General features: G+C 39.3%; 2 long non-coding RNA genes across 3 annotated transcripts; one reads left to right on the top strand and one right to left on the bottom strand.

Annotated features, from left to right (window-relative positions):
• Positions 1-36,997: 36,997 nt before the first annotated feature.
• On the bottom strand, positions 36,998-88,358 carry LOC130924848 (uncharacterized). Its single transcript, XR_009065152.1, has 3 exons — positions 88,287-88,358; positions 88,148-88,210; positions 36,998-39,197 (listed from the first exon to the last, which is right to left on the bottom strand). It is a non-coding gene; the product is annotated as an uncharacterized LOC130924848 (long non-coding RNA).
• A 26,575-nt stretch (positions 88,359-114,933) lies between these two features.
• On the top strand, positions 114,934-119,811 carry LOC130924832 (uncharacterized). Of its 2 annotated transcripts, XR_009065141.1 has the most exons (5): positions 114,934-117,220; positions 117,290-117,351; positions 117,732-117,835; positions 119,008-119,192; positions 119,255-119,808. It is a non-coding gene; the product is annotated as an uncharacterized LOC130924832 (long non-coding RNA). The 2 variants fall into 2 exon arrangements; XR_009065135.1 differs by having other exon boundaries at positions 114,935-117,220; positions 119,008-119,811.
• Positions 119,812-144,179: the final 24,368 nt, after the last annotated feature.

Genomic DNA, 144,179 nt, shown 5'->3' with positions numbered 1-144,179 from the left:
CGCCCTCATTTTTATTAACCTTGCGACAAATGGACAGGCTTAGCAACTTCAATAAAACATGTCGTTAGTTAGGTATATGGAATTACGAACCCCCCCCCCCCCCCCCAAAAAAAAAAAGTTTTCTCCTTGGACCTACACAATTCACGTAGGTCACCCTTTTTTACTTCAAAATGGCGAATTTCGCCTAAAGGTGGGATTTTCAGGCCTGTACACAAGAAAGCCCGCCTGTGTCATCAGATCATAGGACATGGTTCCAGTAATCCATGTGCTTTGTTGACATGTCTTCAGCAAACTGTTTGCAGGCTTTCTTGGGTACCGTCTTCAGAAGAGGCTTCCTCCTGGGGTGACAGCCATGCACACCAATTTGATGTAGAGTGCAGCGTTTGGTCTGAGCACTAACAGGCTGACCCCCCACCTTTTCAATCTCTGCAGCAATGCTGACAGCACTCCTGTAACGGGTCACATGACATTTTGGAGGGAAAATGACAAGCAGTACTCAATTTGGACATCTAGGCATGTGCGTTTTTTCATAGGGGTGCACTCACTTTTGTTGCCAGGGGTTTAGATATTCATGGCTATATTTTGCGTTATTTTGAGGGGAAAATAAATTATTGTATAAGCTGCACACAGACTACTTTTCATTCATTGTGTCAGTTTCATTTTGTCATTGTCGTCCCATGAAAAGATATACTTAACTCATTCACTCCCAGCCATTTTCACCGGTGCAACCCCCTTCGCTCCTAGCCGTTTTACTGGATTTTGACTGATTTTGCAAGGCCCCTAGAAAATTCTGTTCTTTTGCAATATAAATGTGGAACCCACCAAAAGAAAGATTAGACTCTCTTCTTTCAGCAGGAAAAAAGTAAGTTCATATCTTTTCCATTCTTTGGAAAACAGCATTAGAAAATAGCTTAGTTTGAGCAATTTTCCAAACAGAAATTGAGCTTTTTCTGAAAGCATACATTTCCAACATAACTTTGACTTTAACAGTTATTTTTTGCTTTAGAAACATCCCAAACATCTGAATAATGTTTTCCTTTCACAAAATAACATAAACAACAAGACAAGTAGAGCTTTTGATAGCAAAGTAAGAATTTATTTGCACATAACTAAGAGATGACGCTGTTGTGGCCGCGACAGCCGGGTAAAATTTTCCCTCCTCGCCGCCTGTCTCATAAATATTTTTTTTTTAGTCTCTGCAGGGTCTGCTCAGCGAGCAGCACAGACTCAATGGCATCATCCGCTGCACTGGTGGTCCCGGTTGTTCTGCTCGGTCGTCCAGCGCCTGGCATCCCGGGTGTCCTCTAGGTTGTTCTGCTCGGTCGTCCGCCTCCTGGCATCCTGGATGCCATTCGGTCGTGGCGGCCCGGCCGTTCGTGGCTGTTGAATCGGGTTACGGGTCTTACCAAATGCGCTACTGCCCTCCAGTGGCCAGTTTTATTGCTTTAAAATGGATTTTCAGCTTTGTGCTTTGGAGCTAAATTGAAACAGAACCCAGAGATGTCCCTTGTAAAAAGAAAAAAAAAAACATAAAAGACGTATAAATACGTCTTTGGGACAAGAACCCAGAGATGTCTCTTGTAAAAAGAAAAAAAAACATAAAAGACGTATAAATACGTCTTTGGGACACTGAAACAATTAAAAGTCGTTGCCTGTTAGCATTTCTATTTGCGAGTGATACAGTCAATGATGTAAGTTTATCTAAGACTGTCCCCAGCTAAAGCATGTAAATCTGGACTGAGCGGGTATTTACTGTTGAATTGAGAAATGGCAAAAACTCTGTTGCACTTTCAAGATTTGAAAAATAGAGTTCCACTTTTAAGTTGGCATACTTGCTAATATCGCTACAACTCTGTCAGGAAGCTGTAGCAGACTCTCCACACGACAAAGTAAAATGAAGACTTACGGAAATGTAGTGAATTCTCAGATTGTGGTACTTTTGAGGTTTGCAGTCTTTTTTTTTTTCCAGCCTTGTGGCGTCAAAAGGAGAACGTGCAGAGAATGAGTAGCAGAACAAAACGGAAAAGTTGCGTAACCGCCGCTCAAACCAAGGAGACATTGAGGTGCAAACGTCAGTATTCAAGGTTTTGCTCGCATTTTCACCTACTCACGAGGACAGATTACGCAAGATCAGACCCAGACTGCAAAGTGTGTTTCATCATCATCAAGTGGTTCAATTTATCTTCGTGTGATTATCTCGCAAAGACACCCAAGGTTGGGTTTGCATAATGTATTGCTTTACTCCTTAGACAAAGAAAGTTATGTTTGTGTAATCTTTTTGTTTTTTTTTTTTATAGGGAGCCCTACTAGCTTTCACTGCAGTGATTGATATTCTTTCTAAGAAATATACAATTATAAATAAAATAAAGTGTTTTATTTATTTTTTTTTAATTTCTTAAACTCTGCCTTAATGCAAGCCATAGACTTCACAACCTATTGACATGGCACGGGAAACGGGGCCGATCCGTAGAGGCGAAAGCTGCTACCTACCTAAAACCAAAACAGTCACCTATCTAAAACCAAAACAGTCACCTACCTTAGCCATATATGAGTCTCCATGAGCAGCGGCATAAAAAAAATTCAAAGTCGTTCCCTTGTAAAATCCCTATTAATTGTTTTTTATATGAGACAACTTAAAATGGCTATAAAAGTCTCAGATTTCACACTAGATGCACAAAAATCATCAAATGCAGAGATAATCACCTATATTTTCTGGATCAATAGCAATATTTAACATAAGATAATGTAACGGGTACACAGAAAGTGTATCCGTTGTAGCACGTGGAAACCTCCCCGCCGATTCCTTCATGTAAGGTCGCTAACGGCTGCGCCGTTGGCTCGAGCTTTATTGGCGCAGTGGTTACTGAGCTTGCCTGCCGACTAGAATCGTCGCGGCGCGCGGGTTCGCGTCCCAGCCTAGTCAGAGGTGGGAGCGGACCGCGGGGCGGCACAGAACAGACTCGGGTTACAAATGGGGGCTCGTCCGGGATCGGCAGCGAAGGTTTCGGGGGGAGAGTGTAACGGGTACACAGAAAGTGTATCCGTTGTAGCACGTGGAAACCTCCCCGCCGATTCCTTCATGTAAGGTCGCTAACGGCTGCGCCGTTGGCTCGAGCTTTATTGGCGCAGTGGTTACTGAGCTTGCCTGCCGACTAGAAGTTGTAACCCGAGTCTGTTCTGTGCCGCCCCGCGGTCCGCTCCCACCTCTGACTAGGCTGGGACGCGAACCCGCGCGCCGCGACGATTCTAGTCGGCAGGCAAGCTCAGTAACCACTGCGCCAATAAAGCTCGAGCCAACGGCGCAGCCGTTAGCGACCTTACATGAAGGAATCGGCGGGGAGGTTTCCACGTGCTACAACGGATACACTTTCTGTGTACCCGTTACACTCTCCCCCCGAAACCTTCGCTGCCGATCCCGGACGAGCCCCCATTTGTAACCCGAGTCTGTTCTGTGCCGCCCCGCGGTCCGCTCCCACCTCTGACTAGGCTGGGACGCGAACCCGCGCGCCGCGACGATTCTAGTCGGCAGGCAAGCTCAGTAACCACTGCGCCAATAAAGCTCGAGCCAACGGCGCAGCCGTTAGCGACCTTACATGAAGGAATCGGCGGGGAGGTTTCCACGTGCTACAACGGATACACTTTCTGTGTACCCGTTACACTCTCCCCCCGAAACCTTCGCTGCCGATCCCGGACGAGCCCCCATTTGTAACCCGAGTCTGTTCTGTGCCGCCCCGCGGTCCGCTCCCACCTCTGACTAGGCTGGGACGCGAACCCGCGCGCCGCGACGATTCTAGTCGGCAGGCAAGCTCAGTAACCACTGCGCCAATAAAGCTCGAGCCAACGGCGCAGCCGTTAGCGACCTTACATGAAGGAATCGGCGGGGAGGTTTCCACGTGCTACAACGGATACACTTTCTGTGTACCCGTTACACTCTCCCCCCGAAACCTTCGCTGCCGATCCCGGACGAGCCCCCAATTGTAACCCGAGTCTGTTCTGTGCCGCCCCGCGGTCCGCTCCCACCTCTGACTAGGCTGGGACGCGAACCCGCGCGCCGCGACGATTCTAGTCGGCAGGCAAGCTCAGTAACCACTGCGCCAATAAAGCTCGAGCCAACGGCGCAGCCGTTAGCGACCTTACATGAAGGAATCGGCGGGGAGGTTTCCACGTGCTACAACGGATACACTTTCTGTGTACCCGTTACACTAACATCATATATAATCATAATTTTTTTTAATCTACTGCAAGTTTTCAACAGCTAATAAATCCCTCAGTTTAACATCAGAAACTTAATACTTGAGGAAAACATGCAGAATCAATTATAAAAAATATGTAAATAAATCATTAATAAATTCTATATACAATCACAACTTATTATAGAATAGGATAGAATAGCCCTTTATTATAATTATACACTATATACTGTTAGTGAATGAGGCTAGCAGCCACCTGTCGTAAACAGAGCTTTTCTGGCAAAAATTCTTGTGAATAAATGCTTAAATCCCCGAATTCCTCAAAGATATGGACGTAAAATCGATTCTTGGTTTAAAGCAAAGAAAGTGCATTTACCGCATTGGCCCGAATATAAGACTGTGTTTTTTGCATTGAAATTAGATTGAGAAAGAGGGGGTCGTCTTATATTCGCGGTCTAGACATTATACTGATTCACGACACTAGATGGCGCCAGATATCATTGAAGCGATGTTCTGTCACGACAGATCTCAGCTACTCTCAAGTTTAACCAGTTTGCATTATTTTATTGCAATGTTTTTCCTTATTCAGATTTGTTTCAAGACTAGAGTTACAGTTAGACTTCACTTTATGGTTAATGCAGTTATTGCAATTTTGTTTTATCAAAATAATTTGGTTTATTTACATTTAAAAAACCAGAAGACTTTCATTTACGAATGTGATTGCACTCTGGTTTACATATATAAATGTTCAGATAATAAGATTTGAATGAGGCAAAATAACATGCTTTTTCTCATATATATTTATAATCATTTGTTTCGGATGCACTGTAATTATTTTCTGTATAAAAATTAATTTGGTGTTCAGGGTCTTTTTCAAACTTGAATCTTGAAAAAGAGGGGGTCGTGTTATAATCAGGGCCGTCTTATATCCGGGCCAATATGGTATTTTGCGTATATTGATGAAGTGCAATGCTACTATGTTAGCGAATGAGGCTAGCGGCCGCCTGGTGTAAAAGGAGCTTTTCTGGCAAAAATTATTGTGAATAAATGCTTAAATCCCCGAATTCTTCATAGATATGGATGTAAAACCCTCTCGATTCTTGGTTAAAAGCCAAGAACCCGTGCAGTGTTCGTTTATTTTACGTATATTGACGAAGTGCCATGCTACTATGTTAGCGAATGAGGCTAGCGGCTGCCTGGCGTAAAAGGAGCTTTTCTGGCGAAAACTCTTGTGAATAAATGCTTAAATTTCTGAATTCTTTATAGATATGGACTTAAAGCAGTCTTGATTCTTGGTTAAACATAAACTATGAGGCTAGTCAGTTATGAAAATTAGCCGCCTCCATGTGGAAACAAAGAAGAAAATTCCTGCGAATAAATGCTTTAATTACGCATGCATGGTATGAAAAAGGGTTAATGTAAAAAAACGTTCTACTCCATACATGCTGCATCAATTCCCTGAAGAACTTGTTAACTGTGACTGCCCCATATATCACCTTTTCTTACCATTAATAGAGTGGGTTTGAGTCGACCATTCTTGGCAGGGCTGTTTCACCATGTCTCCACTTGTCAAAAACACTTTACTAACCCACTTAAGATTTGCTACAAACTGTTTTAACGTTTCTGGTGCTGATCTGAAGGTCCAAAAGGTCGTTCAAGCATGCTCCATGAATGAGCTGCACTTACACTTTAGGCTATAGGTGGCAGTCGTAAGTTATGAGTCCCTTTAAAAGAATTAAGACCTGCGGTGTGAACCTAGCCTAAGTGTACGGTTTGCCAACGTTACATGACGCATAAACAACGAGCTGAGAGCTTACCGTTTTCGGCTGCATATTCCATTACTTGCAGTCTGTAATCTGAAAAATATGATTTTCTTTTTAGTACCATTTTGTTCTGCCCTTCTCAGTTGTTTTTATAAGTTAACGCCAATGCTGACACTGTGTTGGGTGCCCTCTTGTAGCTCAGTGCGATGGTAACATGCAAAATGATATTATAATGTGTAAATAATTTCACACAAAAGTAACTCCAGAGTACAAGTGACCCCCCCGGCCAAACTATGAAGAAAAAACTGCGATTTATAGTCTGAAAAATAGGATAGTTAATTTCATAATTGACTCAGTCGTAATCAGTTACTTTTTCAGAGAAGTAACTATAACTCTTTATTTTGTCAGTAGTGAAGGAATCTGACATTTAAGCCAGATTGCTGGAATTGCACCAGCCGAACCGCCAGACCCGCGCTGGCGCAGCTCCAACGACCCGGGCCGGCGGAGCCCCGACAACCCGGCCAAAAGGCCAACCTCCGGGCATCACCTTAGTCTTAACCCTTAGTACTGACTCCATTTTGATAGCTGGAAAAAGGTTTCGAAGTACAAATTCACAATTTATTCACACAGACTCAGGCGAGGAGGCAGACTCGTTCTAAGGTCACCATATCGCAAGTCAACAAAAGCTACCCGAGAAAAAAATAACAATGCTTAGTTAAACATTTAAACATTTAGTCTTTTGAAGGCACTCGCGGGGCGGGCCGTATGCAGGAAGAAGGGTGTGTTTAAGCATTGTTTAGGATTATTGTCTGTTTATGGATTTGACAGGAGGATTCGGGAGTTTCATTTGTCATGGCAACGAGGGTTGTGGATTTTGCCACCTCAGCGTCAAAGGGACCCTTGGAGTCTTATCAGTCGTGTTATCAATTGGATATTGGGCGTTCTCCAGTGTTCCTTGTGCTGGGACAGGGCGTCCCGCCATTTGTTCTGGACTGTTCGGGAGAATTGATTGCGAGAGTCGGTGTTGCAGACGTGGGCATGTCAGCGTCTATCTTGCTCAGTCAGTTGCGTAACGCACAGGTTGGGCTTCCATGATAAGAAGGCGTCATGTATCTCTTATGCCCTATATTCTGCTTGTTTACCTTAAACTATGGTATCAGTGCTTTATATTTTGTATTGGGTGTGTTAGAATAATACAGTCAAACAGTAAATATGAGAAATGATACTATTCCCTGATTCATTACATTAAGTGTGTTAGAATAATGCAAACAGTTAGACGGTCCCTACGAGAAAAGGTACTATCTCCTTCAATAGTAACTTGAAAACCACTGCTGATGAACCACTATGATGAGAAATATTATTGGACTACATAATACAAGTCACTAGGGGGGATGTGACACCAGACCTGGAATAGCTGCTTGATGGCGAGCGGTGACTCATGGGGGGAACGTGTGGCAGAGGCCAAGGAGGTCGAGTGCGTTGAGAGCTCTTTGAATGTGGGACCTCTCTGACGTTGAAGGTGCTTGAACTGGTGGTTGAGGTCGAGAAGCTACCACTAGACAATACACGGCTTGGGCTTTTGTACAAGTCCTCTTTAAAGGGGTGGATACCTTTTCCACTCAAAACTGCTTATGGTGAGACAGGGAAGTTCACCCCACTTGTTATTGACAGTGACACTGGAGGGAGCTGATTAGGAAGGGCACCCCACCATTCATAATCAGAGTGGTGTTCTGTTATAGGACTTTTGTGGTTGTTATGGAATGTTCATAACAAAAACCATTTGCAGAACATTGTTGTTTTCATTTGAATGACGATAACGAAAATATTTCATCAACGAATAATTTTTTATGATGATGACGAGCTAAAAACGTGTCATGGGAGACTAAAACGTAACGAAACGAATGCTGGTTGACGAGAAAAAAATGCGACAGTTGGTCATATGTTCACAATGTGTGATTTCTTATTATACATGTAGTACGTCAGCCTGCATCATAGCAGTGTTTGGGTCGTGTCACTCATGTAACATGTGCTGCGCCTCATTGGAGTTTAGGTTGCGCTTCCAGCTAGGCGGCGCTTCAAGCTTGCTTGTTTTAAGACGCGTGGTGATGTTTTTTTTTCTTCTTATTTTAGCAAGAGAGAGTATGCAATGTAGTTTTTAGCTTTGGAGTCAGTGCTGAGTGGTTATCACATACTAATTGAAACTCTTAGCGTTAACATATTATTGCGTTACAATTAGCATTTAGCATTATCTTAAACTGTCGGACATTTTTTTTTTTTTTTTACATACAAATCGTGCCGTTCAGGTGGGTTTATCAATTGTTGGGAATTTTTGGTGTTTTCCTGCTAAGTGTGTATTATCACCAGGAAGTTTGCATTTTCCTCGTAGACACTACAATACAGTGCCCTCCATAATTATTGGATTTATAATAATTATGTGTTTTTTAGCTTCTAATAATTATTATTCTAATAATTATAATAATAGCTAATATTTTAGCTTCTAATAATAATATGTTTTTTAGCTTCTAATAATTATTATTCTAATAATTATAATAATAGCTCATATTTTAGCTTCTAATAATTATTAGAAGCTAAAAAACACATAATTATTATAAATCCCAAAATTTTGGAGGGCACTGTATGTGCTTGTCTGTCAATGTTCATTCAAAATTGGAAACCTTTATTTATTCATATACTAAAACATTTTAATTTTAAAGAAGAAAATATTTTAAGTATTCATTAATAGACAAACACATTTTGAAATGATTTAAATATAACTAAGACTGGTAGTAATTTCATCCATAAGATGAAAATTAAAAGGACTGCAAAGACAACACTGGTTCAGACAAAAGGGGTTCATTTCATTGAACTTGCAGCCACATGTCTGCGGTGGAGAGTGGAATAAAGCTGTCAAGCAATCACCTAAAGGTCATGTTTGGACTTGGATTGTCTGACTCAAAATATATTCGGGCAGAATGCTGGGAACATCAGGTTAGAATGAATTTTAACAAACACCTGTGGGAGAAGTGCGACTCCCACTCTCAGGAAGTGGCAGGTGAGTCCATTCCTCTATATTTCAGGAGGGTGAACAGAGCTGTGTTCATGAGGCGATCAATCGCTGAACCCCAAAAGATCGGAATGAAGATGATAAGGATGGATGGACGGAAGGACTGATGGATAATTGGGTGGGTGGATGAATGCGTAATTGGGTGGGTGGATGAATGCGTAATTGGGTGGGAGGGTGGATGGATGGATGGATGGATGGATTCATTTTCAAATATAGTCTTATCAGTTGGAGAAGAAATAACCATATCAATAGTTGCGCAACCCATGTTTATCAATATGACAGGCAAATTAGGTTTAATTTTTCTGTTTTAAATGGGATGTAATTAAGAAAATGTAGTCTTTTTAATAGCTTGTCTCCAAATATTTGACTCCACATTGCCTGTCCACCCAGAACTGTTGAATTGCAGAGCTAAGTAAACATTTTTGTTTGTCGCAAACACATAAGCCATATGTGTGTGTGTCAGTTTGCCCCGACTTGGACATGTAAGCAATACTGAAATACTGCTTTTTTGGCGCACAGAAAGTAAATGGAGCATTATCAGGCTTGTCCTTTTCTTCATTTTATTTTTTTATGACTGTAGTTAAGCCCGCCTACAATGTATAGGCCGAATTCAAGCTAGGCGCTAACGCTAATGCACAGGTACATCGCTGCCGTCGTGCTTGCCGTTCTCGCTCTTCGCTGACGTAATTGCTGCATGAATTCCGATTTGGGAGACTTGACAGTTCAGACAGCAGCCACATCCTACATTTAATGGTACGTGCTTGTCCACTGTGAAAAACAATTTTAAAAAATCCAGAAATCACAGAGTATGATTTTTTTAAGATACTTATTTGTAATATACTAGTATTTGAACACCTGAGAAAATCAATGTCAATATTTATATTAATAATAGTAACGCTCGTACATTAGCTATAGGGCTTTTATAGAATGAGAAAAATTGAAAGCATTACATTAGAAGTTACAGCAAAAAGTAGCTTTGTTATGTAATGTAACGAGCCATGCTTATCTTTTCCATTACCTACAGTTGGACATCTTTGCCAGTTGGTGACCTTACCATGGCCATAAAACCCCAGATATTGTAGCTGCTGTTATCTGATCATAGCAAAGATCAACGGGACACATAAACCCCTTCACAACAGGATTTTTGACGGTAGCCAACAACAACGAGATAAACAACAGCTGTTTTTAAAGGTCAGACTGGCTAGTGACTTCTTATTTGACTATTCAATGTCCAATTATCGTTTTCTCGAACTTCAGCTTTATGAAACTGAATGTCCAACATTCCTATAATCAAAGAATTCAGACAAAATACCCCCAAGATTTTCCGGTTTATGTGGGTTTGAACTTTGTCTGAACTTGACATTTCCATGGGTAATCTAATACAGCTTTATAAGCAATTGGAGAATGTCAAGCTAGATAAATCGCGGTCATCTGATGACTGACGCGTTTTACACCAAAGACGTTTTTTTTTCTCTCCATTGTAAAACACTGTGATCAATGAGCGAAGGAATGACATGTAGGGGATGACACATAGTTTGATAGTTTCGAATGGGATTTCGCAGCGCCGTTCCCGAAAGACCGACGGAATCATCGTCAAATCACACTGGAATCCTTCCTCTGTCTGCCGGTGACACGCTCTGAATGGATATCATTGTGCACGGCTGCGGCTTCCATCACAGTAATCCCTCCACAAAGTGCAGGCGCTCTTAGAGGAAAAATGGAAGAAGAGCGGTCACCCTTTCACGGTACGAGTCAGTGCTCTCAGACCCGAGTAAGTCACAAGCAATAAGTGACCCCGAGCTGCCGATTCCCGGCCAAACAGAGGAAAAGACTAAAGCCCGTGCTGCTATTCAGAGTGATAACAAGCTGTCAACTTCTAAAAATGTAATCTGCTGACTCCAGGAGGAATCGGCGGTGTCAGTAGAGTGGACTGCTGGCTGATGCTTATCTCGTGTAAAAAGGCACAGGGTTTGATGGAGAGCCGAGCAGACGCACAAAAACCCTCAAACAAAAGAGGTCGGGGCTAGTAAAGGAATCCGATCGAGAGGCAATCTTCACATTTATGCACGTAAACATACCCCTTTCAAGCTCATCTCATCTCCTTGTCTGTTACAGATTTCAAGCTCATCTCATCTCCTTGTCTGTTACAGATCGTGAAGAAAAGGTGGAGGGAATTAAAAATGACATGAATAGACGGTGTATAAACTGCAAGTATTGAGGTATTGCACCGTGATATCGCTGACAAAAGGTTGGGAGGCACCTCTCTGTCGACTTATCTGTTAAAGGGACAAAACTGTTTGTTTTTTTACCCATGACTAAAGCGGAAATGCAGCTCGTGCATGGTGCGCAAGCTTGTACGAGCACGAACATAAAGAGTAGAGCGTTTGTACATTTCCGGTGCTGATTTAATGGGGCAAACAGGAAGTACAGTGGGGCAAATAAGTATTTAGTCAACCACCAATTGTGCAACTTCTACCTGAAAAGATTAGAGAGGCCTGTAATTGTCAACATGGGTAAACCTCAACCATGAGCTACAGAATGTGGAAAAAAACAGAAAATCACATTGTTTGATTTTTAAAGAATTTATTTCCAAATTAGAGTGGAATATAAGTATTTGGTCACCTGCAAACAATCAAGATTTCTGGCTGTCAAAGCAGTCTAACTTCTTCTAACGAGGCTCCACTCGTAACCTGTATTAATGGCACCTATTTTAACTCATTATCGGTATAACAGACACCTGTCCGCAACCTCAGTCAGTCACACTCCAAACTCCACTATGGCAAAGACCAAAGAGCTGTCGAAGGACACCAGAGACAAAATTGTAGACCTGCACCAGGCTGGGAAGACTGAATCTGCAATAGCTAAAACGCTTGGTGTAAAGAAATCAACTGTGGGTGCAATTAGTAGAAAATGGAAGACATACAAGACCACTGATAATCTCCCTTGATCTGGGGCTCCATAGAAGATCTGACCCCGTGGCGTCAAAATGATAACAAGAACGGTGAGCAAAAATCCCAGAACCACACGGGGGGACCTAGTGAATGACCTACAGAGAGCTGGGACCACAGTAACTAAGACTACCATCAGTAACACAATACGCCGCCAGGGACTCAAATCCTGCACTGCCAGACGTGTCCCCCTGCTGAAGAAAGTACACGTCCAGGCCCGTCTGCGGTTCGCTAGAGAGCATTTGGATGATCCAGAAGAGGACTGGGAGAATGTGTTATGGTCAGATAAACCAAAATAGAAATTTTGGTTGAAACACAGGTTCTCGTGTTTGGAGGAGAAAGAATACTGAATTGCATCCAAAGAACACCATACCCACTGTGTAGCATGGGGATGGAAACCTCATGATATGTGGGCTGATTTTCTGCAAAGGGACCAGGACAACTGATCTGTGTAAAAGGAAAGCATGAATGGGGCCGTGTATCAAGAGATTTTGAGTGAAAATCTCCTTCCATCAGCAAGGGCATTGAAGATGAGACGTGGCTGGGTCTTTCAGCATGACAATGATCCCAAACACACGGCCAGGGCAACAAAGGAGTGGCTTTGTAAGAAGCATTTCAAGGTCCTGGAGTGGCCTAGCCAGTCTCCAGATCTTAACCCCATAGAAAATCTGTGGAGGGAGTTGAAAGTCTGTGTTGCCCAACGACAGCCCCAATACATCACTGCTCTAGAGGAGAGTATCGGAGGAATGGGCCAAAATACCAGCAACAGTGTGTGAAAAGCTTGTGAGGAGTTACAGAAAACGTTTGGCCTCCGTTATTGCCAACATAGGGTACATAACAAAGTATTGAGATGAACTTTTGGTATTGACCAAATACTTATTTTCCACCATGATTTGCAAATACATTCTTTAGAATCAAACAATGAAATTTTCTGGGTTTTTTCCCCAACATTCTGTCTCTATTGTTGAGGTTTACCCATGTTGACAATTACAGGCCTCTCTAATATTTTCAAGTGGGAGAACTTGCACAATTAGTGGCTGACTAAATACTTATTTGCCCCACTATAACTTGAAAACGCAATGTCTGGAGAAATTACAATGGGTTAAGGTTGAACTTCAGTTCCTGTTGATATCAGGTCACTTCCTGTTAATTTGGGAGCATTTTAAGGTCAATTCCTGTTGATATGAGATCACTTCCTGTTGATATCAGGTCACTTCCTGTTGATCGGTGGCGTTTCGCAGTCATTACCTGTTGATATCCGTTCCATTCCTGTTGATATCGGGTCATTTGGGTTGGAAATCAATAGGAGTCAAAGGAAGTTTTTGTGCTAGTGAAAGGAATGGTGAATAGGGCAAATGAAAATGATAGTCTATTTAAGGGTGCTGGAGAGGAGGGTCCGTCGGGAAACCGAATCGCAGATTTAGGAAGAGCAGTGTGGTTTTCGTCCCGGCCGTGAAACAGTGGACTAGCTCTACACCCTCGGCAGGATTCTTGAGGGTGCATGGGAGTTAGCTCAATCAGTCTAAATGTGTTTTGTGGATTTGGAGAAGGCATTCGACTGTGTGCCTCAGGGAGTCCTGTAGGGTGTGCTCCGGGAGTCCAGGGTACCGAGCCACTTGGTAAGGTCTGTTCGGTCCCTGTACGACCGGTGTCAGAGTTAGGTCCGCATTTCTGGCAGTAAGTCGCATCCGCTCCCAGTGAGGGTTGGACTCCGCCAAGGCTGCCCTTTGTCACCGATTCTGTTCATAATTTTTAAGGACAGAATTTCTAGGAGCAGTAGAAGCGTTGAGGGTGTCCGGTTTGGTGGCCTCAGCATTGCATCTCTGCTTTTTGCAGATGATGTGGAGTTGTTGGCTTCATCAAGGAGTGACCTCCAGCTCTCACTGGAGTTGTTCGCAACCGAATGTGAAGCGGTTAGGAGGAAGATCAGCACCTCCAAATCCGAGACCATGTCCTCAGCCGGAAAAGGGTAGCGTGCGCTCTTCGGGTCAGGGATAAGATCCTGCCCCAAGTGGAGGAGTTCAAGTATCTTGGGGTCTTGTTCACGAGTGAGGGTAGGAGGGAGTGGGAAATCGACAGGCGGATCGGTGCAGCGTCTGCAGTGATGCGGACTCTGCTCCGGTCCTTAGTGGTGGATAGGGAGCAAAGCCGAAAGTCGAAGCTCTCAATTTATCAGTCAATCTACATTCCTACCCTCACCTATGGTCACGAGCTGTGGGTCGTGACCGAAAGAACAAGATTACGCATACAAGCGGGCGAAATGATTTCGCTCCGCAGGTTGTCCGGGCTCTCCCTTGGAGATAGGGTCAGAAGCTCGGTCATTCGGGAGGGACTGCTTCGCGTTAAGGTGGCCCCGGCATTCTGTTCGAATGCATCCTGGAAGCCTCCCTGGAGATGTGTTCCAGGCACGTCCCACTGGCGGGAGGCTCTGGGGACGACCCAGGACACGCTGGAGAGACTATGTCTCTCGGCTGGCCTGGGAACGCTTTGGGATCCCACCGGAGCAGCTGGTTTAAGTGGCTGGGGGGAGGTAAGTCTGGGCTTCCCTGCTAAAGCTGCTGCCCCGTGACCTGACCGCGGATTAAGCAGCAGAGGATGGATGGATGAATGGAAGTTTTTGTGCTGTTGAAATGAATGGTGAATAGGGCCAATGAAAATGAACGGGAAATTTGGGTCGTTCGAAATGAATTGGTAATGCTTTTGGCAAATTTTGGTTGTTTTTCCGCTAAAACTGAATAGAACTTCTGTGCCCATGATTTTTTTTATGTATAAGTGATGTCATTTGGATAAAAATTGTTGTTTCACCGTGTCGCATGAGAATCAACTTTTTGAATGCTCCCCTCACTAATACCCTGATGAGCACATATTTCAAAATATATTTGGCAACGCACGAAATGTTTGTAATTCTATTACTCGATTAGTCGAACTAATTCATCAATAGATTAATCGATTGCTTAAATAACGAATAGCTGCAGCCCTCATTTTCTGACGGGTGATGTTTGATTTTTCTAGACTGAATTTGATGAATTTTGTGTATTATTTTGGCCTAATAAGGCCACGTAACAGGTTATAGTACAGCAAAATAATACGACTTTATATAGATGAAGTTGTGCTGAGAAAAAAACATTTTTCTAATTAAAAAAAATCAGACATTGTAAACAGCAACTCACAATGTTATTCATTACTTGATTACGGTTTTCGTCGAAAATCTTTTAACTTGTACTGGAATAAATTATTTGAATCACTACTTTTACAAATATTATTTTGAAGTAACGCTGCTACGACTTGAGTAAAAGTTTTTGTCTCCTCTACCCACCTCTGCTATTGATCAAATATGTAAACTGAAATAAAAATACATATTTGAGCACTTAGAAGTGACCTTAAATAACTCAGTGGTGGTCCTTGGCCGGCTAGTATGAATCCAATACATCCCGGTGAGATACAAATATATCATGCTGGAGCTATTTCAGGCTGTTTTCAGCTTAATTTCAGAAGAACATTGCTCTGGGCTTTCCCTCGTGCACTTTGGCCGCTATTGATCCTGGGACGCCGGCTATACGATATGAAACAGATACGTCAAATTTTTACAGGTCGAATGAGAAAGACGTGACTTTGACCCGATGCTATTCTGGATCGCTCGCGGTCTCGTTAGGTTTGATCGCGTCTGCAGTCGAGTGACTGATGACGGTCGAATGTCCCCCCGAACAATGGAAGTGGGTAGGAATCAATTCTTTTCTACAACCGATTGATCTGATGGTGGAATGGTAACAGAGAAAGTGGCGTCTAATTATCTACCGCTGCCCCCTATGGAGCTAACCTGGAGTACACACCTTTGCGGGATCATCTGCCACCAAACAAGCAATCAATCTGCAGGATTTGCTTTAAACTGGGACCAGTGTGATACTTGTCGAGTGTAATTTGGCAGTAGCAGCTCACCCATTTGTCCCTTGTTAAATTAATCTCTTTCAAATGGAGATTTCCGGATATCACATTGCAGGGGCACCCTGTTACAAAACTAGAAAACTGGTTTCGGTTAAAATAATGTGTTCCTGGTTCATGCTGGCACTAAAATGATAAAATAATGTAACCTTTATTACTTGTGATGGAGCTGCCATCTATAATCCTATTCTTTAGGATGCCGCCCAGCCAAAACTGTTAGACCCACCAATACCGTGACCGGAATTCTCTCGCAAGATACCGTAGGCTCTCTTTCGTTTAACACCTCAAGAATTATCGTTCGCCCATAAAATGCGTTGGGGGGGGGGGAGGTTTAAAGAAAAACAAAAATTAAAACGCTACTCCTGTTGATTTCAGGTGGATGGAAGTTTGTTGTGCCGTTAGAATGAATGGCTAATAGGGCCATTGGAGATATTGTGAAATTTTGGCCATCAGAAATGAATGGGTATCACTTGGGCAAATTTTTGGCCGAACTGTACATTTTTGGCAAAAAAATTTACAGTAGAACTTTTGTGCCACTTAGTGTCCTGAATTTTTAATGTGGGAATTATGTGATCTGGAAAAAAAATTGCAGGAAAAGTGCTGCATCGGACTCGGACAGCCTCACCATGTCGCGCCACGGCGAAATTGCGTCACATCATAACAAATGAGATTTTTTTTGTCACTTTTTTTCTCAAGAAGAACCATAACATTTTTTTAAATCTTTAATTAGCCAGGCTAATGTCATAGCTCTCAGCTATGGTACATGTACGTAAGATGCGTTGATTACAGCTACATTACCCTACGTAATAATTAGGGCTGTCAAAATTAACACGTTAAAGGGCGGTAATTAATTTTTTTTTAATCAATCGCGTTAAAATATTTGACGCAATTAACCACATGCCCCGCTCAAACAGATTAAAATGACAGACCAGTGTCATGTCCACTTGTTACTTATGTTTTTTTGTCTCCCTCTGCTGGCGCTTTGGTGCGACTGATTTTTTAAGCAGCATGAGCATTGTGTAATTATTGACATCAACAATGGCGAGCTATTATTTTTTGATTGAAAATTTTACAAATTTTATTAAAACGAAAACATTAAGAGGGGTTTTAATATAAAATTTCTATAACTTGTACTAACATTTATCTTTTAAGAACTACAAGTCTTTCTATCCATGGATCGCTTTAACAGAATGTTAATGTTAATGCCATCTTGTTGATTTATTGTTATAATAAACAAATATAGTACTTATGTACAGTATGTTGAATGTATATATCCGTCTTGTCTTATCTTTCCATTCCAACAATATTTCACAGAAAAATATGGCATATATTATAGATGGTTTGAATTGCGATTAATTATGATTAATTAATTTTTAAGCTGTGATTAACTCGATTAAAAATTTTAATCGCTTGACAGCCCTAGTAATAATACAACTTTTTTTCTCGTAGCAATAGTACAATTTACATCTCATAGTCCCTCTTTTCCCTTTTTTTGGCGTTAATACTTACTACATTACCACAACAATAATAGTCCTTCTGTTAATGAACCTATTTCAAAGAGTAGGGGGAAATTCTAATCGGCGTGTAAAGAGTTTTACTAGTTTCGGTGAGAAGGTGAATATTTTTTTTGTTGTTGTTCGTGAACTACATTTCCACCAAACGCACATTGAGATACCATTTAGCTTAGCAAGGGGAGGAATGACAGTCATTTTCGAGTGTCCCAGAGCTTGCGAAACTTGAAAAAAAGCACATGTATCAATGTTTCATCAGCTGTGATTGCGTATATCCGTTCGTAGAAACAGCCTGTTAGCACAGATATAAGTACACAGCCCCTCAGCTATTGGATGCGTTGTTGACGTTAGCGTAGCGGTGCTCTGCCCCGCCTCTTGGCGCAAATTCATTCAAACATGTCGTTCTGTCCAAGACGGCCGTCCACCGCTCACTTTTGCCGAAAAGTCAGATCCAAAATACTGTAATGCCACAGATGGGGGGAAGAAAGAGAGGAGTCAGTATTGACTGACCCACTTATTGTGTCAACAATAATAAAGAAAAACAAGAACAAAATAACAGCGGGCCGCTGCAACATGCGTCCACTATCTCTCGCTATCTCACCTGTTCTCCCATTCTTCCTACTCGATTCCCTCTACTTCACAGCTCCCCAGTCCGAGCGTCTTTTAATGGGGCCGCGCTTAGTTACAGACATTACAATACACAATGAATAGGTTGCCACTGAACCCTTCACACTTGGCTGCCGCTAGTTTGAAACGGCCTCTAAAAAAAAAAAAAAAACATCTCTTTTGCAAGGCGTGGCGGCTTTTATTTTCGTGTTTTTTATGTAGGGGAAACCCTGCAAGCAGGGTTTTTAATTGGCACTTTAAAGTGTATATGACACCAGAGAGCATGTTTATTTCATATTACACGCAGTACTTTATGCCCCTAAATGAAATGGATGGCTTGGATGTGTGTGTGGAAGCGATTTATTCAACGTTTTGAATCCCGCGCCATGAAAATGAGTGACTTCCAGCTAGATGCAGAAGGACTGCGGATTAAGCTAATTTTGCGGAGTAATACGTTTATTTTACGCGTCATGCCAGCCCAATGTCCATCCCATCCAATCCAATCAACCAAACTAAAGTTTTTCCTCCATTTCAAATGAATGGAAAATTTGGACGTGCATAGGCGTCAATGGCATGGACGTGCATGGCCTGCAAAAATGCCATATACCAGAAGAAAATCATTTGTCGTCATCTGCGCTTTGCCAAATTATTTTATATAGTTCAATTGTCTCAATATATGATTTTAATTTCAATAGTAATGCTATTTAAAGTACGTATGACACCAAAAAGCATGTTTATTTCATATTTCACACGGTGTTTTATGCTCCTGAATGAAATAGACCGCTTGGATGTGTGTGGAAGTGATCGTTTTATATATTCAATTTTTGAATTCCGCGCCATGAAAATGAGTTACTTCCGGCCCCAGTCTCGGGTTTAGGATGAATGCGGATGTGATACCACCCGGGTCAGCATCTCACATTACAGCAGTGCTTTATAGCATGCAGATGGACTGCGGATTCAGCTGATTTTGCAGATTAATTCATTTATTTTTCGCATAACGCTAGCCAAACGGCTGCAGGCTTTTGTAGCTGCACCAGGGAGAGGCGTGTGAGTTCCCGTTCACCCCGAGATCGGCCAAAACAAGTATGCAAAAACTGTGGGACCACTGGACTTACGAGGAAGTGAGTAAACATCGTGTTTGTAAATACTGGGATCATGGCACACGTTTTAATACGTAGGTGGCTTGCATTTTGTGGCTGACATGCTCCTTGTCCACCGAGAATGCCACTCGGCCGATGCCCGGCGGCTTGTCCTACATCCCCCCGCCGGGAAAGCGCTATACTCGGCTTATTGCCCTCTTTGGTTGCCTGGTGTTCTGTCAAATTTTCCACCCGATCAGAACTTTGTGTTAAAAATGGCCGCAAATACAGCGATTACAAAGTAAACATGATAAACTTTCTTTAATTAAAGACTATTTATTTACGTTTGATCATGGACGGACATGTAGAAAAGTTCTCCTTTGACACATCCTGCCATGTTAGCTGCACAACAACTGCACGCGTTTTCGCCGTGTAGTTAAGCATTAATTTACGCCATATTCGTGTTGACCATGTTGCAGCTACGCACTCCTTAGATGTCCGCCAGTTTGTTCGGCGGTAATTCTCCAGCTGCTTCCCCAGCAAACATGCTCTCCTCCCGCAGCAGGGGACGAGCTGTAACTTGCTTGCCGCCGGGCAGGTTGCCGATCGGCGATGACAATAGCGTACCGCACGCAGGCTATTTTTAGACCGTGACGCCACATCGTAAAGCGGAAGTAAAGCCGAAGTGGGACATTATAGACCCACCCTCGCATTGATACAACGTAATTAGTGCTACTTTTCTCCGGTAATCTTTCAAAAACGAACATGCCGATCACGCATTGATTTTTTGGAACTTGTAGAAACGACTCTCGACATTACGACACATGAAGGATGTTTTCTTTATACGTTTCGGGAAACCAAAAACTCGGGGGGAAAAAATGTGGACCGAATCAACTTGCGCGGACTTTAACACCAGCTCGGCGAATCCATTCACGTTTCATATGCAGTAAACATTATGTTGGGTTGGCATGGTCTTTCAGAGGACAAAGAGGTAAGCCATTTTTATATTTTTAACTTTTTTTTGCGTAACGTTGTGCCGTACTGCTTCTGTCTGACGTAAGGGGGAAGTGTAAATAAATTATAGGATTAAGATGTGTTATCAATGAAAAATTTAAAAGTGTTCGTTGGCTGTGACTGAGTAGCATTTGCGATCGCTACACAAAGCTAACTAAATTACCCCCAAGAACGGTAAGAGACGTAGGACAACCAGAGGATATTTAAGAAAGAAAGGGCTGATGGTAAAGGATAGCTTGTTGAAACAGGAGAATGTCATTGTAAGTCTTAGTCGGCTCGTTTTTTTCGTCTTTTTCAGCCTTCGACATTAAAGCCATCTCTTTAACTGAACATTTTTATGTTATTCCACATCTTTGCCAGTCAATTTGGCCCCAGGCACATCATTTTCGGAGAGAATTGGTAGGTTTAGCTCTGTAAACATCTCCTTCGTACATGATTTCCATTCATTTCCTATTAGGGACAAACGGTGGCTTGTCCCGACTTAGCAACAGTAGCTAATGTCATGAATATTAATGAGCGGAAGTGACGTGTTGCTTGCGGTACGCCATTGACAGCCCCGCCGCTGTGTGACATGTCCCGGGTAGTTTTGTGTGATTTTTCGCTTCGAAAGCCATGAATAGACTTTGAAACATCACTCGGTTCGGATTAGCATGTCAGCTACCTGTCACGCCTCCTGGTTTGTTAACACTCTCCAAAGCCGGGGCAGGGAAATGACAAAAGCTGGACTAATTCCGGTGGCATAAAATATCGCTCGGGAGGTGCAACAGTAAAGGTGAGGATTTGACCATGATGGAGTAGTTTTGCCATGTCTTGCTGAATAAATGTATTTTTAATATTTTATACTCCATTTAGCACAAGACTGTTATTTGTCATGACCATATCATTTATTTAGCAACTGGGGAAAAATACTTGGATAAAAAGAATATCGTGTTAAATTATTGGAGTAGAGAGACTAAAACAATGACATTTTGCGGCTCTCTTCGTCGCATTTTCCTCATTCTGAATAATTCCCCCTCAATGGGATGAATTCTAAATCAGATGAATGTCACGTCTCGGAAGTCTTGTTAATGTTTAGTGTTGATTCATGTCAGTTTCTTTTATTTTGGTAGTGGCGTGCCTCCTACAGTTAACTTTACTTCCTGCCCTTGCCAATCAGGCGGATTGCGTCCACCTGTGACCCTCTGTATAAATAGCCTGCTTCTAACCATGCCCAGTGTCGGTTTGTCTGCTATCCTGCCACGTCCTACGCCACGTCCTTGTGTAAGCCCCTTTTTTGAGAACGATTCATGTTTTTGTACCAATGCCTTTTTTGTTTCTAGTGAACTATACTCAGTTGATTGAGGTCCAGCTGTTGCTGTGAATTTTTGTTGATTAATATCCAGCCGTTGCTGTGAATTTTTGTTGATTAATGTCCAGCCGTTGCTGTGAATTTTTTCCCTTTTTGAACTTTATGAACTGGAAAATAAATCTTTGTTTGGATTGACCTATCGAGCATTTGGGTCCTTTAGTGCATCCTTGTCAATGAAACCATGACCCTGCCGACGTCATCCTCCTGTTGAGGACGCTAGAGCCCTATAATGGTAGGCGTGGCTAAATGGCAGATTAAACGACTTAATTTCTCGTCACCTGTGCTTTGCCAAATTGTTTTATATAGTTGAATCGTCTCAAAATAATATTCAAATTCACATAATAATACTATTTAAGACTTTTTTTCTCCTGTCGTAGGCACTTTAAGATTTTATTTGTCATGTCATATACACTTAAAAAATAATAAAAAGGTAATATTGCCGATGGGTCGAACGGTGTAGGTTTGGTGGCACGACGAAGATTTGCCATTGGTGGAAAAAAAGGGAATATAATAGTTGGTAGTTTTTGCATTACGTGCAAAGCTACCATCAATAATAACTTAATTGCTTCATTTCTTAGTGGTTACATAAAACATTTTAATAGCTTTCCGATTTGCCACAAATAGATTAATTTGTGTTTAGTTTTTATCACCTAATTTTTTTTACTCAACAGAGTATGTCATCTTTTAATAGAAATAAGACTCGCTAATGAGGGAATCGTTTCTTGATGCTATAAAAGTCTCATACTGACATCGCTGTTCATTAGCAACTCTGGCGCCAGAGGTTGAGATAAACGTCTTCTCACGAGTTGCTATGAGCAACAACGGCTAAGACGGGAGGATGCAAACGGCGGTAAACAATGCGAATTGATCATTTGCTCAAGATTCATCACCGGGCACAAACAACACGAGAGGATCGTCGCACATGACATTGACACGTTCAATATGCACGCTCATGAACCAGACTTTAATGCCAGGATGTGTCAGGGGAGCAAGGTCGCATAGTCAATGTCAGACATTTCCCCTGTGCTGACACATAAGAGGCGCTCAGTTAGAATATGAATAAAATACGTCGCGTTCGGATGCTTTAATGGGAACTGCAGTCAGACTGTATTTTTCTTATAATCAGCTTTTTTGCTTAGTATTGTTATGTCTGATTGATACAATAGAATCATGAGATTATTGACGTGATGTCTCACTGGTGAAACTGGTAGCCATTGTGCTGGCAAAAATGAACTCAAATATGTGGAATAAAGAGGAAAAATTTGAACGACTCTAGTGTATCCAAAAAAAGAGGAGTAAATGCTTTCTCAACCTGCACGATTTCAGGCCGATTCGATCCCGACAGACACAAAGTGGAGACACGTTGACTGTCATGGCCGACAATTTGAGGTGGGGGTTTCCCGAGGCCTCGTGTAGTGTGACTGACTGTCTTGGACGCCATGCCGCAGGAAGTTAGTCGACTCGGAATTTTATGCGTGTTGAGTCGCACAGTGTGATAATCCCACGTGTTCCTACTATTTTTGTTGGTAGATATTGACCAACAGCGTAACTTTGTGAACGGAATGTGGTTTCTCTCTCTCTTTTACTCTCTTGCTCTCTTTCCCCATCTTTTTCTCTTTCCCTATCTCGCTCTTTCTCTTTTTCCATCCATCTCTTTCCCCATCTCTCTTCCCCATCCTTCTCTTTCCCCCAACTCCACCCCTCTCTTTCCCCATTCCCCATCCCTCTTTCCCATCCCTCTATTTCCCATTCCTCTCTCTTCCCCATTCCTCTCTCCCTTTTTCCCCCATCTCCCCCTCTTTTCCCATCTCGCTCTTTCCCCATCTCTCGCTCTTTCACTATTCTCCCCTTTCCCCATCTCCCCAATCCCTTCTTTCTTTCCTCGTTCCTCTTTTTCCCCATCACCCCCTCTCTTTCCCTATTACTTTTCTCCCACCCCTTCCTCTTTCCCCATTCCCCCTATAGCTCCTTCCCCATCCCTGACTTTCCCAATCCTTCCCTCTTTTCTCCATTCCTCTTTCCCATCTCCCTCTTTCCTTCCCTTTCACTCTCCATCACTGTCAAACTCTTACTGCCATCTCTCTCTTGCTCTTCCATCTCTCTTTTCCCATCTTGCTGTCTTTCCCTATCCTCCGCTCTTTTCCCATTCCCCTCTCTCTCTTGCTCTCTCACTTTCTCTCCATCTTTCTCCATCTCGCTGTCTTTCCCGTCTCTCTTGCTCTGTTTCCACATCTTTCCCTTTCTTTCCCCACCCTTTCCTCTTTTCCTATTCCCCTCTCTCGCTTTCCCATCTCCTTCCTTCCCTCCCTTTCACGCTCTCTCTGTTAAATTCTTATATCTCTCTCGCTCATTCCCCATCTCACTTTTTTCTCTATTCTCTTTCCCATCCCTCTCTTTCCCCATTCCTCTTTCTCTTTCCCATCCTTCCCCATCTCGCCGTCTCTTTCCCTATTCTCCCCTCTGTCTCTCTCGCTGTTTCCTTTTTCTTTTCTTTTCTCTCTTTCTCTACCCCGTCTTTCCCCATTCCCTTCTCTCTCTTTCCCCATCACTCTCTTTTATCCCATTCCTCTCTCTCGCTATCTTTCCCATCCCCCTCATCCCCTCTCTCTCTCTGTCATACTCTTACCTCCATCCCTCCCTCACTCTTCCATCTCTCTTGATTTGCAGTTTGAACTTAATTTGTTAAACTTAAGTAACTTCAAGTATATGACTTGTTTATTGTTTTTTTGTGATGCCTTATTTATCAGTTTATGCAACTCCTATCTTGAATAACTCAGTTTTATTTATGAGGTTGTTGTTTAAGGTTATTAACCTAATCACCCTCTCATCCAACACTGCGGTCAAGCCACCCTCCACTCGTTAAAACGAAGTCAAGCTAGCCGCCCCTCATTTGGATCATTGTGTGCATTACGGTAATGCAACGCGCTGGCTTCCTAATGGTGCAACTTGCTGTATTCATAATGGAACGCGGTGGCTGCCCATTTCCGCTGTCATTTCGCCTGATTTCAAAAATTGATTAAAAAAAATCTGGCTGATATCCCGGGACGGTTCCACTTCTGAGGTATACTAGAGTACCCCAAGACTCGAACTAAAGTACTCTGATAAAATTCTGATGTATCATTTCAAAATAAAAGTACTTTGAAAATTGCCAATTTTTGCTGTCATTTCGCCTGATTTCAAAAATTAATTTAAAAAAATCTGGCTGATATCCCGAGACGGTTCCACTTCTGAGGTACACTACCCTACCCCGAGACTCGAACTAAAGTACTCTGATAAAATTCTGATGTATCATTTTAAAATAAAAGTACTTTGAAAACTGCACATTTTTGCTGTCAATTTGCCTGATTTCAAAAATTGATTTAAAAAAATCTGCCTGATATCCCGAGACAGTTCCACTTCTGAGGTATACTAGACTACCCCAAGACTCGAACAAAAGTACTCTGATAAAATTCTGATGTATCATTTCAAAATAAAAGTACTTTGAAAATTGCTTATTTTGGCTGTCATTTCGCCTGATTTCAAAAATTAATTTAAAAAAATCTGGCTGATATCCCGAGACGGTTCCACTTCAGAGGTATACTAGACTACCCCAAGACTCGAACTAAAGTACTCTGATAAAATTCTGATGTATCATTTCAAAATAAAAGTACTTTGAAAATTGCCCATTTTTGCTGTCATTTCGCCTGATTTCAAAAATTAATTAAAAAAAATCTGCCTGATATCCCGAGACGGTTCCACTTCTGAGGGATACTAGACTACCCCAAGACTCGAATTAAAGTATTCTGATAAAATTCTGATGAATCATTTCAAAATTAAAGTACTTTGAAAAATGCCCATTTTTGCTGTCATTTCACCTGATTTCAAAAATTGATTAAAAAAAATCTGCCTGATATCCCGAGACGGTTCCACTTCTGAGGTATACTAGACTACCCCAAGACTCGAACTAAAGTACTCTGATAAAATTCTGATGTATCATTTCAAAATAAAAGTACTTTGAAAATTGTCAATTTTTGCTGTCATTTCGCCTGATTTCAAAAATTGATTAAAAAAAATCTGGCTGATATCCTGAGACGGTTCCACTTCTGAGGTATACTAGACTACCCCAAGACTCGAACTAAAGTACTCTGATAAAATTCTGATGTATCATTTCAAAATAAAAGTACTTTGAAAATTGCCCATTTTTGCTGTCATTTCGCCTGATTTCAAAAATTAATTAAAAAAAATCTGCCTGATATCCCGAGATGGTTCCACTTCTGAGGGATACTAGACTACCCCAAGACTCGAACTAAAGTACTCTGATAAAATTCTGATGAATCATTTCAAAATTAAAGTACTTTGAAAAATGCCCATTTTTGCTGTCATTTCACCTGATTTCAAAAATTGATTAAAAAAAATCTGCCTGATATCCCGAGACGGTTCCACTTCTGAGGAATACTAGACTACCCCAAGACTCGAACTAAAGTACTCTGATAAAATTCTGATGTATCATTTCAAAATAAAAGTACTTTGTAAATTGTCAATTTTTGTTGTCATTTCGCCTGATTTCAAAAGTTGATTAAAAAAAATCTGGCTGATATCCCGAGACGGTTCCACTTCAGAGGTATACTAGACTACCCCAAGACTCGAACTAAAGTACTCTGATAAAATTCTGATGTATCATTTCAAAATAAAAGTACTTTGAAAATTGCCCATTTTTGCTGTCATTTCGCCTGATTTCAAAAATTAATTAAAAAAAATCTGCCTGATATCCCGAGACGGTTCCACTTCTGAGGGATACTAGACTACCCCAAGACTCGAACTAAAGTACTCTGATAAAATTCTGATGAATCATTTCAAAATTAAAGTACTTTGAAAAATGCCCATTTTTGCTGTCATTTCACCTGATTTCAAAAATTGATTAAAAAAAATCTGCCTGATATCCCGAGACGGTTCCACTTCTGAGGAATACTAGACTACCCCAAGACTCGAACTAAAGTACTCTGATAAAATTCTGATGTATCATTTCAAAATAAAAGTACTTTGTAAATTGTCAATTTTTGTTGTCATTTCGCCTGATTTCAAAAGTTGATTAAAAAAAATCTGGCTGATATCCCGAGACGGTTCCACTTCAGAGGTATACTAGACTACCCCAAGACTCGAACTAAAGTACTCTGATAAAATTCTGATGTATCATTTCAAAATAAAAGTACTTTGAAAATTGCTTATTTTGGCTGTCATTTCGCCTGATTTCAAAAATTAATAAAAAAAAATCTGACTGATATCCCGAGACGGTTCCACTTCTGAGGTATACTAGACTACCCCAAGACTCGAACTAAAGTACTCTGATAAAATTCTGATGTATCATTTCAAAATAAAAGTACTTTGAAAATTGCTTATTTTGGCTGTCATTTCGCCTGATTTCAAAAATTAATTAAAAAAAATCTGGCTGATATCCCGAGACGGTTCCACTTCTGAGGTATACTAGACTACCCCAAGACTCGAACTAAAGTACTCTGATAAAATTCTGATGTATCATTTCAAAATAAAAGTACTTTGAAAATTGTCAATTTTTGCTGTCATTTCACCTGATTTCAAAAATTAATAAAAAAAAAAATCTGCCTGATATCCCGAGACGGTTCCACTTCTGAGGTATACTAGACTACCCCAAGACTCGAACTAAAGTACTCTGATAAAATTCTGATGTATCATTTCAAAATAAAAGTACTTTGAAAAATGCCCATTTTTGCTGTCATTTCGCCTGATTTCAAAAATTGATTAAAAAAAATCTGCCTGATATCCCGAGACGGTTCCACTGCTGAGGTATACTAGACTACCCCAAGACTCGAACTAAAGTACTCTGATAAAATTCTGATGTATCATTTCAAAATAAAAGTACTTTGAAAATTGCTTATTTTGGCTGTCATTTCGCCTGATTTCAAAAATTAATAAAAAAAAATCTGGCTGATATCCCGAGACGGTTCCACTTCTGGAGTATACTAGACAACCCCAAGACTTGAACTAAAGTACTCTGATAAAATTCTGATGTATCATTTCAAAATCATATCTGCCTCATAGTTCTGAGAACAAGGGTTGGTTCAAGTCATGGCTCCGGCCTTGCTGTATGACACTTCTAAAATACAGGATTGGTGAAAAGGTGTCTCCTTGTACAGTAGGAGTGAAATCCTCCACCTACTGCGGTCCTTTGTGGAATTAGTTTGGTGACAGCTGATCTAAAGTCCCTTTTGAAAAGCGAGGACATTACAATTTGCATACTTTCTATGTTATCCGTGTGTGTGTTGTTTTTTATGGCCCTCTACGGTTTCCTTGCACGATCCTAAAAACAAACATGTAAGGCAAATTGAACACTCCAAATTGTACGTATGTTTGTTTAATAGTGCCCTGCAATCGGCTGGTAACAAGTTCAGGGTATACCTTTCTTACTGTTAATGGTGAACTGACAAAGGCTCCATCACCCTGGCAGCCCTCGTAAGGATAACCAGCAAAGAGGATGAATGAATTAAAAAAAAAAAAAAAAAACATGATATTACAGTTGTAAACAAGGGTGAAAGTGGCTAGAATTTCTTGCTGGAACTCCCCGACGTGAAGGTCGCTACGGAGCCAGAAAATTTATTTAATTTTTTTCTTTCATTTTATTTTTTTTTTTTTTGGGGGGGGGGGGGGGGTCAAACCTCTTAAACTACTGAAATGCAAAGAAAACTGTTTTAGCACAGTTATTTGTATAACACATACAAAAACTGATTTTCATTCAAAATTGTATTTTTTCAATGATATGCAAAATAAAAGTTAACAAAAACAGCTAAAACCCCAACCTTCATCTTCTAATTTTTATTTTCCGTTATTTCCTCACATACTAAATGCCAAATCTCAATTTTAACTAGTAAAGAACATAGGAAACATTAAAATTGAAGTCAATGTAAACAAATACTTATTTTTAAATGATAATAAAGATATAAGTAACATACATTCAGAAAAATAAGTACAAATGACTTATATTATGCAGTGAAATGAAATATAGTTTGAACATTGACTTTTTTAAATCATAATGAAATGAATGAATGAATAAATGAATCAGTAGCCTAAAATAAAAGAACAAATATAAGTCCAAAGGGCACATTGACAGCTAAGATGTTCTGTACCTCCCCATCAGAGCAAATAAAACTAAATATGATAAATAAGCCTCCTCAACTCTTTCGTTGCTCTTAAAGATTTGATCCATTTTATGTTGCATTGCCCTTTTTTTGTCGCATCAATTCAACGACTTTTTTTTTTTTTTTTTTAATTTTTTAATTGCTGTTCCAGAAAACATGCACATTTGTACCAATCAGAGCTAACTACCTCTGCTGATAACATGTCAGTATGTCAGCCAATTGAACGGATAAATGAGTACAGCCGTTTTGCTTTGCTGCGTGCATTTTCACATTGACGTGACTCATCGTCGGACTCTGATAACTACAGGAGCTGGGGAAACCTCCATGCCGTCCGCGGAATAAAATAAATTATAAATATTGGTTGAAACGGATTACACTACACAAGCACTTTATTATGCTTGTTGTTAACACTTGTGTATGTAAATCTGATGTTGGTAGATTGTTTTCTTCTTGGCATGTGTGGCAGCTTAGCATTTTTTTTTTTTTTTTTACATAGCGTTTTGACAGTTGCCGTCATATTTTCGGAATCAAAGCAGAGTGTACCAGAACAGCATTCCGGCCCTGAATTTAATACCAGAACTGCGTTCTGGCCCTGAATCTTATACCGGAACTGTGTTCATGACCGTTCTGGCCCACTTTCACCCCTAGTTGTAAATGATGTTTTGAATTTTAATTTAAAAGTGTCACATATAAAAGACAGCAATTTATGAATTCATCCTTGTCTAAACTTCCCACCCAACATAACATGACACCCAATGATGTTTTTATTTTGACTGTTCTTTGATAGATCCAATGAACATATATACATATATACATATACATATATATATACACATATATATATATATATACATATACATATATACATATATATATATGTATCAATGACACATAAAAAGCATGCTTATGCACAACATATAATGCATAATAATTGTTTCCTTTTGGCAATTTTCAACTCCTGTTCATTCGTTCCTAGGCGCTGTTAATGGTACCACTTATTGAAGCCATCCCCCTGGATCAAAGAGCAGTCAAAATAAAAACATCATTGGGTGTCATGTTATGTTGGGTGGGAACTTTAGACAAGGATATATGCATAAATTGCTGTCTTTTATATTTGAGGCTTTTAAATTAAAAATCAGAACATATCATTCACCACTGGAATATCATGTATTTTTATGTTATGTGTGATACACACACTCGGATAACATACAAAGTATGCAAATTATAGTGTCCTCGCTTTTCAAAAGGGACTTTAGACAGTGGCGCCTCCAGAAATTTTTGATAGGGGTGGCCAGATGGGGCCACTTAAAATCTTGGGGTGGCCAAAACTAAAAGCCATAATTTCAGGTTTTCATTATATTATTGCAGTACAAAGGTCAGGAGAAAACTATCAGAAAGACTTAAGGACACGGCTACTGATATACTTTGGTGTATTGTGTAATATTTGATGCTACTAATGATTTAATGTGCATTGTCCATAACTGGCCAGTCAACATTTTAAGTTCCACAACAATTCTGTTTTATTGTGTTATGTATATATTAGGCATAAGGTGTACATTTAACTAGGGCTGTCAAACGATTAAAATTTTTAATTGAGTTAATCACAGCTTAAAAAATAATTAATCGCAATTCAAACCACCTCTAAAATATGCCATATTTTTCTGTTGAAAATTTTTATTACTCCTATTTATTTTTTTATTACTATTGTTGAAATGGAAAGATAAGACAAGACGGCTACAGTGGGGAGAACAAGTATTTAATACACAGTCAATGGGAAAACCCATTGGCAGTGTATCAAATACTTGTTCTTCCCACTGTATATACATTCAACATACTGTACATAAGTACTGTATTTTTTTATTATAACAATAAATCCACCAGATGGCATTAACATTATGAACATTATTTCTGTGAAAGGGATCCACAGGTAGAAAGACTTGTAATTCTTAAAGGATAAATGTGAGTTTGTATATTGTGACTAAATATTGCCATCTAGTGTATTTGTTGAGCTTTCAGTAAATGTTACTGTAGCGACTTAACTGTCCTGCCCAAATGCATGATGGGAAGTGGTGCAACCATGACTGTGTGTGGTGCCTGCAAATGCTATATCTTCTCTGCGTAAGAAAAAGATCAACTCCTGTCATTCTTCCCCACGTTGCTTCCCACAATATTTATAGTTGCTGTGGGAGAGATGACTAAGCTTTTGGCAATTAAACGCACGGCCCCAATGAATGCTTGTATCTACTCCACTCACTTGACACTGCCTCTTTTCTCTGTATATAAGTAAAACGGCGCCATTGTAGGGTGTTTGCGGCAATGCTTGAATGAGTCCTACCGCAAATGCGTTAATTGCGATAAATATTTTCACGTGATTAATTAAATTAATTACCGCCCATTAACACGATAAATATGACAGCCCTACATTTAACAAAACAAAATAAATGCATTCATTTGGGATGAAATGCATAACTGATGCTACAACAATTCAACGATATACTGGCAAGCGGGGTGGCCAGTGGGGTGGCCAACCAATTTATAGGGGTGACCGTGGCCACCGCTGGCGGCGCACTGACTTTAGATCAGCGGTCACCAAACTAATTCCACAAAGGACCGCAGTGGGTGGAGGATTTCACTCCTACTGGACAAGGAGACACCTTTTCACCAATCCTGTGTTTTAGAAGTGTCATACAGCAAGGCTGGAGCCATGACTTGAACCTTGTTCTCAGAACTATGAGGCAGATATGATTTTGAAATGATACATCAGAATTTTATCAGAGTACTTTAGTTCAAGTCTTGGGGTTGTCTAGTATACTCCAGAAGTGGAACCGTCCCGGGATATCAGGCAGATTTTTTTGAATTAATTTTTGAAATCATGCGAAATGACAAGCAAAAATGTGCAATTTTCAAAGTACTTTTATTTTGAAATGATACATCAGAATTTTATCAGAGTACTTTAGACCGAGTCTTGGGGTAGGCTAGTATACCTCAGAAGTGGAACCGTCTCGGGATATCAGCCAGATTTTTTTAAATTAATTTTTGAAATCAGGCGAAATGACAGCAAAAATGGGCAATTTTCAAAGTACTTTTATTTTGAAATGATACATCAGAATTTTATCAGAGTACTTTAGTTCGAGTCTTGGGGTAGTCTAGTATACCTCAGAAGTGGAACCGTCTCGGGATATCAGTCAGATTTTTTTTTATTAATTTTTGAAATCAGGCGAAATGACAGCAAAAATAAGCAATTTTCAAAGTACTTTTATTTTGAAATGATACATCAGAATTTTATCAGAGTACTTTTGTTCGAGTCTTGGGGTAGTCTAGTCTAGTATACCTCAGAAGTGCAACCGTCTCGGGATATCAGGCAGATTTTTTTAAATCAATTTTTGAAATCGGGCAAATTGACAGCAAAAATGTGCAGTTTTCAAAGTACTTTTATTTTAAAATGATACATCAGAATTTTATCAGAGTACTTTAGTTCGAGTCTTGGGGTAGTGTAGTGTACCTCAGAAGTGGAACCGTCTCGGGATATCAGCCAGATTTTTTTTTATTAATTTTTGAAATCAGGCGAAATGACAGCCAAAATAAGCAATTTTCAAAGTACTTTTATTTTGAAATGATACATCAGAATTTTTTCAGAGTACTTTAGTTCGAGTCTTGGGGTAGTCTAGTATACCTCAGAAGTGGAACCGTCTCGGGATATCAGGCAGATTTTTTTTAATTAATTTTTGAAATCAGGCGAAATGACAGCAAAAATGGGCATTTTTCAAAGTACTTTTATTTTGAAATGATACATCAGAATTTTATCAGATTACTTTAGTTCGAGTCTTGGGGTAGTCTAGTATACCTCAGAAGTGGAACCGTCTCGGGATATCAGGCAGATTTTTTTTTATTAATTTTTGAAATCAGGCGAAATGACAGCAAAAATGGGCAATTTTCAAAGTACTTTTATTTTGAAATGATACATCAGAATTTTATCAGAGTACTTTAGTTCGAGTCTTGGGGTAGTGTAGTGTACCTCAGAAGTGGAACCGTCTCGGGATATCAGCCAGATTTTTTTTTAATTAATTTTTTAAATCAGGCGAAATGACAGCAAAAATTGGCAATTTTCAAAGTACTTTTATTTTGAAATGATACATCAGAATTTTATCAGAGTACTTTAGTTCGAGTCTTGGGGTACTCTAGTATACCTCAGAAGTGGAACCGTCCCGGGATATCAGCCAGATTTTTTTAAATCAATTTTTGAAATCTGGCAAAATGACAGCAAAAATGGGCAATTTCACAGTACTTTTATTTTGAAATGATACATCAGAATTTTATCAGAGTACTTTAGTTCGAGTCTTGGGGTAGTCTAGTATACCTCAGAAGTGGAACCGTCTCGGGATATCAGGCAGATTTTTTAAAATCAATTTTTGAAATCAGGCAAATTGACAGCAAAAATGTGCAGTTTTCAAAGTACTTTTATTTTAAAATGATACATCAGAATTTTATCAGAGTACTTTAGTTCGAGTCTTGGGGAAGTGTAGTGTACCTCAGAAGTGGAACCGTCTCGGGATATCAGCCAGATTTTTTTAAATTAATTTTTGAAATCAGGCGAAATGACAGCAAAAATGGGCAATTTTCAAAGTACTTGTATTTTGAAATGATACATCAGAATTTTATCAGAGTACTTTAGTTCGAGTCTTGGGGTAGTCTAGTATACCTCAGAAGTGGAACCGTCTCGGGATATCAGCCAGATTTTTTTTAATCAATTTTTGAAATCAGGCGAAATGACAGCAAAAATTGACAATTTTCAAAGTACTTTTATTTTGAAATGATACATCAGAATTTTATCAGAGTACTTTAGTTCGAGTCTTGGGGTAGTGTAGTGTACCTCAGAAGTGGAACCGTCTCGGGATATCAGCCATATTTTTTTTAATTAATTTTTGAAATCAGGCGAAATGACAGCAAAAATAAGCAATTTTCAAAGTACTTTTATTTTGAAATGATACATCAGAATTTTATCAGAGTACTTTTGTTCGAGTCTTGGGGTAGTTTAGTATACCTCAGAAGTGCAACCGTCTCGGGATATCAGGCAGATTTTTTTAAATCAGTTTTTGAAATCGGGCAAATTGACAGCAAAAATGTGCAGTTTTCAAAGTACTTTTATTTTAAAATGATACATCAGAATTTTATCAGAGTACTTTAGTTCGAGTCTTGGGGTAGTGTAGTGTACCTCAGAAGTGGAACCGTCTCGGGATATCAGCCAGATTTTTTTTTATTAATTTTTGAAATCAGGCGAAATGACAGCCAAAATAAGCAATTTTCAAAGTACTTTTATTTTGAAATGATACATCAGAATTTTTTCAGAGTACTTTAGTTCGAGTCTTGGGGTAGTCTAGTATACCTCAGAAGTGGAACCGTCTCGGGATATCAGGCAGATTTTTTTTTATTAATTTTTGAAATCAGGCGAAATGACAGCAAAAATGGGCATTTTTCAAAGTACTTTTATTTTGAAATGATACATCAGAATTTTATCAGATTACTTTAGTTCGAGTCTTGGGGTAGTCTAGTATACCTCAGAAGTGGAACCGTCTCGGGATATCAGGCAGATTTTTTTTTATTAATTTTTGAAATCAGGCGAAATGACAGCAAAAATGGGCAATTTTCAAAGTACTTTTATTTTGAAATGATACATCAGAATTTTATCAGAGTACTTTAGTTCGAGTCTTGGGGTAGTGTAGTGTACCTCAGAAGTGGAACCGTCTCGGGATATCAGCCAGATTTTTTTTAATTAATTTTTGAAATCAGGCGAAATGACAGCAAAAATAAGCAATTTTCAAAGTACTTTTATTTTGAAATGATACATCAGAATTTTATCAGAGTACTTTTGTTCGAGTCTTGGGGTAGTCTAGTATACCTCAGAAGTGCAACCGTCTCGGGATATCAGGCAGATTTTTTTAAATCAGTTTTTGAAATCGGGCAAATTGACAGCAAAAATGTGCAGTTTTCAAAGTACTTTTATTTTAAAATGATACATCAGAATTTTATCAGAGTACTTTAGTTCGAGTCTTGGGGTAGTGTAGTGTACCTCAGAAGTGGAACCGTCTCGGGATATCAGCCAGATTTTTTTTTATTAATTTTTGAAATCAGGCGAAATGACAGCCAAAATAAGCAATTTTCAAAGTACTTTTATTTTGAAATGATACATCAGAATTTTTTCAGAGTACTTTAGTTCGAGTCTTGGGGTAGTCTAGTATACCTCAGAAGTGGAACCGTCTCGGGATATCAGGCAGATTTTTTTTTATTAATTTTTGAAATCAGGCGAAATGACAGCAAAAATGGGCATTTTTCAAAGTACTTTTATTTTGAAATGATACATCAGAATTTTATCAGATTACTTTAGTTCGAGTCTTGGGGTAGTCTAGTATACCTCAGAAGTGGAACCGTCTCGGGATATCAGGCAGATTTCTTTTAATTAATTTTTGAAATCAGGCGAAATGACAGCAAAAATGGGCAATTTTCAAAGTACTTTTATTTTGAAATGATACATCAGAATTTTATCAGAGTACTTTAGTTCGAGTCTTGGGGTAGTGTAGTGTACCTCAGAAGTGGAACCGTCTCGGGATATCAGCCAGATTTTTTTTAAATTAATTTTTGAAATCAGGCGAAATGACAGCAAAAATTGGCAATTTTCAAAGTACTTTTATTTTGAAATGATACATCAGAATTTTATCAGAGTACTTTAGTTCGAGTCTTGGGGTACTCTAGTATACCTCAGAAGTGGAACCGTCCCGGGATATCAGCCAGATTTTTTTTAATCAATTTTTGAAATCTGGCAAAATGACAGCAAAAATGGGCAATTTCAAAGTACTTTTATTTTGAAATGATACATCAGAATTTTATCAGAGTACTTTAGTCCGAGTCATGGGGTACTCTAGTATACCTCAGAAGTGGAACCGTCCCGGGATATCAGCCAGATTTTTTTTAATCAATTTTTGAAATCAGGCGAAATGACAGCGGAAATGGGCAGCCACCGCGTTCCATTATGAATACAGCAAGTTGCACCATTAGGAAGCCAGCGCGTTGCATTACCGTAATGCACACAATGATCCAAATGAGGGGCGGCTAGCTTGACTTCGTTTTAACGAGTGGAGGGTGGCTTGACCGCAGTCATCCAACATATACACTCACCGGCCACTTTATTAGGTACACCATGCTAGTAACGGGTTGGACCCCCTTTTGCCTTCAGAACTGCCTCAATTCTTCGTGGCATAGATTCAACAAGGTGCTGGAAGCATTCCTCAGAGAGTTTGGTCCATATTGACATGATGGCATCACACACTTGGTGCAGATTTGTCGGCTGCACATCTATGATGCGAATCTCCAGTTCCACCACATTCCAAAGATGCTCTATTGGATTGAGATCTGGTGACTGTGGAGGCCATTTGAGTACAGTGAACTCATTGTCATGTTCAAGAAACCAGTCTGAGATTATTCCAGCTTGATGACATGGCGCATTATCCTGCTGAAAGTAGCCATCAGAAGTTGGTAAGGGATGGGACATGGTCAGCAACAATACTCAGGTAGGCTGTGGCGTTCCAACGATATTCATTTGGTACCAAGGGGCCCAAAGAGTGCCAAGAAAATATTCCCCACACCGTTACACCACCACCACCAGCCTGAACCGTTGATAAAAGGCAGGATGGATCCATGCTTTCATGTTGTTGATGCCAAATTCTGACCCTACCATCCGAATGTCGCAGCAGAAATTCAGACTCATCAGACCAGGCAACGTTTTCCCAATCTTCTATTGTCCAATTTCGATGAGCTTGTGCAAATTGTAGCCTCAGTTTCCTGTTCTTAGCTGAAAGGAGTGGCACCCGGCGTGGTCTTCTGCTGCTGTAGCCCATCTGCCTCAAAGTTCGACGTACTGTGCATTCAGAGATGCTCTTCTGCCTACCTTGGTTGTAAATGGTGGTTATTTGAGTCACTGTTGCCTTTCTATCAGCTCGAACTAGTCTGGCCATTCTCCTCTGACCTCTGGCATCAACAAGGCATTTCTGCCCACAGAACTGCCGCTCACTGAATATTTTTTCTTTTTCGGACCATTCTCTGTAAACCCTAGAGATGGTTGTGCATGAAAATCCCAGTAGATCAGCAGTTTCTGAAATACTCAGACCAGCCCTTCTGGCACCAACAACCATGCCACGTTCAAAGTCACTCAAAGCACCTTTCTTCCCCATACTGATGCTCGGTTTGAACTGCAGGAGATTGTCTTAAACCATGTCTACATGCCTAAATGCACTGAGTTGCCGCCATGTGATTGGCTGATTAGATATTAAGTGTTAACGAGCAGTTGGACAGGTGTACCTAATAAAGTGGCCGGTGAGTGTAAATAACCTGTAAAAAGAGGAAGATTTGAGTTGGTTTTAAGACCAAGACTCTTTCTAGTTGGGGAAATAAGTGAGAGAGTAGCCACAACTTAACAGTCGCTATATGACACAAAATGCTTCCTTGGCCATTACTGATTGTCAGCTTTTTGTCCCACCTACCATGCTCTTCACAGCAGTCCGCAATGATTACGCAGGCTTGTTGTGTGTAGCGCTTCTTCTTCAAATTTCTACTCACGTAAAAAGAATAGCATGGTAAAACTAGTCTTAGAAGTACATTTTTCTCCAAAAGTTACTTAAGTAAATGTAACTGAGTAAATTTAAGCGCATTACTACCCACCTATGTCTTTATGTGTAAACACTTCTTCTCAGTTTTCCACTGAATGCTGTATGTTGCCTTTCAACAAGCCACCTCTGGCAATTCAAATTCGTGCAGGGTAGATGCTTGAAAAGATTGCAGTCAACATCCCTTTTAGTCATCTCTTTTTATGAGAGTGAAGCCTTAACAGGTTTAGGCCATTAAATTACATCGAGACAAATTGAGCCCTTCGCCGTCCACTTCCACACTACTCAGAATTTGGCACAAAAGAGAATTAGACGCGCATCCCGGTTTATTTATTTCTCAGTGTCTCGGTAAAGCCACCACTCGCTGGCTTTAAGAGGAAAAATATTAAAGGACTTAACCTCGGTATATACGGCGGGGACGGTTTCCATCTTTTAGTTGAAGCGTCTCCTCTGCCTTTTTTTTGCTTCAGACAGTCATAAATAGAAGCCCGCCTCCTCGCCTCCCATATATTGATTATGAATCAGACTGAATTTCATGACGGAACATATCTCGGACTTTTTTGTTTTATTATTATATTTTTTTAACGCCCATCTATTGTGGGTGTTTGTGTGCAAAGAGGATTCCGGAGGATCCATACAAAATGGTAGAAGCTCTGCTAAGAAATAAGCTGACTTCAATGGAGGGATTTACAGATCCCACTCAGAGGTAGGAGGGGAGCCATTGAAAGCCAGTTTTTTTTTCTTTTTTAAGGCTGTTTATTTACTGCACACAATGACTGCCTCTGTCATGTGTTTGTTGTTTTCTCGAGCAACTGGCTCACACGGCACCAAAGCTCTATTTAGAGGCATGTTTAAAACTATTTCCATACATTTAAAGCAGTCGCATTGAGAGAAGAACACGCTAAGTGCAAATTGTACCGCTTTGGCCGGTGCAGACCTCAGTTGCGATTGGAGGTGTAACCGGCTTTAAAAGCACAGAACTGCCATAGCGTTTGATGCCCAAAATATTTCCGTTGACAGCAAATATACTCGTGTTTTCGTCGTAAAGTGACTTTTCTCATTTAACTAACATGGCAACTGTTAGCTTACACCTCTGCAGCTTTGTTCACCATCTTTTAATTTGTTCATCTTCCTATTTTCCCTTGTGTTGTTGTAGTACATTTTCCCACCAATGGAGACATTTGAAAAAAAAAAAAAAAAAATAGCAACATACACTAAAAAGAACGTGACATTTAAACTGACAACGCCTCTTAAAGCCATTTTCTTCCCTAAAATAGTGTTCAGGTCTCACACACTCTTTAGCAAAAATGTTTGCTACCAGTTTGGAGCGAATCGAACATTATGGGGACACTATCACATCACACCAAGTTAACTCATTTGCACCCAAAAACGTATGAATACGTTCTATTTTTAATTGTTTCAGTGTCCCAAAAACCTATTTATACATCTTTTAAGTTTTTTTTTTTTTCACAAGAGACATCTCTCGGTTCTGATGCAACTTTGCTCCAAAGCACAATTATTAAAGCAATAGAACTGGCCACTGGAGGGCAGTAGCGCATTTGGTAAGAACTCATAATGGACCATGAAAGGAAGTGAGGAGAGGAGGCGTAACTCGCGGAACGAACGGTCGGGTTGCACGGCCGGGGCGCTGGTGGAAGACGACCGAATGGATGATCAGGAGAACGTCCAGAATGCCAGGTGTGGGAAGTCCGAGTAGGATGATCGGGAGGACGTCCGGGATGCCAGGTGATGAACGACCAAGTGCGACGATCAGGAGGATGTCCAGGATGCCAGGTGGCGGACGAACGAGCAGAACGATCGGGATCACCAGTGTAGCGGATGATGTTGTTGAGTCTGTGTTGCTCGTTGAGTAGAGTTCACGTTGCCGTGTTCGGCCGTTCGTGTCTTTCGTGACTCTCTAGTGTCTCGTTCCCTGCCAGGAACACAACATGCCCCACACAAGTTCCCTAAGTGAATTCTGTTATGAGGTAGTGGTCACTGCAAAAGATAGATTAAAAAAAATCTATCTTGATGAGACACGCGGTGATGAAGGAAAAGTTTACCCCATTTGGCGAGACAGCCGCGGTCGCAACAGCATCATCTCTCAGTTCAATAGTTTATTTATGTGTAAATAAATTCTTACTTTGCTATCAAAAGCTCTATCTGTCTTCTGTTTGTTATTTTGTAAAAGGAAAACATTATTCAGATGTTTGGGATGAAACTAAAGCAAAAAATAGCTGTGTTAAAGTCAGTTATGTTTCAAATGTATGCTTTTACAAAAAGCTCAATTTCTGTTTTTTCATCAGAAATTGGAAAATTGCTTAAACTATTTTCTAATGCTGATTTCTAAAAAATGGAAAAAGATATGAACTAACTTTTTTTCCTGCTGAAAGAAGAGTATAATCTTTTGCTGGGTTCCATGTTTATATAGCACTAGAACAGAATTTTCTGTTGGCTTTGGAAAATCACTCAAAATCCAGTAAAACGGCCAGGAGCGAAGAGGGTTGCTCCGGTGAAAATGGCTGGGAGTGAATGAGTTAATAACATACAGTAAAATCCATAATAACATAAACGCTAATTTCGAAATAACAATCCGGCACAAACGTTGCACAAATGTTTGCGAATAGTTTGGGGCGAATCAGACTTTGATGAGAGCTGGCGACCTCAGATTGACTGATTAAAGAATCATTAATATTTTAAAAACTAGAACGGCACAAATGAAAAGGTTTGCATTACAAACGTAGCATAAACGTTTGCGACTAGTTTGGACCGAATTGGACTTTGTGGGGAACTGGCGGCACAAACTCAGCACAAAGATTTGCGAGCAGTTTGGAACAAATCAGAAACTGTGGGGACACTCTCACATCACACCATTAAAAAATGAAATGTTAGTAACATACAGCAAAATCCATAATAGCACAAACGGTAATTTTAACAGCACAAACCGGCAAAAATGTAGCACAATCGTTTGTGACCAGTTTAGAGCGAATCAGACATTGTGGGGGGGCTGGCGACCGCAGATTGACTGATAAAAGAATAATTAATATCTCCAAAACTATAACAACATGAAAAGTTTTGCAGCACAAAGCGGAACAAACGTATCAAAAACATTTGCGACCAGTTTAGAGCGAATCAGACATTGTGGGAGGGCTGGCAACCTCAGATTGACGTATTAAAGAATTATTAATATCTCAAAAACTTAAACGGCATGAAATGTTTTGCAGCACAAAGCGGCACAAACATAACACAAACATTTGCGACCAGTTTAGAGTAAATCAGACATTTTCAAAGAGGCTGGCGACCTCAGATTGACCGATTAAAGAATCATTAATATCTCCAAAACTATAACAGCATGAAAAATTTTTGCAGCACAAACGTAGCATAAATGTTTGCAACTAGTTTGGAGCGAATCGGACTTTGTGGGGAACTGGCAGCACAAATGTAGCACAAACGTTTGCAACCCGTTGGGAATGAATCGGACATTGTGGGGACACTATCAAATCACACCATTAACAAATGAAACATTAATATCATAAAGTAAAATCCATAATAGCACAAACAGTAAACAGTACAAACCGGCACAAACGGAGCACAAATGTTTGTGATCAGTTTAGAGCAAATTAAACATTGTGGGGGGGCTGGCGATCTCAGATTGACTGATCAAAGAATCATTAATATCTCAAAAACTATAATGGCATGAAAATTTTTTCCAGCACAAACTGGCACAAACGTAGCATGAACATAGCATAAACGTTGGCCACTAGTTTGGAGCGAATGGGACTTTGTGGGGAACTGGCGGCACAAACGTAGCACAAACGTTTGCGAGCAGTTTGGAACGAATCAGACTTTGTGGGGACATTGTCACATCACACCATCAAAAAATGAAAACGTTAATTTTAACAGCAAAACCTGGCAAAAATGTAGCACAAACATTAGCGACCAGTTTAGAGCAAATCAGACATTGGAGGGGACTGGCGACATTAGATTGACCGATTAAAGAATCATTAATAGGCCTAATTAGACTGACCGATTAAAGAATCATTAATAGGCCTATCTCAAAAACTATAACTGCATGAATGAAAATTTTTGCTGCACATGCCATCACAAACGTTTGCAACCAGTTTGGATTGAATGGGACATTGTGAGGGACTATCACGTAACACCGTTAAAAAATGAAACATTAATAACATACGGTAAAATCCATCACAGTGCAAACGATCATTCTAATACCGCAACCCGGCACATACAGACTTAGCACAAAAGTTTGCGACCAGTTTGGAGCAAATTGAACATGGCAGGGGGGCTGACGACTTTAGACTGACCTGTTGAACAATCATTAATTTCTCAAAAACTAGAACGGAACGAAAATACTTGCAGCACAGACCAGCACAAACGTTGTACAAAAGACTGACATAGTCTTTATTTGAAATTTAAAATATGGGTGGAGGAGCAACTTCACTCTAATATAGTCTCTGCTTGGCCAAAATACTTTTCTAACTCGCTTAAAAGGACAATATGAAGTTTGTCACTTTTTTACTCAAAACTGCCACCTCTGGCCTAAAGCGTAACTGCAGCTCGTGCATAGTGCGCATGCTTGTACGAGCACGAACATAAAGCAACGAGAGTTTGGCCCATCAACTCAGCACCAGATATGTAAAAAAAGTTAGTAGCAGGTTTAAGTGAGTTAGAAAAGTGTTTTTGCCAAGCAGAGACTCTGCGGAGGCTCAGTAAAACAACTGTATTCCAGCTTTGCACATCATCTTATCTTTGTGTTTGACCTTCCCCTGTCCAAGTCAGGCCCCCTTTATGCCCACAAACTAGGCCCCTTAGGGCCTAGATGTGGCTGGGGACGAGGGAGGTATATTTTAACATTTAAACACTATATTACATCTCCGTGCATCATCTTACCTTTCTGTTTGACACTCCCCTCGGCCAACCATACCCCCTGTACAGCCGCTAACTGGGTCCCCTTGAGGTCCAGGCCCGGGTGCCGCCGCACCCCTAAGCCCCCCCTACGTTCCACCCCTGGTGTGCTAGTCTTTCCATGAAAAATGTGAACATTAACAATTCTCCGCAAACCCTCAACATAGACTTAAATGTTCAAAATACGTGCCCGCCGTCCCGTCACGCCACGACTGGACCCATAAATGGCAAGTCCATCAATTCAGTGTCAATTCCTTCCCTTCCAGTGGAGCCACAGAGGGAAGTGAGGCGGCATTAATTATGAACCTTCAAGCTCTGAGGGACAGTTAATCTTTGTCATTTTGCTGCTAGAGACATTTGGATCCGCTATCTAGGGTCTTAGCGCTTGACCCCTAACCAAGCATAAAAATTCTGGGCACGCTTCTGGAGGAAAAAAAAAAAAAAAATCTGTCGGCCCTTACTTGTCTTATTTTCTACCCCCTTTAGCTGTTTTAGTCTGTGGAGTAAACCTCATCTGACTCTTGAACATCTATGAATTGGAAAAGTGCTAGAAACTACCTCTGACATAAATAATTAGAACAAAATTCCTTTACCACACAAAAGAACAATATTTATGAATATTTAACATGATGAATGACTGAACAGACCATACAAAATGTGCCCAAAATGGCAAATGTTCATTCGAAATTGTTGCAAACCTTCAGTTATCTATGAACTAGGGCTGTCAAACGATTAAAATTTTTAATCGAGTTAAGTACAGCTTAAAAATTCATTAATCGTAATTAATCGCAATTCAAACCATCTATAAAATATGCCACATTTTTCTGTAAAATATTGTTGGAATGGAAAGATAAGACACAAGATGGATATATACATTCAACATTCGGTACATAAGGACTGTATTTGTTTATTATAACAATAAATCAACAAGATGGCATTAACATAATTAACATTCTGTTAAAGCGATCCATGGATAGAAAGACTTGTAGTTCTTAAAAGAAAAATGTTAGTACAATTTATAGAAATTTTATATTAAAACCCCTCTTAATGTTTTCGTTTTAATGAAATTTGTAAAAATAAACTAGTAGCCCAGCATTGTTGATGTCAATAATTACTTACACAATGCTCATGGGTGCTGAAGCCTATAAAATCAGTCGCACCCAAGCGCCAGCAGAGGGTGGCAAAACTCCATAAAACACAATTAACAAGTGAGCGTTTCACTGTACCGTTATTTAAATCTGTCTGAGTGGGGCATCTGCGTTAATTGCGTCAAATATTTTAACGTGATTTATTGAAAAAAAAATAATTAACGTCCGTTAACGCCATAATTTTGACAGCCCTACTATGAACTAAAACTTTAGAAGTTTACAGATGAAAACATTTTGAGTAATAGTTGACCAAAACTAGACGAAGACTAACACATTTTTAAATTACTAAAATATTCCAAAGACTATTAACCCAAGGGTGTAGGTTTGGTCTGAACATTGGTAGCAATGATATAACAGTATAACTTGCATGTACACTTTTTGCTGTGTCCGGGACATTAATCAGACCATACAGATTATTGAACGTGGTTCAGGGCTACATTTCTCACGAATACAAAACCACCTGTGCCTGTGCCTGTGACACGGGTTTATTTCATAATACACGCGGTATTTTATGCTCCTGAATGAAATGGACCGCTTGGATGTGTGTGGAAGCGATCGCTACATATATTTAGTTTTTTTAATCCCGCGCCATGAAAATGAGTGACTTCTGGCAACAGTCTCGAGTTGAGAAAGAGGGCGCTGTGACGTGTACGGAGGAAGGAGTCCTCTTCACTATACAGCCGTACTTTTGTATGCTAACGACTAAGGATTCAGCTGATTTTGCGGATTAATACGTTTATTTTTCGCATCACGCCAGCCAAACGGCTGCAGAAAAATCTTGCTGTAGGAGGGAGAGGCGTGTGTGCCTTTTTGGGGTTTCAAAAGGTTCCCATTCAGCGGTGGATATTGGCCAAAACAAGCCCTACTACTGTGGGACCATGGGACTTACGAGGAAGTGAGTAAACATCGTGTTTTGTATTATGTGAAATACTGGGATCATTTTAATATGTAGGTGGCTTGCATTTTGTGGCTGACATGCTCCTCGTCCCGTTCGGCCGAAGACCGTCGGCTTGTCGCACATCCCCCCGCCGGGAGAGCACTACCAGTATACTCGGCTTATTCCCAGTGATCTGTCAAATTTTCCGACCGATCAGAAATCGCAACTTTGAGTTAAAAATAGCCGCGAATACAGTGATTATAAAGTAAACACTACAAACTTTCTTTAAATAAAGGACTACTTATGTTTGATCATGGATTGGCATGTGAATGTTCAGCGGTCATAGTCCAGCTGCTTCCCGGCGAGCTCTCCTGTCCATATTAGCAGGGGAAGGAGCTGTAAATTGCTCTCCGCCAGGCGGTTTGCCGATCGGCGAAGACCATCGACAACCCAGTTGTCATGTGAAATAATCCGGGCTAGTTATGTGTGATTTTCCGCTTCGAAGACTTTGAAACATCACTCGGTTCGGGTTAGCGCGTCGGCTAGCTGTCACGCCTCTTGGTTTGTTTACATTCTCCGAAGCCGGGTAAGGGAAATGACATAAACCTGATTTAGGTAAAATATCGTTCGGAAGGTGCGACAGTAAAGGTGAAGTCGATAGTTTTGACCATTATGGAGTAATTTTGCCATGTTGTCTTGAATAAATGCATTTTTATTATTTCATATTCCATTTAGCACAAGACTGTTAATTTTTCATTACCATGCCATTTATTTAGCTAATGGGGAAAAATACTTGGATAAAAATAATATCCTGTAAAAATATTGGAGTAGAGAGACTGAAACAATGACATTTTGCGGCTCTCTTCGTCACCTTTTCCTCGTTCTGAATAATTCCCTCTCAACGGGCTGACTGGTCCTTCTCAAGCCATTTATTTAGCTATTGGGGAAAATACTTGGACAAAAGTATTAAAAGATTAAGATACTGGGATTAAGTATTAAAAGACTAATTTCTCGTCATCTGCGCTTTGCTAAATTGTTGTATATAGTCGAATCGTCTCAAAATATGATTCTAATTCACATAATAATCATATTTAAGACTTTTTTTCTCTGGTTGTACGCATTTTAAGGCCAAATGACCAATGCAAAATAAATCTATATTGACTTATACAAACTTTCACGTGACACTGGAGCACCCCTAGACCAGGGGTTGGCAAACTTGTCCTCGAGGGCAGCAGTGAGTCCTGGTCTTTGTTCAAACTGACCCAACACTGACAGTTAACCAATAAGGTTTTACCAGAAATAAAAAGCACCTGACTGCAATTAACTGATTGCACTTATAAAACACCAGATTGGTGAAAAGGCGTCCTTTTAATGGGTAAGAACAAAAACTCGCACCCACTGTGGCCATTTGTGGAATAGTTTGCCCACCTCTGCCCTTGACTCAAACTAAACTATTGTAATATAAAAGTGATTTGGGGAAAAATGAATTTAAAAAAATCTGAGATATCCAAGGACCGAACAACATCTGATATGTGATTTCATTTCACTGATGTTTTTTTCATGTCAGTTCATGTTGGTGTCAGTGTCCCCCTGAAGTGGACCTATTTTTGGATATCTCCCCATTGTTTTGTTTGGTTTTTTTTGTAATAGACAGACAAGGCATTTGCTGATATTCTGACGGTTTCACGGTATTACAGTTTTGCAATTACAGCTCTAAAATGTTTACCATGAGATATCTGGGTTAAATAATATGAATAATAATTGAAGCATATTTTATAAAAAGCAAGTGTGTATGAATCATTTTTACATTATACACACTTTCTCAACACAGACAGTTGCCAGAGAGAAAAACACACATTTTACCACCGCTAGACACACTAAATATGCTGGAGTTAACTCTCGTAGCTGGTGGGAAACATTCATGGATGTGTTTATTAACCATTAAGTTTGCAGGTATTGCCTCCTAGGCAAACATGTTTTACAAGTCGGTTGGCCCTCCTCCTCTAAGTCACGGCGGTCTGTAACTTTTCTGTAGCCGAAGTATTCCCATACCAGCGATTTCGTTTTCTTCGATGAGGGAAAAAAGTTCAGGAGTTTCACCTCCACAGCCAACGTGTAGCACAGCTGACTCACTGACACTGAGCAACAACCGTTGGGGGAGGGTTGAGCCTTGCAGCTGCAAGTGAGGGATTTCAACATGCATTTTGGGACATAAATAAATAGCTAATACCTTAGGGACAGTATGACGGAAATTTTTTGCGGTTTTGAAACCTTGACATTTTCATATCACGTTATACCTTGAAACCGGTAATCGGCACATGTCTAAAAGGGACACTGAAGCCACCGTGTTGCAAACAATGTTTGTTCCTTGTGGAGGCTGGCCTACCGCAATAGTTTTGCAGGTTAGCAAGTTCACACAGTCTAATGTTATGCTAACTCTGATACAGGGAAGCCTTTTAGTAGCAACATTTCCCCCCTCCCACCTCCACAGCATTGAAGTCATTTTACGTTACTTACAGTGGCTGCTGCTGGCTGAAAAAAAACGTATATGAAATATTCCTCCTCTTCGAAAGGGGCGGAGGAGGCGGCATGTTGTCAACATTAATCTGTCGGGGTTTTGTCAAGTCATCAGCCAATTAAAAAGGTTTGTTTATAACATACGGGAAGACAATCCAAATTACTTACATAATGAACATTATCATACGTCTATTGAAAATAAGGTTGCTTAAAAATGGGGACAACTTGACCATCCTGAAAAGTTGGTAGTGTCAGTCCTGACCATCTCTATGCAAACCTACGCCATTGGCCCAACCCAAAAATCCGATATCAAACAGATACTGATTTATACAGTATGCAGATGCCCCACCAGATGCATTAAAAATGATAAATGTAACAACTAGGGCTGTCAAAATTATCGCGTTAACGCGCGGTAATTATTTTTTTTAATTAATCATGTTAAAATATTTGACGCAATTAACGCACATGTCCCGCTCGGACAGTATTCTGCCTTTTGGTAAGTTTTACAGCAAGGTTTTTTTGTGCTGTCTAACAGCGAACTCTTGTGGTCGCTTTGCGACATGGTTTATTGCTTTCTTGCCAGTTCAATGTGGCTGCACGACGTCTCGGGCTGACGCCTACGTTGTAATGTTGTGCTTATATGATCCTTGGACAAGATTTGTCCGTAAGTATGGTTGTTGTAAAGAATGTACATATTATGTTAGTAAGCGAAATGTTATATTTTTTGTATGAGACACTTTTTGTTTATGTTTAGTGAACATGTATAGCGTGCTAAGCTAACGTTGTTGCTAATGCAATGCTTGTTTTTTTTTTTTTTGTAGTTTCACAACGGTCTAAAGAGGACAGTGGTTTGAGGCCATTTTATTAATAAATCAGATGAAAAAGGAAGAAGTCTGATTATTAAGGCGTCGTTCACTAGCTGTCTAGCTTTGGAAAAAGTAGACGCTTCGGAGTGAGGACAGCATAGACAGATTTAAATGACATAGAGTGAAATGCCCACTACAGTCCTTATGTACCGTACGTTGAATTTATATATCCATCTTGTGTCTTATCTTTCCATTCCAACAAATTATTTTACAGAATATATATATAATTTACAGAAAAATATGGCATATTTTATAGATGGTTTGAATTGCGATTACTTGCGATTAATTACAATTAATTAATTTTTAAGCCGTAATTAACTCGATTAAAAATTTTAATCGTTTGACAGCCCTAGTAACAACTTTTTCCAAACGTTTTTAAACATTTTTCAAATAAAATAAGCATTCTTTGCAAAATTAGACAATAACTCAAACTGAAGTTATGGAAAAAGTGACAAAATAATGTCCCATAAATATAAAATGAATTAAAATAAGCAAAAATGTCTATAATTAAATAAAAGGAATCATTCACAATTAAATCACGTTTACACTAGTTATCTCAAAAAGCCAATAGGGGGTGATCAAAGCATTACAAATACAGACAGGCAATCAAAGAAGATGCCAATGCAATGACAATTCCCAAGATGTGTTTTGCACAGATTTTATTCTAATTACTGTATGTCTTTTATTACTTGTTTTAGTTTCCACTTCTTTTTGGTGATGGAGTAATTATGTGTGCTTAGTTTATAATTCATTATTTTTCAATTATTGTACATTTTATTTGTGCACCGAGAGTGATTAGGGACTTTCCTTCCGTTAACAAATCCCAAGCATAGTTCGGAGACATCTAGAGATCATGCTGAGCACAGCTGCTGTCCTAAGCTGTGACCATACATACTGGCACATAACCGATACTGATATTTTCCAATATTAGCTGACATTATCAAGTGGCCGATACTATCCGACAACCCTACATGAAACAGTTCAAAATATTGGAAACTGAGTAGAGTGCCTCTTTAGAATAAGTCACACCAGTGTATCATGTGAACCATCAAGGTATCTTATTTGTCGTAGGCGAACATGCTACCAAGCACAATTATACACCCCAAAAAATAGAAACAACACTGTTGACAGAATTGGGGCGTTGCTTTGATCACACCTTTTTCCAATGTCTTTTGTGTACTTTTAATGCATTTTCAGCCCTGCATTATCATGCAAAAAGCATGGTATTTGCATACGTTATAATAAGCCACCGCTGTGATGTGAGGCTAAGCTCAGCGTAAATATGCAAGGTCATGGCCACGTGTGTAAAGGGAATTTTAAACTTGATTATAAATTGTACATCATATATATTGTGAATTTATTATACTAAGTGCATATATATATAATTATTATTATTATTATCCATGGTAGTTTTACCTATTATTTTTTTCAATGGTGTTTCTTCGGCACACCGCCCAGACTACATCGTTTGACCCATCGACACAATTTATCAAAACGACTGGAATTCTCGCACGACGGAGGGTATTTTGTTTGAGACCCCAAAAATGACAGCCCCAAAAAACAGGTTTTTCGAAGAAAAAGTAAACATTTCAAAATCTTACTTTTTCCTCCTGGATATCAAAGCGCACCATTCCATTATTTTTATTGCTGCAAAAACGTATGGTTCCGCCAAAATTTGCCCAAGTCTTTTCCATTCATTTCCAATGAACATAGTTTCCCATTCATTTCCAATGGCCGTATTCTCCATTTCATTTACAGGAAACGATCAACAGTAGTCAAACGATAAAACGGAAGTGACCCTGAAATGCCCCCAAAACAAACAGTATGTGAACCGAGAAAACGGGAGTGACCCCCAAAATGTCGTCATATCAAAAGGAAGTGAATTTTTCTTTGTTTGGATCAATTATTAATTATCTAAAATATCGGCGGAAATGCGACAGTAACAAAAAAAAAAAAAAAAATACAATTAAGCGATAGTTATGAGGGAGATATGTGTGACTTTTTTTACAGGCGCCATTTTTTTCATTGTGGCGTCATTTGTTTAAAAGTTTAAAATATGCGAGTGAATAATTTTTTTAAAGTTGTTTTTTTTTTAAACAAAATATTAGACATCAATTAATGATTCTAAGCTAAACATGACAGACATTTTGAATAATATGATTAATAACCTTTGTTTTATGGCTGGGTTGAAACAAAAGCGGTTGCGCGACATCTGTAAACGGGGCTTTCCAGGGTAAAACAAACAAATTAAAAATAGTTCGGTGGCTTAATGCGCCATGAATCTGCTATGGCAGCGTATAGACATATTGTTCTATCAAACACAACAGTTGTTTTGGCTTAAAATACAGCGGTTTGTTTTAAAGAGGAGTGCAAGAGCAGAAACTGCTTTTTCAGTCTTGTCTATGTTTTCCGCCATTGTACAGTGTATATATATAAATATATATATATATATATATATATATATATATATATATATATATTATTAGGGCTGTCAAAATTATCGCGTTAACTGGCGTTAATTAATTTTTTAAATTAATCACGTTAAAATATTTGACGCAATTAACGCACTTGCCCAGCTCAGACATATTTAAATGTCACTAGAGTGAAAGGCCCACTTGTTGTGTTTTGCGGAGTTTTGCTGCCCTCTGCTGGCGTTTGGGTGCGACTGATTTTATAGTGTAAGTAATTATTGCCATCAACAATGGCGGGCTACTAGTTTATTTTTTGATTGAAAATTTAACAAATTTTATTAAAACGAAAACATTAAGAGGGGTTTTAATATAAAATTTCTATAACTGATTTAGAACTGATTTATTGTTATAATAAACAAATACAGTCCTTATGTACCGCATGTTGAAAATATATATCCATCTTGCGTCTTATCTTTCCATTCCAACAATAATTTAGAGAAAAATATGGCATATTAAATAGATGGTTTGAACTGCGATTAATTGCGATTAATTAATTTTTAAGCTGTAATTAACTCGATTAAAAATTTTAATCGTTTGACAGCCCTAATATATATATATATATAATAATGATTTTTTTGTTTTACTTCTAATTGGCAGTGGAAAATCCAAAATTAAAATTATTGCAAAAGAAAAGAACGAATTATACTCCGCATGTTTACGCTCAATAATCCTACGAGTGGTGTCATGTGCTATAAACACGGTGTTTTGCCTGTCCTATCCTGATTTTGACAAGCACACACCTCTGATACGGTCTCCGGAGAATATGACGGCACGAAGACAGGCGGAGAGTCAGGCTGGAGCCTGGCGATAAAGATTAATGAGGCTCCCGTTGTCGGTGTCAATTTTAGGGCATCTCTGCGTGGGATGTGAGAGGCATCAGCATCTTAGCTCAACTTGTTATCCTAGCTACGGAGGCGGGGGATGAGAAGGAAGGTCAGGCATGATGTGGGCGGGGCTCGTGGGTATCTTTTTTTAATGATAATAATGATAGAGAAGCAGAATGCAATAAATCCAGGAGACCTCACAAAGGCGTTAGAACTCGGTTGCCTTTCAGACCTTGCCAGCTGATCCACCTGGATGACCATCAAAGGTGTTGCGTGGTCAAAGTACAGAGGATTTATTGACAGGGGGATATGGGCCTGACTAATAATGCTTCGAATTGTAAATAAATGACGCCGACTGGGAAATATATATATACACACCATATTTTTTATACTATTAACACGCTTAAGTTTAGGCTAATGTTTACGTGAATGGTATGCTAACGCTTACAGGTGGGTAGTAATGCGTTATGTTTACTCCGTTACATTTACTTGAGAAACTTTGTGAGAAAAATGTACTTCTAAAAGTAGTTTTATTCAGCCATACTTTTTACTGTAACGAGTAGATTTGGGAATCAGAAACGCTACTCTTACTCCACTACTTTGGATTACACAAGTCATTACATTTTTCCTCTTTATTCTACATATTATGGTTTACTTTTTTTGTCAGAAATGCCAACAGTGGCTCTGCCAGTTTCACCAAAACGTCACAACAATAATCACATGACTCCATTATACCAATGAGATTGAAGCTTGCTGTTCTATGATCACGCCGGCCTTTTGTATCAAGTGGCGTCTTTAAAGCCCCGTAAAAAAAAATGTACATGGAGCACCGCCGTCAACATGACTCGAAAGTGTGGATTTTAATCTCTATACCAAATTTGTATTTAGCACCGAATGACCACCTAAAACCGGAGATATGATCCTATTAGTTTCATAATAGGAAAAATACTGGTGCATGATAATTATTGGTCCGATAATTATCGGTCCGATCCCAATAAGTCCGATCCCGAAAATTCCAATAACATACTTAATAGGACCGATCATACAGTGTGAACTGTGCTCGCTGGCTGGGAAATCAGTTGACCATTTGTGGGGCATTGGTGCCACCTGCCGGTCAGAATAATTCGCTGCATCTATAATTTGGCCCACAAACTCTAGCGTTAGCATTGACAATCGTGAATGCTTTCTGTTACTTACGTTTCCGCCTCAGAAATATGTCTGTAAGTATTTATGTTTGTTAAAACATATGGATGTGCAATTTATGTTTACTTCGGTGGTGAAGGGTCATACGCACAGAACTTCATAAGTTGTTGTGTTATAGAAGCCAGCCAACACTTAAGGCTAGTAGCTCAAGCTAGTGTGCTATGCTATACATACATATAATAATTGTCGTGTAATGTTAGTCCTGTCTGCATGCTTGATAAGATTTTATACTATGCAGAGAATAAACCTCATTCTTTATTGAATATGGGTTCAATCACTGCCGTTTATATTGATTATTATAAGGCAAGACATTAATCCTTTTTGTTCTACCATATTTGTGTTATGAGGAATGAGTGATAAACCTTGCTATATAATGTTTACAGAGTTAGTTATAAGTTAGTAGGTTATTGAGAGGCCTTTTGGTTATTGATAGGCTTGCTGTCCTAACCTGTCTCCCAGGTTAAGAAAGTTGTTTCATGGACCAAGACCACAACAGTCTCCTGTAGCACCAAATATTTTTATCTGATGACAAAGCACAATACCTGTTGGGTTTATGTTTTAGTTCAGTGCTCATTGTTCAGGAAACACATCTTCAATTATATTGACTAATTGATTGTGATTGACTCAAATTATATTTATTTGCAAAAATAAATATTGGCTCTTTATTTGAAGTCAAGACTTTTCTTGTCTTTGTTTTGTTCATTATAATAATGTTCATGTCATTATGGAAATTCTGGTGAGATCAAAGACAAATCTATGTTGAATCCACCGTTATTATTTTTTTAAAACCTCCAGGTGTTCAAAAACTCGTTTAAAAAATTATATAATTTATTTTCGGTTATCGATATCGGTATCGGCTTTGAGGAGCAGGAAGTTATCGATATCGATATCAGTATCGGTTTCAAAAAATGGATATCGTGCACCCCTAAGGAAAAATGCTTTCTCCACTAGAGGGCACTCATGCCGTTGGGACGAATAATGCTTCCATTCTGCAGGGTTTTTTCTCTCGCCGAAATTCAATTTTATTTTTTTGTATTTCTTTAGCTTAATGTGGTTATGTAACAGGTTATAGTACAATATAACAATAACAGTTCATGTAGATGGATAAAAAAACAAACTATTGTATAAAAAAATCAAACATTGTAAGCAATTACTCACAATGTGACTCGTTACGAGTATTCTCTTCACCAAATACTTTTATACTTGTACTTCAGTACATTTTTTGGATGGATACTTTTACTTGAGTAATATTATTTTGAAACAACACTACTCTTACATGACTCAAGATTTTGGCTACTCTACCCACCTCTGCTAATGCTACTAGTTACATTTAGTGTGTGATGATCACTTGGAACAGACCTTTAAAGGCTATAGTAACATTGCATGTTCTCTCTTGCCAATATAAGAAAAACTGTCTCACTATGTGTTTCAAAACAGGCAAGCTTGATACAAAGCCGATGGCACACATAGCATGAAGTTGATGTAGCTTTTTGTGGTGGTAAGCTGCCACGTGCCCAGGTTGTCACTACCTGATCGTGACGAGCTACTGGATTGCAATGACGATCAACGAATCAAAAAATGTATGTTCAGTGCTAATTATTTCTTCAGTTACTGTTCCAATTGTTTCATTAATTTCTAGTTATGATATTTGCTGACACTTTATTTGACAGTGGTGCCATAAGACTGTCGTTCGACAATCATAACTATGACATGACACTGTTATGAGCATTAATGAATGCTTATAACAGATGTCATTTAGTGTTATCCGGCAAATTATCTCACTTTTGAATGGATATAAAAGATCCAAACTGAACAGGATTGGCGTTAGTAACATAATTTGCCGGATGACAGCATTTAGTAATGCCCATGATAGTGTATTGTCATAAATATGACCGTCTTATGACAGTCTTATGATGCCACTGTCAAATAAAGTGTTACCAAATACCATAACAAGCAATGAATGAAACAACTGGAACAGTAACTGAAGAAATAATTAGCACAGAACATGAATTTTGATTGTTATTTATATCTGTAGCGCTGCAATGCATGCTAGGAGGCATGTGTTGCCTATGAACCCAAATAAATCAACAAATAAGCTGCGTTGGATTATAGACCGCAGGATTCAAAATGATGGAAAAAAGTAGCGGCTTATAGTCCGAAAAGTTTCGGTAGTATGGTTTGGTAATGTGTTGTGTTGTCTGCTATACGATGACATGACTATGAACTGATGTGCTGCGTGACCGAAGTTTCTAACGGAATAATAAAGTTATTTGAAGTTGAAGTTAAAGACCTATAGTTTGGAAAATTCGGTATGTTTAAATGATGTTAAGCCTTGTTTTCTACTTATGTTTCTTGTTTGAATTGGTTTTAATAATGCATCTAATACTATTTGGTTGTTCTTGTTCTCAAGAACAAGATGTGCACTTGCTTTTTCTTCTCATAGAAAATAGTAGAAACAAAAGGATGAAAAACACTCAGGGAGGTTGACTTCCCTAGTTGGTAAAAACACAAACGTTAGAAGAAGAGGAGTAATGTTGTTTTGTTTTTGAGTACATTGTACATTGTTGTTTGCAACTAACTCTCTTTCGTCTCATATTATTGCTCACTTGTACTTCTAGTGTGTGTTTTGTGATCACCCCTGATAGGATATATATATATACCGGACTGGCCAAAAGTATTGGCACCCCTGCAATTCTGTCAGATAATGCTCAAATTCTCCCTGAGAATGATTGCAATTACAAATGCTTTGGTAGTAATAGCTTCATTTATTTTGTTTGCAATGAAAAAAAAAACACAAAAGAGAATGGGAAAAAAAAAATCATAATCATTTTACACAAAACTTAAAAAATGGGCCGACACCCTCAGCCTAATACTTGGTAGCACAACCTTTAGACAAAATACCTGCAAACAACCGCTTCTGATATTCATCAATGAGTTTGTTACAATGCTCATCTGGAATTTTAGACCATTCTTCTTTGGCCGAGATTTGAAGGTTGCCTTCTCCAAACTACTTTTTTCAGATCCCTCCACAGGTGTTCTATTGAATTCTGGTCTGGACTCATTGCTGGCCACTTTAGAAGTCTCGACTGTTTTCTCTCAAACCATTTTCTAGTGCTTTTTGAAGTGTGTTTTGGGTCATTGTCCTGCTGGAAGACCCATGACCTCTGAGGGAGACCCAGCTTTCTCACACTGGGCTTTAAAGTGCATGTGACACGAAAAAGCATGTTTATTTCATAATACACGTGGTATTTTATGCCCCTGAATGTTTTGGGCCGCTTGGATGTGTGTGGAAGCGATCGCTATTTTTATTTAGTTTTTTGAATCCCGCGGCCGCCATGAAAATGAGTGACTTCCGGCAACAGTCTCGAGTTGAGAAAGAGGGCGCTGTGACGTGTACGTTAGAAGACGTCCTCTTCACGCTACAGTGTACTGTTGTGTATGAGGACGAAGGATTCAGCTGATTTTGCGGATTAATACGTTTATTTTTCGCATCACGCCAGCCAAACGGCTGCAGAAAAATCATTCTGTATGAGGGAGAGACGTATGCGCCTTTTTGGAGTTTCAAAAGGTTCCCATTCACCGTGGATATTTACTGTGGGACCATTGGACTTACGAGGAAGTGAGTAAACATTTTGTTTTGTATTATGTCAAATACGAATACAGCGATTACAAAGTAAACACTACAAACTTCCTTTAAATGAAGGACTACTTACGTTTGATCATTGATAGGCCTGTAAAAAGCTCTCCTAAAGCTCATTAGCAGCAGCACGTTAGCTGCACAACAACTCCAGCCACCCTCCTCCGGGGAACGAACTGTAAATTGCTCTCCGCCGGGCGGTTTGCCGATCCGCGTTGACAATCGACAACCGGGTCGTCATGTCAAATAATCCAGGCTAGTTATGTGTGATTTTCCGCTTCGAAGACTTTGAAACATCACTCTGTTCGGGTTAGCATGTCGGCTAGCTGTCACGCCTTGCGGTTTGTTTACATTCTCCGAAGCCGGGGAAGGGAAATGACATATGTCCGATTTAGGTGTCATAAAATATCGTTCGGGAGGTGCGACAGTAAAAGTGAAGTCGACAGTTTTGACCATTATGGAGTAATTTTGCCATGTCATCCTGAATAAATGCATTTTTATTATTTCATATTCCATTCAGCACAAGACTGTTATTTGTCATGACCATGCCATTTATTTAGCAATTGGGGAAAATACTTGGATAAAAAGAATATCCTGTAAAAATATTGAAGTAAAGAGACAGAAACAATGACATTTTGCCGTTCTCTTCGTCGCGTTTTCCTCGTTGTGAATAGTTCCCCCTCGACGGGCTGACTGGTCCTTCTCAAGCCATTTATATATCTATTGGGGAAAAATACTTGATTGGGGAAAAATAATTGGATAAAAAGAATATCCTGTAAAAATATTGGAGTAGAGAGACTGAAATAATGACATTTTGCGGTTCTCTTTGTCGCGTTTTCCTCGTTCTGAATAATTCCCCCTCAATGGGCTGAATAGTAAAACCGATGAGCCCAGTCTACCGCTGACGTCATCCACCTGTTGGGGACGCTAAAGCCCTATAATGGTAGGCGTGGCTAACCGGCAGATTAAAAGACTAATTTCTCGTCATCTGTGCTTTGCTAAATTGTTGTATATAATCGAATTGTCTCAAAATATTATTCTAATTCACATAATAATGCCATTTAAGACTTTTTTTCTCGTGTCGTATGCTCTTTAACATTATGCCGCAAAATTTGTTGGTAGTCTTCAGACTTCATAATGCCATTCACACGGTCTAGCAGTCCAGTGCCAGAGGCAGCAAAGCAACCCCAAAACATCGGGGAACCTGCACCATGTCTGACTGTGGGTGCTGTGTTCTTTTCTCTGAAGGCCTCGTTTTTTTCCTGTAAACTCTTATGTGGATGCTTTTTGTGGCTTGGCTCAGCGGTAGAGTAGTTGTCCCCCAACCCAGAGGTTGTGGATTCGATTCTGGGCCCTGATAAACTCGCCTAAGTATCCTTGAGCAAGATACTGAACCCCACATTGCTCCTGGTGCTGCGTCACCAGTAGGTAGATGGCGATGTAGTGTAAAGCGCTTTGAGCGCCTTGAAAGATGGAAAAGCGCTATACAAGTATAACACCATTTACCATTTTTCCAAAAAATCTCTACTTTTGTCTTATCTGACCAGAGAACACTCTTCCAAAACGTTTTTGGCTTTCTCAGGTACGTTTTGGCAAACTCCAGCCTGGCTTTTTTATGTCTCTGGGTCAGAAGTGGGTATCCTACCTTAGGCTACGTTCATACTACAGGTCTTAATGCATGAATCCGATTCTTTCGTGTTTTTCCGACTCGAGTGAGGTATTAACTTGACGGTCTGAACGTGACAAGAACTGGACTGTGACGGCCCCTGGCCATTTAATAGTTAATTTTCTGAGGTTCTTCCAGTCAGCTGATTGTCGCCTCCACCAGCTGGCTGCTTCCCCTCCCACTGTGACGACAGCTGATCGACGCAGGACGGACCGACGACGTCACCACCGCTGATTGGCCACGGGAAAAGGCGCCAAGCTTCTTAAACCTGCCGCTGTCAACGTTCTATGAGGTCGCAATTTGGCAGCATTCTGTCGCGTTCCTCCTCGCTAGCTGTTTGCTCGCCATTCACGCTCGTTTGCATTTTGATCGCCAGTTTGATACACTCCCGCTTTTTCGGTGAGGTCTTTTGTGTTTATTCGTTATTGGATCGTTTTTGTTCACCACTGTAAATAAGAGCACTGAAGCAAGTAAGGGTAAGTCGCCATTTCTGTTCAACCTGTTTTCTCCTGTTTTGTATAGAGTAGGAAGTTAGGTTAGACGCTGTCTTTTCTTTGTTCCTTTTACATGATCAGGGTTTAGTTAGCGGGTGGGGTTTAAGTGTAGTTCCTTCTGTTTGTTGTTTTGGCCTGGGCTTACCCTGAAGTCACGCTTCCTCGGCATTTTGTACATATTCATTGCGAGTTTGATTATTGTGTAAATAAATTTGTGTCCACTTGTACATTTGTGTGGATTGTTTTATGTTACGCCTTTCGCGAGCCATCTTTGGCACGTAACATGGACCATTTCAAATCCGATCTGGGTCACTTTCATATGTGGTTCAAATCCGATCTGGGCCACATTTTTCCAGACTGTCGCGGCGGTCTGTACTGTCCAGTCTCTCAAATCGGAATTCATGGAGCAATTACGTCATCAAAAAGCGAGCGAGACGCTACGGTAGCGGTGCAGCTGTGCGTCATTAGCGCCTAGCTTGCCTTGAACACGGCTTTTTAGGAAGGGTCGGACTTGACAACAGTCCGAAAAAAAATAAAAATGGGTTGAGGATAAGCCTGAGAATGATCGGTTTTCTGTCTGCTCCATATAAGCAATATTTCAACATTGCTTACACGGCCGAGAGTCGGGGCAAACTGCCCGTATGTGCGTGTGACATGCATGGACAGTGCGTGCATGCTATCAATCCCTTTGAATATAAGCCTAAACTGGGATAATTTATGTCTGTTATTTGTGTCCTCTTTTTAAAAAGCAAAATATGATATCCCTGGAATGACAGATGACAGCCAGCATGTGTGGTCATTTGTTTTGATGCTTCTGCACATGCGGGTCGTCTTGCTCAGCGCGTGTCGGACTGCGAATTAGTGCGCATGCGTAATACTCGAATGGTCTCAATGGACAAAGGCAGTCTGAACGGGCACGCCAAAAAAACATATGACAAAAAATCGGATTTGTGCATTAAGACCTGTAGTATGAACGTAGCCATAGAGTCCCTTTTCATTCAGACGCTGACGGATAGTACGGGTTGACACTGTTGTACCCTCGGACTGCAGGACAGCTTGAACTTGTTTGGATGTTAGTCGAGGTTCTTTATTCACCATCCGCACAATCTTTCGTCAAAATCTCCCGTCAATTTTTCTTTTCCTTCCACATCTAGGGAGGTTAGTCACAGTGCCATGGGCTTTACACTTATTGATGACACTGCGCACGGTAGACACAGGTACATTCAGGTCTTCGGAGATAGACTTGTAGCCTTGAGATTGCCCATGCTTCCTCACAATTTTGCTTCTCAAGTCTTCAGACAGTTTTTTGGTTTTCTTTCTTTTCTCCATTGTCAATGTGGCACACGCAAGGACACAGGACAGTCAACTTGAATCCATTTTAACTGGCTGCAAGTGTGATTTAGTTATTGCTACCACCTGTTAAGTGCCACAGGTAAGTAACAGGTGCTGTTAATTACACAAATTAGAGTAGCATCACATGATTTTTCAAAGAGTGCCAATACTTTTGTCCGGCCCATTTTTGGAGTTTTGTGTAAAACGATAATGGGTTTTTTTTCCCATTCTCTTTTGTGTTTTTTCATTGCAAGCAAAATAAATGAAGATATTACTACCATAGCATTTGTAATTGCAATCATTTTATGGGAGAAATTGAGCATTATCTGACAGAATTGCAGGGGTGCCAATACTTTTGACCAGCATATATATAATATATATATTTACAATATATATTTGTGTATAAACTTTAGTTAATTTTATTACTGTTGAATTGGTACTTTAATATCCATGTGCTGTGTAGCAAAAAAGGTGTGAACCCATTTATGAAAAAAATAATCATTCAGGTGCGATATGGGGATTCTCGGTGAATAATTTGTTGATTTTATTCCTCATAAATGATTGCAAAAGAGTAAATCACCTCCGATTAGAGAATTGCAAGCACGTCCACAGCTGTGGAAATACATTTTATGATTATGTGGATCTTAAGACTCGACGCGCTCTGAGTTTTAATGACACAGCGGTAAAATAAGGGGAGACAAAAAATTCTCTCATTTGTATTCTCTGATACTTGACGGCGATCTGTCAATGACGAGTCGGGCTTTTCACAGGCGGACATAAATTAGCTGTTTCTGTTTGTTTTTTTTTCCTGACTACTCTGACTCGCTGCCAATCAGCATGTCGCAGGCGGCCAAATTTGAACAGGAGATTAGGAAGGGGCTCCTCGCTATTTACTCTCGGCGCAATAACATTAGCAACGGCACGTGATAGTGAATATGCAAAACACTTGTGGTAATATTGCTGGCAGTCAGATGGCGCCTCGGAGCGTTTTATGGATAAAAGGCATTTGAGGTCATTAAATTTCAGTTATACAGGTAGACACGGAAGGAACAAGATCCGGCACCTCGCAAAAGAAACTTGCAAAAGAATGGGTTTGTGTTATTTATTCTAATCTCAGATTTATTTATTTTTTTTTATTTTATTTTTTTATGTTTTACAAGTTAGACTGTACGTCCCACATGTGGTTATGTGGGCAATTGCCCGTGCTGAGCAGAGTATAGCCTAAATAATTGTAAATTGTTGTCATAACATTTATACCATGAATATTATCTGAAATTGAGGCTTGTAAGTCCCACAGCATGGCAAGTGGGCATTTGCGTGTTGTTTTTTAGCACCATTTTCTGCGTATGTTCCGGCACCTGTTCCCGTCTCGCTATTCCTGCGCTGTCATATATACTTTGTGTTCCGGCACCTTATGATTTACAAATTAAGCACTGGGTAGACAGTTGTTTACGTCAATGGTGACGATAATGAAAATATTTAGTAGACGAAGATGTTTTCATTACAATGATGACTTGACCAACGTAAGGTATTTATCAATACATAACTACTTTAGGCATTATATTAGGAGAAAAAAAAAACTAAAATTATCAGATTGAAGTTGTCATGTTAATTATATTTACGTATACGTGGTATCGGAGTACGCAGACTTCAACTTCTGGCGACCTGAAGGTCGGTGTGAACTATAACTGGATTTGGCGAGCAGCAAATTATTAAATTAAATGTTAGAGCATGAGTTTCATGCCTTGTCTGCTTAATTGGGGATGTAACCCAGATTTCCGCGTAAATCGGAACTAACCCTTTAAATACCTCAAAACACTTTCTAAAAAGAAAAAAAAAACGTTTCAAAAACATGTATTATATATCATTGTACTGTACTGTAGTCCTAGCTAGACCGTGAGCTAAACTCCGAAATGACGATGTCAGACATCCGTGTGGTTTGCTGACTTTATTTTATATATATATATATATATATATATATATATATATATATATATATATATATATATATGTATATATAATGTTTTGTCACAAAAACTTGTATTTGTTTATTAATATAATTATGTAAGAGTCCACATTTTAGAGCAAATAAGAAATGAGCCGTCTGTGTGCAGCAATGCGAAACGGACGTTGTTTTTTTTTTTCTTGTTTCAGCTGTACAAGAAAAATTTTAATAAAGCAAAATGAAATGTGAAGCAACAGACTGAAGCATTTAATCCCTGTCTGCACCACGCTACAGATCCATAGCTATTATTTCAACCGACTGCCACACGCATCATCAGATTTCAGACATTCTTCACTGCCGCACCTGTATTGTTTGAAGTGTCCCGAATGTCGCCTGATCACTGGGTTTGCCAATGGAAAACATGTGAGCGCCCCTTACTGGTTGCTCTTTTTAACGCTTCCCCTGTGGCTCTTACGCCCACCAGGTTTCCCCCGAGGTCCTAGCGCCCATTACATAACGAAACCTTTTTTTTTTTTTTTTTTTTTCTTAATAACTGAAGATTTGTCTGCGAGCCAGATGCAGCCGTCAAAACAGCCATATCTGGCTCGCGAGTCATAGGTTCCCGACCCCTGATCTAAACAATCACATAAACTCACTCACATAAACTCACTCCAATTGAGTGACCCGACCACAATTTGAATGAAAATGCACAATAAACAGTACAAAAGGGGTTAAAAACAGCCGTCGCCTCTGGATGCAGCACAAGCAAAAAATTTGTGCGGAGGCTGTCACTTCAGTCACTGCTGCCTGCTCTGTGTGTGCGTGTGTGGGGTGGGCGGGCGTGTCTATACATGCGCTTGCTTGCTGTACTACGCTTCTTGTGCCAATTGTGCCAAAGGTTAAGGTTAGGTTAGCATGCATCACTTAAAAAAAAACAAAAAAAATCGACGAGTTGAGGTCGGGTCCGTCGCAACCCAGGGACTACCTGTAGTTATACTGTACTATTGCTGTGAGCGGGAATTATCTATCACAGTATGTATTATCTTGTGTATGATGAATAATTTTTCATGACGTGAAGCGAAAAGCTTCAAAATACTTTTTGTAAAAGGATTTATTTCGTGTACTGTAGTTTTCGTATCCCGATACCCCACAAATGCTATTTTTAGACCACAAGGCTGTGTGACGTCACCATCGTAAACCGGAAGGGGGTCAACATAGAAGCGTGCTCGCATACAACCCATGCTAGTAATGCTTGTTTTCTGCTGGTAATTTTTCAAAAAAGAACATGCCAAATAAACACTGCTGCTATGGAACGTGTTGTTCCATGATCAAAATGCAAACGAGCGTGAATGGCGAGCAAACAGCTAGCGAGGAGGAACGCGACAGAATGCTGCTAAATTGCGACCTCTTAGAACGTTGACAGCGGCAGGTTTAAGAAGCTTGGCGCCTTTTTCCGTGGCCAATCAGCGGTGGTGACGTCGTCGGTCCGTCCTGCGTCGATCAGCTGTCGTCACAGTGGGAGGGGAAGCAGCCAGCTGGTGGAGGCGACAATCAGCTGACTGGAAGAACCTCAGAAAATTAACTATTAAACGGCCAGGGGCGGTCACAATTTTATGTCACGTGCCAAAGACGGCTCGCGAAGGGCGTAACATAAAACAAGCCACACAAATATACGAGTAACGAGAAACAACACGAGACATTATGACCGTCCACATATGGAGGATGTTTTTTTCATACGTTTCCCGAAGCCAAACATGTATAACAATGGCTCTACTTGTGCGGACATCCAAAAGACCAGTTTAACGCCAGCAAGGTGAAGCCATTCACCTTCTTATGCACTACACATTTTGTTGGGGGCTCACAGATGACAATTGTGCCGCAGCCTGCCCCGAAGGGGTAAGCCATTTTGATATTTTTACTTATTTTTTAGCATGGCATTTTGCCGCGCGTTGACTCACGTATCAATCTTGATATTTATAAACAATCGTTTTTTGTTTAGTTGTTGAGAACTGGGAATTAAGAGTTTGTTGTGTGCGTGCATATACTGTATGTGTATATGTGTGTATATATATATATATATATATATATATATATATGTGTGTGTGTATATGTACACAAACACACACACATATATATATGTGTATATGTACACACACACACACATATATATATGTGTATATGTACACACACACACACACACATATATATATATATATATATATATATATATATATATATATATTAGTGATGCACGATAATGCATTTTTCAACCGATACCGATAACCGATAATTTCCTCCTCGTTCCAACCGATAACCGATAATGTCAAGCCGATAATTCTATTAAAAGATTTATGTAAAATTTTAAAGTATACACAAAAGAAATTATTACTGTGCAAAAATATAATTTATTGCTCTTTTTTTCAACACAATGTATGAACAAGTCGTCAATTCAAACATCTAAATAATGACAGATTGTCTGACATTGTGTAATGGTAAACCTTTGGCAACAATTACTTACAGAGTAAATACCTAAGTTGCACAAAAATGCGTTTAAAAGTAAGCCATTCCTAACATAGATAACATTAATCCGCTGCAAAACACACCTCCTTAAAACTAGTCAGTTTTAAGTGTAAATCTATTGGCAATAAGTGAAATGATCTGCCATCGCTTCAAGTGTATTTCTCTCAGATTTCTTGGAAGAAAAATAGCTAGCTGAAAATAATCTTAACAGCCTTGTTTTAAGCAATACATTATTATACTTAATCCTAAAAAAAAAAAAAAAACTTGAAGAAGGAAAGATTTTGAATAATATTTGTGGCTACATAATATTGATTTAAGAATTTGATTATCTACTGTGACTGTAATTGAGCAAAGAAATAAGTTAAATAATTTGAAAAGTGATTGCTAATGTTATATGCTTTGTTGCACACTGTGAAAATGATTACCTCAAAAGAGCGAGATGTCATGTACCCATTCTGCAGCGCTTTGTTTACATTTGCGGCTTTCACGACATTTGCGTTACAGCAGCTAAACTGCTACACGGCAGTACTATTTGGACGGAGTTGGCGCTCGCATCCATGTGCGTGTTGTTTTGTGCCCGAGTTTTATTAAGCCGAAAATAAAGGCAGCATTACAAAGTCATCTGACCGCTCGTCATTTCACATTCTGAATGCATTATTGACTGGCTGACTTCGTTTTCTCCATGTTTAAATTATCTTATAACCACTGTGCCGTCATGATAAGCTTGCTTACCGGACATCACTTTTTCATGAAGAATGGTGGTCGTATAAACTGCATTATTTCTTTTATCCAGGGCTTTGGTTCTCGTGTCATTAAGGTAAAAAAAAAAACTGCGTCTCGTCTCGGCGGCAGCTACATTTGTACCGGATAATCCGCCCGCCCGCCCCGGCCGGTTCGCCGCGGCGTATTCGGGTCCTGGCTCTGCTCGCACGCTGTGGGGGAACGCTCGAGAAACTGGGGTGTTCGCCGGAGGTCCAGAGGCCGGGGAACCGGGCTCGGCCCGCCCCGCCTATGGCGAGGCGGCGGCGGCCTGCCGGACTGGCCAAAGCGGCGGGCTCCGTCGGAATTTACCACCCGCCTTGGGCTGCATTCCCAAACAGCCCGACTCTGTATCGTCACAAGCCCTGTAGTTTAGCTTAGTGTTTACAATAGCTTTAGCATTCCTGCTAGCAGCAGCCTCGTATATGTTCCAAAATTCTTTGTGATGCAGTTTTAAATGGCTGCTGGGTTAGTGGTTTTGAATGAGGACGCGTTCTTTCTGCCTCGTGGAACTTGTACGGTACATGTTTCGCAGATGGCGAGAGCGTCGTTTTTTTAGTAACAGCCGCCATAATATTCAACTACTTCTTGTCTTGTAACTCCGCCTCCTCAACCCCTCATCCCTCAGGGACTTCAGAGAGGGGAGGGGTTGAGGAGGCGGCGTGCTGAATTCTTCGGTTGAGCACATTTGGAGGCAAAATCAAGTATATAATTATCGGATTGCATTATCGGTTGAATTTTTTTTTTAATCTGGATTATCTGTGTGACGTCATAATTGCCATTATCGGCCGATATTTATCGGTGACCGATATTATCGTGTATCTTTAATATATATATATATGTATGTATGTATATATATATATATATATATATATATATATATATATATATATATATATATATATATATATGTTATATGACCTCCTACCTAGTTACTTGTAGGTGGTACTACTGCTTTGACTGACATTTATACAGTATATCACAACAGTTATGTAGGCCCATTTTTCTCAAATACGGATATTTAAATAAATTAGTCATGTTTGTCCTTGGTCTTTTGTAGTTAGCCTGTTTGTGCCTCCAGGTAGGCTCTAGATTTAATAGCTTTACCTTTTCTGTTGTAAAGAAACAACCTTAGTCAGGGGGAAGTGTAAATAAATTAATGGAATTAAGATTTGTTATTAATGAAAAAATTAAGTGTTCACTGGCTGTCACCGAGTAGCATTTGCGATCACTACACAAAAATAACAGTATAAATTATCCCCAAGAACGTTCAGAGACGTAAGACAACCAGAGGAGATAAACTATGAGAAAATGCAGGCATATGGTGGTAAAGGATAGCTTGTTGAAACAGGAGAATGTCATTGTCAGTGGCGTTAGGCAATGCACACAAGAAAAAGGTGTCGATCAGTTCAGCTCTTTTTTTCCGTCTTTTTCAGCCCTCGACACACAAGCCATCTTTTTAACTGAACATTTGTATGTTCTTCCACATCGTTACCAGCGAATTTGGCACCAGCGACATCATTTTCGGACAGAATTGGTAGGTTTAGCTTAGTAAACATCTCGTTTGTACACTTATTTAGACGCATCTAGCATGAGGGATAAACACGAGTTTGATCCCCCTTGCACAATTGCTAACGTCATGAATATTAATAAGCAAATGTGACGTATTACCTATGGTACGCAATGTCACTCAAGTAATTATTCGGCTCAACACATCACTACCCAATGGCCAAAGTAATAAAATGAACTGAGTCTTGCGGAGTACCCCAGAGGTTAGTCGTTCGCCCTCTACTTTTCAAACTCAATTTGCTTCCTTTGAGGTGAAATTGTACTAGATGCCAACAGTGATTACGCCAATGCCAACTAATCAACAATTAGCATGGGATGAAGAATGGGTTTTGGCCATTGGAGGATATCAGGGATACCTCATAAGCTAGTATCACGCTCAAAACAAGATTAATTTTATTCAACACACACAACAACAAAATGTGATTGCGTTGAAATCGGTTGGGAAAATTAGTCTTCTCTTGCCTGTGATTTATTACCCCAGTCAACAGTTTCTTAATTAATCCATGTTCTCAATCATGTGTTTAAAGGCTTCTTTAATTGCTGCCGTTCTTTCTCAGTAATTATGGACCCATCTCTTTGTCTAAGAGGAGGAAGAGATAGAAATAAAAGGGCTATGAGAAATTTGGGTGTCTCTGCCATGTGGTTAGCATTAGTATAGTCGCGCTACACTGCCTTCTTCTTGCTTCTAATTATTTCCTTTTGACCTCCAATCATATTTTTTTTTGTTCCCTACAGGAAATTTAACAAATTCTGTTCTAGAGTTGTTATAACCTAATGATCCGGACCCAAATCTTCTATACTAGAACTGATTACTTCTTTTGAATTTTAGAATATTACTCAAAACAAACACAGTTTTTAGGTAATATGAACGATTTGAAATGGAAACTAACACTTATTCTGCTTGGGAACAATAACAACGATATCTTCTAAGCATGTAAGACAAATTACCCGAAATGACCTTGGTCCTCATTGCCATATTTCAAAAAAGTTGCATAGTGACTGTGTTGTTGAAAAGAGTAGCCAGGGACATTTATCTCTTCACCCCCACCAACACTGCCATCTTTTATATTTTTATTTATTTCATATTATTGAGCCTGGGCTCATCCTATTAGTCACTGTCCACCAGGGAAGATGGTTATCTGCTCAACAGGGAATTAATCAGCCCTCCCTGTGTTTTTAAGTGATGCCATAACACACAACCTTGGCCAGAGATGTCTCAATTGTTACATCTCCTACTTAGTCACTGAGTTCCTTGGACTATTTTCCCTTTTCTTGTCAAGTGTTTTCAATTCAGAACAAACAGACACAGTGTTGCGTTTTTACTAGGGTTGTTCTGATCATGTTTTTTTGCTCCCGATCCGATCGTTTTAGTTTGAGTGTCTGCCGATCCCGATATTTCCCGATCCAATTGCTTTTTTTTTTGCTCCCGATTCAATTCCAATCATTCCCGATAATTTTTCATATACATTTTGGCAATGCATTAAGAAAATAATGAATAAAACTCGGACGAATATATGCATTCAACATAAAGTACATAAGTACTGTATTTGTTTATTATGACAATAAATCCTCAAGATGGCATTTACATTATTAACATTCTTTCTGTGAGAGGGATCCACGGATAGAAAGACTTGTAATTCTTAAAGGATAAATGTGACTTTGTATATTGTGACTAAATATTGCCATCTAGTGTATTTGTTGAGCTTTCAGTAAATTATACTGTAGCCATTTAACTGTTCTGCCCAAATGCATGATGGGAAGTGGAACCATAACTGTGCGTAGTGGCACCAATTGATATATCTTCTCTGCGTTGGGAAATAACATAGGGTGTTAAGAAAAAAAGATCAACTACTACCTTGCTTCCCCACATTGCTCTCCACAATATTTCTAATCGTTGAGAGCGGGATTGTAAGGCTTTAGCCAATTAAAAAAATGCTCCAAAGACTGCCAAAATTCACTCTACTCATTTTACGCTGCCTTTTAGCTCTATATATAGGTAAAACGGCGCCATTATAATTTGAACGCGACAATGCGTGAGTACGTTGTGCAGCGCATGCGTTAATTGCTTTAAATATATTAACGTGATTAATTTAAGAAAAATAATTACCGCCGTTACCACGATAAATTTGATAGCCCTACTTTAAGCCAAGACTAAAGACTCTGGATGAGTGTAAGGCATTTTGTCTGTAACGTTAAATACAAATAGAAGACGATTTAATTAAAAAACACATATATATTAAAAAAGGCATGTCCGATATTTTTTTGCCGATTCCGATACTTTGAAAATGACGTGATCAGACCCGATCGATCGGCATCCCGCTCGATCGGGACAGTTTTAGTTTTTACTTTAGTTTTAACATCTAAAAACGTTCTTACAACAACAACACAAGTCCAAGAGTTTGAGACAATGCCCACCATCCTAAGTACTAATATGAGACAATGCCCACCATCCTAAGTACTAATACTAACGTGTACGCGTCGCTATGCTAATGCTAATGCCGTCGCTCGCTACTTTGCCTACCTCTCCTTAGGTGGCTCCTCGCTCGGCAATTTATTAAAAATGTAACATTACGCCTGTCCTTCGTGACCTCACAATAGCTCCTGGGATATGTAGTCTTTCGTGGTTCTTTCGGTTTTGAAAAAGGACAAGAAATGATGGAAATATGGACATAAACACATGGTTTATGCAGCGTTTTTAAAACAATAAAACTCAAATGACATTCTCTCCCGTTTTACTCGATTGACTTCAAATAATAACGGGTGTGGACCTCAACTTCTGCACTTTCAAATGACACCAACCAGTGACACGTGGGTAATGTAATTACAGCTTGACGAGGCTTTACAGATGATAGGTGTAATTTTGTCGCCGGCGACACGTTCGGAGTCAAAGGGTTAAAGGCTAAGGCACTTTTCCATATTCTCTCTTGCCAAGATAAGAAAAAAAATATTGCCATGTGTTTTAAAACAAGCAAGACTGGATAGGACACCGGTGAGTGTGTGTGTGGTTGACACAACTAAACACTGCTACGATGCAGGCTAACTACATCTACAAAAAGAAAATGGAACAAATTGTGAACATATGATGGAAACTATGGCACATTTTTGTCTCGTTCTTGTCTTGTCAGATGAAAATTGGCATTCATTTCATTATTTTTTTAGTCTCCAAAGACATATTTTTAGCTCGCCATTGTCATGAAAAACAGCAAAAAAATTTTGTTATAGTCATTGTTGACGAAAACAATGTTTCTGTCGTAAGCTCACATTTTCTGATTCTACATGGAGTACTCCTGCGACTGGCTGGCAACCAGTTCAGGGTGTACCCAGCTTCCTGCCCGTTATTCGCTGAGATAGGCTCCAGCACCCCCGTAACCTTAGTAAGGATAAGCTTTTCGGATAAGAATAAATGAATGAACGTGTAGTATGTCAATCTGCATCGTTGGAGTGTTAGGGTCGTGTCAGTAATGTGACCTGTGCAGCATATGAGTGACACAAGCAACACGAGCCTGGGCGTCATCCCCTCCTTGACCAGTGCTTCGGCTGTCATTCAAGCCCGGCTGAGATCCAGGCTTGCTTGTTTTGAAACACACGGTAAGATTTGTTTTCTTATCTTGGCAAGAGAGAATATGCAATGTTGCTTAAGCCTTGAAAGGTCTGTGCTGACTGATCATCACACACTAAATGTAACTTGTAGCGTTAGCTTAGCATTCAGATTAGAATTAGCTATTAGCGTGGCGAGCGTCATCTTACACTCTTGGGCAACCTTTTTTTTTAACATACAGTTCGTGGCATGTAGGAGGGTATAAATAATTGAAAATAATGCAGTTTTCCTGCTGAGTGTGTATTAACATAACAAAGTTGGTGTTGTCCTTGTAGACGCAACAATATGTATTCATCTGTCAATATTAATTTGAAATTTTTGGAAAATTATTTATTTTTGGACTAAAAATTTTACAGATGAAAACATTTTGAGTAATCAATGACTAAAACATTCGTCAGTGAAAACTAGACTGGGCTGCCAAGAACAACACTGGTTCTGGGTGGTCTCAACTTTGGTAGTGATGACATAACAGCATAAACTGCTTGCACTTTTTTCTGGGGACTGGACATTAATAAGACCTAGTAGATTATTGAACGGGGTTAGGGCTACATTTCTCACGGATATTAACCTAATTATTTGATAGGCTAAATGATCAATGCAAAATAACTTGTTGTTCCTTGGGGAGGCTGGCCTGACCGCAGTAGTTTTGCCAGTTAGCAAGTTCACACAGTTTAATGTTATGCGAACTCTGATATAGTTCAGACTTTCATTAGATAAATTAGAGGTGTTTTCCATTTTTACATTAATTCATTTAATAATGGTAGGGTCCATTTTATCCTTACAACATATGGGAAGACAGTCTAAATTACCTACGAAACTGAAGTCATTATATAATGCAAATAAGGTTGCTTAAGAGTTGGTGGGGTCAGTTTGAGCATCCTGAAAAAAGGTAATGTTATGTCCCTACTGTCCCTATGCAAACCTACGCCCTTGAATCTTATACAGCCTGAAGTCGGCCTTGGTAGAACATTTCTCTATATATGTGGATACAGTGTATCACAAAAGTAAGTGCACCCCTCGCATTTCTACAGATATTTAAGTATATCTTTTCATGGGACAACACTGGCAAGATGACACTTTGACACAATGAAAAGTAGTCTGTGTGCAGCTTGTATAAGTTATATGAGTTATTTTCCCCTCCAAATAACTCAAAATATAGCCATTAATATCTAAACCCCTGGCAACAAAAGTGAGTAAACCCCTTAGAAACGACGTCCCTAAATGTCCAAATTGAGCACTGCTTCTCATTTTCCCTCCATAATATCATGTGACTCGTTACAGGAGTGCTGTCAGCATTGCTGCAGAGATTGAAGAGGTCGGGGTGGGGGTGGTGGGGAGGTCATTCCCACCACCATGCTTGACTGTAAGCATGACACACTTATCTTTGTACTCCTCGCCTGGTCGCCGCTACACATGCTTGAGACCATCGGAACCAAACAAATTAATCTTCCTCTTATCAGACCATAGGACATGGTTCTAGTAATCCATTTCCTTTGTTGACATATCTTCACAAACTGTTTGCGGGCTTTCTTGTGTGTCGTCTTCAGAAGAGGCTTCCTCCTGGGGTGACAGCTATGCACACCAATTTGATGTAGAGTACGGCGTATGGTCTGAGCACTAACAGGATGACCCCCCTACCACTTCAATCTTTGCAGCAATGCTGACAGCACCCCTGTAACGAGTCACATGACATTTTGCAGGGAAAATGACAAGCAGTACTCAATTTGGATATTTAGGGATGTACGGTTTTTCAAAGGGGTGTGCTCACTTATGTTGCCAGAGGTTTAGATATTAAGGGCTACGTAAATTAACTCTATTATATAATCTGCACTCAGACTACTTTTCATTGTGTCAAAGTGTCATTTTGTCAGTGTTGTCCCATGAAAAGATATACTTAAATATCTGCAGAAATGCGAGGGGTGTACTCACTTTTGTGATACAATTTATATATGTTCATATGTTTATTTATTGTATTTTATTTTTGTTTTCAGGCTCAGGCTTTCCTTTTTTATCCTCATTTCAGCCTTTCCCCCCTTTTTTTCCCCTATCATTTAGCAACACGTAGGAACACGAGGACTATTGTTGGCTAGATAAGTTTGCCTGTTCAGTTTTCATACTGTTATGACTACATTTCTTGTCGGTTTTAAGTATTCCTCAGACATTTGAATGCTTCTTCGTCTTCTTGATGTGTTTTGACAGTCGGCAACAAGTTAGTCCTCCTTAAAGGAATGTTGAGCTGCTGTGTTTAAGTGGAATAAATGACAGTAAATTGCTTAATTTTTGTTTACCTATGAAACAAAATCTATTTCTAATTCATTTTTTGTCACATCCCAGTACTTATTCTTTAAAGGACAGATGACACATTGTTTAGATGATGTTCCTTTGACAGCAAAAGTAAAGCTCCAGTGGTAATGTTGGCATCTTTTACACAGGTTTTCCAAAGATCTCCATGGGGGATTTCAATTAGTCTAACACAAACAGAGTGCTCCCTTACTACCTCCGCAGACAAATCAGCCTGCCTCGCCACAAAAGACTGCCGTTTGAGTCCCGCTATCTTGTTCTTCTCCTTGTCTCGCCGTGCTCTTATCTGCCGATAGCGCGGCGGCTCGGAGTTTATTTCCCCACTCAGCCATCCGAGTGAAGAAACCCTGTGCAAGTCCTCCACTTTGTATCGCTCGTCAAGTCCAAACGGCAATTTCCCACTTGTCTGACACTTGGATAGTTTTTTTCCTCGAGTGTCGCGTGATAAATCTGCCACACTAATTCCAGAAGAATTTGTTATTGTATAGCACTATGAAAATCAGTCCAGCTTAAACAAATTTATCCAAATCTGTCCATTATAAAATTCAAATATGGTTAACATGACATGGTTCGAATTAAGGATTGTACGATACACTTAAACTCATGACGCGATGCCCTTTCAATATGCCAGGGTCATGATAGATACGCCACGATACACTATAGATTAGAGATGCCGATCGATCGGGTCCGATCACGTCATTTTCAAAGTATCGGAATCGGCAAATATATATATATATATATATTTTTTTTTAATCAAATCGTTTTCTAATTGTATTTAACGTTACAAACATAATATGTTACACTCATCCAGTGTCTTTAGTTTAGGCTTAAAGAGCATACGACACCAGAAAAAAAGTCTTAAATGGCATTATTATGTGAATTAGAATCATATTTTGAGACGATTCGACCATATACAACAATTTAGCAAAGCACAGATGACGAGAAATTAGTCTTTTAATCTGCCGGTTAGCCACGCCTACAATTATAGGGCTTTAGCGTCCCCAACAGGTGGATGACGTCAGCGGTAGACTAGGCTCATTGGTTTTACTATTCAGCCCATTGATGGGGAATTGTTCAGAACGAGGAAAACGAGACGAAGAGAGCTGCAAAATGTCATTGTTTCAGTCTCTCTACTCCCAATATTTTTACAGGATATTCTTTTTATCCAAGTATTTTCCCCAATAGCTATATAAATGGCTTGAGAAGGACCAGTCAGCCCGTCGAGGGGGAACTATTCACAATGAGGAAAACGCGACGAAGAGAGCGGCAAAATGTCATTGTTTCTGTCTCTTTACTTCAATATTTTTACAGGATATTCTTTTTACCCAAGTACTTTCCCCAATTGCTAAATAAATGGCATGGTCATGACAAATAACTTGTGCTAAATGGAATATAAAATAATAAAAATCCATTTATTCAAGACGACATGGCAAAATTACTCCATAATGGTCAAAACAGTCGACTTTACCTTTACTGTCACACCTGCCGAACGATATTTTATGACACCTAAATCGGACATATGTCATTTCCCTTCCCCGGCTTCGGAGAATGTAAACAGACCAGAAGGAGTGACAGCTAGCCGACATGCTAACCCGAACCGAGGGATGTTTCAAAGTCTTCAAAGTGGAAAATCACACATAACTAGCCTGGATTATTTGACATGACGACCCGGTTGTCGAGTTTCTTTGCGGATCGGCAAACCGCCCGGCGGAGAGCAATTTACAGTTCGTTTCCTGGAGGAGGGTGGCTGGAATTGTTGTGTAGCTAACGTGCTAATAGCTAACTGCTAATGAGCGTGAGGATAGCTTTTTACATGCCTATCAATGATCAAACGTAAGTAGTCCTTTATTTAAAGGAATTTTATAGTGTTTACTTTGTAATCACTGTATTCGTATTTGACATAATACAAAACAAGATGTTTACTCACTTCCTTGTAAGTCCAATGGTCCCACAGTAAATATCCACGGTGAATGGGAACCTTTTGAAACTCCAAAAAGGCGCATACGCCTAACCCGCATACAGAATGATTTTTCTGCAGCCGTTTGGCTGGCTTGATGCAAAAAATAAAAGTATTAATCCGCAAAATCAGCTGAATCCTTCGTCCTCATACACAACAGTACACTGTAGCGTGAAGAGGACGTCTTCTACCGTACACGTCACAGCGCCCTCCTCCTCAATGCGAGACCGAAGCCGGAAGTCACTCATTTTCCTGGCGCGGGATTCAAAAAACTAAATAAATATAGCGATCGCTTCCACACACATCCAAGCGGTCCATATCATTCAGGAGCATAAAATACCGCGTGTATTATGAAATAAACATGCTTTTTCGTGTCACAAGCACTTTAAGGTAGGGTTATCAAATTTATCCCGATAACGGCGGTAATTAATTTTTAAAAAAATGTATCACATTACAATATTTAACGCAATTAATGCATGCGCTGCACGACCCACCCACGCATTGTCGCGCTCAATCTGTAATGGCGCCGTCTTACCTATATAGAGAGATAAAAGGCAGCGTAAATTGAGTAGAGTGAGTTTTGGCAGCCTTTGGAGCCTTTTTAATTTGCTAAAGCCTTAGAATCCCTCTCCCTATGATTAGAAATATCATGGGAAGCAATGTGGGGAAGCAAGGTAGCAATTGATCTTTTTTTTAACACCTTATGTTATTTCCCAATGCAGAGAAGATATATCAATTGGTAGCACTACGCACAGTCATGGTTCCACTTCCCATCATGCATTTGGGCATGGCTACAGTATCATTTATTGAAAGCTCAACAAATACACTAGATGGCAATATTTAGTCACAATATACAAAGTCACAAGTCTTTCTATCCGTGGATCCCTCTCACAGAAAGAATGTTAATAATGTAAATGCCATCTTAAGGATTTATTGTCATAATAAACAAATACAGTACTTATGTACTCTATATTGAATGTATACATTCGTCCGAGTTTTATTCATTTTTTTTCAAAATGTATATGATCGGGAAAAATTATCGGGAATGATTGGAATTGAATCGGGAGCAAAAAAAGCACTCGGGAAATATCGGGGTCGGCAGATACTCAAACTAAAACGATCGGGATTGGATCAGGAGCAAAAAAACATGATCGGAACAACCCTACTATAGATAAATGTTTTGAAAAAAAAACTATGCAAAAACAATGCAGATTACAGTATAAAGAGGCTGCAAAAAGCAATGGTGATCGCCTGTCATTTCATATGTTGTGGATTTAGGGCTGTGAAAGAATGTTACCAAGCGCTAATGAATTACTTGAAGAAAAAAAAAAAAAAATTGTTTAAAGCCAAACAAGATATTGCAACTTGTGCCTCAGGCCTCTTAGCATGCAATGCGGCGCTGAGTGTAGACATAACTTTCAAAGTTCACGTTCTGTGCTAACAATTTCTTCAGTTACTGTTCCAGTTGTTTCACTAATTGCTAGTTATGCTATTTAGTTTGTTGTCATGTGATTACTTTACTTTTGTTTTGAAACCGTATGTTTAAATGAAATCTGATTTGTGTACTTTTATTGACAGTGTCTTTGAAATGGGCGGAAACTTGTTCTTCTGCTAACACATTAGTAGTAATAGAACCTTTCTTCACCATGAACACCTCAAGATGCCTGAAGTGTACTCATGGTAGAGTCGCATTGCTCCAATCATATGGCAGTGCATCTAGTCTATGTAGCACGATATAATTTTCTCAACCTTGATGCGTATCTTCATGTTTTTATTGCGAAATATTGTCAAATGACATTGTTCCCCTACTCTAGTTATGCTGTTAGTTTGTACAGTGGTACCTCTACTGAAGAAATGTATTGGTTCTGGAAGTAGTTTTGTAAAAAGAAATGAAGACGCGCTTGTAAGTAAGCATTTTGACCGGATTTGAGTGGACTCACTCAATGAAGCATTTAATAAAGACAGGCATTTTTCTACTTTATTCTTATTTAAGAATAATTTGTTAGGACAGTAACATGTTTAAAGCCTTAAAGCCTAAGTTTTTTTATAATTAAACTTTGTAGGAAAAAAAGTGAATAAACATGTCTTACGTTTATGTATCTCTTTCAAATGCTAAATCTGAATAAATACATTGAACACACAAATAAAGGCGCTTCTTTGCGGATTTTCACTTATCATGGCGGGTTCTGGTCCCCATTAACCGCAAAAACAAGAGACCACTGTATTGCACAATAAACATAATATTGTGCATTAAAAAAAACAAAGAATAAAGGAAAAAACACTCACGTAAAGCTGTCGGAACACCTCATGGCTGAGGGGCTGATGAAGAGGACCCAGGGATTTAAAATACTAGTCCTTCTCAAAAAAGTAGCATATTCATTATTTTCTGTAATGTACAGATAAACATTAAGACTTTAATATATTTTAGATTCCACACAACTGAAGTGGTTCAAGCCTTTTATTGTTGTTGTTTTTTTGATGATTTTGGCAAAAAAGTATAGGAAAACCAAAAATCCCTATCTCAAAAAAAGAGCATATTTCATCCGACCAATACAATTTTTTTTAATACAAAAAAAGTCATCCTTCAATATCAGCTATGCACTAAATACTTGGTCGGGAATCCTTTTGCAGAAATGACTGCTTCAGTGCGGCGTGGCAAGGAGGCAATCAGCCTGTGGCAATGCTGAGGTGGTATGGAGGCCCAGGATACTTCGATAGCAGCCTTAAGCTCATCCACAGTGATGGGTCTGGTGTCTCTCAACTTCCTCTTCACAATATCCCACAGGTTCTCTATTGGGTTCAGGTCAGGAGAGTTGGCAGGCCAATTGAACACAGTAATGCCATGGTCGGTATACCATTTACCAGTGGTTTTGGCACTGTGAGAAGGTGCCAGGTCGTGATGAAAAATGAAATCTTCATCTCCATAAAGCTTTTCAGCAGATGGAAGCATGAAGTGCTCCAAAATCTCCTGATAGCTAGCTGCATTGACCCTGCCCTTGATAAAACACAGTAGACCAGGGGTGTCCAAACTTTTTGCAAAGGGGGCCAGATTCGGTGTGGTAAAAATGTGGGGGGCCGACCTTGGCTGACGTCCTTTATGTAGAACAATATCTTTAAGCAAATTTTAGCAAGCCATTCTGTGTGTCACATTTGCTTTATTATTTTTTTTTTTTATTAATAATTTCAACAATCTCGCAACTAGCCTTTGTGACGTTCTCTTTCGACTCTCGGGATCTTGCAAAATACTGCTGCTGTGAAATTAAACTAGCTTCAAGTTGCTTCAATTTCTCACTGCGAATCTTCCCTTGAATCTTGTCGTACATGTCAGCGTGTCTTGTTTGGTAATATCGCCTCACATTGAACTCTTTAAAAACAGCGACTGTCTCTTTGCAAATGAGGCAGACACAGTTGTTGCGTATTTTAGTGAAGAAATCGTCCAATTTCCACCTATCCTTGAAGCGTCGGCCGTCGCAGTCAACTTTGTTTTTTTGTTGTTGATTGTTGCTATTTTAGAAAATTGGAAGTCAAGGGTCACACAGGGTAATGTTGCTTAGAGGGCTGCTGCCTTTTAGTGGGTAAATAAGGAGAAGCATTTAATGTGTAAGCAGTACTGCTGACCAATTTAATAAATCTGTGTGTGGGCCAGACATTATTAATTGAATTGATTGAATTTGACCACGTGCCGCATTTGGCCCCCGGGCCGCACTTTGGACATGTCTGCAGTAAACCAACACCAGCAGCTGACATGGCACCCTAGACCATCACTGACTGTGGGTACGTGATACTGGACTTCAGGCATTTTGGCATTTCCTTCTCCCCATTATTCCTCCAAACACCTTGATTTCCGAATGACATGCTAAATTTGCTTTCATCTGAAAAAAGTACTTTGGACCACTGAGCAACAGTCCAGTGCTGCTTCTCTGTAGCCCAGGTCAGGCACTTCCGCCGCTGACCTGGGGAATGCGTCACCTGTAGCCTATTTCCATCGCACGTCTGTGCACGGTGGCTCTGGATGTTTCTACTCCAGACTCAGTCCACTGTTTCTGCAGGTCCCCCAAGGTCTGAAATCAGACCTTCTCAACAATCTTTCTCATGGTGCGGTCACCTCTTCTGGTTGTGCATCGTTTCCTGCCACACTTCTTCCTTCCCGCAGACTTCCCACTGAGGTGCCTTGATACAGCACTCTGGGAACAGCCTATTCGCCCAGAAATGTCTTTCTGTGTCTTAGCCTCTTGCTTGAGGGTGTCAATTATAGCCTTCTGGACAGCAGTCAGGTCAGCAGTCTTGCCCATGATTGCGGTTTTGAGTAATGAACCAGGCTGGGAGTTTTTAAAAGCCTCAGAAATCTTTCACAGGGGTTTTGAGTTAATTTGTTGATTCAGATGATTAGGTTAGTAGCTTCTTTAGAGTACCGTAATTTCCCGAATATAAGGCGCACCCGTGTATAATGCGCACCCCAAATTTACTTGTAAAATTTGGGGAAAATTATTGTACCCGTTTATAACGCGCACCCTAATTTTAGCACCAATAAATAGAAGAATACAAGAAAACAGCTCGTGTACAGATACAGAAATGTCATTTTACTGACTGGTGAAACACAGCACAAGCATAGCACATTGGTAGTTCAAAACATTACCGTAAACTGACAATATTTACGGTAATAATATGATTTGACAACTTCTCCAACTTACCAGAATCTAGGAGAAAACAAAACGGATGTGACTTTTCTTTTAAAGGCTGCTGTATAACTTGCTCGTTTCCTCATGATGAATAAATGTTTCTTCCATGGATTGATACGGTAAAACTACTGAACTATTGTTATTTGGGTTTGAGTTTCCCGAGGGACCGATATAGTTGACGGACACAGGAAGTGTGTGTCCTTACATTTGTTATGCTCCGAATTGTGGAGCTGCAATAAACGTCGACTCAAATGAGTTCAAGAAACTAAATTCTGTGCTTTATGAAGAGTGAAAAAAGCAGAATTTAACAGACGAAATCATTCGGCCGATTAGTGTGAAGTATTACCGAAACAAAATGGTGACGTCACGTACCGTAATGGTCGGCAACGGGTCGCCGCATACGTTTCTTCAACACAACGTGGCCGTGTCAATGAAAAAAAATCGGTTTATATATATATGTAATACATATATATTTCTGTCTCCATCCATGTACCCGTTTATAATGCGCACCATGAGTTTACAAGTTGATTTTGGTGGAAAAAAAGTGCGCGTTATATTCGGGAAATTACGGTAACTTTTCATGATATGCTAATTTTTTTAGATAGGGATTTTTTTTTTCTTGCCTTTTTTCCACAATCATCAATATTAAAACAATACAAGGCTTGAACTACTTCAGGTGTGTGTAATGAATCTAAAATATATGAAAGTCTAATATTTATCAGTACATTACAGAAAATAATGAACTTCATCACAATATGCTAATTTTTTGAGAAGGACCAGTATGTGAGTAAATAATTTTTTAAGGTTGTTTTAAGCTAAAAATGATAGACATTTCAAATAGATATAATTACTTGCACCATGAAACTTCTATGGCAACATATAGACATATTGTTCTATCAAACACAACAGTTCTTTTGGCTTGAAATACATCAGTTTATTTTGAAGAGGGGTCCAAGACCAGCAATTGCTAAGCAATTGCTTTTTTAGCCTTGTGTGTTTTGCGCCACAAAGAGTAGAAGTCCGGCTTAGCCAATTGGATGCCAGGAAGATGCTAGGCAATATCCAGAGCAGAGCAGCCATAAGCATGTAACGTTCAGTAAACTCTGGGAGCTGCAAGTAGCAGCCCGTACTGTATTTTTGCCTCTCGTATCATGAAATTTCTTTCATAACAAGAGATATTATTGTCCTTTCGAGGCGTGTCTTAACCTTAAAATTCTGTTTGTAGAGACGTTCGTAAGTAGAGGTACCACTGTATCTTGATCAAGGACTTGAAGCTTATCACACCTCCCCTAAAATCCAATAAAAGAGGAAATGAAACGAGGCGTGCGGAAAAACAAGTGTTTTAATTTTTCCCGGGTCAGCCGGGCTACTGGAGCTTGAGCCGTCCTCGTGTAGCCGAGCTCATCAAATGAGTCGCTTCAGCGTCCTTCCAACCCTCCACGGGGTCAAGCAGGCTCGATATCAGCCTCTTAATTACTCACCTCATTAACGCGTACGACTCCTTTCACTCACTCCCTGGTTTCTCCGTGCATGCTCATCAGCAGCTGCGCCAAGAGAGGACTCCCATGCTTTCCGCGCAGCTTTGAGTATTCCCCATCATCGAAAATATCATAAGGTTACTTAACACTCGAGCTTCAAACACCAGACTTTTGGGATGATCATTAAAATGCGGTCTGTATCTCCTCATGCTGAAACAGGTGGTGCTTTTCACTCTGAACTGTAAGCTAATTGAGAAGTACGGAAATTCGTGATGGGAAAATGCGTGAAGACAATAATTTGGAACAATTGGAATAAATTCATGAAATTATGCTTGCCCTCTGGTGAAATTATGACTATTGTCTTGCGGTATTACTTTTCTCGTAGGAGTCAAGTTTGACAACATTTAAACTGCAATCAATGAAACAATCTGCCCAATATTAGAGCAAAAACTGTTGCATTTTAGCACAAAACACGTGCTTGTCCGACTAAACAATATGTCAGTACTCCATTGAAGCACAGTTAACCCCATCACTGTAAACACATCTAAATGTAGCCCAGGAGCCATAGTGTGGGAGCACATTCACACAAATACACACACAGGCATCTCACATGTTACTTCCAGACACTTTGCTCCATTTATTTGATTTTCCGTGGAGGAAAGAAGCTATTGTGAGCGAGGCCCTACAGTTATTGCTAACATTTGTTTGCTGCAAAGCGGCCAAATACGTTCGCGGTTGATGTTCGGAAAGTTCTAATGTGATTCATACCCTCACGGGCCGCTGTGATTAAGGTCTATTTTTAACCCAAGATGAGTTTGAGCTTAACTTTATGGAGGACTTCGCAGAGGACAATGAGATTAGGAGAGGATGTGTTTTGTCCTCAGTTCTCGTGAATGTGACTGTGAATGGTTGTTGTTCTGTATGCGCCTTCCAATTAGCTGGCGACCAGTCCAGTTTGTTTTTCTTGCCGTTGCTCTTATTCATGCGGCACATATGTTCTGAAAGCACACATATGTGAATACAAGCTGTTCTAGATGGTGTATTCTTCTTTTTTTGAGTCCGTGTTGAGCTGCGCTGTGTTTGAATGGTTTTCTGTAGTATACAGTGTATCACAACGTGAGCGCAACCCTCACATTTCTGCAGATATTTAACTATGTCTTTTCATGGGACTGTGTGCAGCTTATGTAGTAGAGTTGATTAATTTTCCCCTCAAAACAACTCAAAATATAGCCATTAACCCTTTAACACCGAACATGTCGGCAGCGACGCGTTTACGCATATCGTCTTTGAAGCTTCGTCACGCTGTAGTTACGTCACCCACGTGCCACTGGTTGGTCTCAATTGAAAGTGCGGAAGTTGATGTCCACACCAGTTTTTATTTGAAGTCAATCGACCAAGAAAAACGGGAGATAATGTCATTTGAGTTTTATAGTGTTATTGCACTCATAAATGCATTAAAACGCTGCATGTACCATGCATCTATCTCCATATTTCCATCATTTCTTGTCCTTTTTCAAAACCGAAAGCAGCACAAAAGACTAGATATCCCAAGAGCCGTTGTGATGTCAAGAAGGACGAACCGAATGTGGACATTTTTAATAAATTTCCGAGCGAGGCGCCAACTAAGAAAAAGGAGGCATGCAAAGCAAGCAACGGCCGGTTGGATTGAGCGAGCGACTTTGAAACGTGCAGAATGAATCTAAAACTAAATTTAGCGCAAGCTAATGCATTATTTCATTAACTCAAGGAAGAAGATGAGCCATATTTGTCGTTGTTTTCCTGGGATGAGTCGGCGTCTCGGCGAGTAGAAGTGACAGCAGCGCGCATACGGTGAAAGAGTAGGCTGTGTGACGTTGTGTGTGACGCAGCTCCTTGACCTGTTCATGCAGAAGCTTTATTGAGTGCGCAAAAAACAAAAAAAAAAAACTTTATTGGGTCGTATGCCAGAAAAATTTGAATTGAACTGAACTACTTGTCAATAATTTTGAAAATACTTTTTATCACTGTTATACATATTTTTTCTTCACTATAATCTTTTCAATTTTTATAAAGATGAGTGTTCGAGAAGCTTGATTGCATGTACGTATATACAGTGCCTTGCAAAAGTATTCGGCCCCCTTGAATCTTGCAACCTTTCGCCACATTTCAGGCTTCAAACATAAAGATATGACATTTAATTTTTTTGTCAAGAATCAACAACAAGTGGGACACAATCGTGAAGTGGAACAACATTTATTGGATAATTTAAACTTTTTTAACAAATAAAAAACTGAAAAGTGGGGCGTGCATTATTATTCGGCCCCCTTGCGTTAATACTTTGTAGCGCCACCTTTTGCTCCAATTACAGCTGCAAGTCGCTTGGGGTATGTTTCTATCAGTTCTGCACATCGAGAGACTGACATTCTTGCCCATTCTTCCTTGCAAAACAGCTCGAGCTCAGTGAGGTTGGATGGAGAGTGTTTGTGAACAGCAGTCTTCAGCTCTTTCCACAGATTCTCGATTGGATTTAGGTCTGGACTTTGACTTGGCCATTCTAACACCTGGATACGTTTATTTTTGAACCAGTTCATTGTAGATTTGGCTTTATGTTTTGGATCATTGTCCTGTTGGAAGATAAATCTCCATCCCAGTCTCAGGTCTTGTGCAGATACCAACAGGTTTTCTTCCAGAATGTTCCTGTATTTGGCTGCATCCATCTTCCCGTCAATTTTAACCATCTTCCCTGTCCCTGCTGAAGAAAAGCAGGCCCAAACCATGATGCTGCCACCACCATGTTTGACAGTGGAGATGGTGTGTTCAGGGTGATGAGCTGTGTTGCTTTTACGCCAAACATATCGTTTTGCATTGTGGCCAAAAAGTTCAATTTTGGTTTCATCTGACCAGAGCACCTTCTTCCACATGTTTGGTGTGTCTCCCAGGTGGCTTGTGGCAAACTTTAAACGAGACTTTTTATGGATATCTTTGAGAAATGGCTTTCTTCTTGCCACTCTTCCATAAAGGCCAGATTTGTGCAGTGTACGACTGATTGTTGTCCTATGGACAGACTCTCCCACCTCAGCTGTAGATCTCTGCAGTTCATCCAGAGTGATCATGGGCCTCTTGGCTGCATCTCTGATCAGTTTTCTCCTTGTTTGAGAAGAAAGTTTGGAAGGACGGCCGGGTCTTGGTAGATTTGCAGTGGTCTGATGCTCCTTCCATTTCAATATGATGGCTTGCACAGTGCTCCTTGAGATGTTTAAAGCTTGGGAAATCTTTTTGGATCCAAATCCGGCTTTAAACTTCTCCACAACAGTATCTCGGACCTGCCTGGTGTGTTCCTTGGTTTTCATAATGCTCTCTGCACTTTAAACAGAACCCTGAGACTATCACAGAGCAGGTGCATTTATACGGAGACTTGATTACACACATTTGGATTCTATTTATCATCATCGGTCATTTAGGACAACATTGGATCATTCAGAGATCCTCACTGAACTTCTGGAGTGAGTTTGCTGCACTAAAAGTAAAGGGGCCGAATAATATTGCACGCCCCACTTTTCAGTGTTTTATTTGTTAAAAAAGTTTAAATTATCCAATAAATGTTGTTCCACTTCACGATTGTGTCCCACTTGTTGTTGATTCTTGAAAAAAAAATTTAATGTCATATCTTTATGTTTGAAGCCTGAAATGTGGCGAAAGGTTGCAAGATTCAAGGGGGCCGAATACTTTTGCAAGGCACTGTACTTTAGATAGGGTGATGGGTATAATACCTAACTTCACAAAGAGATATCCTCCAAACCCTTTTTGTGTTAGATGATGTATATATATTTTTTTCTCACTATTTTTCACTATATGTAACCTGTTTTTACCATAGTATGTGTAAAGGCCAAAAACGCCTATGACTATACTTGCTGTTTGTGTATAATTGTCAAACGTAAAACTATTCAATCTTATTTTTTTCTATTGAATGTTTATCCTAACAAGTTGAATAAATATTATCAAGCTTCAAAACGGTTGGTCGCGCATGTTTGGTTGTCAATGGGACATCAACATTACAAATTTTGAAAAAATATTTTGGGATTTTTTTTGTCTTTTTGGGTCCAAAATGTGGATTATAATTGGTCAGTGAAGAAAACAACAGTTTGGACATGAAGTTCAAGGTGTCCTTAAAAAAGGGACCCAACTTGGCCATTGTGAACAATTTTTTAATTGAAATATAAAGGCAACATCAAATGCATGCAAATTCGGCCAAAATAGGCTTAGGTGTTAAAGGATTAATATGTAAACCTCTGGCAACAAAAGTGAGTACACCCCTTAGAAACTACATCCCTAAATGTACAAATTCAGTACTGCTTGTCATTTTCCCTACAAAATGTCACGTGACTCGTTAGTGTTACTAGGTCCAGGTGTGCATAGGGAGCAGGTGTGTTCAAATTTGTAGTGCAGCGCTCACACTCTCTCATACTGGTGACTGAAAGTTCCAACATGGCGCCAGATGGCAAAGAACTCTCTGAGGATCTTAAAAGACGTATTGTTGCGCTACATGAAGATGGCCAAAGCTATAAGAAGATTGCCAACACCCTGAAACTGAGCTCCAGCACAGTTGCTAAGATCATCCAGCTTTTCAAAAGAGCAGGGTCCACTCAGAACAGGCCTCGGGTTGGTCGTCCAAAGAAGCTGAGTGCACGTGCTGAGCGTCATATCCAAATGCTTTCTTTGAAAGATCGTCGCAGGAGTGCTGTCAGCATTGCTGCAGAGATTGAAGAGGTGGGGGGTCAGCCTGTTCGTGCTCAGACCATACGCCGCACTCTACATCAAATTGGTGTGCATGGCTGTCACCCCAGGAGGAAGCCTGTTCTGAAGACGGTACACAAGAAAGCCCGCAAACAGTTTGCTGAAGACATGTCAACAAAGCACACGGATTACTGGAACCATGTCCAATGGTTTGATGAGACGAAGATTAATTTGTTTGGTTCCGATGGTCTCAAGCATGTGTGGCGGCGACCAGGTGAGGAGTACAAAGATAAGTGTGTCATTCCTAGAGCCAAGCATGGTGGTGGGAATGCCATGGTCTGTTACATTCCAGTGAGGGAAACATGAACTCCAACATGTACTGTGAAATACTGCAGCAGAGCACGATCCCCTCCCTCAGTGTTCCAGCATGACAATGACCCCAAACACACCTCCAAGATGACCACTGCTTTACTGAAGAGGCTGAGGGTAAAGGTGATGGACTGGCCAAGTATGTCTTCAGACTTGAACCCAATCGAACATCTTTGGGGGATCCTCAAGTGGAAGGTGGAGGTGCGCAAAGTCTCAAATATTCGGCAGCTCCGCATCGTCGTCATGGAGGAGTGGAAGAGCATTCCGGTGGCAACCTGTGAAGCTCTGGTCAACTCCATGCCCAGGAGTTTAAAGGCAGTTCTGGATAATAGTGGTGGCCACACAAAATATTGACAGTTGACATGTTGTATGTTAATACTGAAAACTTTCACTAAGGGGTGTACTCACTTTTGTTGCCATGGGTTTGGATATTAATGGCTATATTTTGAGGGGAAAAGAAATTAACTCTATTATATAAGCTGCGCACAGACTACTTTTTTCATTGTGTCAAAGTGTCATTTTGTCAGTGTTCTCCCATGAAAAGATATACTTAAATATCTGCAGAAGTGCGAGGGGTGTACTCACTTTTGTGATACACTGTAAGTAAAATGTACAGAAATGTCTGAAAGTGTGTTTTAGCTTTATGCAACTGTTACAAAGTGTGTTTTTGGGAGCGGGAGAGAGTCGTCTCACACTGTGTGACCGCTGTAGGCCGGTGGCAAAATTTAAAAAGAGGTGTTTCCGCACCATCTTTGCAGGGTCAAAAGCAACACATTTTCTGTGAAGTTGAAATAATGCAAAAAAAAAAAAAATGGTTGTTACTATAGCTTTATAAATAGACAATGTGTTTTATGTTTACTCTTCAAGTAGAATTGGACATTTAAAAACAAAAACTTGAAGGCAAATGACTAGAGCTGGGAATCTTTGGGCACCTAACGATTCGATTACGATTACGATTCAGATGGTCCGATTCGATTCTAAAACGATTATTGATGCACCCCCCCCTTTTTTTTTTCTTTTTTTTTTTTTTTTTTAAATATTTTGTACATTTGTTCCAAAATTGTTCAAAAATCCTCTCAGGCTAAACCAAACTACTATTTCAGTATCAAGTTAACATATAGCAGTAAAAAAATATACAAAAATAACAGTAAATAAAAAACTCCAGTCCCCATTCTGTATCAGCAGCTTTAAACTACATTCAATTAATTTAATGTTGTGAATCAACCGTTAAAGTTGTTAAAATTGCTCCCGTTAATCCATAATTTCCCTTTTGTCAACTTTCGACATGTGAAAGTTTTAAAACTATTTTAAAGATAGATTCAAATCAATATTTTACCGATTTAGGAGTATTTTAGATAAAAAGTTAATTAGGTTTGCTTGGAAGGTTCGCTACAACAGCCTTGCGGAGAAGTGTACTGCTTTAAGATGGCGGCCGTTTACTACGTCTGCATCTAGCTTTTTGTAGATGTGCTGCAAACGCTACCGCTACCGTAGTGCATCTAGTCTTATATAAATGATATCTACCGTAACATTATGTGGATGACGTACTTTTGTAGCAGCTTCAGGTATGTTGTTGTGTTTTTTTTATCTCGTGGCATGAGTTGAGCTAGAGCCGTGAGTTGAGCATTGGCATTACCCGAGGGGCCGGGTAATGAGAAGCATGATGTTTAGCTACTCTCGCTCCGTTGCTCATTGACCGCGCGGCGCGCTGAGTGTGTTGTACTTCCGCTTTACTTGGCATATTTCAATAATCGGAATTTGGATGTTTGTGAATCGTTCTCGAATCTTCCACGGCCGAATCGCGAATAATCTAAGAATCGGAAATTTTGCACACCTCTACAAATGACTAGCTTTAATGTTTAAGACACAAAAACAGTTCTGCAACACGTTTACAGTATGGACATGATCATGTTGGAACTAACATCCTTACATTTGTTCCGTTACATAACGAAATGTTAACATGGACCCACACATCAGTATCTACAACATTAGGGCCAGTTTTAAAGCAACACAAGGTAACTTTTCAACCTTTTATAAAATATGAATGAATATAGCCACACCGCCATAAGCTATTTTTAGTCCAGTGTTGTTATTGGCAGCCATTTTAATTTTCATCTTAGTCTTTTGGATGAACATACTTATCGGTCTTAATCATATTTTAGTCTCAAACTCAAATTTCGCCTAGTTTTCGTCTATAAACTTAATAAATTTTAGTCCATGAATAAATATATAAATAAAAGGTTTCCAACAATTTCAAATGAACATGACAGACGACCACACAACTGTAGGGTCTACAAGGTCATCACCATTTTTTGCATAGGACGCCACAAACTGTATGTAAAATGTTTTCCAAGTGTTTAAGAAAACTAACGTAATGTTATGCTAACGCTACAAGTTCAGACCTATAATGACTAAAGCAACATGGCATATCTAGCCAAAATAAGAAAGCAAAACCTACCAAGCAGCACTTGACACGTTTCACAAAATGAGCCTGGAATGGGGACAGGCTTACTCACCCGGTGAGTATGCGTTTGTGTGGGTTGGGGTGGTCGGGGAGGAGGCACAGCACATCACATGAGTGACACGGCTAAATGTGTTCTAACTACACATACAATAAGAAAATATGTAGATCCAGCAATTCAAAAAACCAATCTGCATATTAAGGACTTAAATTAATTTTCAACCAACCATATAATGAATAGCATGGCATCTCCCTTTTCTCATATCTATCTCTTATAACTTCCAATACTGGTCAAAATAGGTCGTTTCCAAAATCAAACAATTTGTTCATGAAGTTTACAGTGACAGATACTAGCTCACATGTCGCAATTACTTTCCAGATTGCATCAACATAGGCCTACAACATTCACATATTTGTATATGAATAAATAAAATCTTAGTATATTTCCAATTTCGTCCGACTTTTTTTTTTTTTTTTTTGACATAGAAAAGACACAATATTTTGTAACTTGACTCTACAGGAAAACATGTCTATCACATAGTCGTTAGCATAGTAGCATGCCGCACAGCAACTCACCGAGTCTTGTATCACACAGAATAACTCAAAGTAATTCGCCCATTAGAGCAGTCTGGAACTTGTCTGCAACAAAATCAACCTTTTATGGTTTCACGTACATAAAATTGAACAAGTTACTTATTTTTTTCTAAACTATTACCAGTTTCTCTTTAGTCTGAGTCCTGGTCGTGCTAGCATTAGCAGTTTCTCCATTAGCGTTCATAGCATCTCCATTTCCCAAAATGCAATGCTAATACCCTCTCTTTTAGTGCAATGCCTAATCATGTAGTGCCATCTAGTGGACATTTTAACTCACAACAGTCATCTAAAATACAGTTCTTAAGGCCGAGTTATACTTCCGCGTCAGACCTACGCCGTCAAGGAAGAATCGAGTTACGACCCTACGCCGTAGCCTGACGCGCACCTCTCAATTTTTCTAACCTTCGCGTCGCGTAGACACGTTGACGTAGCGAAAACGGACTGTGATTGGTCCGCTCAGACTATTGTTTCCGGGCGAAAACACCGCCATTGTAGAATAGAATCAAACATTATTTTCTACACGCAAAAATGCACCAAGCCAACGGGAGTATCATCGAAGAGCAAGTCTCGTCAAGAAATTATTATTGTGACTGCCAAATGGCAAGGTCGGCGATCGAAAAAATAAATAAATGGAAGAACCACCGAGACGTGGGTGGTCGGAATCGAGTGGCCACACGAAGCGGTGACACAGTCGGCCAAAAACTGCCAACTTTTTATCACTTTATGTCGTATTTTTGGTTGGTGCACTTCATCATTTACTGTGTACATATGTTTCAAGTATATGAAGAATAAAGCACAGATTTGGTGTCAAAAGAGTTGTTTTGATCTTTAATTTTCAATAACAGACAGTTGACACACACAATACATCATCACTGATTGAGAGTGCCTCGGTGCTTTTTATGATAACCTTAAAATCAAGCCTCCCAACGCAGTTTGGGAAGTTCCCTAGACGCCAGAAATCTGCTATGGCTTCCCACTGGCTGGTTGTAGGACACGGCAAACAAATCAGGCTGGAGGGCTTTGCAGACCTTGAACGCAGTGCTCGACGCCAGTTTGAAGCTAGCCGCCACAGCTAGCTCTCTCCACCCGAGTCTAAAACTCTCTGTGCGGCATCAAAAGTCGGCCAGACCGCCTCGAAACCGTCTTCTGCGTCGCCTGCCCGTCAACATTTGTATGTTCAATATTTATTCAGTGTTGATGAGCAGAATATTTACTTTCAAGAGTTCCATCTTGCATTGTTTATTTTTTCTCCGACTAGCGGAAGTAGTCAACAATCATGCCCCAAAACCGTACAAACATAACGCCACATCCCTCTAGTGGCTTGGCGGTGAATTACAGAGCAACGCGTTCCCTCACCGCAGAACTATCGAATGTCGAATGACGCCGTAGTCGCTACGCCGTCACCGCAACGCAGGAGTATAACTCAGGCTTTAAAGTGATCCTCTAACTTAAATACATGTAGGCTCTAATAAACCACAATTGTTCTCTTGTACTAAAATATGTTGTTAGAAACACATAAAATGTTAAATCAATGGCAATATTTTATAATATTTAGTCCATATTTTGACCGTTAGTTGGCGCCATGGTTTGCGGGCTCGCAGTGATGACGTCATTTGTATCTTTCGTGTTCAACAATTGCTTATAGACCCTACTCACCAACGTCACAGAATGACGTGTCGCTGTATCCGGCCGCCATATTGTCCGTCTTTGTTTATCCGTATTCTCAATGGTTTCAATTTGTCGTGCAATTTATAGTGCAATTCATGGAAGCCCCGGTGCTTTCAGACGCTATAAACTCATTGGATGTGTTGCATAAAAGGCGTTTTGTGGAAAAGCTTCAGTCTATCCATTCGCCAGATCCATATGTCGGCGATTAGCCTCACAATGATCTTAATTGTGGTTGTCAGCCCAAAACCCTCTAAATATATATTAAATGCATTTTACCAGATATAAAATGACTACTACATAATCTGTGGTAATTGTTTGGAACCCAGTTTTCTCGTCGAATTGCAGCAGTCCATCTCGCTCTCCTCTCCGGGTCTCTCGGAATACGGTAGAACTTCAAGTCTCTCCGTCTATCTTCTCTGTTATTGCATCCAACCGCCACACACGCCTTCACCATTTTGATTATTAATGTTAACGAGCAGAAAAACACGCCATAATAGGAGGAATTCACGCAGCGGTAATGCGTCAACACGACGAGTAGACGGACAATATGGCGCGGAGGCGTGGTTGTGACGTTATGTGAGTAGGGTCTATTGCTGCCTAAACTCGCGAAGTAAAATGCCACGATGTGCTGCTTTTGGATGCAATTTCCAGTCAAATGGAAACAAGGGGAGTGAAGTGAGTGGTCAAGGTGGAATTATTATTTTTAGTGAATAAATGTGCATATGTGGAAGCTTCTCCCCCTTTTTGGTCCCTGTATGCTCTATCCTACCCACCACGCGTTACAACTAGCGCCCGAACATTTTTCCTGGATCCTCAGTCAAGTAAGGGATCCGTGTATTTTCTGAATCCGACTGTCCCACCGCGTCTGCAATATTGGTTTCGGATCTGTCCATTTTTTTGATTCGTCGGTCCCACAGCGGCTTTTCGGATCAGTCTATTTTGTGGAATCGACGACCTAATCACGGCTGCGACATTGCCATGGTATCGGTCTAATTCCTGGATCTTCGAGTGAGTAAAAAACGCGGATTTGGATTACTATTGCTATCTTTTTTTGTTGACTATTTTTCATGGGAGTTTTCCCCAAATCATACTAAACAATTAAAGCAGTATGGCACGCTACAGTGACGACAGTGACTCTGACGTGGACCTTACAACAATGTTGGGAGTTCGTCAGGGAACGCGTGTTTGCGTACTGCTGAGCTCCCGAGTGAAGAGTGGTCAAGTTGGAAATATTTTTTGTGAATAAATGTGCATAAGTGGAAGCTTCTCCCCTTTTTGGTGCTTTTATACACGTATCCTAGCTACCACCGTTACAATGTACAAGACATGGATTACACAAGGTGTGCTCTTTGGCCTGTACTGTAAGCACACGACAGCTCTGGATGCTAACAATCTACATAATTATATTGGGATAAGTTTGAAAACGCAAAATGCTTACCTTGAATATCTGCTAATAAAACCGGACAGCATACACTCTCGCTTCCAACCGGACTTCCCAACAGGACTCTCTCGCATCACCAGTTTTGCCCAACTTTTGTCTTATCAGGTATTTGCTGCACGCATTTTTCCCTGAAGCTCGTCTTGTGAACGACCGACAGTGCTGTCCTGCTCTTCACTTTTCAGATCTGGTTCAAATAGGAAGGGTAGAACTGACGACATGTTGGGAAAGCTAACGAGTGACACGCTGGAATTTCGGCAACGGGACCAGTGACGTCACGCACAGCGACGTAACAAGAATGGCGACTTATCACTTAAAATAATTTTACAAACTTTTTTAAAACAAAAACATTAAGAGGGGTTTTAATATCAAATTATTATAACTCATACTAACATGTATCTTGTAAGAATTACTTGTCTTAAAAACAGAGGATCCCTTTAATAAAACCCATGAGCTGTACTTTTATCAACTTGCACCTGATCCCAAAAAAGCTGAAGAACTATGGGAAAAGGTAATGTTTCTAGCATTTAGCCTTCGCCACGAAACGAGTCGTTGAAATGAGTTTGCCAATACATTTAAACAAGCTTGGCAGTACGTTAAAACTAGGTTAGCATTAGTTTAAAACGAGTAGTCAATACGGCAAACGAGAAAGCCCTGGTAGAAATGTTTCACTAACACTAGCAACTCTGCGCTTCCGTAGTAAATTAGCTAAAAGTAGTTACTTTCATAACCGAATAACTATTAAATTAATTGTTTTTTTCAGAGAGCTATAAATCTTTACTTTTTTCCAAAGGTAACTTGAACAACACTTGACGGGTTGTCCAAACATCTGTTCAAAGAACTCTACGGATTTTTCTCTTTAATCTACTTTTTTTTCACACAGAATTTAATTTATTGGCATTACTATTCACTGGAGGAGCATATTGATGTTTGACAGTTTTTTTTTTTGTTTTTGTCCTATTCTATGCCACTCCATTCATCTTTCAGACTCAGGGACCTTGATTTCAGAATGAAATGCAAAATTTACTTTCATTCAAAAAAGAAATTAAAAAATGAGCTTTGGACAATTGAGCAACAGTCCTGGTATTTTCCTCCTATGACACTTCTGACATTTCTGGTATAGGAGTGAAACATTGTTAAACAATGTCTGGTATTGCTTGTGTGTGGTGGCTTTTGATGTGGCTCACCAGAGTCAGTCCGCTCCTTTTGAAGCTTGACAATCCTCTCAAGGCTGCGCTTATCCCTGTTTCTGGTGCACCTTTTTGTACCGCACTTCTACTCATTTTGTCAATACGCTCGGATACAGCACTCTGTAGCAAGCAGCTTCTTTAGCAAAGACCTTTGTTTGTCTTACTATAGTCCCTTAGTCTTACTGAGTAAATGTATTCATCAGATCAATAAATGGATGTGCCTGAATTTTCTCCGGCTAAATGTGGGAAAAAGAGTTGATCATTTTTGGGCCAAAAAAGGAAAGGTCAAAGATCAGCTCTCACCTGGGGCATTATGTCATTTACAGCTCAAAACTAAGCCAGAAATCTTGGCGTAATGATTGACTCTTAGTAATAAACTTTAGACGGCTGTCAAAGTTTAAGTCAGAGTCTGCCTATTACAAATGTAAAAAATATAGCGTGAATGAAGAGGCTTTTGTCCAAACAAGACATGGAAAAACTTATCCGCGCATTCAGTTTTAGTAGACTGGAAAATTGTAATCATATATTTACAGGTCTTAACAAAAAAATCAATCAGGAAACTGCAGCTAATACAGAATGCTGTTGTAGTTAAGTAATTATTGTCATAAAACAACTTCATTCTTGTTTAATTTGAATGTATTATTGATGATAGTGTCACATTCGGCTGCTGGTAATTGTTCTCATTCCAGAGTGTGGGTGGTGTTCTCACGGTCGCACTTGTTCCCCATCTCATCAGCGGTATATTTGAACGCAGGTGACCCAAGAAACGGTTGCCGAGATATTGTCTTGCCGGTTGTGTACTTTCGAGCGTGTTATTCACATTTAGCTAGATTCACCCCTGTCTTAATTTGTTTTTCTGCAGCTCTCGTTTGGAATCCTCTAACTTGTGCGAGTATTTAAGTGTATTTGACAAATACACTCGTGAGCCTCATGAGCCATTGAACCACTTGAGCCAATTGGTTCGAGAAAGGGTTCATTTCTCGAAGCTTCATGTGAACACGGTACACCCTACTGGTTTAATGTATGATCAGTCAGTTGTCGTTCAACCACGAGTGATTTGTTGATTATGTGTTTGTGTCGGTTGGGAAGGAATTAATGTGCAAAATATTGTTTGACCAAACTCAATATGTATATACATAGATTATCACATACAATGGGGCAAATAAGGATTTAGTCAATCACTAATTGTGCAAATTCTCCGACTTTAAAATATTAGAAAGGCCTGTAATTGTCAACATGAGTAAACCTCAACCATGAGTCAGAATGTGAAAAAAAATAACAGAAAATCCCATCATTTGATTTTTAAAGAATTAATTTGCAAATCATGGTGGAAAATAAGTATTTGGTCAATACCAAAAGTTCATCTCAATACTTAATGTACCCTTTGTTGGCAATAACGGAGGCGAATTGTTTTCTGTAACTGTTCACAAGCTTTTCACACACTGTTGCTGGTATTTTGGCCCATTCCTCCATGCAGATCTCCTCTAGAGCAGTGATGTTTTCAGGGCTGTCGTCGGGCAACACGGACTTTCAATTCCCTCCACAAATTTTCTATGGAGTTGAGATCTGGAGACTGGCTAGGCCACTCCAGGACCTCGAAATGCTTCATACGAAGCCACTCCTTTGTTGCCCTGACTGTGTGTTTGGGATCATTGTCATGCTGGAAGACCCAGCCACGTCTCATCTTCAATGCCCTTGCTGATGGAAGGAGATTTTCACTCAAAATCTCTCGATACATGGCCCCATTCATTATTTCCTTTACACAGATCAGTTGTCCTGGTCCCTTTGCAGAAAAACAGCCCCAAAGCATGATGTTTCCACCCCCGTGCTTCACAGTGGGTATGGTGTTCTTCGGATGCAATTCAGTATTCTTTCTCCTCCAAACACGAGAACCTGTGTTTCTACCAGAAAGTTCGATTTTGGTTTCATCTGACCATAATACATTCTCCCAGTCCTCTTCTGGATCATCTAAATGCTCTCTAGCAAACCGCAGATGGGCCTGGACGTGTACTGGCTTCAGCAGGGGGACACGTCTGGCAGTGCAGGATTTGAGTCCCTGGCGGTGCATTGTGTTACTGATAGAAGCCTTTGTTACTGTGGTCCCAGCTCTCTGTAGGTCATTCACTTGGTCCCCCCGTGTGGTTCTGGGATTTTTGCGAACCGTTCTTATTATCATTTTGACGCCATGGGGTGAGATCTTTCATGGAGCCCCAGATCGATGGAGATTATCAGTAGTCTTGTACGTCTTCCATATTCTAAAAATTGCTCCCACAGTTTATTTCTTTACACCAAGCGTTTTACCTATTGCAGATTCAGTCTTCCCAGCCTGGTGCAGGTCTACAATTTTGTCTCTGGTGTCCTTCGACAGCTCTGGTCTTGGCCATAGTGGAGTTTGGAGTGTGACTGACTGAGATTGTGGACAGGTGTCTTTTATACCGATAATGAGTTAAAACAGATGCCATTAATACAGGTAACAAGTGGAGCCTCGGTATACCTCGTTAGAAGTTAGACCTCTTTGACAGCCAGAAATCTTGCTTGTTTGTAGGTGACCAAATACTTATTTTCCACTCTAATTTGGAAATAAATTCTTTAAAAATCAAACAATGTGATTTTCTGTTTTTTTCCACATTCTGTCTCTCATTGTTGAGCTTTACCCATGTTGACAATTACAGGCCTCTCTAATATTTTCAAGTTGGAGAACTTGCACAATTAGTGGTTGACTAAATACTTAATTGCCCCACTGTATGCATTCAGTGCTGCAATGTCAATCATATTGTAGAACACAGGGACTGGCCAGCTCCGTGTTCCTCCGTGTTTGACAAAGCCAAGGGAGCCCTGTATTTGCAAATGTTCAAGATGCTAATTGCAGCTATCCAGAGTGAAACCCCCCTTTCACACCGAGGCAGCGACTCCACAGGGGTGTGTAGTGGTCTGCTTGATTGCTTGTTTGAGTGGTTTATTGTTTGACAAATCCAAGTAGTCAGTTTGGTATCGGGGTCATTTAATGCCTTTCTGGTCTTTCTTTATAGCAAAAACCCCCCCCCGGGAATTCCAGTGTTTTAATGAAAAACACAATCAAAGGGCATCAAAAACTTACTTTAACGAGAATGCAGGAAGCCGAGGGCTAAATAGACATGAACATAAACAGACCTTGGGATAGACAATGACCCAAGAAGAACAGACAGCACTTAGGGAACTTAAATAAGGACATGGAATAATGAGCCAATGAGGCACAGGTGGGTGACACAAGAGGCAGCGGATTGGTCAAAACACAAGTAGCAGGCCGCAACAGGTGAAATCAATGGGTAATCACAATGACCAGACACCCTAGGGCAAAATCTTAAAAACTCAAGGCAGTCTGCTTTGGGGTCCAACCTTGTTTACCGCATTGGCGGACCGTAACAGATAGTGAATACAATATAGGACTGAAAATGGGATTTAATTGAAGCATTCCATCATCATACAATATCATTGTAACAAATGGATGGACAATGCTTTGGACTTGTTACCAATTACATGCTGGCCATGACTCCTCTGCGTACTGGACTGTGAGTAAGTGAGCACATCTTTTGAAGTCCATATAGTTATTATGTCCACACCAGTCAGCGCGAGCCCTCCTCCTGCGGCTTGTGACGCCGTCAGGCTTGGTTTGCTGCGCGCTCACCCGTTCATGTGTGTTCTTATGTGGCCTGTTTACTGGAATTGCTTGGTGAGCACCACCGCTACATGATCACAATGAACTTAAAAAGAATGTATCCATCAGACAGACTTTTCATTAGTGGATACTGTTAACTCATTCACTCCCGGCCATTTTCACCGGTGCAACCCATTTCGCTCTCGGCCGTTTTAATGGATTTTGACTGATTTTGCAAAGCCCACAAACAATTCTGTTCTATTTCTATATAAACATGGAACCCACCAAAAGAAAGATTAGCACATCTTTTTCCATTCTTTAGAAATCAGCATGAGAAAAATAGCTTAGTTTGAGCAATTTTCCAATTCTTGATGAAAAAACAGAAGTTGAGCTTTTAGTGAAAGCATACATTTCAAACATAACTTTGACTTTAACACAGCTATTTTTTTGCTTTAGTTACATCCCAAACATCTGAATATTTTTTTCCTTTTACAAAATAACATAAACAACAAGACAAATAGAGCTTTTGATAGCAAAGTAACAATTTATATACACATAACTAACTGAGAGATGAAGCCGTTGTGGCTGCCACAGCCAGGTAAAATTTTCCCTCATCGCGGCCTGTGTCATAAAGATTGATATTTTTTTTAGTCTCTGCAGGGTCTGCTCGGCATTTTCTGGTTGTGCAGCGTTACCTACCACACTTTTTCCTTCCCACAGACTTCCCACTGAGGTACCTTGATACAGCACTCTGGGAACAGCCTATTCGCTCAGAAATTTCTTTCTGTGTCTTAGCCTCTTGCATGAGGGTGTCAATGATAGTCTTCTGGATAGCAGTCAGGTCGACAGTCTTGCCCATGATTGCGGGTTTGAGTAATGAACCAGGCTGGGAGTTTTGAAAAGCCTCAGGAATCTTTAGCAGGGGTTTTGAGTTAATTTGTTGATCCAGATGATTAGGTTAGTAGCTTTTTTAGAGTACCTTTTCACATGGGTGAAAGTGGACCAGAACGGTCAGGAACGCAGTTCCGGTATAAGATTCAGGGCCAGAACGCAGTTCCGGTATAAGATTCAGGGCCGGAACGCTGTTCCGGTACACAGTGCTTTGATTCCGAAAATTTGACAGCAACTGTCAAAACGCTATGTAAAAAAAAAAAAAAAAATGCTAAGCTGCCACACATGCATTTCAGCTCCAAGAAGAAAACAATCTACCAACATCAGATTTATACACAAGTGTAAACAACAAGCATGATAAAGTGCTTGTGTAGCATAATCCGTTTCCACCAATATTTATTCTTGACTTTATTCCACGGACGGCATGGAGGTTCCCCCCAGCTGCTGCAGTTATCTGAGTGACGATGATGAGTCACGTCAATGAGCGAATTCACGCAGCAAAGCAAAACGCCTGGACTCATTTATCCGTTCAGTCTACTGACATACTGACTTGTGATCAGCAGAGATAGCTCTGATTGGTTCAAATGTGTTCCAGAAAAAAAAAAAAGGTTGTTGAATTGATGTGACAAAAAAGGGCAATGCAACATAAAATGGATCAAATCTTTAAGGGCAACGAAAGAGTTGAGGAGATTTATTTCTCACATTTAGTTTTATTTGCTCTGATGGGGAGGTTCAGAACATCTTAGCTGTCAATGTGCACTTTGGACTTATATTTGTTAATTTATGTTAGGCTACTTATTCATTTCCTTATGATTTAAAAAAGTAAATGCGTGATCTTCAAAATGTATTCCATTTCACTCTACATAATATAAGTCATTTGTACTTATGTATGTTACTTATATATTATTACAAAAAACAAAAAGTTAAAATTGAGATTTGGCATTTTGTATGTGAGGGAAAATAAAAATTTGGAGATGGAGGTTGGGGTTATTGCTGTTTTTGTTTTATTTTGCAAATCATTGAAAAAAATCAATTTTGAATGAAAATCAGTTTTTGTATGTGTTATGGAAATAACTGTGCTTAAACAGTTTTCTTTGCATTTCAGTAGTTGAAGAGGTTTGACCCGCCAAAAACGAAAGGAAAACATAAAAAATAAATAAATAAAATTTCTGGCTCCGTGGCGACCTTCACGTCGGGGGGTTCCGGCAAGAAATTCTAGCCACTTTCACCCCTGCTTTTTCATGATATGCTTATTTTTTTAGATAGGGATTTTTGGTTTTTCTTGACTTTTTTTTACCAAAATCATCAACATTAAAACTATAAAAGGCTTGAACTACTTCAGTTGTGTGTAATGAATCTAAAATATATGAAAGTCTAATGTTTATCAGTACATTACAGAAAATAATGAACGTCATCACAATATGCAAATTTTTTGAGAAGGACCAGTACAAATAGCCAATATTTACTGTAAGTGGAATTTCTAAGCCTGATGTCTATCCATTGGCTGGAAAAGTTAGCATTTGTTGTGGTAACAACAACATCAGTTATGTTTACTTTTATGTTCAGATGTTTGAAGCTTGTAGATAGTGGTCACAAATGATGGTTCCTGATATTTACTTTGGCGACACAGCTGCTAGGCTTATCTATGATAGAGACTCTATTTTTCCCTGAACCTGGCATTTCGGCAAAAAAAAAAAAAAAAAAAACACCAGTTTAGCACGGACAACAGCCTCAAAAGTATGCAAGTTAATGTTACGTGACGGACAGATTTCCAGTGCTGATCCATTCATACATAACCTTCCACTGAACAACACAAAACCGCGGTGTGTAAAGTAAGCAAAGCATGAGAAAATTGCTATTCTAGTAAAATAAAAAAAAGCTTAATGAGCCCTGCAGTGCCACCGGTGTGTACCGCAGAATACATGAATAGCTATGAAGTCCTTCCAAGACTGTGGGAAAAACTCGGGCTTTGTGCCCCCTGCTAAAGGTGTTCGGGGGCCACATAGAATTGAGCTGGAGGGTCGTCTTCCGCAGCAGGGTGGGTCAGTGGTTTACATTAGCATTTTAATGAGAGGAGCTCAGAGGAAGCGCGGCAAGGATGACCCAGGTGACACTGGAACAATGTAAATGATTCATTAATGTGTCCAGAATGCACGGAAATAATGACGAGCCTGTTGGAATGTTGCTGACTTCAGATTTCATCGCTGCGTATTTATCAAATTGACCGCGATAATGAAATAGTTGGATTTTGTATGGGAGAAACTTTGTTGAGCGAAAACTCATACAAAACTTTTGTGTTATTTAACATTATTCATTCAAATGCCCTTAAATTTTGTATCAATATATTTAAAACAACAAAAAAATCCTAAGCCAGGGGTTGGCAACCCGCGGCTCTTTGAACCCTCTGATGCGTCTCAGTTTTATATTGCATGAATGAATATTTGATTAAAATGTATTCTGGCGCTTTTGAAATTTAACAAAGAAGTTATACTTTCCATTAGTAGGCGATTCAAGTCAGGCTCACTGTTTTATGTATTTGTTGACAGAATACTCACACAGGTTATGAATTCATCAGCTATGTGAAGTCATGGTCGCCACTAAAGATGAAAAATGTTGCCACACCGCAGATTTGAAGGAAGCCGGTGGTTCCTCAAAATTCGGTCTCTCCACTCCTCCGCTCGCCGTAGCTATTTGTTTTCTTTCTTGTTTCACTTTCACTTCGCTCGTAAGCGAGAGGGGGCGTTACTCGGCCTCTATTACACAGGTGCTTGACAGCGATCTGACATTTACTTGCGGGGCGGGAATTTCTCCACAACGGTGCTTCACGTCACACACAGGCACACAGAGCTCGATCAATTCATTCCACAAGCGTTCGGAATAGATTAATTGCAAAACCGAAAAGGCGCGGTTCATAAAGGCGAATTGAACCGTACAGGGCGAACCGAACGGTTCGACTTTGAACCGCAAACCATTGCACCGCTAGTTATTAGTAGGGCTGTCAAACAATTACAATTTTTAATCGAGTTAATTACAGCTTAAAAATTAATTAATCGTAATGAATCGCAATTCAAACCATCTATGAAATATGCCAATTTTTCCGTAAATTATTGTTGGAATGGAAAGATAAGACACAAGACGGATATATACATTCAACATACGGTACATAAGTACTGTATTTGTTTATTATAACAATAAATCAACAAGATGGCATTAACATTATTATTCTCTTAAAGTTATTCATGGATAGAAACACTTGTAGTTCTTAAAAGATAAATGTTAGTACAAGTTATAGAAATTTTATATTAAAACCCCTCTTAAATTTTTTCGTTTTATTAAAATTTGTACAATTTTCAATCAAAAAATAAACTAGTAGCTCGCCATTGTTGTCAATAATTACACCATGCTCACTCATGGTACTAACCCATAAAATCAGTTGGACCCAAACGCCAGCAGAGGGCGCCAAACACCAAAAAACAAGTAACAAGCGAACATTACACTGTACTGTCATTTTAGTCTGGTTGAGCGGGGCATGTGCGTTAATTGCGTCAAAAATTTTAACGTGATTAATTTAAAAAATGAATTACCGCCCGTTAACGTGATTATTTTGACAGCCCTAGTTATTAGCAATTGTTTCGACAAAATGGATAAGCAACAAGACTTTTGTCAGGGACTGTACAACATTGGACAAACATTGCAATTATTTCAAGTCAATGCTGGCTGTATCTCGATTCAGTGTATGAAAATAAAGAGTTAATGTTTGGAGCAGTTTCATATTACAGGTGCTCTGGATCAACGGTTTCCACATCGTTTTGCAGGGAAACTGTGATTGAGGGATGGCAGCTTATCCAGAATATACAGTCTATAAACATTGGGCAAATGTCAGTGCGCACTGTTGTTTTAAGGCACGGTTTTTGATGTTGCGTGAAGCTGACGTCCAGTAAACCTTTCTCATTATTGCTTTGGGACCGCCGGGCTCTTTTTATGATAGCGTTCTCTTATGTCCAATGAGGAAACGGTCTTTTTATGACCACCGCTTTGAAGAGTCACACTGTCTGTCCAGATATCTCCCTCCCTCTACATCTTTTTTAATGCCATTATGTTGTCTTTTACTATTTCCTCCCACCTTAGGAGGATTCGCAGATGTCTGAAGGGCAATGAAAGTTGTTGGTGTTATTTTTCATTTGACCGTTAATCTGGCTTTGAGTCCTACTGTCATTGTTGGAATGGAAGTGCAGTAAAACCTTTTATTTTTAAATTTAAGTGGAAGTATTAACAGGACTATACAGGATTTTTAGAATTGATTTAAAATACTTTTCTACTCCATGTATGCTCCACCAATGCTTTGATGAGTACACAGAACCCTAACATTTTAACTGAGACTGCACCGAAAAGCCCTTCTCTTACCTTCAATAGAGAGGATTCCGGGAGAACGCTGCAGCACATTTGCATTGCAGCAGTGCTGTTTCAGCAATCCGCCGCCTGGTCTCTGCTTGGCAAAACCACTTTTCTAACCTACTTAACTCATTTGCTCCTAAAAACGTATAAATACGTTCTATTTTTAATTGTTTCAGTGTCCCAAAAACATATTTATACGTGTTTTACGTTTTTTTTTTTTTTTTTACAAGAGGCTTCTCTCGGTTTTGGTGTACCTAAACTGCAATGCACAATGCTCAAAACTCATTTTAAAGCAATAAAACTGGCCATTGGAGGGCAGAAGCGCATTTTGTAAGAACTAGGGGATCATGTTTTTTTTGCTCCCGATCCGATCCCGATCATTTTAGTTTGAGTATCTGCCGATCCCGATATTTCCCGTTTTCGATTGCTTTTTTTTTTTTTTTTTATGTGCTCCCGATTCAATTCCAATCATTCCCGATAATTTTTCACGATCATATACATATTGGCAATGCATTAAGAAAAAAATGAATAAAACTCGGACGAATATATAGATTCAACATACAGTACATAAATACTGCATTTGTTTATTATGACAATAAATCCTCAAGATGGCATTTACATTATTAACATTCTTTCTGTGAGAGGGATCCACGGATAGAAAGACTTGTAATTCTTAAAGGATAAATGTGACTTTGTATATTGTGACTAAATATTGCCATCTAGTGTATTTGTTGAGCTTTCAGTAAATGATACTGTAGCCATTTAACTGTTCTGCCCAAATGCATGATGGGAAGTGCAACCATGACTGTGCGTAGTGACACCAATTGATATATCTTCTCTGCGTTGAGAAATAACATAGGGTGTTAAAAGATCAACTACTACCTTTCTTCCCCATATTGCTTCCCACGATATTTTTTATTGTTGAGAGGGGGATTTTAAGGCTTTAGCCAATTAAGTAAAGGCTCCAAAGACTGCTTAAATTCACTCTACTCATTTTACACTGCCTTTTAGCTCTATATATAGGTAAAACGGCGCCTTTATAGATTGAACGCGACAATGCGTGAGTGGGTCGTGCAGCGCATGCGTTAATTGCATTAAATATTTTAACGTGATTAATTAAAAATTAATTACCTCCATTAACGCGATAAATTTGACAGTCCTACATTAAGCCAAAACTAAAGACTCTGGATGAGTGTAAGAGATTTTGTCTGTAACGTGAAATACAATTAGAAAACGATTTAATTAAAAAATATATATATATTAAAAAAAAGGCATGTTCGATATTTCGAAACCAACGATGAAGATGATGAAAAAAGTGAGACCAATCTTGATCCGGACTCATCAGATTACTGGGAGTCACCTCATTCATCCGGGAGCAGCCGAGAGCCTTCCCTGTTGTTATGTGCGCAAATAGTTCAACAGTTCAATAGTTTAGTTATGTGTAAATAAATTGTTACTTTGCGATCAAAAGCTCTTGTTGTCTTGTTGTTTGTTATTTTGTAGAACGAAAACATTATTCAGATGTTTGGGATGTTACAAAAGGGAAAAATAGCTCTTTAAGTTATGTTTGAAATGTATGCTTTTACAAAAAGCGCAATTTCTGTTTTTTCATCATAAATCGGAAAATTGCTCAAACTAAGCTATTTTCTAATAATGATTTCTGAAGAATGGAAAAAGATATGAACTAAGTTTTTTTACTGCTGAAAGAAGAGTCTTTTGGTTGGTTCCATGTTTATATAGCAATAGAACAGAATTTTCTGTGGGCTTTGCAAAATCAGTCAAAATCCAGTAAAACGGCCGTGAGCGTAGGGCCTTGCTCCGTTGAAAATGGCTGCGAGTGAATAAGTTGAGAGTTGCTACGAACCAGGAGTGTAACGGCATTGGTTTCGTACCGTACTGTCACGGTGCGGGCATCACTGTTTGCAAAGTGCACGCAGTAAGAAGGAAAATACATTTGAATTAAAAAAAAGAATCCATGTCGCAGTTTGTACTCCTCCAATTCAGGGAGCATTAGAGGTAACGGTCCTAAACCAACAACCGACATTGCTGTTATTAAAGATGAGACCTATTTAATTTCATTTTGTTTTAGTTTCATCCTGCAAATATCGATGTCATGAGCAGCTGAATAAAGTCAGCAAACCACACGGAGGTCTGACATTGTCATTTCAGAGCTTGGCTAACTTAGCTCCAATGTCTTGGTGAGGACAATACAATGACGTATAATGCATGTTTTTGGATAGTTCTTTTTTTTATTTAGAGGGTGTTTTGAGCTATTTGAAGGGTTAATTCCGATTTACGCGGAAACCCGGTTTACATCGCCAGACTAGGAAAGGAACTCTTTCTTAAACCGGGGACTACCTGTCTAGCCAATATTATAAAATAAAAGCTGTTACAGTCACTGTTCAGGTGATGATATTTATTAATTGTGATTTTGCACCACCTAGTGGCCAGTGTTACAAAAGGAAGAAAAATTGAACCATTAATATATCATTTATATAATGAGTGTTTCAATTACATTCGTTGAAATACGTTCAGTTAGCCAAAATAAAATCAAAGAAAATGCTGTGCAAACCTTTGCTTTTGACAAAAATGTTGTCCAAGAATAGTTTCTTCTTATTCTTATTAGATAGCAGAGTTACATTATTATTTCATCTTTATTGACCTACACGGGTCATTGTAATTTGAGAGATGCGTCAGCCTGTCCATTCCTCATTCATATCCTGTTGTGTGTTACCTGCGTGGGCATTAATATCAACATATTCCCTCAGCTCAAAGCTGGGACATGAGTAATGGATGAGGAAATTAATATTCCCAGACACTCTCTGCGTGTGTGTACGTTATCTTCACAAGATGAAGACAGTGGCATGTTTCATTTACAACGATGAAACTGATTTTATTTGCTTTCCACAGATTGGCATTGCTCTAAATTGCGTTTTAACTTGAAGGATAATAATAGTAGAAATACTAGTAAATAAAGATTGTTATTATGGATTTTTTATTTGAAATTGCAACATGTGAGGCAGCTGGGCAAACCGGTTCATTGTCCCGTTACAGAAATATCCAAGTGTAATGCAATGGATGTGCTGCTGTCAGTGGCATGTATGAATGAAGGAGATAACAACTTACTTTACTGAAATGATCTGACAGTACTCAGAGCTTTGTACTATGTGACAGTGTGTAAAATGGCAGTCATTCCGTTCGCTTACATGGCCGCCAGGACAACCCAGTACATGATAATTATGCACGCCTTTCTCGTCACGCAGAAGGAGACACGGTCACGCTCCCTTGCCAACTTATAGAAGAAAATGTTGTTATTAAAGAAATACTTCTAGTCACAGTTGAAGTGCGCTGATATTGAAGTGTGCAGCTGTTATGCAGCAACACTTTTTAATTCATGCTTACCGTATTTTTTGGACTATAAGTCAGTTTTTGTTCATAGTTTGTCTCGGGGTGCGACTTATACTCTGGAGCGTCTTATGTGTGAAATTATTAACACATTATTATATCATTTCTAGGGCTGTAAAAATTATCACGTTCACGGGCGGTGATTAATTTTTTAAATTAATCACATTAAAATATTTGACGCATTTAACGCACATGCCCCGCTCAAACAGATTGAAATGACAGCACAGAGTCATGTCCATTTGTTACTTGTTTTTTTTGGGTGTTTTCTCGCCCTCTGCTGGTGCTCGGGTGCAACTGATTTTATGGGTTTCAGCACCATGAGCATTGTGTAATTATTGACATCAACAATGGCGAGCTACTAGTTTATTTTTTTATTGAAAATATTTAAAAATTTTATTAAAACGAAAACATTAAGATCTTATCTTTCCGTTCCAACAATAATTTACAGAAAAAATATGGCATATTTTAGAGATGGTTTGAATTACGATTAATTAATTTTTAAGGTGTGATTAACTCGATTAAAAGTTTTAATCGTTTGATAGCCCTAGTCATTTCACACGTTATTTTGGTGTTTTGGAGTGACACTGATGGTTTGGTAAACTTGTTAGCATGTTCTTTATGCTATAGTTATCTTAATACTCTTAATAGCTATGGCCATGTTTGCGTTCTTCCTTTGGCAATGTGTGTTCAATTGTATTATTGACTTGTATCAGTATTTGTACATGTCTGTAGACAAAATAAGAGTCACAGGGCCCTGTTAGCATTTATTTTACGCGAGTTGCAAAGTAGGACGCCAACGCTGTAGCGGCTAATTTCTCCCATTGATTTTTTTCACAACGTTTCAAAATGCATGCATTGTACGAAAAATATAATAATTACTTTGAGTCCTCGAACAAATCACTCCTAAGACAATCCTTCCTGTTTGTATGCGGTACAGCTTTCATACTTTTTCCAACCTAAATCCGGCGTTAGATCGCTGCGTGCGTTATTTGAGAAGTTAATGCTATGTTTTCTGATTATATTGCATAATGGACGCATATACAGCGTAAACAAGATTTCAGTGCTGTAGGCAACAATAGACGTCTATTCCATATGAACTGGGAAAGAATCAGCCACTAACATGTTTTTAAATAACTTTTTTTTCACCAAATAATTTCAAATATACTTACTATTCTTATACTGAAAGAGTTTTAAACATGATTCCTGTTATTTCAATCCACACCACACCGGAGACCAACCTGCAATTTTCATGTACATCTCGGCACAGCATGACCCGCAGTATGTAACAGAGGGGCTTCATGCGCCATAAAACCAGATTAAACACACCGTTGCACGACAGGAGTAGCGGTGGAGGACCTGGTAAACAAGAATTACACCGAGAACACTGTGGGGGCTGAAAAGCCATCAAACCATAACCTGTCATGTTCTTCTAATTAGCATTTTCCCACTGTGCCCTAGACAGGCCTCGGCAGTAACCATAAAACACACTTCTTTTTAATATCCTGACATTGTGTCAATTTCATTAAAAAGCCTGTTAAGTAATTTTGGGGATTTGTTTCTGAATACATTACATATGTGAGGATAAATCTCATTTAACCTTGATTTTACTTGCAACAGGAGGAACGATTAGATTTGTAATGACCTATAAATAATGGATAAACACTGTATGTACATTTATCATGATGCAGTACTTTTACGAATCGCTCAACAGCAGTTACCTAACCACTATCTCTAATTGTATCCTGCTAAAAGATGTTTATCAAGATGTCCTACTCAAGAACGTCAGAATTATGTCCTTGCATTTTTTTTATCAGGCCCAATAATTATACTGTAATTCAATGTATTGTGTCATTGCAAAAGTTCCTATATTGACTTATTTACCGTCATGCTCATGACCGTCATTGTGAGGGGGCGTGGCTTACTCGTAGAGGAGTTGCTCCCTAGCCCATTAAAAAGAATTTAACAACATTAAATGGAGTTTGTCAAAATCTAAGCTTTAAAAAGCAGTAAATATTAAAGGCATTAAAAATTGCGTAAACTTGATGTTTAAACTTTTTCTTTTACATTATTTATTTAAGTTGTCTGATATTATCGAGTAGCTGGGATAAGAGATCATAAGATTCATTAAAAGATACGGGAAAGGAGAACACAAGATAAGATCATTGGGGGTTAAGAGAGCCGATACTATTGGCTACCCGTTAATAACTGCTGATAACGCCTTCAAAGTGAATGTACAAGCCTTCTACCTTAGTGCAAGGGCTGGTCACAGCTTAGCACAGACGTGATGCTTATTGACCATTAGATGTCTTCAAACTAAAATGCTTGGGATTTGTTACAGTGGTATTAAAAGGTATCTGAACCTTTTGGAATTTCTAACATTTCCGCATAAAATCACCATCAGATGTGATCTGATCTTTGTCAAAATCACACAGATGTAAAAACAGTAACTAAAACCCCCTAAACACTTATAGGTTTTCATATTTTAATGATAATAGCATGCAAACAATGACAAAAGGGGGGAAAATACGTAAGTGAACCCTCTACCTAAGGAGACTTAAAGAGCAATTGAAAGCAATTTGTACCAAACAATTTAAGTAAGGTGTGTGCCCAACCACTATTGAGTGGTTTAAAGCTGCCCTGCCCACTATAAAACACACACCTGTTAAGAATTGTCTTGATGAGAAGCATTGTCTGATGTGTATCATGGCTCGCTCAAAAGAGCTGTCTGAAGGCCTGCCATCAAGGATTGTTGGTTTATATAAAGCTGGGAAAGGACACAAAACCATCTCTAAAAGTCTGGATGTTCATCAATCTACAGTGAGAGAAGTTGTCTATAAGTGGAGAGAGTTTGGCTCTGTAGCTTCTCTCCGAGGAGTGGCCGTCCACCAAAGATGATGCCAAGAGTTCACCGCAGAATACTGAGAGGTAAAAAAGAAGTGTCTGCTAAAGACAGAAATCACTGGCACAGTCCAATATCTCTGTGCACACGTCAACTATATATAAAACTATGGCCAAGAATGGTGTTCGTGGGAGCACTCCACCGAGGAAGCCACTGGTGTCTAAAAAAAAAATTGTTGCTTTCTTCATGTTCGCAAAAAGCCACTTTGACACTCCACAGAAGTTTTGGCAAATATTTTGTGGACTGATGAAACCAAAGTTGAATTGTTTGGGAGTAACACACAACATCATATGTGGAGGAAAAAGCTCACCAACATCAACACCTCATCCCCAACGTGAAGCGTGGTGGAGAGAGCATCATGATTTGGGGCTGTTTTGCTCCCTCAGGGCCTGGACAACGTGCAATCATTAATGGAAGAATGAATTCAAAACTTTTGCAGGAAAACCTGAGGCCGTCTGTCAGACAGTTGAAGCTAAAAAGAGGATGGATGCTGCAACAAGACAATGAGCCAAAACACAGAAGTAAATTAACTTCAGAATGGTTTCAGAAGAACAAAATACACGTTCTGGAGTGGCCCAGTCAAAGTCCAGACTTGAACCCCATTGAGATTCTGTGGCATGACTGAAAGGCAGCGATTCATGCCAGACATCCCAGGAATCTGACTGAACTACAGCAGTTTTGAAGAAAAGAATGGGCCGAGATTAGTCCTGATCAATGTGCCAGACTGATCTGCAGCTACAGGAAGCGTCTGGTTGAAGTTATTGCTGCCAAAGGGGGCACAAAATATCAAATGTGATGGTTCACTTACTTATTTTTCCCCCTTCTGTCTTTGTTTGCATACTATCCCCATTAAAATATGAAAACCCATAAATGTTTGGGTGGTTTCAGTTAAAGCAGACAGTTTTTCCATCTGTGTGATTTTGAGATCAGATCACATTTGATGGTGATTTTATGCAGCAATGTGAGAAATTCCAAAAGATTGAGATACTTTTTCATACCACTGTATGCGAGCAGACCATTTGCATTAATGGTGCAAAAATTAAATGACCAATAAATAATTGAAAAATAATGAATTATAAACTCATGGCATACCTCATTCACTGTACTGAAGCTTTGTGCATTGTTGTTATTTTGAGCCAGAAGCACTCTGTGAGCCATATGTGATATGGCGCTGCCTTGGCACTGCACTTCACTTGATCTTCACTTGAAGAATATGATGTTTGTATTTTTTTGATTTCAAGAATAAATATAGTGGCACAATTTAGGCAGTTTTTCCCATAACTTCAATTAAAGTTCTCTTATTTTGGAAAACATTGCAGTTGTTACATTTATCATTATTAAAGTATCCAGTGGGGCATAATCATACAATTAGCCATAATACCGTATTGGCCCGAATATAAGACGGCCCTGATTATAAGAAGACCCGCTCTTTTTCAAGACTCAGGTTTGAAAAAAGACTTTTTGAAGACCAAATTAATTTTTATACAGAAAATAATTACAGTACATCTGAAACAAATGATTATAACAATATGTTTGAGAGAAAAAGCATGTTATTTTGCCTCATTCAAATCTTAATATCTGAACATTTAAAGATGTGAACTAAAGTGCAATCACATTCGAAAATGAATGGCTTCTGGTTTTTGAAATGTAAATAAACCAATCTATTGTGATAAAACAACAAAATTGCAATTACTGCATTAACCATCAAAGTGAAGTCTAACTGTAACTGTAGTCTTGAAACAAATCTGAATAAGGAAAAACATTGCAATAAAATAACGCAAATTGGTTAAACTTGAGAGTAGCTGAGATCTGCCATGACAGAACATCGCTTCAATGATATCTGGCGCCATCTAGCGTCGTGAATGGGGAGAGAAGCTGAGATCTGTCCTAACAGAACATCGTTTCAATGATATCTGGCGCCATCTAGCGTCGTGAATGGGTATAATGTCTAGACCGCGAATATAAAACGACTCCCTCTTTTTCAATCTTATTTCAATGCAAAAAACACCGTCTTAGATTCGGGCCAATACGTATGTTAAGTTCACCACTGTATATATCGGTATCGGTTTGATATGGGTATCGGATTTTTGGAGTTGGACAATCTCCATTATCGGTTAAAAAGTCATTAGCGGACTACTCTACTGACAATTTATGTGTGTGAAACTATCTGCAGTTGGGCCATGGGCATTCAATTAGTTTAAAGTGGCATTAATAGTGGTGTTAAAAAGCATTAAATGAGATTTACTGATACCTGTAGAAACCCTGGTTTGATTCTCCACCCTAAAGTAACTATGGCTGAGATTGGGGCTCCAAGCGTCGACCGTAAAATGTTTGGCAGCTCTGCAGACTGCTTGTGTGCGGGCTTGTAAGACTGGGAAACAGTGCTGTCTCTGAATGATCTGATTGTTGCTTAAATATCTGTTCCATAACTTTGTGACCTGAGAATAAACAAGAATTATAGTGTCTATGAGCATCAAGGAGGAGGTCTTTAGGACAACAACGTAGCTACAATTATGATGCTATCATTCATTTGTCGCTAGTTGAACTTTGAGTATTCATCACTATTTTACAGCAAGATGTTTATTGTTGGGAAGGAGTGAAAAACATTGGTGTTGATGAATTTAGTAATGCTATTAATCATGGAAAATTATAGACTATCCGCAGTACTCACCCTAGGCGAAAGTTTAGCTATAGGAGTCCTCCTCCAAAATTCTAATATATGTACTTTTAAATATTGTAGATTTTGTAAATATTGTATTATCACAACTTAATGGGTGTACGTTTGGCACTGTTTATCATTCACCTGAAATGAGTGATCAGGTTCTGCCTCGTTTCAACAGGTTAGAAGCTAACGCTATTTTAATGTTTACCTCTACCCTGGGCCTGTTTTTCCTTCACTTCCTTTCGTAAAGCAGCACCTGAGGCCTTGGACCTTTTCATATTAAAAGTCTTAAATGTTATATTGACAGCAACAGAGATGACTTTCATTTATCAAAAGCGCTAGCCGCTAACACAGAGAGATGATATGCAGTCCATCCCCATGCCGTTAGTTGTCGACTATAGCGCAAGAGGAACAAAGCAAGAGCAACAAGAGTTTTAGGGTGACAGCTCATAATCTGACTCACAGCCACGGATTCAGACCAGAAGTTGTTTTGAGAATAATTAATCTCTCGTTACTTCGCGATTTACGTGGCTGCAGGCACAGGGGCACTTGAAATCGCTCACAGCAAGGGGTGCTTAGGATCTTTTTAAGTTTTTCCCATCCAAAAACATCCATTTCGGTCCAAATATGTCATGCCTGTGCGTTTTCTCCATACAAGGCGTGCACAATGGCCTTCACATGCATGCTGGATAGTTTACATACTACTACTAGGCTACTACAAAGACAGCGTTCTGTTTAACGAACAGTGTGTGTGTTTTGAGTTTTTGTATTGGAAATAAAAGTGGCCATGTATTATAATGCAATCCCCCGTGGCTTGACGGGGCAATGACACACCAACACATTGGAAAACCAAAATGTCCAATAAGCCTCGGTTTAATGCCCCCTTTTCACAAATATCACCTTATTCAACATGACCCATTACCAAATTATTATTATTTATTTATTTTTTAAATTAACATAGTTAATTCCCAAAGATAAATACACAATTTTTTCAAAGTTTTATTAATTTTTTTTCAACGCCCCCACCCAAAAAAAAAAAAAAAAAAAAAAAACAACACCAGGGGGTTGTACAGCACCCTCAGCACCCCACTTCCAGCGCTATTGTGCAGGCATATCAGAGTCCTACTCAAATCAGATTTTTTTTTTTTTTTAAGGGCTGACTGCTCACACTTTTTGAAGCAAGTGTAAAAATCATATCTGTGCCTGTTCAAATTGAGCCACATTATTGACAATCCTGACAAGTTGCTGTGGCAACGAAGACATCAGGCAGCATACAGAGACGTCACGGACCGTCAAAACCCATCTGGACTTCTAGGACTGAGAAGCATCTTGTCCACATCTGATATGAAACTACCTCCCGTTTGTGGTTTCAATCAGTCTCGCAAAAATTAGATTCCTCTGATTTGTACTGTTCAGACTACAAAAGCTATCCAGTTTCAATCTGGATGGACTAAAACTCAGATTTTGGCTGGCAGTTTGAACAAGGTTAAGTGTCCTTGAGCAAGACACTGAACCCCACATTGCTCCCAACGCGACGTCATCAGTAGGTAAATGAGGTTATAGTGTTAAAGCACTTTGACTACCTTGCAAGTAGAAAAGTGCTAGGCTACAAGTGTAATTCCATTTATTTACCATTAAACAAACAATCAGTTTCTTCTCATGGATGAGTCAGACAATATTTTGAAATTCTAAGGATTTGGACATTTTCAACCCTATCCTCATTAGCTAACTTAGCTGACAAATCTTGAAAGCTAAGAACGTGATCTGCGCTAGTACGTTAGCTATGTTGGTATATTTGCCAAGTCAGTTATCAAAGTTAATTTCTTAGCTAGTTTTGTTAGCCAACTTAGTTAACTATTTTTTATTTGTGATTCAACTTACTGCAGTTTTGATTTATTGGGTGAACATGTGTTTATGCCATTAGTTAGTAAGCATTGTTAGAAAAGTTACTTTTCAAGCTAAGCAAATTAAGCATTAGCTCCTAATTGTTTCAAAAAGCAATTATTCAAGAATCAAGTCATATTTTGTATGAAGTTTATAATAATAAGCCATTATCATGAGTCCATGAATGTCACATAGCACCTAAAGCCTATATTTTCATCAGATTCTGTCCAACAAACTGCATTAATGAGCATCTCTCAACAAAAAACGATAATTGATATTATGCAATATTAAGAGGCGCTTTAACAGTTAGTTAGAGGTCACATGTCTTGGGTGCAAAGCAACTGATTGAATTATTCTGCCGCTCAAGCAGAAGCGCCGCTTGGCACACAAATGTAAAGTGAGAAGATTTGACCCGTGAGGCCAAAGAGACGTTAATAGGAAAGAACCGACGCCCTAGGAAGGAAAGAAGGAAGGGAGAGATGTCGTGACCACGTCTAATGTCACGCAGCTCCGTTGAGGAGATCATCCAGGAACAAGTCATTCCGCCCTGTCCTAACAGATATCACCATGTCACATCAACAAACACATCCCAGGTCAAAGTGGGGATCAAAACAAATTCTACCTTGCGAAAGGTTGGGGCAAAGTTTTTCTGCTGTACTTACCTGCTAGCTATTAGAATTAAGCATGCTCAACATGATTCAATTCAAGCTAATATGTGATATTGTCCGTCATGCAGTCAGTTAGTGAAGTTAAGCTATGTTTTAAGTTTCGCCTTGGGTAGCAACTGCTGTCAGTTGACAATTTCCTGTTGTTAAAGGCATTCGTAAATTCATCATCCCCAATATCCAAATCTTTAGCTTAGTTTTTAACTCCCTCCGAAGAATATGCAACTAGCTGTAAATTTGTAACAAATATTTTCTTAAGTTCAAATTAGCGACATATTAATGTTAGCATCATTATTGTAGTTACGTAGTTTTCCTAAAGATCTCTTCTTTTCCTAAAGATCTCGTCCTTGATGCTCATAGAAACTGTAAATTTTGTAGTTTCTCAAGACACAAAGTTAGGGACCAGATATACTAGTCCTTCTAAAAAAATTAGCATATTGTGATGAAGTTCACTATTTTCTGTAATGTTGTGGTGACCCTTTGTTTGACATAATTCACCCACCGTACTTGTGTGTCTGTTTGGCCGAGCGCGTTACCGGCTACGACACAGTCACGTGACAGGAGACGCTATAATATGGGGGGCCGTTAGGGACATAATTCAGGATTACCTTTCACACACACTTATCAAACGTTCTCACACACTCTATTGAAACATTTTCTGCGCACGCATACATGTGATATTCACGCACACATACATACGAGACGCGTGCACGAATACATGTGAAATATTTTTTGCGCACGCATATATATGAAATCCTTGCACGCTTACATGTGAGACCCGCGCGCGCATATATATGAAATCCTTTCACGCTTACATGTGAGACCTGCGCGCGCATGTATATGAAATCCTTTCACGCTTACATGTGAGACCAGCGCGCGCGCATATATATGAAATCCTTTCACGCTTACATGTGAGACCTGCGCGCGCATGTATATGAAATCCTTTCACGCTTACATGTGAGACCAGCGCGCGCGCATATATATGAAATCCTTTCACGCTTACATGTGAGACCAGCGCGCGCGCATATATATGAAATCCTTTCACGCTTACATGTGAGACCAGCGCGCGCGCATATATATGAAATCCTTTCACGCTTACATGTGAGACCAGCGCGCGCGCATATATATGAAATCCTTTCACGCTTACATGTGAGACCAGCGCGCGCGCATACATATGAAATCCTTTCACGCTTACATGTGAGACCAGCGCGCGCGCATATATATGAAATCCTTTCACGCTTACATGTGAGACCAGCGCGCGCGCATATATATGAAATCCTTTCACGCTTACATGTGAGACACTCACGTGCATGAATGTGAAATCTTTGCGCTTATACATGTGAGACACTTACGCGCATACATGTGGAATACTTTTTGCGCACGCACACATGTGAAACAATATTTTGGGTGCCATGTTTGTACTACATGTCGAATCCATTTTGACTGGGAGTGGATGGAAAGGAAGATCGGATGTCTAACACTGTCATTACCAGCCGTGAAGTTAAAGCTGGCAGTATTTTTATGCTCCTAAATGTTTCCCATTCAGAAACAGCTCTAACTGTCAACACATTGCAAAAATGAAACCTGGGTGGCTCAGGGTGCGTCATTGAGATTCGGCGTCTGTTGTTGTACGGCTGGCGCTGCATTAACTTACCATCACTTCCAGCGAATGTCGACGGAACGTGGGTCCAGAGCATAGCTGCAATCAGCACGAAGTACCGCAAAATATTTGCATAAATATATAGAAATAATGTATATATATACACATACATATATACACACATACACTATACAGGGTGATGAAAAAAAAGAATGGGCCAAAACCATTGTGGTAAATTGGGGGGGCAATAACTACATTGACACAAGTATTGTATATTTTTGTTTTTATTTCATGCTTTACAAGTGCTCAATGTGACCACCAGCAGCATCACAGACAATCAAGCCGATATGACTTAATTCGTTAAGATTACTTACTTGTTAAAGTAAAAAAAAAAAAAAAAAAAAGTAAGTACTTTAATTAAAAATGTAATAATTTCAGTCTATTTCAATAATTTTGAAATGAATAAATGCGTGATGATTTTGGCACATTGATTTTTAATCACCCTGCACATACATCATATATATATAAACATATTATATACATACATTCACTATATAAAATTATGTACACATAATATGCGGTCAATAAACTATACTGCGACATTTTATTCATAAACTGTAATACTGTCTTGCATCTGTGAATAAACACACAATTTGCACTTCAGCCTCCAAGGCATATTTATTTGGCAATTGGAAACGAGGTGGGGGGTGCAACACTTTTATTTTTTTTAATATTTCAAAATACAGTTCCAATGGACTTCTTCAAATTTGAAATTTTACCTTTTTCATCAATCATATGCAAACTGATATTGACTATCAAACCATACTCGGTGTAGTAGTTAAAGTTAAAGATACATTTTTATATACATACTCATTAACTTAAGTACTGGGGATGGGGCAAGTTAGTAGCTCACATGTCGTTTACTGAATTCTCATCTCAGAAGCGAAACAAACATTATTTCTTTTACACATTTTAAACAACAAACCAACCAAAACAATACTGCGCTCAAACCAGTGTGGTATAAATAAATATAATAAAAATTATTTGTTGTTGTGTGGGACATTTCCAACACCGTATATCCAGGTCTGCTCGCGTTGTCGTTGAAGAACTGGTTCCACGATGCTAGGCTAGCTGCAAAGGCTACCCCACGATACATCGGCGTGCCCGGGCATCTGTCTCGGAGTGCCCGCGCGGCGTGCGAGAACTATACCACCGAGCCACCAATACTTGCAATGGAAGACGGGCGGCACGCTGAAATGAATAATCAAAGGGAACACAAAGAAACAGACGAGCATTGGCACCCACATCGTATTCATACCGTCATTGAGTGACAATTCATCCCGCGCTTCCTTGGTCGAAATCGATAAGAAACCTGGATTCGTCCACAATAGCGTCCCGAGGCCTCCATTTCAATGGGCCAAACACCGGAGGAACAGTCGACGCCCACGTCAATTGCGTCAGAAGCTACAATGTAGCTTATTGGTCAAACTAACGTCACCCCCTCACGATTTTACAAAATAAAAGCAGGCACATTATGTTAAATAGGAAAAGGGTGATTTTACACACCAAAAAAAGGTCCACGACACATATTTAGATGATATATATGTATTTATTCTATTAAGAATGTTGCCAAGCTTGAATGATGCTTTATACAAGTAAAAATATATCGCTTCCGCCGTAAATACTTTTATTTTGAAAAGGACCAGTACAGCTTCCTACTATAAAATGCCTCGTATACTATCTACTGAAATGCCGTGCACTGTCATTTGTGAGATGCTCTTCTACACACAAGTGAGATTCTGTGCAGTCTCATTACTGAGAGCCTCTTATACACACAAGTGAATAACCTCTCACGCATAAGACTGAAAAATATCTCACATTCCTTGGTCAAACGTTCGTATAAATGCATGTGAAAACATCTGTACAGATACGTATGACTTAAAAAGCTATCAGACATAAGTCTCGGTAATTATAAGTATGGGGGTAATTATAAGTATCCACATTGATGCATGCCATTGAATTATAATAAATTGAATGGTTGAATAATCAAGAAAGCAAGATATTTTCATTAGCACATATATTTTAAGCTTGATAAAGATAGATCTAAATAAAGTTTAAGATTTTTTTAGCATTATTGAATAAATTATATTGTGTGTTTTAAACGTGGCATTAAAAAACAACAACAATAATATTACATTTTATTTTTAGGTGTCTTTCAGGACACTCAAGATTGCCGTACAAGGTAAAAGGTAAAAAATAAGTTAAAATACACACATACAGATAAAACCCACAACAATGTTAAATTAAAAAGAATAATGGAATTATGAGGAAGAAAGCCTGTCTGAATAAATATGTTTCAAGATGTTACTTGGCTGAGATTGTAAGGAAGTCCAAAGTATTGTGCGGCCTCATCAACATCAAATTATAATCGATATAAGGGTCAGCAGGGATGAAATCGAACTACATATTCACACACATTCAGTACTAGCCTACATTCTATAATGAAGTGGAACACTGATAAAGGTATAGTTTATGGTTTTTATTTAAAACTGTATTTTTGATGACTGCTGTTAGTTAAAACGTCCACTAGATGGCATTATATGATCTTGCATTGCACTAAAACCAGGTATATGAGCGTTGCATTTTGGGAAATGAAGATGCTATGAACGCTAATGGAGAAAACGCTAACGCTAGCGCGACCTCTTTCAAACCAAAGAAAAACTGGTAATGGTTTCGAAAAAACGTATTTCAATTTCATGTACGCGAAACCATAAAAGGTTGATTTTGTTGCAGACGAGTTCCAGACTGCTCTAATCAGCGAATTACATCTGAGTTCTGTGTGATACAAGTGTCTGGTGAGTTGCTATGCTTTATGCTACTATGCAAGAGGATATGTCATAGACACGTTTTCCTGTAGAGTTGAGTTACAAGATATTGTGTCTTTTCTTTGTCTAAAAAACAATTGGAGGAAATTGGAAATATAGTAAGATGTTATTTTTTCAAATACAAATAAGTTAATGTTGTATGTTGATGCATTTTTGGAAAGTATTATCGATAGGTGGGCTAGTATCAGTCACTGTACAATTCATGAACAAATAGTTAAATGTGGGAAACGACCAATTTTGACCAGTATTGTAGGTTATACTTGCCATGCTGTACATTCTATGGTTGGTTGAAAATTAAGTTCTTGATATGCAGATTGTTTGTTTTTAATTGCTGGATCTACATCTGACAGACAGAATTGATGTCAAGGAGGATTCGGCCTGATTCAATGAGGGATTGAGGACCAATTTTTTTCAACTTCAGCCAACTGTTGGAGCATCACCCAAAGCAGATAAGGTCACCTTCACTACAAAATTCTTCACACAATATACAGTCACACTATCCCGATAGTACACACATACACTGAATAGTACAACAGACATTGAGGCACAGCAGCAAAAGACTTTGAAGGGACTGTTCAAATTCAATATTTTTTATTTAGATAGTTTGTGTATATTTTGGGGATTATATGATTTTGTGAGTTCTGTAGTACTTTGAATAAATGTTGTTGTTGTATTTTCTTACTAGCTGCCCTTGCTCCTTGAGTTGAACCTGTGTATATTACTATTCCATACTTAGTAACATCAAAACAAAATTCTTGTTCACATAAGCAAAAGAAATTACTAGTGGGATGAGCAAATTATTGCTTGGATAAAATATTCTATCACATGCATTAATAACGATAGCAATTTATCTGAAAACTACCAGACTTGCTTTTTTTTTTTTAATTACATTGTAACAAAGCTATCTGTGACAAGTCTCTGTCTTTGGTTTTAAAAAATTAAACGTTAAAAATATCCTTTCCAACCCTTAAAAAAAAAAAAAAAAAAAAATCATGTTATGTCTTTACAAGTTTTTGTTTTTTTCACCAACATATCAATACCTCTGGGGTTCTAAGTGGCCTTACCTTTTTGAAAATGTTTCTGAATATTCATAGGAAATGTATTATCTTTTAAAAAGTGTGCAGCAATGTATAACACCAAATCTTTCCAATCATTTTTTTCCTGGATAAAACTGTTAAATGAATCTAGAAATAATAGTGTGTATTTCTCTATCATTTTTTATACCGAAATGTAATTTTTGGAAAATTCTATTATTTTTAGCATTACTTTCGGGAAAAAAAAAAAGACTTGTGTAGTTGTGTGAGGTTCTCAGTTATGAGTGTGCACGGTATTTTAGTAGACAGTGTAAAAGGGCTGCATATTACGATTCATTATTGGGCCTTTTCCAAATAATACGTTAGTGCGACAGAAGGGATATATACAGTGGGGAGAACAAGTATTTGATACACTGCCAATGGGTTTTCCCATTGGCAGTGTAGTTACTTGTATGAAGGATCAGTCAAGTTTGGCAATATTCTTAAAAGTATAAATACATATATAATATAAATATGGGTCATGGACCTGTTTATTTTTGTATAATCACCTTTTTTCCTCTTTAACCTAATTTGCCTGCTTTTATTTTCTAAGGTCGTGGAGGAAAAGACGTTAGTTTGACCAATAAGCTACATTGTAGCTTATGACACAATTGAAGTGGGCGTCAACTGTTCCTCCGGCTTTTGGCACATTTAAATGGAGGCCAGTATCCGGACGAGTCCAGGTTACCTGCTGATATCGACAAAGAGAAGCACAGGATAAATTGCCACTCAGTGACGGTATGAATGTGGGTGCCAATGGTCGTCTGTCTCTTTGTGTACCCTGTGATTAATCATTTCAGCGTGCTGCCCGTCTTCCATTGCAAGTATTGGTGGCTCGGTGGTAGAGTTTTCGCACGCTGCGCGGGAACCCCGAGACTGATGCCCGGGCACGCCGATGCATCTTGGGGTAGCCTTTGCAGCTAGCCTCGCATCGGGGCAACAGTTCCGCTACGACAACGCGAGCAGACCAGGATATACGGTGTTGGAAATGTCCCACACTACAACAAATCATTATTTTATCCACACTGGTTTGAGTGCAATATTGTTGTGGTTGGTTCGTTGTTTAAAATGTGTAAAAGAAATAATGTTTGTTTTGCATGTGGGATGAGAATTCAGTAAAACGGCATGTGAGGGACTAACTTGTCCCCCCCCTCCACAGTACTTAAGTTACTGAATATGTATATAAAAATGGATCTTAAGCTACTATACCGAGTGTGGTTTGATTGTCAATATCAGTTTGCATATGACTGATGAAAAAGGTAAAATTTCAGATTTGAAGAAGTCCATTGGAACTGTTTTGAAATAATAAAAAAAACCCATCCCACCTTGTTTCCAATTGCCAAATATATATGCCTTGTAGACTGAAGTGCAAATTGTGTTTATTCACAGATGCAAGACAGTGTTAAAGTATAAGAATACAATGTCGCAGTAAGGTTTATTGACCACATATTATATGTACATAATATAATTATATATAAGGAATGTTTGTATATATAATTTATGTTTGTACATATGATGTATGTGTGTATGTGCAGGGTGATTCAAAAACAATGTGCCAAAATCACACATTTATTCCTTTCAAAATCATTGACATAGACTGAAATGATTAATTAAATTGTTAATTTGATAAGAAAGTCTCTTTATCAAGTAAGTTAACAAATTTAGTCATATCAGCTTGATTGTCCGTGATGCTGCTGGTGGTCACATTGAGCACTTGTAAAGCATGAAATAAAAACAAAAATATACAATACTTGTGTCAATGTAGTTATTGCCCCCCCAATTTACCACAATGGTTTTGGCCCATTCTTTTTTTCATCACCCTGTATAGTGTATGTGTGTATATATGTATGTGTATATATATACATTATTTCTATATATTTATGCAAATATTTTGCGGTACTTCGTGCTGATTGCAGCTATGCTCTGGACCCACGTTCCGTCGACATTCGCTGGAAGTGATGGTAAGTTAATGCAGCGCCAGCCGTACAACAACAGACGCCGAATCTCAATGACGCACCCTGAGCCACCCAGGTTTCATTTTTGCAACGTGTTGACAGTTAGAGCTGTTCCTGAATGGGAAACATTTAGGAGCATAAAAATACTGCCAGCTTTAACTTCACGGCTGGTAATGACAGTGTTAGACATCCGATCTTCCTTTCCATCCACTCCCAGTCAAAATGGATTCGACATGTAGTACAAACATGGCACCCAAAATATTGTTTCACATGTGTGCGTGCGCAAAAAGTATTCCACATGTATGCGCGTAAGTGTCTCACATGTATAAGCGCAAAGATTTCACATTCATGCGCGTGAGTGTCTCACATGTAAGCGTGAAAGGATTTCATATATATGCGCGCGCTGGTCTCATGTAAGCGTGAAAGGATTTCATATATATGCGCGCGCGCTGGTCTCACATGTAAGCGTGAAAGGATTTCATATACATGCGCGCGCAGGTCTCACATGTAAGCGTGAAAGGATTTCATATATATGCGCGCGCGCTGGTCTCACATGTAAGCGTGAAAGGATTTCATATATATGCGCGCGCGCTGGTCTCACATGTAAGCGTGAAAGGATTTCATATATATGCGCGCGCGCTGGTCTCACATGTAAGCGTGAAAGGATTTCATATATATGCGCGCGCGCTGGTCTCACATGTAAGCGTGAAAGGATTTCATATACATGCGCGCGCGCTGGTCTCACATGTAAGCGTGAAAGGATTTCATATACATGCGCGCGCGCTGGTCTCACATGTAAGCGTGAAAGGATTTCATATACATGCGCGCGCGCTGGTCTCACATGTAAGCGTGAAAGGATTTCATATATATGCGCGCGCGCTGGTCTCACATGTAAGCGTGAAAGGATTTCATATATATGCGCGCGCGCTGGTCTCACATGTAAGCGTGAAAGGATTTCATATATATGCGCGCGCGCTGGTCTCACATGTAAGCGTGAAAGGATTTCATATATATGCGCGCGCGCTGGTCTCACATGTAAGCGTGAAAGGATTTCATATACATGCGCGCGCGCTGGTCTCACATGTAAGCGTGAAAGGATTTCATATACATGCGCGCGCGCTGGTCTCACATGTAAGCGTGAAAGGATTTCATATACATGCGCGCGCGCTGGTCTCACATGTAAGCGTGAAAGGATTTCATATACATGCGCGCGCGCTGGTCTCACATGTAAGCGTGAAAGGATTTCATATACATGCGCGCGCGCTGGTCTCACATGTAAGCGTGAAAGGATTTCATATACATGCGCGCGCGCTGGTCTCACATGTAAGCGTGAAAGGATTTCATATACATGCGCGCGCAGGTCTCACATGTAAGCGTGAAAGGATTTCATATATATGCGCGCGCGGGTCTCACATGTAAGCGTGAAAGGATTTCATATACATGCGCGCGCGCTGGTCTCACATGTAAGCGTGAAAGGATTTCATATACATGCGCGCGCAGGTCTCACATGTAAGCGTGAAAGGATTTCATATATATGCGCGCGCGGGTCTCACATGTAAGCGTGCAAGGATTTCATATATATGCGTGCGCAAAAAATATTTCACATGTATTCGTGCACGCGTCTCGTATGTATGTGTGCGTGAATATCACATGTATGCGTGCGCAGAAAATGTTTCAATAGAGTGTGTGAGAACGTTTGATAAGTGTGTGTGAAAGGTAATCCTGAATTATGTCCCTAACGGCCCCCCATACTATGAAGAGCCGCGCGCGTTCCGGCTCATTAGAGAGAGTGCACGAGAGTTCACAGAGTGCAGCAGAGTTATAGCGCTGGACACAGCAACTGAGCTAACTCGACTCTTAACTTTGCATCCCACTTCAATGTACTAATAAACATTAGACTTTGATATATTTTAGATTCATTACACACAACTCAGGTAGTTCAAGCCTTTTATTGTTTTAATATTGATGATTTTGGTAAAAAAGTCAAGAAAAAACAAAAATCCTTATCTCAGAAAATTAGCTTATCATGAAAAGCTACAGTGGGGCAAATAATTTACCAATTTTGTAAGTTCTCCTACTTGAAAATATTAGAGAGGCCTGTAATTGTCAACATGGGTAAACCTCAACCCTGAGAGACAGAATGTGGAAATCCCTATCTCAAAAATTAGCATATTTCATCTGACCAATATAAAAAAGTGTTTTTTAATACAAAAAAAGTAACCTTCAATTAATTATATCAGCTATGCACTCAATACTTGGTCGGGAATCCTTTTGCAGAAATGACTGCTTCAATGCGCCGTGGCATGGGGGCAATCAGCTTGTGGCACTGCTGAGGTGTTATAAAGCCCAGGATGCTTCGATAGCGGCCTTAAGTTCATCCACAGTGTTTGATCTGGTGCCACTAAACTTCCTCTTCACAATATCCCACAGATTCTCTATGGGGTTCAGGTCAGGAGAGTTGGCAGGCCAGTTGAGCACAGTAATGCCATGGTTGGTAAAGCATTTACCAGTGGTTTTGGCACTGTGAGCAGGTGCCAGGTCATGCTGAAAAATGAACTCTTCATCTCCATAAAGCTTTTCAGCAGATGGAAGCATGAATTGCTCCAAAATCTCCTGATAGCTAGTTGCACTGACCCTGCCCTTGTTAAAACACAATAGGCCAACACCAGCAGCTGACATGGCACCCCAGACCATCACTGACTGTGGGTACTTGACACTGGACCTAAAGTATTTTGGCATTTCCTTCTCTCCAGTCTTCCTCCAAACTCTGGGACCTTGATTTCCGAATGACATGCAAAATTTGCTTTTATCTGAAAAATGTACTTTGGACCACTGAGCAAGAGTCCAGTGCTGCTTCTCTGTAGCCCAGGTCAGGCGCTTCTGCCACTGTTCAGGTTCAAAAGTGGCTTGACCTGGGGTATGCGGCACCTGTAGCCCATTTCCAGCACACGCCTGTGCACGGTGGCTCTGGATGTTTCTACTCCAGACTCAGTCCACTGTTTCTACAGGTCCCCCAAGGTCTGGAATCGGCCCTTCTCCACAATCTTTCTCAGGGTGCAGTCACTTCTTCTGGTTGTGCAGGGTTTCCTGCCACACTTTTTCCTTCCCACTGAGGTGCCTTGATACAGCACTCTGGGAAGAGCCTATTCGCTCAGAAATTTCTTTGTGTCTTAGCCTCTTGCTTGAGGGTGTCATTGATGGCCTTCTGGACAGCAGTCAGGTCGGCAGTCTTGCCCATGATTGCGGTTTTGAGTAATGAACCAGGCTGGGAGTTTTTAAAAGCCTCAGGAATCTTTCGCAGGGGTTTTGAGTTTTGAGAATTCGTGGATTCAGATTATTAGATGAGTAGCTTCTTTAGAGTACAGTGGGGCAAATAAGTATTTAGTCAACCACTAATTGTGCAAGTTCTCCCACTTGAAAATATTAGAGAGGCCTGTAAATGTCAACATGGGTAAACCTCAACCGTGAGAGACAGAATGTGGAAAAAAAACTCCAGAAAATCACATTGTTTTATTTTTAAAGAATTTATTTGCAAATCATGGTAGAAAATAAGTATTTGGTCAATACCAAAAGCTCATGTCTACAATTTTGTCTCTGGTGTCCTTCGACAGCTCTTTGGTCTTGGCCATAGTGGAGTTTGGAGTGTGACTGACTGAGGTTGTGGACAGGTGTCTTTTCTTCCGATAATGAGTTAAAAGAGGTGCCATTAATACAGGTAACGAGTGGACCCTCGTTAGACCTCGTTAGAAGAAGTTAGACCTCTTTGACAGCCAGAAATCTTGCTTGTTTGTAGGCTACCAAATACTTATTTTCCAGTCTAATTTGGAAATAAATTCCTGGTTGACTAAATACTTATTTGCCCCACTGTAGCTTTTCATGATAAACTAATTTTTTGAGATAAGGATTTTTGTTTTTTCTTGACTATTTTTTTGCCAAAATCATCAATTTTAAAACAATAAAAGGCTTGAACTACTTCAGTTGTGTGTAATGAATCTAAAATATATGAAAGTCTAATGTTTATCAGTACATTACATAAAATAATGAACTTTATCACAATATGCTATTTATTTTAGAAGGACCAGTATAAGCAACGATCAAATCATTTAACTTTGACAGATTTTAGTCTTTTTTCATGGGTCGACAACACACAGAAATCTTGATTTAGCAACCGAAACTTGATTTGTATATCACGTTTTGGAGGATTCAATTTGAGAACATGTGTTTAATTGGTATCCGTAAATTCCTATCTGTGAGACTCAGGGCCATTCCAGTTCAGATTTTTGCAATCACGAGTTAATGAAGTAAAGAAGGAATCCCCTGAACAGGATCTCGTCCATTCAGAAACGGCACAGTCTCACAAGCCTGCACACAAGCAGTCTGCAGAGCCACCAAATGTTTTTACGGTCGACGCTTGGAGCCCCATTAAAATAACACTCTGAAGCCAGCAGTAACTCACATCTCCGCAACATCTCCACTGACCCATTGCGATGTTGATTGGGCCTTTCTGTCAAAAGCCACATCTTCACTGCAGGGGAGGTTTATGAGGCCCAGCCAGAGGCCCCGCTTATGCTGTCGACGATCAACCTCTCAAAATGAAATAAAAAAAAAAACAGAGGAGTAGCAGCAGTGCGGACAGAGAAAAAAACAAGCTATGTCGTAAATTTCACTGCACGGCTGTGAAATGTGGGTTTTTGTCGAGGTCATTTCTTCAATGGCGCGTTACTGCCGCTGTCCTTTATGTGTTGCCATTACTAATTTGATGTGACAGCAAACTTGCCTAAAATGTCCCTGAACTTGCCTTGCCTTTGGCAACCCCTCACGCCACACATTTTTTCTTTTCCATTGAAGCTTCAAAATGCATGGAAGTGATTCTGTTATCATGCCTCAACATGGCTTTTAGTTACATAGCTACAGTCAGGAGTGAAGAGATTCTTGTAAAAGCATACATATCAAACATTACTTTGACTTTAACACAGCTTTAGTTACATCCCAAACATCTGAATGTTTTCCTTTTACAAAATAAACAAACATAAACAACAAGACAAATGGAGCTTTTGATAGCAAAGTAACAATTTATTTACACATAACTAACAGAGAGGTAACGCTGTTGTGGCGGCAACAGCCGGGGTTAACTTTTCCCTCATCACCGCCTGTCTCATAAAGATGGTCACAATTCTCAAACTAGTTTGCCCAATTTTTAATTTGTCTAAACCCACCACCATTAATATAAGCTAGCGGGAGGATGTGCAGCAGAAGGTTACCTGGAATGAATTACATTTTTTTTTTGCAGCTAATAAGCTAAAATTGAATTAAAACTTAATGTCCAACACGGCTCACAGAACAAGGGAGCTCCATTTTCTAGCATAGTTTATTACCAGATTCAATTATGTCATGCAAATTAAATTTAAAATTCAGCGGCAGCGCTTAATCAACTCACCTACACACACGTCAAGTGTGGACGTAGCTGTGCACCCCCACAATTAGACTTTAGCCCCAAAAAAAGTTTGTTAAATAATTTTATTCAGATTGAATTTATAGCTCGTCTGCTTCAGGTATATTAAAAATGTGTTTAATTGTTTTTTTGCATACCATTAAAAATTTTAACTTGACTTTTGGGGCACCAACTTGCAGGAACAAGCTAGGGACCACTTCGCTAATTAATCATTTGGCTTCTTCAATGTTAATAATTCCCCAAAACTGTATGATTGAACACACTCATTCGTATATATTACCTCAATCTGTCATCACAGTAGCGCCAAAATTCAGAACGTGTCATTCATAAACACATCTGGGGAAATAGGCAGCTTGTGAAAAATGCAGTTGGTTGCTTAATTTTACACTTGATGGGTTGCATGGGCACTCCAGAGCCTCTAATTTACGTTTTTTAATACTAGAAAATGCTATTTCTGGAGAAATTGCGACTGTAGGTTTGTTGTAATGGTTGCTATATCGAGTCACTTGATTTTTGAGGCACTTCAGGGTCACTTCCTATTGATTATAGGGCATTTCGGGGTCACTCTCTCTTGTTTTTGAGGCATTTCGGGGTCACTTCCTGTTCATATTTGGCTGCTTCTTGTTGATATGGAGGCAATTCTGGGTCACATGTTGATATCAGGTAACTTCTTGTTGTCTGAGGCATTCCAGAGTCACTTGCTGTTCATATTGGGTCACTTCCCGTTTATATGGGGGCATTACAGGGTATTTCCTGTTGATCACAGGTCACATACAGCCCGTCTCATCAGACCATAGGACATGGTTCCAGTTATCCATGTGCTTTGTTGACATGTCTTCAGCAAACTGTTTGCGGGCTTTCTTGTGAGCAGTCTTCAGAAGAGGCTTCCTCCTGGGGTGACAGCCATGCACACCAATTTGATGTAGAGTGCGGCATATGGTCTGAACACTAACAGGCTTACCCCCCCACCTCTTCGATCTCTGCAGCAATGCTGACAGCACTCCTGTAACGAGTCACATGGCATTTTGGAGGGATAATGACAAGAAGTACTCAATATGGACATTTAGTAGTTTCGAAGTGGTGTACTCACTTTTGTTACCAGGCGTTTAGATATTAATGGCTATATTTTTAGTTATTTTGAGGGGAAATTTGATTAACTGTATTATTTAAGCTGCACACAGACTACTTTTTATTGTGTCTAAAGTTTCATTTTGTCTCATGAAAAGATATACTTAAATATAGCATGGTGTTTGCGTTAGCATTAGCATTTAGCGGGGCGACTCGGTGAATGTCTTCTTAAACTCTTGGAAAACTTTTTTACATACAGTTTGTGGCATTCATGTGAGTTTAATTAATTGCAAATAATGTGCTGTTTTCCTGATGAGTTTTCCTGATGAGTGTGTATTATCATCATGAAGATGTTGATGTCCTGGTAGACTACACGTTTACATGCTGACTTTTATTCATACCGATTCAAATCATTCCGAATGGAAATTTCACATCAGCTGTTTACATGTCACTTCATCTATTCCGATCCAGCGTTTACATGTGTCTGCCTTTATTCCGAAAGGACGTTTGACAACTGCCGTCTGACATGCGCAGATTAATCAAAACAAAGCGTCACGTTGCAAAACATGGAGATCGATCGTCAGATCAGCTGCTGTTCTAACTTTTCGAGTGGAAACAAAACTTCAGAATGACACGCCGTTCATTTAAAAAGTTGTGTGGGTGCGCTGTGCGTGTGCTTGGAAGCCATGTTGCAAGTGACGTTACTTACGTCACCAAGTGACGTCACCACGTCAGTACGGAGCATGTGCAGAAAGAACGCAACCAGACACCATTCCGCTTCCCTGTTTACATGATATAATTTTACTTCTAATCGGTTTGGGAAAAGGAATATTCCACCCCTGTGAATCGGAATGAAATTCCATTCGGTTTGGGCCTGTTCATTCCAAATGAGGTGTTTATATGGAACACATTTATTCGGTTTGAACAAATATTCCGATTGTAATTGGAATATTTGTCTCCATGTAAACGTGGCAAGTGTTCATTTGAAATTGTTGAAAACCTTTTATTTATTTATTTATTCATGGACTAAAGCTTTTGAATTGTCGACTTAAACTAGACGAAGACGAGAACACGTTTTGAAATAACTAAAATATGACGAAGACTAATAAGTTTTTTTTTTGTCCAAAAGACTAAGACGAAAATTAAAAAGGGCTGCCAAAAACAACACTGCTCCCAATGATCAACTCAAAGTTACACACTTGATAATATATGTTCAGATTTTGTGTTATTACGGCCAAGTACTTATTTAGTTTTTAATAGTGTACTCATTTAAAGTCTATGGGGAAAAAACTTTACAGTTTTATTGGGGGCAAATACCAGAGTGTATTCCAGCTTGTATTAATTTTAATTGTGCTCATTTTTTTAACTGCATTCATTTACAATTGTTCACTAATAAAACATATTTACAAAAATAATGCTTAATATTTATGAAAGAATATAAGTACCATATTGAATATAAGACAGTGTTTTTTGCATTGAAATAAGACTGAAAAAGTGAGAGTCGTCTTATACTCAGGGTCTAGACCCATTCAGGATGCTAGATGGCGCCAGATATCATTGAAGCGAATGCTGAACTTGAGGAGTAATGTTCTGTCATGACAGATCTCAGCTACTCTCAAGTTTAACCAGTTTGCATTATTTTATTGCAATGTTTTTCCTTATTCAGATTTGTTTCAAGACTACAGTTTGTTAGACCTCATTTTGATGGTTAATGAAGTTATTGCAATTTTGTTGTTTTATCACAATAGATTGGTTTATTTACATTTCAAAAACCAGAAGCCATTCATTTACGAATGTAGTTGCACTGTAGTTTACATATTTGAATGTTCAGATTTTAAGATTTGAATGAGGCAAAATAACATGCTTTTTCTCTCTAATATATTGTTATAATAATTTGTTTCAGATGTACTGTAATTTTCTGTATAAAAATTCATTAAGTGTTCAAAAAGTCTTTTTTCAAACTTGAGTCTTGAAAAAGAGGGGGTCGTCTTATAATCAGGGCCATCATATATTCGGGCCAATACGGTATATAAGCTGCACACAGACTACTTTCCATTGGGTCAATGTGTCATTTTGTCAGTGTTGTCCCATGAAAAGATACACTTAAATATCTGCAGAAATGCGAGGGGTGTACTCACTTTTGTGATACACTGTACATGGGCGTCAGAGGCATCGAGGATTCCAGTCGAATATAGACAAGTTTCTTGAGAGAAACATGGGCGGCACCATCTTGGTTAATTTCTGCTCCGAACTTCCGGTTTAGACATAACAACATGAAGTTCATTTGAAGTCAGAAGTGTTTTGACAAAGTTAAAACTGTAAAATCAAACCACCCACGGAGTCTCCAAAAATGGATTCAGCATGACGTAGATGAGACTCTTGAGACTTTCTGTGCTGTGCGTGAACTCCTGGAAGCGCCTATATATAGTATAGTTTAAAGTGGAATGTTTTGATCAGGGATCAGCTAGTAGCTACAATGCGCCAGTGTGGATCTACCTCGTCATACGCCTTAAATGGAAACACACAGCAGACAATAATTATGTGCTTTAAACCTAAGGATCCACCTAAAAGATTGTATGTTACAAAATGATAACAACCTGTCAGCCTGTGTTAACGTGAGGTGCAGATTGATACGCCGGCCACTTGAGTGACTAAAATGAGGTGAAATTACAATTAATATTACAGTTGCCGAATGCAGAAGGGCTGACGCAGATTTTGTTGTTACAAGGAAATACTACAAGGTATATACATATAAACAAAAATAGTATGTCATTCTTTCTAGTATGTCATTCTTTCTTATTGCAGATATTGATCGCAATAAAACAGTTGGACAACATGATTGCATTTCTAGTCTTATTTAAAACGATTGGTGCCTGTGCAAAACAGGTCAATAAATCACAATTTATAAAATTATTAAAAAAAAATATTAACGAAGGTGGAGCATAAGTCGAGCCTTCCATCATCAAAGTAGAACGCACGTAGTCTCGATATATGTCCATCGACATACAGTAAGCGTTGTTGAAAGGCACATCAATTTGTCTTCCCTTGCCTAACAGTGTTTTCCAACCGTAAACAAAAGAACAAAAAACTTGTAACACTTGCATTTCTGCGTTTACATAACTGTGTCATCCTACATGTACTGATTAGCAACAGGCTAGCAGCAGATAGCGTATGTTGCAGTACAGTAGTTGTAATAAATAATATTAGGGGCCGTTTACATGATGACTTTCGAACAAGACGAAAAATGTCATGTTTGCATTTATATGGTTCCGTCTCCATTCAAACAATGTCACAATTCCGCATGAAAACGATGTAGTATTCATGCCAGGCCCTAGAGGGGCAGTGCAGATTTACAAGGCGACAGCAAATGATGCACTTTGACCTCCTCAGCCCGGAAGACAACATGCCTGCCCACTCCAAGCAATGGCATTTTCTTTTGTTCAAAAAGGCATAAAAATGGAAACATTCAACATATTTAAATTAAAAATATTCTAAAAACAGTAAATTAAAGCAGACATTCCGCCATTTTTGCTGTTTTAAATGTTTAGTAGTACCGCTGCGCATGCCCAATGTGACGTGTACGAGTGCTGACGTTATCGGTGCGGTCTCGCGCCCCCCCCCCCAAGCCCCCGCAATCAAATTCTTCCACTTTGGAGGCAGGATTCCAAGGTTTGCGTCTTTGCCATCTGTCTTCACCGACACCATACGAACGCGATGCCACTCCGCAGAGTCGCCACGTAAACTGCCCCTTAAACATCATCACAATTACAATCATCGTCGTAATAAACAAGTCGTTTCATGCGCAAGATTTTAGCTTTAGCTTAGCTTTAGCTACATAAGCACTCGGTCTTTTTGGTGGCACGGGCTTGGTTCCACATTTGCCTTCATGAACATGTTGTCCTCCCATGTCGTGATGATGGTAAATGGATGCGGTTTTTCCTAAATGTCTTTTTTGAGGAATTTTGATGAGTAATGTTACTCCAGCTCCATTGTTGTTTTGGATGGAGAAAGTGTAAAACCGAAGTCATGAGCAGAAATGCGGAAGTACCTTGGAAACTTTTAACTTCTATAAATGGGCTTAAATGGAAAGTTTTTGCTAAAATGTCACTACCAGAAATAGAGATGTGTTTTTCAGGTGAGCCAGTGTAGATTTTTGAAAGTCTGGATTGAACATCAATAGGAGTGAATGGAGGTCTTTGTGCTATTGAAATGAATGGCGAGTAGAGCCATTGGAAATGAATGGGAATTTCGGAAAAACAGTAGCTTTTTGTATTACATGCAGAGCCACTCTCGACAAGCGATATGAGTGACTTTAGTATTCTATACAATACCAACATAATACAAGCATTGTAGCTGACAGCAGTGGTCGTTTCATGGCTTTCTTCACAGTACATGCATGGTGCCTGAAAGCATCCCGAGCGAAAACAGATGGTGTACCAGATGCTTGTCCTAGTTATTTTTTAAACTGCGTCTCTTCTCGCGCTCCCGTTGCTATAGCTGGCATCAACAAAGAGTTAATTGGGAACATCAGTCGAGGGCAATGTTGACCGTTGTCCCATTGCTGAGTGGCAATGAAAACTTCAATGTGACTGCTGCAGAGGAATTTGTTAGCTTGGTGATGAAGTTGTGTTTCTGCCAATGACAATGCAACCTCAACTTATACTGTCTTTATAGCAGGGGTGTCCAAACTTTTTGCAAAGGGGGCCAGATTTGGTGTCGTAAAAATTTGGGGGGCCGACCTTGGCTGACGTTTTTTACGTAGAACAATTAGGGCTGTCAAAATTATCGCGTTAATGGGCGTTAATTAATTTTTTTTAAATTAATAACGTTAAAATATTTGACGCATTTAACACACATGCCCCGCTCAAACAGATTAAAATGACAGCAAAGTGTCATTTCCACTTGTTACTTTTTTTTTTGGGGTGTTTTTCCGCCCTCTGCTGGCGCTTGGGTGCGACTGATTTTAAGGGTTTCAGGCTTCAGCACCATACGGTAATTATTATTGACATCAACAATGGCGAGATACTAGTTTATTTTTTGATTGAAAATTTTACAAACTTTATTAAAACGAAAACATTAAGAGGGGTTTTAATATAAAAAATTCTTGTACTAACATTTATCTTTTAAGAACTACAAGTCTTTCTATCCATGAATTGCTTTAACAAAATGGTAATAATGTTAATGCCATCTTGTTGATTTATTGTCATAAAAAACAAATACAGTACTTATGTACAGTATGTTGAATGTATATATCCGTCTTGTGTCTTATCTTTCCATTCCAACAATAATTTACAGAAAAATATGGCATATTTTATAGATGTTTGAATTGCGATTAATTACGATTAATTATTTTTTAGGCTGTGATTAACTCGATTAAAAATTTTACTCGTTTGACAGGCCTAAGAACAATATATTTAAACAAATTTTAGCAAGCCATTCTGTGTGTCACATTTGTTTTATTATGTTTTTTAATTAATAATTTCACAACTAGCCTTTGTGGCGTTCTCTCTCTCGACTCTTGGGCTCTTGCGAAATACTACTGTGAAATAAACTAGCTTCAAGTTGCTTCATTTTCTCACAATGTATCTTCCCTGTAATCTTGTCATACACGTCAGCGTGTCTTGTTTGGTAATATCGCCTCACATTAAACTCTTTAAAAATAGTGACTGTCTCTTTGCAAATGAGGCGGACACAGTTGTTGCGTATTTTAGTGAAGAAATAGTCCAATTTCCACCTATCCTTGAAGCATCGGCCGTCAGTCAACTTTCTTTTTTTGTTGTTGAATGTCGTCAGTTTAGAAAATTGGGAGTAAAGGGTCACATGGGGTAATGTTGCTTAGAGTGCTGCTGACTTTTAGTGGGTAAATGAGGAGCAGCATTTAGTGTGTAAGCTACTTGATATGCTGGTAGCAGTACTGCTGACCAATTTATTAAGTCTGTGTGCGGGCAAGACGTTATTGATTTTAGGACAGAGGCTGGGGGCCGGATGAAATTTGACCACGGGCAGCATTTGGCCCCCGGGCCGCACTTGGACATGTCTGCTTTATAGCATTAGTTTTTTTTTTTCCCACAGAACTGGACTAATAAAAGTCTTGTTGCAACTCCGTTTGCGCCGCCCCCATCATCATAGTAAAGGCAGCTTTTTGTAGTGTTGTTCATATGCCGTAAAAGCTTTTTACTGCCACCTATAGTTTGGGAGAATACCAGCTAACAAGACACATGCAGTTAGCCTTGCAAGCAAGACTGTACTTCCTGTTTCATTGATTCATCATACAGGTCTAGACTAGACTCATCCCTGGTCTAGACTAATACGAGCAAAATGACCCGAAATACCCCGTCTGCCATTGCTGGGGTGTGCCACACAGCCAGCAGATGCTACAGTTGCCAACCATCCGTTAAAAAAAAAGTGATCGTCTTGTTTTCAGAAAAAAAAGTACGCGTCCCGTATTTAGCTTACAAGGTACGATCTCTGTCCTGTATTGTTATGAAAATCGAAAAGTGTTTTATTTGTCAAACGAACGAAAACTGGTATGTTGCTTTTCAAGAATACGTTTGGGAATGCATTGCCCCACCTCTTCTGTTTTCTGACCAATGAGCTGAGAGAACAATGACAATCCCGCTCGTCTCATTGGTCGAGGGACTGTGAGTTGTCATTATTATGATACCAGAAGACAACATAGTGTGTTAAGATAAGAAGTTTGAGTGAAGCTTGAGTAACAAGCATGTTCAAAATGATGGTCGCTTGTTTTCTTTTTCATCTCTGTATACTTTATTTTCACTATTTGTATGATAGTCTTGTGTTCTTTCAATTTTGTTTGCATTTTCACATTATATTTGGAGTGATCATTTTCTAAACTGTTATTGCCGAGGGCAGTGATGCAGGAAGTGGTGTGCTGAGGGGGCTACAGCACCCCCTGGTGTTTGGGAGAAAAAAGTGTTTTGGTAGATTCTTTGTCGTTGTTACAAAAAAATAAAATTTTTTCAATATGTTGTATTTTTTTATCTTGGGGGGGTAAAATATACTTGGCGAAAAACACAGACAAGACTGAAAAAGCAGTTTCTGCTCTTGCACTCCTCTTTAAAAGAAACTGCTGTGTTTTAAGCTAAAAACACCTGTTGTGTTTGATAGAACAATATGTCTATATGCTGCCATAGCAGATTCATGGCGCATTATGCCCCCGAACTATTTTTAAGTTGTCCATTTTACCCTGAAAACCCCCGTTTACAGACGTCGTGCAACCGCTTTTGTTTCAACCCAGCCATAAATGAAGGTAATTAATTATATTTATTATTCAAAATGTCTGTCGTTTTTAGCTCAGAATCATTAATTGATGTCTCATATTTTGCTTTTTGTTTTTAAAAAGCCACTTTAAAAAATTATTCACTCACATATTTTCAACTTTTAAACAAATTATGTCACAACGAAAAAAATGGTGTCTGTAAAAAAGTCATGGATATCTACCTCAAAACTATCACTTAATTGTATTTTTTTTTTTGTTACTGTCGCTTTTTCTCCGATATGTTAGATGATAAATAATCGATCCAAACAAAAAAAAGGTACAAAAAAAAGGAAAACGTTTAAAAGGGTAAATATATGAAAATGAACATCTCGACCACTCATTGATGTCTGCGATTTCTGCATCGCGACCCTTGTCATATTACCATGTTTCACCCATAAAATCCCCCAAAAATCCAGCTGTGGCCATTCACAGCTATGTCTTGACACTCAGTGATACATGCTACATGGAGTTTTTGGATCGAGACAAGGTAAGTATGCGATAATATCTCGTTAAAGTCATGGTGTCTAATTCTGCTCGTGCGCGCTCTCGCCTCCAGATAGGGTTTTGCTGTTTAATTTTTTTTTTTTTTTTTTTTACAATGCCCTCCTGTTAAAAAATGTTTTTCCCCCAGAAAATGGAGATTTTAAGCTTTCCAATGATGTATCACACATCCATTAAGGACAAATTTGAAATTTGGCCAAATTGGGGGTCTCAGAGCGGAACTTGAAGTCACCTGAGTGTTTTCCGCCACATGTTTTTTTTTTTTTTTTAATAACATAGTCACCACCTGACACCTGGCTTGGTACCACGTCACGTTGGATAACGCGCTATTGGAACGGAAAAGTTAACTGTTGACCGAGGAGGTGTTAACATGGCCTAAAAACGAATTTGTATTTTTTTCTCTTGACAAAAACAGCGAAAATTTCTAAAATTTGAGTTAAATGTAGATGATTATAAAAGTTTATAATAGTACCCAGCGAGGAAAAGCCCAGCAAATTTAGACCGTGGAGAACTTCAAATAGCTTGTATTGTAGCCATGCTATTTTCTTGTTGCTGTTAAGCCGCCGCCGTGCAGAGCGCTGTTGGAAATTCGTGTACATTTTATTTGAGTGTTGTGAAAAGTGTTCAACCGAGGCTTATTGGACCTTTTAGTTTTCAAATGTGTTCGTGTCATTGCGTCATCCAGCTGCAGGGAGTTGCATTATAATACATGGGCGCTTTTATTTTCAATGAAAAAAAATTCCAACACACACTGTAGGTGAAATAGAACGCTGTCTTTATAGTAGCCTAGTAGTAGTACGTAACCTATCCAGCATGCGTGTGTACTGCCATAGTGTACGCCTTGTATGGAGAAAAAGTGCGAGCATGACAAATTTGGACCGAAAATAAGATCCTCAGCTCCCCCTGCTGTGAGTGACTTCCAGCGCCCTTGGCATAGGGGACTTCGAACACACTCAGTTTATGTTTGCACTTATTAAAAAGTATTAAAAATACATTGCAAATAATTGTTTTTCGATGTGCTTATATCACTCTAATATGCTCAGGTTTGAGTCCAATTGTTATATTACAATTACTGTATTCATTATAAAAGAAAAAAATCAGAGGGTGACGGTTATCAGTCAGAGTTGTCCCTTATTTTTATTTTCAGGGAGTTGGCAACCTTAGCAGCAGCTAACGTTACTGTTTACATTAAATGACGCTGGGCTGTTAACACACTTCAGTAATGGTGGCCACCAGTAGAAAGTGACGTCTATTTGCACGTAACAGGCTTCTGTAGCCACACACATGGGAAATGTTTGGTTCGTGAACCCTAACCTGCGCCTTATGATGCGGCGCGCCTTTTATATGAACACCGTTTGAAAATACATTCATTCATTGAAGTTGTGCCTTATAGTGTGGTAAAGGCAGTAATTTTTGCGTAATGTATGATAAAATTTCAGTTCAATAAATAAATAAACAAATTAAATAGATGAATAAGTATTATAGTAACAATAATACAACGTACAATGATTATATATTTATCAAACATATCAATTTAAAATGCATTCATCTAAATCTAATAATGTCCGCACCATTGAAAAAAATCCTAGAGGAAACGCTTTCAAAGACAATATCAAAGACTCATTGTCGAGACACCTAAAAACCGTGCTTTCAACTGTTGATCATAATGTGTCTTATACAGATAAGTTACTCTCAGGATCATAATGTACAATCACTCTCACATTGAAGGTTATTGGGCAGATTTATTCTTTCTTTTATACGACTCAAAGCCTTCATTTCGTGGCGACGAGTACGTGATGAAGTTGAGCTCGTACGCGAATTAATTAGAAGTCCCGCTTCTGTTTAATTCCATATAAATGTCAGCCTCTCAGCCAGGCGGGATATTGAAATCAATCAGTCTTTAATGTAACAGAATACGCCTCGGCTGCGTGGGAGGGGAGAAGGGAGGGCTGCAGAATCTCAGCGTGTGCATGCTCCCGAGAAGACAGTCTTGTTTGCATGCATGTGTGTGACAAAGCGCAACATTGACAAACAGTCTTAAGGGTAGTGAATCACTGCCAGATAACCGGATCAGTCGTGGCTACTTAACACTGTTGTGGCTATTATGAATATTTCAACGTTTTGTCAAGTCCAATGCGAAGTGACACTGTGACAAATGCCTGATTTATTGTAACGTGCTGTACCGTTACAAATGTTTACATGAATCAACACTAGCTAAAGTCATACAGTCTTAGGTTTATTGGTCGCAAACCTCAGAGAACGTGTGAAGTGTTGGGATGTGACTGGTGTTTAACATACGGCACGAAGGCCGGATGCGGCCCGCTAAGGGGTCAAATCTGGCCCGCAGGGTTGTTCTGTCTGATAGGCACGTTGTAGCTCGTTTATATCATACCATATTTTTCGGACTATAAGTCGCAGTTTTTTTGGCTTTTTTTTATAGTTTGGCTGGGGGTGCAACTTATGTGTGAAAATATTAACACATTATTATTGGTGCTGTCAAATTTAAAAAACGGGCGGTAATTACCGTATTGGCCCGAATATAAGACGGTGTTTTTTGCAATGAAATAAGACTGAAAAAGTGGGGGTCGTCTTATATTCGCGGTCCAGACGTTATACCCATTCACGACGCTAGATGGCGCCAGATAACATTGAAGCGACGTTCTGTCATGACAGATCTCAGCTACTCTCAAGTTTAACCAGTTAGCATGATTTTATTGCAATGTTTTTCCTTATTCAGATTTGTTTCAAGACGACAGTTAGACTGCACTTTGATGGTTAATGCAGTTATTGCAATTTTGTTGTTTTATCACAATAGATTGGTTTATTTACATTGCAAAAACCAGAAGCCATTCATTTACGAATGTGATTAGTGATTAGTTTACATATTTACAGTAAATGTTCAGATATTAAGATTTGAATGAGGCAAAATAACATGCTTTTTCTCTCTCAAATATATTGTTATAATCATTTGTTTCAGATGTACTGTCATTATTTTCTGTATTAAAAATAATTTGGTGATCTAAAAGTCTTTTTTTCGAACTTGAGTCTTGAAAAAGAGGGGGTCGTCTTATAATCGGGGCCATCTTATATTCGGGCCAATACGGTAATTTTTTTAATTAATTGCGTTAAAATACTTGACGCAATTAATGCATGCACGGAATGACCCATTCATGCGTTGCCTCAAACAGTTTACAATGACGCCGTTTTAGCACAGTGAGAGCGAAAAGGCAGAGAAATGCGAGTGGACACCGGCGTTCATTGGACCGCGCCTTTTATTGGCTTAAGCTTTGGCAACTCTTTCATGACAATTACAAGTATTGTGGCGAACGACGTGGGGTAGAACCAGGGCCGGCCCAGGTTATACGCAGACTATGCAGCTGCTTAGGGCCGCTGACCACCAGGGGGCCCCCAATCTGGCAATTGTTTAATTTGTGTTCTATTTTGTTTACTACAGTTTGCTTTATTTGACTTTTGTGAGTTTTGATACTTGATTACAAGCTTAAAAAAGTAAAAGTTCTTCTTTAACTTCTTTCTTTCCTCTTTTAGAAAAAGGTTTGGCGCTATCTACTGTAAGTACTGACAATCATTTGGGGTGAAGTTTGAAGTATGGAGTGCAACAAAATCTGATTAATATTCAAAATATGGACGTATGTGTTGGATTGCATGTATGTGTTTCACAGTACACTGTGACAAAATGGTGGGCCAAAAATATGGGCCCCTTTGCATTATTTTGCTTAGGGCCCCCAAATGGCCTGGGCCAGCCCTGGGTAGAACGACAGGAGATGATCTTTTTCTTAACACGCTTAATTGAACGCAACGCAGAACATACTGTATACAATTTGCAGCCACCACTGACAGTCATGGTTGTCCAACTTCCCATCTTGCATTTGGGCGGAACAGTTGTCACTAGAGTATCATTTAGTGAAAGCACAACAAAAATAATATTTCTATCTCTCACAGGAGACGATCTTTTTCTTAACACGCTTAATTGAACACCACCCAGAACATACTGTATACTATTTGCAGTCACCACTGACAGTCATGGTTGCCCAACTTCCCATCATGCATTTGGGCGGAACAGTTAAGTCGCTACTGTATCATTTAGTGAAAGCACAACAAAATATCTCTGAAAAAAATAATGTTCACAAAAACTCAATTACTAAAATATTCGATAGCTGCAGCCCTAGAAGCCAGTGAGTTAACTTATTTGGCCAAAAATAACTGGTCCGACCCACATGAGCCTTAGTTGCCATAAATGTGGCCTGCGAACCAGAATGAGTTTGACACCCGTGGTTTAGCCTATTACAACTGTTCTTTTCACCTCATTTTATCGTGGAATTTATTTTGTCAAACTATAAGAAGCTACAATTGTGGCCTTTCAACTCAACTCTTTAAGCTTAAGGTTAACCAGCGGTTAAGGTTTTCATCACATAAAATGTAAGTCTTCAACAGTCTCTGTGGGTTATGCGATTCCCTATGTGAATCTTCTCCATAGTCAACATCTCCAGGGTGAGTTTTGAATCTTTTCAAGAGCAACATCAAATGCTTCCAAAGTGACGACTAAATCGAATGGAAACACTGTAGCCCCCAGAAAACAGGGGATCAGGAAATGATCGGGGTTTGCCCGTGAACTGCTCACCAGCCAGCTTGAATTTTCCTGCGATAGTTTTTCCATGCTTTGTTTGTTTTTGGTTTTTTTTGGTCGGGGCAAATGGACCGAACTGTTTTGTGGTGTGCGCGTGCTAAAAAAAACAAGTGAATTCAGGTTGTTAAGATTATGACTGTTTTCTATCCAATTTATTTTCATTTTAGAAAAGTGAAACATTTATAGGGTGTCTTCATCTAGGACAGTGCAAGTCTTTCTTCATTTGTCTTATTGGATGTTACAGCAACAATAGATTGTCTTTTTATGAAAGTGCAAAATCAATAGTTTTTCTTATTATGAAGTGTGAGATCAATATTGTGTCATCTTTTTGGGGAAAGGGGAGCCAATTAGTCTTTCTGGACAGTATAGTGAAAAAAGTGTGTTTTTGTTTGTTTGTTTGTTTTTAATTTCGACGAGGGTGTAGGGTTGCCAACTCCCTGGAAATAAAATAAGAGATGAAAACCGTCACCTTTTAGTTTAGACGGAGGATTAGGGCCAAATAAGGGAGAAGGAAAAAAAAGGACTACGAGATTAAAGTCGTACCGGTACTACATGAAAAAAAATGTCGTGTTATTACTGGTACTGTCAAATTTATGGCGTTAACGGGCGGTAACTAATTTTTCAAATTAATCACGTTAAAATATTTGACGCATATAACACATGCGCGGAATGACCCGCTCATGCATTGCCTCAAACAGATTACAATGACGCCGTTTTTTGCACATTGAGAGCTAAAAGGCAGAGAAAGGCAGTGGACACAGGCGTTCATTGGACCGCGCCGTTTATTGGCATAAGCTTCGGCAACTCCTTCCCAACAAACATAAGTATCATTTAGTGAAAGCACAACAAAGATAATATTCCTATCTCTAAAAAATAACTCATTCCCAATCAAAATAGCTATGCAAAATACACATAAAACTTACTCAGACTTTGGTTAAACTCTATTCAAACATTTCGTTTAACTCAACAAATACACTGGGGTAGTTACTTAGTCACAATATACAAACTATCAGTGGTCTCGTACGTTGTGAAGCCAGCACTCGAACGTGAATCACAATAGACGGAGTCTAAAAAAAAAAAAAAAAAAAAAAAAAAACAGGGAGCTACGGCGTTAGTCGAGGGACAAACACACTTTTTAGCTTGTTTTCTAAGTAATTTAAAACTCGCCACTGACACCTTGTGGTGTATTTACCACTTTACGTAGTTAGACACTGTGGAAGAATGGCTGTGTTGTTACCGCTCGGCAACGTCAACAATGGCGAGCTACTAGCTTATTTTTTGATTGAAAATGTTACAAATTTTACTAAAACGAAAACATTTAGAGGGCTTTTAATACAAAATTACTATAACTTGTACTAACATTTATCTTTTAAGAAGTAAAAGTCTTTCTATCCGTGGATCCCTTTAACAGAAAGAATGTTAATGTAAATGCCATCTTGTGGATTTATTGTTATAATAAACAAATACAGTACTTACGTACTGTATGTTGAATGTATATATCCGTCTTGTGTCTTATCTTTCCATTCCAACAATAATTTACAGAAAAATATGGCATATTTTAGAGATGTTTGAATTGCAATTAATTACGATTAATTAATTTCTAAGCTGTGATTAACTCGATTAAAAATTTTAATCGTTTGACAGCCGTAGTTATTACTAGGGTAAACCTCTACGCACCTTACATACATGTACCTTAGCTGGGAACTACGACGAAGCATCAATATAAAGCCATCTAGTGGTTTTATTTTAATGTAGATAAGCCAAAATATGAAGGATTTCCTTTTCCTTATTTGTAAAACCGATTCTAAGACGCAAGATGCTTTTTAATATTGTGGATGTTAACAGAGGCGAAGCGCTACGTAAAATAAGTAGCAGCTTATTCAGCTACATTAATTAGCCCAAGGAAATAATACGACTTTTATTCTCTTAGTAATAGTACGCAAAAAAAGTCGAACTGCTACGACGAGAAATAAAGTATTATTTCGTTGGGCTAATGCTACTTAGCGCTTCGCCTTTGCTAAAATCCACAATATTGAAAGCGTCTTATATTTCAGAATCGGTTTTATAAATACAAAAAAGGAAATCATTCATATTTTGGCTCATCGACATCAAATCAATATCAATAGAATGATTTATAGGCTACCGACACTTCGTTGTAGCTCCCAGCTACGTATTAGCTTTACGACGTACAGTGCCCCTCATAATTATTGGCACCCCTGGTTAAGATGTGTTTTTTTAGCTTCTTATATATTTTTTTTTAATTCAAATAATATGGGACCTTAATGGAAAAAAGAGAAAAATCCAACCTTCAATACAAGTGCATTTATTCAGTGGGGAAAAAAATCCCACATAAAGAAATAATTATTTGACATCAGATAATGTGAGTCACAATTATTAGCAACCCTGGTGTTAATACTTTGTACAACCCCCTTTTGCCAACAAAACAAGGTCTTGGGACTGAGATGGCCATGAAGGAGCTTGATTTTGTGTCTGGTGAACCATTTCTGTGTAGATTTTGCCATATGTTTAGGGTCATTGTCTTGCTGAAAGACCCAGTGACGACCCATCTTCAGCTTTCGGGCAGAGGGCAACAGATTTTGATTTAAAATGTTCTGATATTTCAAAGCATTCATGATTCCATGCACCCTAACAAGGTTCCCAGGGCCTTTGGAAGCGAAACAGCCCCACAGCATCACTGACCCACCCCCATACCCTAAACATATGGCCAAATCTACACAGAAATGGTTGAGCAGACACAAAATCAAGCTCCTCCCATGGCCATCTCAGTCCCCAGACCTCAACCCCATTGAAAACCTGTGGGGTTAGCTGAAGAGGAGAGTACAGAGGAGAGGACCCAGGTCTCTGGATGATTTAGAGAGATTCTGCAAAGAGGAATGGCTAAAGATCCCTCTTTCTGTCTTTTCCCATCTTGTGACACATTATAGGAGAAGATTAGGTGCTTTTTTGTTGGCAAAATGGGGTTGTACAAAGTATTAACACCAGGGGTGCTAATAATTGTGACACACATTATTTGATGTCAAATAATTATTTCTTTATGTGAGATTTTTTCCCCCACTGAATAAATGCACTTGTATTGAAGGTTGGATTTTTCTCTTTTTTTCCATTAAGGTCCCATATTATTTGAATAAAAAAATATTAGAAGCTAAAAAACACATCTTAGCCAGGGGTGCCAATAATTATGGAGGGCACTGTAAATATACTTTTTTTTTTTTTTTTTTACTAATTAGATTAATCAACTTCTCGTTAAAAAAGTCGTTGAAAAAGTCTGCTGACTAATTGGGAGAAAAATAGTCGTTTGTGACAGTCCTAACTTTAACCCTTTAACACCTGGGCCTATTTTGTCCAAATTTGCATGCCTTTGATGTTGCCTTTATGTTTCAAAGATTGTTCACAATGGCCTGGTTTGGTCCCTTTTTTCAGGACACCATAGCCTTCATGTCCAATCTGAAAAAAAAAAAAAAAAAAAATCTTTTTTCAAAATTGTAATATTGATGCCCTATTGACAACCAAACATGCTCAACCAACCGTTTTGAAGCATGATAAAATGTATCCAACTTGTTAGGATGAACATTGAAAGTAGGGTTTTTACAGTTGTCGTCATATTTTCTTGATCAAAGCACCGTATACCAGAACGGCATTCCAGCCCCGAATCTTAAACCGGAACGGTGTTCCGGACCGTTCCGGCCCACTTTCACCCCTAGTTATTGGTTAAAAAGTTTTTATCGGACAGCTACTTTCGAGTCATGTTGGCAGCATTTTTTAGGGTGCGTTAAGGACCCCTCGTGATTGATCACTCAGGCGTGATTATAGTTTAATATACAAAGCAGAACATATTATGCATTTAAAAAAAAAAAAAAAAGGGAGTGGGGCCACTTTTGAATAACTATCCATTATAACTAGTTAATACATCATGAATGAATTAATAGATTGGGACATCCCTATTGTATAAAACCACAGGTTAAAACATGGTAATTTAAAGCTAGGATGTCTGCTAGCAAAGGGCTAAGTAGCACTTTAATTACTCACGCAGTAGTGCGCGGAAAGCACGCACCGTACTTAGTCTTCCTGTCTCGTACTCAATGTGTTCAATACGTCTTAAAATCCCACTTAATATGTATTATTTCAGATGATCCTTTAGCTGTGAGCACACATGCAAACACTTGCTCCTCATCCTCCCCAGGCCCACCCATTATCCCGACGGTCCGATTGCAGGTGGCAATCAGAAAGCAATTTCTATTTTAATGAGTGTGACACGAGAAGGAAGAGTTGAATTGACGGTGCTCAGCGATGCAGAGCAAAAAGCAGCAGCACTGTAGATAGACGTTCCGGCTCTTCCTATTAAAGGAGATTTAAAAGCAGCTGACTGCAGTTTTGTGCTAATTGGGAGGACGTTCCGCTCGGGCCGCGTGGCCGCTAATTCAAAAAGCATAATCATGTTTATTACCTTTTCCCCCTTCCTCTTCGAGTGCAATTGAATTTGACTGAATGGTGCTGCATACATTGCTCAGTAAGGTATGACACCTTGCTAATGTAAAGCCTGATAATGTTTTCCTATTGCAGAGCTGCATGTCAGCAATATAGAAGAAAAGCTAGTTTTACAGTCAGTTCTGCTGTGCGTAAATTGGAATGAACTCTTTCAGTACCCCGTAAAAATCCCCCAAATCTCAAAATAACTATATAAAAACATGTATTATTCGTCATTATACTGTCCTAACCAAGACGTTAGCGCCAAGTCCTAGCTAGACAGTGAGCTAAGCTCTGAAATGATGAGGTCAGACATCCGTGTGGTTTGCTGACTTTTTTA

Source organism: Corythoichthys intestinalis, chromosome 1 (assembly GCF_030265065.1).
Source record: "Corythoichthys intestinalis isolate RoL2023-P3 chromosome 1, ASM3026506v1, whole genome shotgun sequence".
NCBI lineage: Eukaryota > Metazoa > Chordata > Actinopteri > Syngnathiformes > Syngnathidae > Corythoichthys > Corythoichthys intestinalis.
Note: the sequence above shows the minus strand (reverse complement) of the source record. Positions and strands in the feature narration are given on the sequence as shown.